This window comes from Melopsittacus undulatus, chromosome 13, assembly GCF_012275295.1.
Source record: "Melopsittacus undulatus isolate bMelUnd1 chromosome 13, bMelUnd1.mat.Z, whole genome shotgun sequence".
In the NCBI taxonomy this organism is placed as follows: domain Eukaryota; kingdom Metazoa; phylum Chordata; class Aves; order Psittaciformes; family Psittaculidae; genus Melopsittacus; species Melopsittacus undulatus.
Window position 1 is genome coordinate 7,259,545 of NC_047539.1, and position 105,990 is coordinate 7,365,534.

At 43.2% G+C, this 105,990-nt stretch overlaps 4 protein-coding genes across 4 annotated transcripts; 3 read left to right on the top strand and 1 right to left on the bottom strand.

Annotated features, from left to right (window-relative positions):
- Positions 1-2,865: 2,865 nt before the first annotated feature.
- NF1 (neurofibromin 1) lies at positions 2,866-72,947 on the bottom strand. Its single transcript, XM_034069098.1, has 58 exons — positions 72,783-72,947; positions 65,763-65,906; positions 64,427-64,510; positions 61,995-62,185; positions 59,623-59,729; positions 59,293-59,360; positions 58,972-59,047; positions 58,313-58,470; positions 57,840-58,013; positions 57,541-57,663; positions 57,169-57,243; positions 55,923-56,054; positions 52,945-53,079; positions 52,267-52,380; positions 51,532-51,611; positions 50,120-50,243; positions 49,571-49,714; positions 48,903-49,149; positions 48,508-48,581; positions 48,310-48,393; positions 47,293-47,733; positions 46,716-46,855; positions 46,223-46,345; positions 45,734-45,817; positions 45,006-45,122; positions 44,268-44,449; positions 43,951-44,162; positions 43,175-43,336; positions 42,816-42,919; positions 41,845-41,980; positions 38,849-38,911; positions 36,779-36,937; positions 35,864-35,961; positions 35,589-35,735; positions 35,340-35,486; positions 35,113-35,223; positions 17,787-18,219; positions 17,230-17,570; positions 16,307-16,509; positions 15,377-15,570; positions 14,966-15,106; positions 14,461-14,740; positions 13,154-13,368; positions 12,891-12,952; positions 12,659-12,773; positions 11,734-11,835; positions 10,672-10,812; positions 10,217-10,343; positions 9,935-10,066; positions 9,389-9,524; positions 8,535-8,692; positions 7,516-7,638; positions 6,704-6,831; positions 5,946-6,046; positions 4,958-5,100; positions 4,503-4,549; positions 4,163-4,379; positions 2,866-3,812 (listed from the first exon to the last, which is right to left on the bottom strand). Exons 1-58 carry the CDS (start codon positions 72,840-72,842, stop codon positions 3,670-3,672), a joined length of 8,502 nt encoding a protein of 2,833 aa, XP_033924989.1. The 5' UTR covers positions 72,843-72,947; the 3' UTR covers positions 2,866-3,669.
- Positions 18,886-22,514, top strand: EVI2A (ecotropic viral integration site 2A). Its single transcript, XM_005154382.3, has 2 exons — positions 18,886-19,014; positions 21,086-22,514. The coding sequence occupies exon 2, from the start codon at positions 21,102-21,104 to the stop codon at positions 21,864-21,866; it is 765 nt and encodes a 254-aa protein (XP_005154439.2). The 5' UTR covers positions 18,886-19,014; positions 21,086-21,101; the 3' UTR covers positions 21,867-22,514.
- Positions 28,334-32,335, top strand: OMG (oligodendrocyte myelin glycoprotein). Its single transcript, XM_005154381.4, has 2 exons — positions 28,334-28,693; positions 29,433-32,335. The coding sequence occupies exon 2, from the start codon at positions 29,439-29,441 to the stop codon at positions 30,747-30,749; it is 1,311 nt and encodes a 436-aa protein (XP_005154438.2). The 5' UTR covers positions 28,334-28,693; positions 29,433-29,438; the 3' UTR covers positions 30,750-32,335.
- A 9,668-nt stretch (positions 72,948-82,615) lies between the features above and the next one.
- On the top strand, positions 82,616-90,493 carry WSB1 (WD repeat and SOCS box containing 1). The gene is made up of 9 exons (XM_031053767.2): positions 82,616-82,750; positions 83,261-83,429; positions 84,361-84,629; positions 85,408-85,539; positions 85,848-85,948; positions 88,112-88,284; positions 88,675-88,788; positions 89,392-89,499; positions 90,029-90,493. The coding sequence occupies exons 1-9, from the start codon at positions 82,711-82,713 to the stop codon at positions 90,186-90,188; spliced, it is 1,266 nt and encodes a 421-aa protein (XP_030909627.2). The 5' UTR covers positions 82,616-82,710; the 3' UTR covers positions 90,189-90,493.
- Positions 90,494-105,990: the final 15,497 nt, after the last annotated feature.

A 105,990-nucleotide genomic window follows, 5' to 3' on the forward strand; every position in this document is an offset into this window, starting at 1 on the left:
ATGTCCTCGCATGGGCCGCGTGTTAAACCCGGGTTTTCCTGAAGCTAAGTCTCATGTCCAAGTACACTGACTCCATGCTGCAGGAGCAGCCCATGCAGCAGTGACTGCCTGGAAGCCCACCAGCTGCCTGCAGGAGCCACTCGCAGGTCGCAACACTTGGATCTGTCTCCTGCTCGCTAGGTCAGATTCAAATCCTCACCAGCAACTAACTACCTGCTGATCACTACGAGCAGAGAGGAGTAATGGGCAAGGAGGGGATGGAAGCAGGCTGGACTGGGAACTGAGGGGTGCTCAACAGAACGAAACGGAGCAGGGTGGAGAAAAGCCAGGAAAAGAGAACAAATGAAGGAGGATGCGAGCAAGAAAACAAAAAGGCAAAATAAGAGCACTGGCTGTTACAGGGAGCAGGCCAAGTGACGCATGTGACAGTAAGGCACTGAACGACTAATTACTAATAGGAGTAAAGGCCATGGTCCCCTCCTTGATCTAAGCACAAGCTTCCCAACCACTGGTACTGGGAGATGAAGTCCCCGTGTATCAGAGTGCACGTGATCCCAAAATAAACCCTGGCCATCGGCTGTAACTACACCCACATTCAGCTCCTGTGACCCACGTATTTGACACCCCTGCTGTAAGAAAGTTCTGGTCCTCTCACTGAGCCATGCAGTGAAGACTTGAAATGACTCCCCCTCCTTCCAGGAAACAGGATAAATTCAGTTTTGTTGGCTTCCTTTATGAAGGTACCAGGCTTTTTTTCAGCAGGGACTGGGAGCCTGGAATAGTTCTCACAGGAAAGGTAACTGCAATCGCTGTCCATTTTGGTTTCACATTCTGTGTTTCAAACAATGCATTAATTTAGGGACTCTCTTAATAGAGGCAATGCAAAAATCTTGACAGAGGTGCTCTCGCATGCTCCCAGTCAAACAAAACCCCTTTGGTTGTTCCTCTGGAATTACTGTTCCTGTTTACAGAAAATCTGCTTCTATGGGAAAACTGAAAACTACTTTTTTCTACCAGCAAATTACAAGAGATTCTTTTTCCCTCCTACCTACAAACCTTAAGGCTCCTACAATTCATTGTCTTCAGCACAGCAGAAAGGGCTGGAATGAGCTCGACTCAGACTAACAAGCACTCACTGGCAGCGATGCTGAAGGTGGCTCTTTGACGTGTGACGTGTGAGATGAGAACAGCTTTTACATCAGTGATTCCCGGAGCTGTCTGTGCACAGCAGCTCCAGACACAGCCCCAGCCACTGCTCTACTCCTGCTCTCAGCTCTGGCCTCACAACCTCTTTCACAGTCCCATGGCAGCTCAGGAACCACATTCCTACCACCAGGAATAAAGAGGTTTGGTTGACTGCACGAGCCTGCACCTTTCCCAGCGCCTCTATTCCAAGACTGCTGATTCTAAGCTTTCCTCTTGTTTTGGCAAACTATTTGCATATGAAGTTTGTGTTCAGAGTTTTTCCAGGACTGTAAACAAATTAAAGAAATTAAATTGTTATGTTAGGAATCAATACAATAAAGGTATTTTTATTTACATACATGTTACATCGTTACGGTGTGGATACATGTGAACTATGTGCGATAGCGATAAAGTCTCAACACTTACTTGTACCATTCTCTAATAATTTAGCTGTGGAGTTTGATTTACTGAAAGCCACTAAGGAAATTGCACTGGAGGGTTTTACTGCAGCTTCTGGATATGCCTTTGTTTTCCTTTAAAGCCACTTGAAGACCTAACATAAACCAGGGCTCTGGCACTGGGGAGTCCAGCGAGCACCCAGCTGATGGATGGGCCCTTGGCCACGATTCCTGCTCATCCCAAGATCAGCACCCAGCACATTTGAGCACCCGCAGCACCCAGCGCTGCACCTGATACCTCACTGACATAGCAGCACGTTCACAGCCGTCCACCACAACACACGACTGAGTTGACAAGTGCTTCACAGCGACAGCAGCTTCAGTGCTGTGTCACCCCCGAGCACGAACCCTCATGAACTGAAAGCCCAGGGGCGTTCTGTGAGATGGGTTTGGCTGTAGATGCCTGGACAGACACCAGGAATTGCACTGCAGACATTCAGACGTAAACCTGCACTCCACACAGCATGAGCTGGCTTTAAATTCATGTACCTTAAGCAAACATTGCTGGTTTTACAGCGCTGCTCGGGCAGCATGGAAGCAGCTTTGCCAAACGCCATCTCCCAGAGCTCAAGGTTTAATTCCCCACACACCCCACGGGTTATTCTGCCAGGAATTCCTCAAAGGAAGGGCAAAACTAAAGTAGATGCTAAATGGAAGAAAGAAGCAGTAAGTTTTCAAGACTGCTACAATGACAGCATAATGGTCAGTTCTTGATAGTTTCTTTCCACTATACAACCTGTTTAGTGCAGTTCAAGTATAGCAATGTCCTGGGTTTAGCAGTAGCAGTCATTTTTCTCCTCCTTAGTAGCTGGTGCAGTGCTGTGGTTTTAACTTTCAGCCTGGACACAGTACTGATAACACCAATGTTTTTAGTTACTGCTCAGTAATGTTTAGTCTGACCAAGGACTTCGTGAGCCTCATGCTCTGACAGGGAGGAGGGGAAGCCGGGAGGAAGCAGAGACAGGACACCTGACCCAAAATAGCCGAAGAGGTATTCCAGACCACAGCACATCATGCCCAGGATAAAAACTGGGGGCAGTTACCCGGAAGGGCTAGATCACTGCTCGGTCAGGCTGGGTATTGATCGGCAGGTGGTGAGCAGTTGTATTCTCTTCCCTTGTTATTCCCTTATCGTTATTATTATTGGTGGGAGCAGTAGTGATCTGTGTTATACCTTAGTTACTGGACTGCTCTTATCTCCACCTGTGGGAGTTACATTCTTTCCATTCTCTTCCCCATCCCTCCAAGAGCAGGGGGGAGGAAGAGGAGGAGTGAGAGAGCGGCTGCGTGGTTCTGAGTTATGGCTGGGCTTAAACCACAACAAGCAAAAAACTCTGCTTTGGAAAAAAGCCAGTTTGTCCAGTCTGGTCCATACACAGTCCAAACATGTGCAGCTATGGGGTGGGGAATGGAAGAGACTCCTGTGGCCTCCTTCTCCTCTCGAATTTATTGCTGATTACCAGGGATTTAACCTAATCCACCACAACGGTTAAGCTCATTGCACTGCAGCTATCCTAAGTTTCTTTTAAAGTATGGTAAAAAAAAGTCCACAGCTAAAAATCTTACAGGTTTGAATTAAAACCAGGATTATAGGAACTTCCTCTGGCTCATAAAGCCACCACCTTGAAATGTGTGCAAACAGGGTTAAGGACGAACACGTCCCTCTAGAAGAGAGGCAACCAAGGCAGACAACAGAAGCAAGGTAGAACTGTCTACAGGCAATGGCTTTCGAGTTTGGACACGACACGGTTCTGCAGTGTTAAAGAACTCCACACCTCCCTTGGCTGCAAAGTCCATCAGGATCTACAGGAGCAGTTCTGAAACACTGACTAAAACCAGACACAGAAGGGAGGAAATGAAGGCATTAAAACTCAGGCAATGTCTCAGGAGTTGATCATCTGGCAACACGGCTGACAGGATGGGAACTGGAAAAGTTAAGTGCAGCATCACAACCGGTGAGGGCCCCTGCGAGGGCCCACGTGCGTCAGTCTCCAGACACAGAGTTAAGGGGGTCAGGGAGGAGCAATCACACGATCTTTTTGATGCTGTGCCGCTTGAAGCTGCCCGCGCTGCGCTGCTTCTGCACTTGGCTCGCGGAGCCATGGCGCATCCTCCCGCTGTTGGCGTGCCCGGCGGTGGGCGACAGCTCCACGTTCTCCTTGTCGATCCCTGCGGAAACACAAGGACTGGGGTTAACCTCACTGCATCCTGCAGCTCCAGAGGGGACCAACAGCCTGGACCAAGAGGGATGGCGCAGCCCGGATGCCACCAAATTCCGCCATGATGACACATGGAGGTTCATTCTAAGCAGGGTATTGGCTTATGTGTAACAACTTGGAAGACAACTTTTGGGCTGGATAAATCCAACATCTGAAATATCAGTGTAATTAATAGCTGAGTGAACAGTTTAGTATCCATTTGACCCAAGAAGACAAAGAGTTTTGATGCATAAACCCCTCCAAAGAAACAACAAAGCTACAAAAGCAGTGAATTCAAGATGGACCGGAACAGCCACTGACCTGGGGAGTGCTGGGACGTTGCAAGAGAGGTCATGGAATTGGAAAGGTTGAGGTTAGCAGTAATGCTCAGCTGGCTCTGCACTGCAGGGGGATATGGAGAGGTGGGCGTCAGGAGAGATTCTTCACTGGTTTCCTCATCGATTCCAGGCAAGTATGTGTCAATCAAGGCATCAAGAAACTTCACTATGAGCTCAGCGTAGTCTGGGATTTGTGTTTGCTGTGCATGGTGGGGGAAGAACAAAGAGATTGATTCTTTTCTCTAGAAATTCTATGATCTTCATCTGTCCCGGAGCACCATTGTGCTCTATACAGACACTTGCAGGGAATGTACTGCTCTTACCTTAGAGAAGGGGCCAGCAAACCTCCACAACCCATTAAATCCAAAACCTACAACAACAAATCCAGTGTTACCACAAACACACAGCTCTCAACTGACCAAAAACAACGAGAAATGGAACTTCCCAGCCTTACAGGGTTAAACTTAAACTCATCATTTACCCCCAGTCCCGGTCTGTATTCCTTCAAATTGCTTAGCAGACACAATATTGAGTTTCAGCTTCTTTTGACACACACAGCTGGTGTAGGACTTTGAATTTTAGTGCACAATAGCAGGGAGCAGTTTTAATATTCATGGCAGCAGGGTTTGTAATATGCAAACTCTTCTGTTTACAAGAATATGACATTGGCAAGATGCCACACAAGAGCGTTCTATTTAGGGCTGCAGTTCCACACCACTGTCAGTAGTAAATCTAACTTCAAATATGGCTGCTTTTGTAAAGAAGGAAAGGTATTTACTCTGTAGGTAAGAAGTCTGGTATTGAGGCGGCGACTCTTCATGGTAGACAACGCTCTGAACGATCCCATGGATTGGATTCAGCAAGTTTGGATCCTGGCACAGCGATAGGAGGGTATTGATCTTGGAATCCAGTAAATTGTGCCTGAAGAAAACGAGAAGCAGTTTATTTTTTGTGCATTAAACACAAAGCAGCCGCAGTTCCCAAATGACTTCAGAAAACAGCAGCTAAGGTGGGATTGTCAAAACCTCAATGACTTCAGAAATACAACGCAATTCCTACTCATGTTCAGTGTAACGCTTCCAAAGGGTTGCACTCAGTGTGCCCCATTGAAGCATTTACCTCACACTTTACATTGCAAAGAGCTTCATTATTTTCAAACAACAAACAAGTCACTGGATTTGGGAACGTTTCAGAGCTGCAGTTTCAAAGCAGCTTTTTCACCCTGTGGCAGTTTTCCCTCACTGGGCTTTGTTAATACAAATGCCACTTACTTATAACTGTGGTTTCAATAACTCACACAACTTGTATGTGCTTTGCCCATTTATAAAGCCAGAAAATAGCAGCATGATTTTTACATCATGCTCAGGTCAGCTTTAAAAGTCTGCTCCTCTGAAGACCCAATGGTTGGGTTTCTCTTACATAGACTGACTCCAGCAAATACTACTTTTAACAGGTATCTGAAGAAATACCACAGTGTCCGAACCTGTGCTTTGAATCAGTTGTGACTGGCACATGGAATGCTAAGTACAAAACCTGAGTGTGGTTGGGGTGAAGGAGCAGCAGCAGCAGTACCTGAGGAGGCCTGGTCCAGGAAGAACATTGGATCAGTTTAACACAGGGGAAAAGGATGATTCTCAGATTGCTATGGACAATTGCCCCAGCAAGCCATGGACAGATGAGTCCCTCATACAAGCTTGTCCTGGTGCAGACCTTTTAAAGGAAGGGTCAAGTCGAGAGTCCCCATGAACAGAGTGCTGGATACTTACACAACAGGAAAGACCTTTGGGAAGACAACGCTGGCTTCTGCTAAATACTCGTACAGAATCCGCTGGTCAAACTCATCAGTAGTGTACTTCACTAATGTTGCCTGTTACATGGAAAAGGATTAAATGAGCACACTTGGAATCTGAGCAGTTATACACAGGCTTTGTTGCTGTAGTTTAAGGTTTGAAGATTTCTGAATAGCAGAAAGCAGCGTTACAACAGATTCATTTGTGTCCTCTCTGGACATGGAACTGAGTCATTTTGTGTGTATGTAGGAAATAAAACCAGTTGGTAATGGCTTCTCTTTTGATAAATATTTAGTCAGCTAGTTGGATTTTGTCAAAAGCAGGCAACTGAATCTTTCTGAATTACCTCAGGAGTCCAGCTGTAGAAAGCACCATCATACCGTACCTCTATTAATAGTTAATCATTGAAAAACTGAATTATGCTGGGATTCCAACAGCTTGCACTTCTCGACTTTAGAAGTATAATGTATTACTATCATTTTATCATAGAAAATTAGTCTGTGATAATAATCTGCCAGGAAAAAAGGGACAATTGTTGGACAAGTTCTACAAGACAAGATGGAATAATGAAAATTGAGCACATTTCTAACAGTGATTCCTAGAAAGCTGGATCAAAAGAATCGACTTGCACATCACAGGGATGCTGATCCATGTGAAGCTGGAAACACTGCAAGGAGCACACATAATGTAACAGTCTCAGAAAATAACAGGGAACAGACAGAAAGAAACCTTACAAGAACCGTAAGGAGCAGCGCTTGTATTTTGGGGTCAGTCAGGACTTCTTCATCGAGCAGGACATTTGACTCGGACACAGAAACCTTCCGGAGATGCGGGTGCTGCTGTGGTGATATTCTCTGGGTTTCTGCCAGATAAAAAAGAGCAACTCATCCAAAGCAAAAGCAACCCCAACCAAAACAGAACTGGCTCTTGCACAATGAACTCAGTCATATGCAAACTTTGAGGTCACCAGCATTCGTAAGGTAGGAAAGCAACAGCTACGCTGGAATGCTGGCAGCACTGGACCGTTCCATGGGATGTGTTATCAAATGGTCAACAATAACCCCAATTTCCTCATCAGTGAAATACAGGCCCAGGGGTGGCAAGTCCCACGTTCCGGCTCTGGCAGCAGACTGCCATCAGACACGAGAGCAGAACCCTGGTCTTGCATTGCAATTGGGGGTGGGGGCACAGGAAGCAGATGTGGGAGACGATGAAGAGAGGCATTCGAGGCATTAGGTCACGTTCCATCTCCTGCAGGAATTTGCAGCTCGGGTTTGTTAGCTCAGGAAAAGCCAGATTTGGTTTATTTCAGTCCACTCCTGTATGTACAGCTTTACAGCTGCAAACGGAGCAACTCTAATTCAAACCTCAGTTGCTAGTGATAGCAAGACTTGGCTCTCCAGAAGCCACTGCTGAGACAGATATTTCTCCCTTACCTTGTAGTGTCCTAGGCAAATAAACACTGAATTTAGAAAGAATTCTTTGTATGTGCATACAAAGCATTTATGATTAGTATTATTCTGAAAATGTTAGTCCTGTTTCTCACCCATTTCATAATCATTTTCGGCTACTCTCCTCATTTTGGGAGGCGTTGTGATTCCAGATTCCATGTCTTGCCTTTTAGGAGCCTTTGTGTCCGATATCAAATGGTCAAAACTTTTCCTTGTACCTAAAAACAATTTATCAGGCAATTAAAAACATTAAACCTAGATCCATATTCTAACTTTTCCTGATTTTCTGGCCACGCTACTCTCCTATCTACAACGCATTGACAGGAATCTGGGGACGTTTTCACCATTTTCAGGGATGGTAAAGAAAATACGATCACACCATGCCGCTCTCCATCACAGGTTCCAAAATGCTTCACAGTATGTATGAGGGAAGCATGCAGTTTACTCAGAGATGTATGCTGGGGCATGCTATGGTTTCCTGGTCACCACATCACATCCAATAAACATGCCAAAATGTGACTACTGAAAAGGAAGCAGTAACAGGATCATAATGGAATAACTCTCCTCTTCTTCCATGTGCACCACGGAATGTAAAGGGTACCCACAAGTTACACCAAGCAACTCATCTTGTTTCTCTGACACTGAGGCTTTGCTTGTACACAGGATGCACTGAGAAGCCATGAATAAAAACCAGATTGCTTACAAAACATCTAAAATGTTTTGGGACCCTCTCTTCTAGCACAAGACAGAGAACTCAACACAGCAGCTAAGCTACAGTATTCGGCTTCTTGGTTTTGGTGAAAGAGGGCTGGTGGCAGAACACTGGCACTGTGAATCTTTAGTGTTTGGAGTATCTCTTTTTCTTCCTTTTTGCCCTTTTTTCCTCCACATATTTTGAGTGTCACTTTTGCTTCCCCCCTTTGTGATCAAAAGAACTGAGTTAGTCCTCTTTAACTGTACAGTGCTCTGTAATCATACTTTGTAGGAACTGCATTCATTCCTCTGTATAGGGAATAAGCATTCAAAGTCAGAACAAATACAAGTATAATGTCTCGCCAGTAACACTCCCTGGGGTACTCTGCAGACAAAGGAGTGAATTAGTTATGTGAATAACCTAGAAGCTTTTTAGTGTTCGCTTGTGACGGCTGCCCCATATCCAAACTCATGGACTTTCGTGTTCGAGGGCTTATCTGTCCCACTGTCGGGTAACTGGCAGCCAGGTGTCTGTCTGACCCCTTTGGTGATGACCAGGGTTGGTTTTCCTTTAGTGTCCTGAAAGTGCAGAGAAATTCAATTAAGAAAATCTTTTAAACTGTGCATATTTAGGCATAAACTGTTCAAACAGCCAAACTATCCTGTATTAAACCCATCTTTCTTAACAGGTTAATCTCCCCAAAACACATACAAAGAAATAGTAACTACTTTGCTTGCAAAACTGACTAGTGAAGGCTAACAACCTGATATGGATGCAATGCTGAAGAGATAAACAATAAAGCTATGAAAAGAACACAAGCAAATCAGCCTACAAGGCAAGACAAAACTGGATGCTGAGAAGAGAGACACTGAGTAAAGTGCTCCCCACTGAGAGAAACTGGCTCTCCCATCGCTTTGAGGTGTGTTTCTCAGCTTATATATGTGCTGCATATAGACAGGCTCTCAGGTGTTCAGATTTTCCAGTGACAAAGCTAAAGTGACTACTTATAGAAGGACAAACAAAACTTTCTTCTAAAATATAAATGAGATGAAATTAGGTCTTGTAGAAAGATGTTAGCAAAGAGTTTAACAACCTCCAAAGCAGGTAAGCTCTGCAATACCTTTACAGACCTCAGAATTAAATCCATAGGAATTTTGATACCCAAATTTCCCTGTGACTGAGTTGTTAATAGAACACACGTTACATTTGGGTAATTTATTAAAGGAAACAGACATTGAAATGTGTGTGAAATATCTAAAAGTTAGACAACCAACCTATAGCTAGTGTCACTGTGATGGATAGGGTAGGTATCCATGGGAACATTCTCCATTGAAACGTCTGTCAACAAGAGAGACTTCCTGTGCTTTAGGCTGCAGCGACTTCGAACTTCCTCAGACACTGTCAGCAAAGCTAAAAAGCCAAAGAAAGCCAATGTAAGTTTTGCACAGAGGCAAAACCCTAGCCCTAACCCATCCAGTCACAATTACAGCACTTAAACACTTGCCCTCCATGGTCACAGTGTTTCTAGATCACTAGGAACACTGTAAGGCACACACTGCAGTGCTTAAACCCAAAAACCTTCAGCCTCCCTGAAGCATTCCCATTGCTGCACAGCAGCTCTTCTGTGGATGAAGCCTTCAGCTCCCCAAACACTGTCTCTGATGCACCCCAGCCTAGCCCAGCCCCTTGTCCACCCCCAGTTACAAGCATCCTTCACGTTGGTACAATTTTATCAACCTAAACCCGTAAGAATTCCCACAAGAATCCGTTCACTTCCAGTCAGCACAAACTGAGAACAACGTTGGATTGTCTGGTTTTACCTGCCAGGTAAGCCACGCTCTGGGTGTTCACCTCAAACTTGTCACAGTTCCTGTGCTTGTTAACCAGAGCTAGTAGTGTGTGTAAAATCCTCACAGTTCTTGCTACAGTGGTAGGAGAAGGGTGCCTGTACCCTAAGAAATGGGGTTAAAAACCAAATACTCTATTTAATGTTCAGTGCATATTTACGAAGCATTAGTATGTTCATTAGCATGTTCTCAAGGCACTTCACATGAAGGGTAAGGAAGCACAACTCTACCAGAAGATGCAAGATGTGTTCTTACCCTTCAGGAGGTGTCCCACTAGTGCAAAGTTGAAGTTGGAGTTGAAATTCAGCCCAACAAAATGGTCCATCTGCTTGCAGTGCCACTCGAGGGGTCTCCTGATCTCCATGAACACCTCTTCCGGGCTCTGACCAGGAAAACGAAAACCCAAGGGCTGCTCATGATAGCTCAAGGTGTTCTTTTTACAGCTGACAGAGTAATTTTAAGAGCTTACACTGAAACACCAACCACACCTTTGAACGCAACACATCCGTACGTTCCTGTTCCAGTTCAGAACACAGTTACATACATCTCAGTTTTGGTTTACCCAAGTGAAACAATTCCTAATGCAAATTGCAGTTTCAGTTGCTTACCCAGTGTCCAGGAGGACAAGGGCTGTGGGTTTTTCCTCTATTAACAGATGTAACTGCCCATACAAGCCCAGTGTCAGTCAGAGCTGGTTGCTAACAGCTCACCTTGTCGTTGAATACTCGAAGGCTGTCCAGGGTGTGCAGATTCTGCTCGAGTAGGGCTGTACCTGCTGAGTACAGGTTTACTTCATCCAGCTGCAGCACTGCCATGGCTACCCAGAAGAGGGCCTTGTGCATCGGCGAGTCCTGCAGGGAAAAGAGAAAGCCACGATTTTCAAGTCAGTTCCTGTAAATGAAAGACAAATGGGACTGGCACACAGGTTTGTACATCACTGCGACTCTTCCTGTAGCCAGTCCTGTCCTCAACCACATCCACTCCAACACACAGATGTTTATATGAACCTGTCATCTTCATGCACTTAACAGGTGAATAGTAGAAAGTGAACTAATTTCAAGCCTTTTATTTTGCCCTAAGCCATTCCTTCCCTCTTGTACTCCTTCCCTTGCTCACAACACGTCAGACACACCATGCCTCACACCACACTGAACACAAACCTGTTCTCAGACTGAAAGCACGTGCTGAAAATGGATTGCAACCCTGCACACAAAACTGGCCAGGCAATTTCTGCTCCAGATCAAAAAAGCACACAGGAGGAATACAGACCTTGGGGTCTCAGGCAGCAGATTTGTCTAGCAACAAGGTTTATGTACTAATAGTAGGTGCCTGAGGCTCTTCCTTACTGGAATACCTACTGGAATGCTGCTCATATCATGAACTTGAAAGCACCATACAACAGATGGCCAAGTTAGTGGCAAATCAGAACAGACTGACATTTACTGCAGGCCATGCCCTGACAGGCCTGTACTGGCAAACACTGAGAGCCAAGGCTGAGAACCTTCAGACAGCCACTGGCAGCCTGTGCTCCATCAGTGCTGGGGCTGATGGAGCAGAACAGCTCAGGCTGAGGTGTTTTTAAAGCCGTCGCACAGGTCCCACGTGGAAACATCTGACACTGCCCATCTGTAGCACTTGGGCATGAGTCATAGCAGTGAAGTGTGAACTTCAGAGGCTCCAACATTCACTCATTTTGTTAAGGTTATACCCATAATTGTATTTTTCATTTACAAACTATGTTCTTTGCTAACTCTAAAATCACAGGTTTTTACCTTGTTAAGAAGAGGCTGAAGCTTGGTGAGGGCTATAACTGTAGCTTCTATCAGAACTTGGCTATTGTAATTATCAGGCCCTTTTAAACAGCTCTCGAGTCCCTTTGTGTAGAGGGAAAAGAAAAAAGTAATTAAAATAAAACCCTAATTAGATTCTGCTTTGTAAAAAGAGGATTAAAGCTCTAAATAATTGTTACTCTCAATGAGCTTACGAAGCTTGAGCTCATTTCAAACCAACTCTCAAGAACTTTTCCAAATGGAGATTTACACAGAAGTGATGCAAGCACTGCTGAAAGCAACTGCATGGTGTGTGTTTAAAAAGTAAGGGTGCAAGGATTATGGAGCCTCTCTTCTACAGTTCAGGTGCTGCTCAAATTGAGAGTTTTATGGACATAAACTTCAACAGATGCTTAAAGGAAACACATTTAGCACAGGGTGTCCGTGCTACGGAATGCAGCCTTCTCCAGGGAACACGGAGCACCAGCACCAAGTGAGGCAGTCTGCTCAAAGTTTTCTTAAGTGACTGTCCTGCTCTTTACTGCATTTATTTATAACACATTAGGTTATTAACTGCCTATAAAAACAAGGAAGTTGTGAATCATGTGCATGCAGCCAAATGCCTTAACGGAACATTCCTCATTTATTTAAATACCAATTTCTCCATCCATCTCATCATCTCAAATCATGAACTCAAAACTGACAGCCACTGTTACTTTAGGAGCCACAGCAGTGACAAACCTTACTGCCACCAAATTGATGTCAAATAAAAAGCTTGGTCTACATGAAGTGCATTTCCAATCAGTTCCATAAAACAACAGGCTTGGAAAAATATATTTATCCTCAAATTATACTGAGTTCTGTACTTGATGGGAAGATAAAGCTAAAAATAGCTAAAATTTAGGAAAACAGACACAGACCCACATACCTTGCTAAGAATTCGGATTATTTGCTTTATTTGTCCATGAGATACACGCTTACTTATGCAGCCAAAGACAACAAGTGCTCTTGGCTGCAGGGATGGGTTATACTGGAATGCAAACCTGTGAGGAAACAGAGCATTAATGGAGAGACAACAGCCAGGCTGCGTAAGGAGGAGCTGACAAGTTTAGGTGTGCACTCAGGCAGGCAGGGGTTACAGTCTTAGAGTTGTCACATACTTTTGAGCTAGTTCAGTCCACTGGTCCAGCCACTTGCATGTTGGAATATCCCTCATACATGCCTAAAAAGAATTATATTGTTTAAATAGGTATAACATTAAGTACTTTTAAAATTCAAACTGTGCAGTCAGAGCAGTTCTCACAAGTCAAGTACTTTAATATCCCTTAGCACATGCTGGGAAGAGCATCCCTACACCACTCGCCTGCAGAAAGCACAAGCAGTGCCACTGGCTCTCACGTGCTACTTGCTTTGATCCACGTACCTCCATGATCTCCAGCAATGCTTCAGTAACAGTTTCCAATGAGGTGAGGGCAAAAGTCTCCCTTTCATAGGAGCCAGGAGAGAAGGACCTGTCTCGGTAGCTGGAGCGGAATGCAATGACTGCAGCTGACTTCACTTTACTGATTCCAAACAGCAAATAGAACTTGGGCAGAGAGAACTCGGTCAAGCTCAGCCTTAAAACTTGCTTGGTCTCCTCTGAGGAAGGAATGTTTAATATTAGATTTAAAGCACTGAAATTCAACCCGTGTTTCAAACACTGCAGCTCACCCTCCCATGAACACCAAAGCAGATAATCATCCTATAGGTCACTCTGTATATTCCATCACTCTTTCTTTTGCTATTCCCCCCACAGTATCCCACAACCACCTTGGTCTGTTGCACAGACTGTTGAAGCCAACCACTGGGACAGTGTATTCTAAAAACAGGCTGAAAGAAGCTTCTTTAAAGATGTGGTTCTGTGAGACTTCTCAAGCTGATTCATAAAATGGGAACCTAGAGAGCTCCTGCTCTGAAATACCAACTGCGTTGCAAGTTCAAGCTGCAATCAAATGCTGCTTTTGGCTCTGGCACTGAAGAAGCCATTTAACTCAGAGGAAAATGACAGCCCTGCTCCCAGCACTGAGTATTTTTACAGTTCTGAACTTCCAGTTCATTTCAGTGCACTTCCAATTCATCCTCTGAACAGGAAGGGTTGCCCTTCTCTCTCTGCATTAAATCAGAGCTTTTCTTTTTATATACATACACATATGTGCATTCACACACTCACTGTCAATATATATAGCTATAAAATGAGCTTTCAGATCATAAAAAGATTACATAAACTTTGACCTTTTCCTCCCTGGTTTTACACTCTGTGGTAACAAGTGACAGCTACTTATCTGCTTACACCAATTATTATAGGACTGCTAAAAGAGCAGCATGCAAAATACCTGTCTTAACAGTATAGTTTCACAATTCCCTTATGTAATTGATATTTTTGTTACCACATTATGCAATCACTCAAAAGATGCACATCAGCCACTTTTAGCATAGACCTTATTTTCTCCTTTCTCTGCATCACAGGATCTTGCTGGTACTTTCTTTTTTTCTAAAGCCTGTTATACAAACAACTCACATCTGCACCTGCTCTAAACCAGACAGTTTTAACACCAAACTCGTTTGTTGTAGATCAAACCCTCAGCAAGCTGAACCACAACACAGGATTCTCAAACTCTCAGAACAGTGCAAAGACAACTCCAATATTTCTTAAACAAAGAAGAAGCAATCAGCTGAACAGGAAACCCTTACCACTGAAGTGAAGCTGGGAACAAGTGCAGAGAGAATGAATGATGTTGATGACGAGACCGTGAGTGGAAGCTCTGAGAGAAAGGGGACCAGTGGCCACCAACAAGGTGACCACGTGGAAGAGGTAGGGGAGATGTGCTGCCACATCCAGAGAATTGTTGAAGGAGAGCATCAGCATGTAGCGTGCTAGAATAGCGATGTCATCCCACATCAAGTGCTGCTCCAGAGTAGGAGTTGGAGACAGACAAGTCTTGTCGATGATTTTACACATCCTCCCAATCACCTGAAAACAAGGAACAGTTCTGCTTCACTTACAGGGAAAGCAAAGCTCAAATTTCAATAAACCCCATTACAACCTAATACTGGGATCATTCTATTGCTTGGAACCTGTTTTATTGTGTTCTTTGCGTTACTGCCTGTACTGAGTTATCAGAAAGCCTCTCTGTCACATTATTATAGAATATTAAGTTATTATATAAAAGAAAATCAAGGCAAAAGGGGAACTCACTTTGCTTGAAACCAGCTTTACATTTCCTGAAGCAAGTGCTACAGCCGTGTCTGCCATAACCTCAGCCTTTATGGAGCCTAAGCCCCCTGTGGCACTGGTCTTGATAAAGCTGTCCAGCACAACATCCAGGAGATCTGTTATCTGTTAGAAACAACAAATGCCTTTTGATCAGTCAGATTAATTTCCTTTTCCCACAGTAAACAGCCTGTTAAATCAGCAATCATTCCTTTTAAAGATGCATAACAACCATAGTGATTTGTTATCTTTCTGGAGAAAAGCCTACTATATTTTAGAGGTGTAAAGCTCTACCCATTTTTACTCCAGATCACAACGCTTCAGAACTGCAGAGAAACTATAATTCAGTTTGTATTACTTTTGTTTATAATGCAATAGATTATGCAGAAATTGTACCTGTCCAAGACTTCCCCATATCTTGGCTTGGATGGAAGGGTACATCTGCTTCTCATTTATTGTCATTGTTATGAGCTTATCAAGAATGGCCGTGACCCGCTGGCGCTTGGCATCATCGTTGTGTTTGCAGAACCGCACCAGGTTGGACAGCCAGGGAGTCATGTACTCCAGACAGAGGTGCTTCAGTTCAATACCTGCAGTAAAGCACAGAATCAACACTGCTCTCTATTTATAAGCAAACAATTATTGGTGAACCCTTTTCCTTTCAGTTTTATTGTCCAAAATAATCACTGTCAGAGCTGAGCAAATAACACTGGGCAAGCAGAGGAGCTTCAGAAAGAAACACACTCTGTTAACCACATCCAAGAAACACTGCTTGCAATCTGGCAAGGAGATGCTGACATTTAATATCTTACTAATAGACGTGACAAAGATGTGAACATTCAGGATTAGGCAGGAGTATTTAAGATAATCTCTTTTTAATCTTGTGAATGTATTCCAAACAGCTTCCACCAGTAAAGGCAGAGCTGTATTTTGCCATCCTTTTTTTTCCAGTAATAAGCAATTCAACAGAACCACATGTCCAACTGAGAGATACAGTCAACCTGAAGAGATTGATCTTGATAGGACTAAAGAGCCCTGTAACTCTTCAGTGTATATTCGGGAGTTCAAACCTTCACTATCATGGACCTCAAATTTTGATTCCCATTCTGCAATATTCTCTACTTCTGATGAATTAATAACAGCCTGACAGAGAGCTGGCCAAAGCACTCACTGTGCAGAACTATCAACAGTGATACAAAACTAAGAACCTGGACTGTGATCTCTCTGAAAGGACCTGAGCCTCCGAACGAAGGAGACGTGCAGAGGAACTGGTTTTCATGTTCACTTCGAAGTTGCAAAGCACAAAGGAATACTGGAGGTACTTACTAGACTTGCTGAATCCAGAAATGCACTCTTCCAGGAATTCTAAGGTGAGGTGGGGTTCGTTAGCTGCAAGAGTCTTACTAATAGATACAATAAATAGTGTGTTGTTGGCAGGAATACACAGTCCTGATGTTTCCAGTAACTGGCCCTCAATCTTTAAGTTAAAGGTACATGTTAAGGCACATAGAAGATTATAGGCAGCAGACCTGTAACAAAGCAAGCAACGTGACTTGTAAGAGCTTTCTTGGACATATATTAAAACATGCATTACACCAAGGCACCACAGTGATAATACTGACATTTGACAACTCACAGCAATACTGATATGCAAGAGATTACATTCAAATCCTGAACTTTTTTCCCTGCACTAGTTAAGACTCAGAGACAAAAACATTTGCCTTGAAGAGATGAAAGAAATGACTCCTCCACTTGCTTTAAACAATTCCTGATGAGGTTAAAGACTGTGCTTGAAGGAGCTGGCAGTGGAATTCTCAGAACAGCATTCAGCTCTCGGAAATTCTGTGTATTTCCATGTGCACCTGAGCTGCTGGGAGGAGAGAGACCACCATGGCCCGCAGGCAGAGGCAGTGCTTTGTGCCACCACTGAGAGCCTACTCTACAGCTGCAGCTCCCATGGTGTTAAACAAGTTCAACACCATGGAAATCAGATGTACCTAACAAACATATATTGGAAAGCAGAAGTATTTCTCCTTATAAAAAGAAATTCAGCTTCCTACACACCTCCAGTAACTGTGACAGTGCACGTGCCTTTCTTCCTCTATAGAAAACACATGCTGGCTTAAATTAAATGTACATTTTATGGAGCTGTGGTGAAAGAGAAATCATTCTGTTCAAGTCAGACTTGCTCACCCTGAGGAAAGCCTAGAAAGGATCCACACTTTGACGCTAATGTAAAAGGTCCGTACCTCAGGCTGGGGTCGGAGCTCCCCAGGTTGAGCAGTGCGATGTTCAGCAGTGTCCCAGGGACATCCTTGGGGCGAATTTTGGTGTGCTGGGGGATGGAATCTGGTTGTGAGAGCTCCCACCGCGTCCGTATGTGAATGATGGACCTGACAATGGCTTCGCACTCCTGATGCATGAAGGTGAGCGGTGTGCCCTGGTTGGCAATGGTCAATGTAAACTGGTTCTCATCCACGAGACATATTTCCTCGATCTCAGAGGCATAGTAGATGTCATTTAGAAACACTGTTTGTCCAAGGACTCTTGTTCGTTCTGCTGATGTCACCTGCACAGCGGTGGACCCAACCTTAGGAGAGAAAAGTGGTTCAGTACCTACTGTTACCAGTGCAGAGAGAAAAGTCTGACACCTCTGATGTTATAAACACACACTTTCTAAAGAGGCATACTAATAACTTGTGTTTTCTCCTCAAGACAGGAGAGGAGAATTAAGAGACAGTAAAATCCTATTCAAATCCTTATGAAAATGTATCAATCCACTAGGAACAGCATTCAAAGGACTTACTTTAATAGAGACTTTGGTGTCTTTGTGAGCCAGTTTGAGAGCATTGTGAAACACTTTCAAATCCTCCTCCAAAGCCAAGGTAGCTGCTGGGAGTTTCTGCTGGTCGTGTTCAATGTGCTCGGCCAGTTTCCCTGGAGAGTCTATGAAAATAAGCCTTTTGCTTCCTTTCAAACCTGTCAAGAGCCTTTCATGGTATTTGGTGTATTCTCTGACCCAAGAGTTACAGTTATAAATAAAAACTGCTGAGACATTTTCATAAGCAAAGCCTGGAAAAACTACAAACCATTTAGAAAGAAAGTCTGTTTTAAAGCGATTACTGGGGCCAGCGTGAGTGAGGTCCACCACAATCTCATATGGCTTTGCATAGTATGGCTTCAGAGTCAGCAGCACGTGGTAGATCAGCAGATCTCCGTTGATCTGACCAGTCTTGAATCTGTAAGAGAACAAGGCAGCCACGGTTGGGTTTGTGTGCCATGGCTCACGCTAACTCCAAGGTTAGTGCCCAGTATCATGAAGTTGACCTGGGACTTCACATAACGTAAAATATTAAGAACCTTTTTGTTCTCATGTAATGATTCTCTGAGTTTCAGGAGGCTGGACCCTGCATCAGCCAAAACCAAGTCTCCAGAGCCAACACATCAGACAAAAGTCTACCAGGGAGGATTAACTGAACATCAAACTCAACATCTCATGGACATACTTCAAATACCTGCCACTGTTTCAAGCTACATTAACTCCACTCCTTCAAGGCAAAGTGACTGTCTGCAGGAGGAGGTAATAAATACTGTCAGCACGGATGCAGTCCTCAGTGTGCTGGGACACTGCTCCTGGGAACACCTCAGGTAAACCACTGGGGCACAGGGTACCTGAACAGACATATTCCATGAAGGTAGAATGTTTCTCTGCCAAAGAGACTCTTCCCTCCCATGTTACTTCCTGTTGTTCCGAGAGCTAATCTGGGCAAGTTGGTGTTTTCCCCCCTCTACCGTGTCATGGCAGAGTTGTTACCAAAAGGAAGTGTGTCATCTCTGTGGTTTTAGCTCTCCACTTAAACCACGTATAATTTCAGTTACAGATTTGCTTAAAAAACACCAGCACTGTCTAAACTCACTCACTCTGTGTGAATGGGCGCTTGCATCCTAACAGCAAATGCACGCACATAGGAACTTCATTGTTGAAGGACTAAATACCTGAAACACCAATCTTCTTTTGACTACATCTTGGCAAGGTAAGTGCAGGTTCTCTTTCTCTCATTGTAAGTTCCCCTTAGAAGTTTCTAAGGTGTAGTAGAAAACTGCATGAAGAAGTATTTCTAAAGAAGTTCAGGTGACTCAGAAACACCCTGTACAAATATCCCCAAATGAATTCGGAGGCTGATGTAACTGTCTTTTTAGTACTGTTAAAGATTATTCACAATCAGACTCTGAGGAATGAACAGTGACAGTCGGTCCTTGGCCCTGTTGTTACTGCAGATTTCAGGGCGCTCTCACGGAAGACCCTGTCCATACCTAGGCACAAAGGGCTGAACTAAAAAGAAAAAGCAGCTCTTTAATGCAATTCTTTGCTCTCATGGTTGTAAGTGAAGCCTTTAACATCAGTTTATTTATTTGTAAGAAAAGCACATTTGGTCTGAACTTGACAATTAACACTGCACTTGTTGTACCCTCGAGGGAGTAGGCAGAAAGCTGCAGCTCCCAGGCAGTAACAGTCAAGTTGGAGTAGATCTGTACTGGCAAATGGAGCTCAGTTCTGCAGGTCATGCAGAAACTCTTGTGTGAAAAGTTGCTCTGTTCCTAAGAAAGTAAGACTTTGCTGGCTTTGTGTTCTTCCTTTCGAATTAACAGTACAAGGCACTGTTGAGGCAACCTTCACTATATAAAAATCCTACCTGAGCTGCAGTTGATTCTAGTTCAAACTTAGAAATAAGGATTCATCTCAGAATAAGTTTAATTGTATGTCACAGAAAAGCTGCAAAGTTATGTCTATGTTTTGCTGCTCCTTTGTTCCACAAGGAGAGGCACCCATCACTGTTCCCTGGCTCCTGGAGAACATCAGCAGGACAGGGGTTTGCAACATAAGCAAGTTCACCCTCTGATTTTGGGGAGTGAATGGGACGAGTTCTTTGGCACACATGGCAGCTTCTGACTACCATAAAAGTGAGCATTGTCTGGAATAGTTCTGAATGACCTCACCCCACAAACATATGTGTTACCTTGAAAGCAGTACCTCCAAAAGCAAATGCATTTATAAGAACAGCACTGTTCCTTTTGGTCATTCTCTGCATTGTTCATATTTGAACCAAACACAGTCTGTGACTTTCAAAGCAAATATTTTCTTCTGTTAATAGAGACAGGTGAAAGCCACTGGATGGGATAAGCCTTAAACTCTGACAGTGTCTCACACATGCAGACTGGATGAAGCAGCAGCAAAATGCTTCACTTCTTTGATTCGTCACTGTCATTTTGAGGTTATCAAACTCAGTATCAAAGTTGAGGTTATCAACTTAGTATCAGGCTGACCTGAAGATCATTTTCCTGCCCTCCAGACAAACTCAACCGGTACAGATTTGATCATTGCACAAATATGAGACAGAACATGCTACTGGTACTACCATGTGCATCATTCTCAGGCGTTTCACAGAAAATGTCACAATCTGCAGCATGTTTGTCAGAAAAAGGAGAAGTACATTTGTGATAAAATAGCCTTTTGTACAATAAAGCAGAAAAATGAGAGACCACAGATTTTCCCAGGTGTTTGTGAAATGCTCCTGACACCTGTGCTAAGAACAAAGAAAACAGTTACAGGAACTTTCAGACCGAGGTTTTTCACTTGACCATCTTTACATGCATGGCCACATTTCCCACATCCAGGCACATGCAGGCAGCAGCAGCCATCTGTAACCTGCACATGGGTTTCTCATTTGGCTGTGTAAAAGCAGAAGTGATGGACCTCAAGCTGTAGTATGGCCAGCTTTAAAGAGGAGGAACTACCAAAGAGGGGGAACTACAGAGTCTGCCTCTACATCATGGAGCAGGCAGTGGGGAACACTTCCCTTTGGCCTTTGGCCCATGTCCTTTTTCAATCTTCATATATTCCCTATAAACCTCAAACTGTCAGAAGCTTGAGACAACTGGTTCTTTCAGAGTACCAAGTACCTGCTCTCAACCCCCTGCATCCACTAAAAATGCAGTTGTTACATGTTTTTCTAATCTAAAAGGCTGCTGCCTGCTATTCCCTGAGGAGCCCAACTCCAACCTCTGAGAACCAGCCCTGGCTAAACATCACTTGTATTTTTGCAGGTGACTAAACAGGAAGATGACGACCAGGCGCAGCAAACCACACTCTGCCTTCCCTGTCCTGATAATCTTTGCTTTGTGTCTGCAAACAAGTGCAAACCACACCAATTATCCCAGGGTTATAAATGAAACCTGGAATCCTACCAGCCAAAATTTAAGTGGAAGCCAGAACATAACTGAAGCCAATACAGATTCTCCTCTGAGCATCAACTTCAGCAGCAAAACGACTACTTTGGAAATGCAGACAGGGACCCTGCAATCCTTATCCTTCACAATGGCTCAAAACCTTACATCCTCCCCTGCCAGCACTGCAGTGGCAACTTCTGACACTGTAGGACTCAGGAATTCCAGCAAACCCAAGAGTACAGGGACAAAAGAAACCTGTGAAGACAGCAAGTCTCTCATCATGATCTGCTTCATTGTAATAGCAGTGCTCGTGCTCATCTGCACCTTCTTATTCCTGTCCACAGTCGTGATAGCCAGCAAAATGTCTCATCTCAAGAAAGCTCAGCAGGGAAAACGCAGGCCCAGGAGCAACGGTAACATCCTGGCGACCAACAGCTTGTGGCCAATGGCTGCAGGGACGTGGCAGAGGATGAAGGAGACAACTGGAACTGACTTGATAATGCAGGACTTGATACCAGGGAGAGACACCACAATCCCAAGGGAAACCGAAGATGAAACTACCAAGAAACTCACTAAAGCAGCAGACAACAAGCAGGGAAGCAATGAGCCATCGAAGTCACACAAACCCATTTTAACCAATTATGTAGTTGAGATTTAATTCACACTCAAGGAAAAAAGCATAACTGCCTCTTGCCTTTTTTACATCATTAATATAAGGCAGAAACTTAACTTTAAAGTAACATGAATTTTAACACAAGAAAGCTGAATTCAGATCTTAGGGGTTTTCCTTCTACCACAGTGGGAATGCTGCAGCAACCTGTAGACCTAGAAGGGAATAAGACTGTGTTAAATACCCTTCTATAAACCAGAATCAAGACCGGCTTTACTCCTGTGACCAGAACTCACGGTGGTAGGAGCTGAAGGGGGTAAAACAAAAAAGGACAGATGCCTGCCCATTCTCAAAGGTCACTGGGAAAGAAAGGGAAGGTCTGTTAGTGTGATGAATGCAGCACACCATAAGGTGTGTGTGGTAAAACCAAGCTGCTTTTTTAAGAAAGCTGTAATTCAGTCACCACTGATGCAATGACTGCATCAGGAATTAGTCCCTCTCCAAATGCCCTTTCAGGTTTTTCCATCAAGAACTTCTGAAACCAGCTTAATTGCTTTCAAACCAGATTGAGACATGAATCATATTTATTGTGTTGAGTTTGTGTGTGAAGACAGGGCGTTTGTATTGTATGTTAGAATATGATAATGGTTTCAATTTGTTATCTGCAATAAACCAGCAATATCCATTTTTAAATAACTCACGTGATACTGTTTCTCTAAGTCAAAATATTCCAAATACACATCAGACAAAGCAGTTTGGAATATCATATTCCTCTACCACTTGCTGAAGGTCAGTAAAGGTCTCCCCTGCTGACTGGCTGTGGTGCGTCTTGCACCACAGACACACACTCCAGTCTGTCCCAATACAACCCATTACAACACGCCAAAAGTGTCTTCAAACCCACCACAACTTCTTGTTTCTTTATTCTCAGAGACTCCACTTCCCCATATCTGGAGGAGGGCTGAGTCTGCTCCCACTACAGCATAGCTCTGTTGATTTAAGGAAAGATGAGAAGCTTTTCAAAGGCTGCTTCTTGGGTCAAAGGCGATGTGTTGTACCTTGGTTACATGTGCTAACACCACATGATGCTGAAGCGCCAAGCATCCTGCGCGGCTGTACCAAACATCTTTGACATAAGAGGTGGTTGTATGATTCAGGACAAAACAGAGTCCACAGTTCCTGTTCCATGACATCACCCCTAAAAGTAGCTAAAAGGGCAAGTAAAAAGCAACAGAGAAGCCAAAGGACAGGGGATTATGGCAGTTTTCAACATGATGGGAAAGGCCAGGAAAAGAATGAGATCAAACTGTGACAGGTCAGTGATGACAACTAGTACTTAGAGGAGATGAACTGAGGAACATCTCACACTGGTGACAGAAACAAAGCTGAAGGGCAGTGCAGGGGATGCTGCATTGCAGTCACCTTCTCCTTCCCCAGAATGACCACAAGCACAGGGGGCAACAGCAGAGGCTGTCCATGTACTAAAAAAAGCATCTGAGATAGCAAATGTGAGAATCTAACTTGATGTAAAACTGCTGGCAGCCAGGCGGGTACGGAACCGAAAGGGAAGTCTGTAAGAGTGAGACACTGCATGCAGCAAGATGCTCGTAGGCAGCAGATTACAGGGATAAACCAGCAGTGTCAGGAAAAAAAAGCAGACAAAAAAAGCAAAAATCACAATGAGATCCATGGAAGGAAGGAAAAAGAGGAAGGAAAAAGAACCTTCAACAGGATGGGAGCTGTGGGAAAAGATCGGTGGAGACCGTGAGGGTTGACAAGAATGGAGATGAGATGAAGGAATCAGAAAGAAAGAAACTGAGTTAGTGTGAGCATGGGATCAGGATTTGCTGCAAGAGAGAGAGAAAAAGAGAACTGGTGCAGTCAAAAGAGTGGTACAACAGGAAAAGCAGGAGGAGATGGGAGAAGCTGCAGAAGGATCTGGCAGCAGTTACTTGGCACTGGCAGAAATACACTTGCAAAACGCCACGAGGATATATTAGATGTGGGTTTCTTTTTGCCAGGGAGCCTTTCCAGGCAAAAATGCTTCAGGAGACAAAAGGAAATCATTTGGGTCACACACAGAGGTATGGATGGACAAAGGCAGGCAGTGGGAAAGCAGCTGCTCTGTTAATGATGGCAGCAGGCTCCAGCACTGACCCACAGAACAATAACCTGGAGAGCAGGGGCAGGAGAGGGGAGAATCTGCAGTTATCTCCTTTCACTGCAACTGCACAAATGAAGACGTGCAAACAGCAGCCTGTGATCAGAGCTCGCCATGACTCACTGCAACCAGCCTGAGGTTGCTTCTCCACTAATAATCACAGCAGAACACCAAACCCAGCACCAAAATTAAATCAGTGAGATCCAGATTCATCCCAGATCTGCATAACTTTTGACTCACACAGCAATAACTGTAGCTGTTTTCAACAAAGGCAAATGAGTCTATGCGAGTCTGTACATAATGCATCCCAACCAAAGCCACAAACACGTAAATATTTGAGTTTGACAAAAACAACAGGGCTGAAAAGTTCACTGTAAAACATGTAAGCTCCGAGACCAGGCTCTTGGTACCTCTCCCACTCTTGGCACTTCCTGCAGCAAGCATTGCTGAACTTCCTCTTTAGCTGCAGAAACCTACAGAACATGAAACAAGTCATTTTAAGCTGCTCAATTTGCAGCACAGTCCGTGTTCCTCAGGCTTCCAACAGAAAAGTGAGCCCATGCCTGCTTGACACAAGATATACGGTGCAGGTAAGAATCAGCTTCAACAGGGAAAGGCTTAATATTTGTCTGGTTTGGTTTGAAACAGTCCTGGGCTGTCTATGTCTGACCACAGGGTGTGTTCAAAGCTCTTGTTCAGTGTCTGTCTTAAAGGTATTAGGGTTTGGGACAAACGTTGTTTGATGCTGTTACTATGAACTGTCATGAACTCCTATTATGTGACTTTATACTGAAAAGAGGGGAGCAGAATGAAAATGAAATGGAATCATTTTTACCTGTTCTAAACCTCCATGGGCTCAAGAAGCATTAACTCACTGCTCGTGTTTCCACTGTTCCAGCTGAAATTTCCCTTTGCTTATTTGTAAACCCACAAAGATTTATGCATAGTCATTTCTCAGAAACAGCTTCCCATGACTACCACTAGAGTAACTAATAAATGAGCTCAAACTGCATGGCAGTACCTTCACACAGAAACCCTCTATACAGTAACTGCATTTTATCATTGACACAAAGACATTGAGACACGCCAACAACCTCACACCAACACGATCTTTGTCGCTACAGAAAGTGCCCCACATGCAGGGATTTATTTATAAAATCAGTTTAACATAGAACATGATTCCATTTCAGCATTGCTATTTGGAAACTTGCAAAAACTATTATGCTGTACCCAAAACTGCTGAGGAGAGGCAAGAACAGGAAATAGAAGTTTAAGAGTATCGTGAAGAGCTTTTACTTAAGTTTTGGCTTATATCCATCACAAGAAGACAGCCTTTACTCCTGACAACCCTGTTTGTCAGTGCTGCTGCAAGTGTTCCAGGTCCATAATCATTGACATGATTGATAAATGTTAGTTTGAAACACTGGCTGGACTTCTCTGCTGATGCCTTTTCCCGATGAGGTGAATAGAGGTAACAGTAACCAAGGCATTCTCTTCAAAAAAAGCACTTAATTATAGTGATCAATAATGTTGAAAATCTGCTTATTTGTGAAGTCAGTGACAAACCTGCTGCTGATGCAAATGGAACATGGTGGCTGACAGTGTTTTCACCATGATAGTATTAACAGAAGATTGCCTGGTGTCAGTGACTTGTAACACACTGATGCAATTCTCATGTTAATGTTCTATTTCATCCCAGCTATAGGAGAGGACACAATCAAAGAGGCTGCAGGAGAACAGTCAGCAACCCCGTATTCCTGGTTCTCTTCTCTGGGGAAATCAGGAAACCCCATGAATACAAGAAATGCATCCCCCAGCATGGGGAGTCCAATGGAGGACAAAGCTCCTCTGTATCCATCACAAGCAACCACAGCCAGTTTCCCCAAGGCTGGAGGAGCCCTGGCTGGAGCACCGGGTGTTACACCACCAGCTCAGCTCCCCGGAGCCCCTGCAGAAGGCAGTGATGGAAGCTGGGTAGCAGCACTGATAATTGGCATCATTTTGCTTAGTATGATAATAGCTATTGTTATAATTCTCCTGTGGAAATGCCGCAGGAGGCCAGGTCTAGCTTATTCGCACTGGGCTGGCCGCTCTCCCTTTGCAGACGGAGACACACCAGAGGTCCCCATGGACTCTGACCAGGCCACCAAACGTTCCTCTGCTTTATTTATGTTGCCTTGGAAATTCAAACAAGACCCAAACCTACAGCAGGAGCTCACTGCCTCAGAGCAACCACCCGACTGCACTACCTGGAACGAGAACAGCCAACCGCCGCCACCGGCCGAGGACCACGCTGCAGCCAGTATTCCAGCTTCTGACACAGAGGCATCTCCAGCTCCCATCCCAGAAGCCACAGGCTGCGCAGGAGACTCCAGTCCTCACCCAGCACCTTCACAAGACTCCTCAGACCTGCCCCCTCCACCGGACTGGCTCACAGAACCATAAGCATCATAGATGAGATCCCAGCAAGTACTGGGAATTTCATGCAGAACTAGAGGAACCACTGTCCCCACCACCCGAGTTACTTATTCAAGAGATTCATAACCACTGCCCCAGCCGCAGCACCTCTTGCACAGTGCCCAAACTCATACTTCACGTTTGTCTTGGATGAGGTACTCTTCAACCAGCTGAAGAAAAGAGAAGTTGAGGCCAGCAGGAACAGGAGCCCCCAGCACAGGCATTTCCCCAGCGTTTCTTAACTTCAGCTTTCACAGAAGGCAACAACCTCCTCCTGCCTGAAACAAAGCATTTCAAAACACAGTATGGATTGTGCCCACTGCTTATCCGGAACCAGCAATTCCAGATGGTGGAGACCACAGACACAGAGCATGCACACCTCTGTGTGCCAGTACATACATGTATGCAACATACACGGACACGGAACCTTCAAGAAAGAGCACAGCTTTAGAGGTACCTGGGGCTTCTAAAAATGGTTTGTTCTACTGGGCTGTGTAAGTGAATGCAATGAATGCAAGTGAATTCTAATAAAGCTTTCTAATTCAAAGATGTTTTGGTCACATAAAGTACAACTGAGTGTTTGCTTAGACATAAAGCTTTGAATTCAAAACAAGCCTGTCCTACCAAGGCCCATTTTCCATGTGTGACTGGTAACGATGGCTTACAGCTATCATAAATAAACCCTCTGAACAGCTGTTCTTTGATAAAATCAATGAGATTTCCTTTAGATCAAATATTACCAATAAGCTTTTGGATGCACCATCAACAATCCCACCACACTATGGTTGGGTAAAGCAGAGAACAGTGCAAGAAAACAGTTAACACAGCAGTCACCAACATACTGAAATGGCTCCAACCACCTGAAGAACAAGCTCAAAAGGCTGCCCTATACCTCGATACTTCTGGTTTTTATGGGTAAAACAGAGATATTTTGCAGAACACTCAGTAAATGACTGGCAGAAATAGTTGTGTGTATTCACTAATTTCTTCCTCTGGAGCAGTGTTTTCAGAATGCACTCACTATTCCCAATAGAACTGTACAACTAATTTAGCGTTGTGTGGATGCCAGACTCCTTCTAACTCAAGGTGTTTAAGTGTTTGACATGCTCCTTCCTGGGCCCTGAGCTCATTGTCCCCTCTAAACTCATGGACTTTGGTACAGTGGCTTTCTGGTGGGAGGCAGGAGAGTGGTCTCAGAGGTAAATTCATTTCATTCCATATTTTGTTAACTAGTACTGAATGTTCTGGTTTATAGAAAGAAGCTGCTAGGTGCTGAGGGCAGCTTTCCATGCCAGCCCTGCACAGTGGCAAAGAGTCTATAGTTTTGACTTTGCCTGGGGAAGGAGCGTACTTGTGGATGTTGCACAGAGCACACGTTTGCACATATTATACCAGTAAGATTAAAATGTCTAAATTACTGCTGAATAAAGTAATCAGGTACACAAAGCAGTCCCAGGCTGCTGTGCATGCCATGGACATAGGATAAGGTTCTTCTTACCATTTATATAAGCTGTGTGATTGCATATACCTAAAGAACAGCATCCCAGTTACACAAGGATTTAAGGCTTGTTGCATTGTGTTAGAATTAGCAGCATTATAAACTGTACCCACACTTCCCATATTGTTTTGAGAGATTCAGATAACGAATTCCTCCAGGAATCTGTGCAACCCCACAGGCTGGGGTGTTCCCTACCTGAAAGAGCAGTGACAGGCTGAGCCGAGGAGCAGAACACAGAGTGGTTTAAAATTAGGGAAGGATATTCTGGCACAGCAGCATAAAAAAAGCTTCAGGCAGGAAGCCTAAATTAACAGTAACCCTTGTTACAGGAGGAGGGGTTAACGGAAGGGAAAGAAAGAGCACAACGTGACTTTTTAAATAGGAAGAGTTAAATGGAATCAGAGCTGGAGCTGAAGCAGCCGACAGGAACTGCACTCGGTGCTGTTTCTGCAGGGATCTCACATGTGCTATGAGGCATTATCACAGCGTAAAACACAGAGATGGAGAAGTTAACCAACTGGAATTATAAACCCCAACCGTGCTGCTGAACATGCTCCCTTTGCACTGAGGAGAGTCAGCGCCAGCGCTGCAGTCCCCGTGTCGAGCAGATCAGGTGGTTGCAGAGCCCGGCCAGCAGCAATACGATGCAGCTGAAGAGGCACAACCCAGGCAGCAACTGGAGCTACTCTCCAGAACAAGGCGACCTCTAAGCTCCCATCTTTCCCAGGAACGATGTGCTGATATTGCAGAAGGATCCCGGTAAGTTGGGGCTTTTTTTGTCTTTAATCACAAAAACCTGCTCCCGAACCAGAGATGGAATAAGAACGAAATTCTCAGTTGATGATAGATGCTTGCACCAGAAATTTGCTGCAGTGTCAGAGATTTCTTACTAACATTAATTCAGCTTCCAAACATGTGTTACCAGCTTTGAGAACGTCATTACCACCACAGTAAGGGAAAATAACAACCTGCATGTTAGCATTAGCACGGAATTGGGGTTTCAGACTGAATTCTGAACAATTTGAGATGTATTTTTAACCAATTCTACTTAAGCAAACAGGATGCATGTATGGGGGGGATGCTACATTACTGCAGAGATTTGTAAAGCAGATCCAGTTGACAGCCATTTTTTCATCCCGTATAAAAGAACACATTATTCCAAACATAATATAGGCTTGAAATCACTAAAAACAAGAAGCAGACATTGTATAACGTTTGGAAGAGACTTGCATTTTCGGAAGAAAGCCCTCATTTGAGCTTGAGGGGGAAAGGGAGATGAAAAAACAAGTCTCATTCTGCCAGACAACATGACAGTCTATGAAGGGATGCTTTGTAAAGTCTCTCTTGAACAATTCTAAAAGGACCATGCCACAAAGGGGTTTTTGATGTTTTTACTTCATTTCTCCTGCAAGTGGCCATTGCAGAGACAGCACTTAACCAGAAATAAAATATATCTACATGGATTTAAAGGGTGTCACTTTGGTATATTTATTTTCAGGCAACAATGGAATACCAGATACTGAATACATCTACCTGTCTGCTGGTCCTTCTGTTTTTCACACCCACTGTTTGGGGTATCTGTCCTTCTAACTGTACATGCTCAGGAAACGACAGGAATGTGGACTGTTCAGGCAGAAACTTAACTGTGCTGCCACAGGGACTTCAGGACAACATCACCTATTTAAATCTGTCCTTTAACCAGTTTGTAGATCTCGACCATCAGCTAACGAGATTCACCAATTTGAGGACCCTTGATATTTCAAATAATTGGCTCAAGAACGTTCCTGCTCACCTGCCCAAGTCTTTATGGGAATTATATGCCACAAACAACAACATTAAAGTTCTTCAGAAACTTGATACAGCTTACCAGTGGAATCTCAGAGTGCTCGATATTTCCAGGAATATGGTGGAGAGAGCTGTTCTGATCAACAACACCCTGAGCAGTCTCAAGTTTCTCAATCTCAGTAGCAACAAACTGTGGACAGTTCCAACCAATATGCCCTACAACATAGAGACCGTGGATCTATCCAACAACTTCTTGTCCCAGATACTTCCAGGAACACTGGTGAGACTACAGCACCTCACCAGCCTCTACCTGCACAACAACAAGTTCACGTACATTCCTGACAAAGCTTTTGACCAGCTCTTTCAGCTCCAAGTGGTAACACTTTATAACAACCCCTGGTCCTGCAGCGACAAACAAAACATCTCTTATTTGCTCAGATGGGTGCAGGGAACCACGGCCAGCGTGGTCGGGGCTCCCTGTGCCAATCACTCTGTGCTCTGGGTGGATGCCCCACCGACTTCAGCGGCTCCCAGAGGGACAGACTCCGGCTCCATGATCCAAGGGATGAAGGCAGCAGACAAAGCTGCCTCTCCAGTGGCAAGCCAGATGACAAAAATGCACAAACAGTTTAAAGCTGAGGAAGTCACCACCTTGGCGACTTCAAGCCCAACCGTAGTGTTCACAAGCACGGACCGACCACTGCTCCTCTACCCAGAAGACCTGACAACAAGGAAGGTCAGTTCTCAAGAAGCAGCAGCCACACACACCATCTACATCAGAGATTCAACTGATGAGAACTCCAGCCTGACGCCTCCCATAAGATCCTCCACCACTCCTCTGACTTTAAGCATCACCAGTGGAATGCCAACAAACTACTCCAAAATGCCTCAAAGCACAACTGCTACCTTAAGGAAGGAGGAAGCCACTACAAATGTTTTGAATACTCACGTGCCCTCCCAAGCAAGTACCTGTGAGATGTGTCTGCTCTGTGTCGTGATGCTTAGTGCAGTGGCAGTGTTTATTGACTAAGAGCCTGTATCTTGTCAGAATCACTGAGTTTGTTCCTGTGATACATAGCTGGAGTTCAGACTTCCAGTTGAAATGATGAATCAAAACACAAGAAATCCAAGGTTCTGACTCTGATCTAGAGAAAATAACAGTTCTTAATTGAAGAAGTGCACACTAATGTCTTGATACTAAGCTGCTACTTATTTTAATATGTCTTAATTGAGTGCAACTAACTCATGTTTGGTTTTAAAGATGTGCTTATTTTGTAATTACATTTTTCATTTTACTTGCACAGAATAAACCATCCGAATTTTCAGTTCTGATTTCATGTATGATTTTGTCATTACACAACTGGAAAAAAAAATAGAAGGCCTGTATCATATCTGCATTGTCTTGCTTGACTTGCCAGTGAGCAACTCCTGTAATATAGCAGCACAGATTCTCTGTAAGTTATGATGACATGCAAAAGGAAGGGAAAAAATAAAGGCACTAAACCTGCTGTTCCACTAACCAGAAGCTATTCCTGAGAAAACCTGCTAGCATGTGTATCTATGTTTGCTTCATATGTATTAGCATATTTTAACTGTGAAGAACAACAGTTCTGAATTTAGGAATTAAATATGACAATGCCATGATGTCTGCTAAGAGGGTGTAAACTGAGAGGCAACATGGTCTAACTAAGCATGGGAAAAGTGATATGGGCTGATACCTCTTTTTGCTCTGTCTTGACTTCGAGGCTGCAGGCAAGTTATTTCTCACTCTCCGTATTTAAAGAGAAAAGACAAAAGTAGAGGAAAACACAAGATGTTCAATGCCATGACACTCCAACAAGCAGGAGTTACCTACACAACTTAATGAACTGGAACTCCTGAAATTTATGCAAAGGTCTGAAACGTTAATGTATTATGCTTAGAAAAATATCACAAATCAAACTACTACTTTCTGATGGGTAAAATGAAATCTCAGCCAATTTCTAATACAAGTTATGGAACAAATCAATGAAGTGATTAGTTGTCACTGAAACAACCCTGGAATCTTTGAACAAGAACTGAACTCAGTCCATGGCCTTGAACATGCCAACCCCCTGCTTTCCAAGGGGGAGCATGAAAGCTATTCTCCCTGGCAGCTGCACCACCAGCGAGTAGAAATAGTTGCACGCATGGTCCTGTCCACTCTAGGAAAATAATATAACTTAGTGGCAAAGGTACCTGATATGCTACAGATGAAGTTTTGCAAACAGCATGAAATGAAAACTGAAGAACAAGTTCATTGAAAAAGTACTATCCACCTAAAATCACAGATCTTTATACAATGTTTTCCATTCATTTCAGGCCATTTAATTTCCAGTTATTGTAGCATGAAGGTGCTGCAAAACCCAGAAAACCTCACTACTGGCACTGGAGTCCTCTACCTTTCCTGCTGAATGTCAATGAGGGCTGTAGACCATTTACAACCACTGGTATCAGAGAAATCACAACTTTCCAATTGTGAACAGTATTTCTATAACCAGAAATGTGTTTTAATTTCTAACAGCAAATGTTACACAACGAATTTGTACAGTTATTTCATTGGCATTTCAGTAAAAATAAAGTTACGTTTGTATTGAACTGATTTTGTGACAGTGCTTCTTTCCAAACAAGTGTGGCACCATCCCTGAACAGGTACTGTTTTATTATACAAACCCATTTCAGGCAGACATTTGGCTCAATTTTAATTTCTTGTGGGGGGAAACTGTGGTTAAATCAAATCATATTATTTGGATACTGATGTATCACTAATATTGTTCAGTAGTAAGCTGATGAGTTCACAGTAATAGGTCTGCCCTTTGCCTTCCTGCCATCTAGAACTTGCAACCACTTAAGGCATGTCTCTATCCAGCAAAAAAGGCAGCTCTTTCTCCATCTCAGAAATGACTCTCAATGTTTCATAGAGCAGAAGACTTATAAAACTCCAAAAACCATTTCATATACATTTTAACTATGCAAGAACTAGTTATCTAAGTCAAAGTTTAGACAACACCACAAGCAGCTTGTGCATGATACCTTCAATGGCCAGCACAAGTGGCTACAAGCAGTGCAAGAGAGCTGCCTACTTGCACAAGTTCCACCTATTTTCCCTGGGATTGGGATTAAAAACCATCACTGCCTGCCATCCTCTTCGGACAACCTATTTGCCAAGTATTGACTGGCTACAAACAGCATCAACCTACTTACTGTGTTCAGAACTAGGTATTTCCTAGAATTATCCTACCCATATGGTTTCATCCCACACAGTTGGGAGCAGCTTCGCTTGCAAGGTAGGACAGACATCACAAAATGAGGTGCTGTGACTCAATTGCCTCGAGTTCAGGAAATTACATCAAATACTCCACGTGTCTTTGCTGAACAATGCAAGACAGGACGGCAAAGTCTACTGCATGCAAAAATCCTGCATGGAATCAGCTTTAGACACTCTATGAATGTTTCACCCATAATGAGATGATTTAGTGAACTCTATGAAAAAACACTGTTTTCCAGAAGGTGCTTGGGCCAAACCGAGTCCCCAAACTGGATGATTTCAAAGTCTTGAGCATGCTGCTCAAAGCCTGGAAGTGCAAATGGGGCTGTGGGGTTTCCCAAATACACAGGATTTCCACACACCCAGGACTGGGAAGCTAGGATACAAAACAGCCCGGATGGGTTTCAAAGCAAAATGGCATCCCAAGTCCCAGGGCCATGCCCTCTGCCCAAACCTTGCCTGGGGTCAGTACAAGCAGGAGGGCTCTTACTGAGACTATTTTCAACAAAGCAGACTGCAATTTGGGTTTCCTTGTATTTTTCTGGAATACAAATGAGGTGTTATCGGCACAGGGAGTGGGCCGGGAATCGTGGGAGTCGTGCACTTGTTGCTTGGCAACAATGCAGTCAAATTGAAATGAAACTGATGGACACAGATGTGAATCCGGTGCCACTGGGTTTTAAAGACACTGCTCAGTCACTCTGTGTTAAATACCAAACCATCTATTCCCAGTGACATTCCTTTTTCCAAAACCACCATTTAGCATTTCAGCACAACGTTCAAAACACCCAAAAAAGGTCTGGCACACGGTGCAACAGCAACACACTGCTTCTGAAAGGTTAAATTGCTGCGGTCTGAAGCAGTAACTCAGAGGTCTGTGTTCCTATTCATTAGCTGGGGATCAGCTTTAAAACCCAATGGCAGGACTTCAGGATCAATATTTATTGATCATTTTTTAACAGTGTAGAGATTAAAGCCAGAAGAACACTGGCTTCAGAAGCCAGGTTGTTGCCCAGGAAACAAAATGTGAAGAAAAAATGACAGAAGGAATTAAATTTCACAGCACAAGAAGGGTATAAACTGATCCAGAGAGATCAGCAAAATGACTCAACAATGTCCTAGCAACAAGATCTCAATCTACGCCCCCAAAAAACCCCACCAAGAAACCCCAGCCTGCTGCAAGCCCTCAAACATCCTGGCAGCTCTGATCCAAGCGGTCCTTCCACATTTCACACCTTTAAACACAATGTCAGGCTCAGAACCACAAGACAAACACCACAAATAGGCACCACTTGGCCACATCCATCTTAGTAGGAAGGATGACAAAGGACCAAAGATGAAGATGGAATAACTTATTTCAGGCAAGCCAGAAGATGAAATAGTTGCCTATCATTTTTTATGAGTGCTATTTCCCTGTGTGATCAGCTCCAGTAAACTGATAATTAAAAAGTACCTTGCAGTCCTTAGTATTTAATGTTCTCCTTTCCTAATTTTACACATATTGTCTCAACAGGCGGCTTCTCTTCTGGATGTGTTTCACAGCCAAATTTCAATGTACACCCCTAACACAACAACACTGTGATTATTGTAGTTGCACTCAGCAATTAGTGACATGATAAACAAGAGGCATCCTTCTTTATCATCTACACACTGGCTTTATTGGGGCCCATTAGTGGCTTGCCCAGACTTGGAAAGGTTTACTCTCAAACATCTGTGTACAAACAGTCACCCAGTGAGCTGGCACCTTTTTCCAAGGAATATCAAACACCCAAATCCCAATCAGCATTTCATGATGCTAATGGTCTTGTGCTATCTCAGATAAGGATGCAAACCAAAGAAGTTGAATTATCTGTAAGGGAAGGGCATGAAGATATCGTCCTTTTAACCTCATAGTTCTCATCATAAACAGCCCTTATGCATGATTATGAAAAGCAGATTCACCTGCACTTGATATTCGGCCAATGCAGAAATCATACTGTCACCAAAATGTGACAAATCATCTGTTTTCAGATTGTTTGTTACTAAGCCGAGGCCCCATTCTTACATACACTTGATGCTTTTGACTTTACACGCTTATTCCAGACAAGAAAGGTAGAAGATTGCTTACCGCCGAGCAATGTAGTAGAAGACAGGATTGCCAGCTTTCGATGTCCCAGCTTGGTAGAAAATATTTAATGTTTTCAGTGCTTTGAACTCCTCTTTTTCATGTACCTGATGCCTGAAAAGGAACACATTGACATCAGCTTCAACAACAGCCTTGTAAAAAATAACTATAAAAAAAGAAATCCCAAACCCTCTTTATTTGCAACTTTTAAGTCCACACAAACTCATTACCTCGTCATGAACTCTTCAAATTTGGAACTTGTGAGATTTAAACTGGACCAATGGGTGTCTGCCACAGGTTTGTGCTCAGGAGGACCCAGGTAGGCAAGAAGAGTGGCCATCTTGTCAAAAGGTCGTCTTCCAACAGCCTTGTGGTCCCTAGGAACAGCGCGTTACTTAAAAGTCCTTCTTTATTCATACACACACATCTACAGTTGCTTCCCATCAGCCGCTCCCTTTACCATGGGTATGAAGACTCACCTGTTGCTGGAAAGGTACTGGCCAATTTTCTCCTGGTTATTCCACAGCAGCCTGTGCAAAGCCAGTACGTTGCCATCGCTGATGAAAGACAGGCTGTGATTGACAGTGTCACTCGCTGGGCAATCAGATGCAATATCAAGGAAGAACCTAGAGTTCAAAACCAGTAATAACCATAAGCATGGCAAGGAAATCTGCCAACAGGAATCAATGTCAGTTAAAAGGCTGGAAGAACATTACACCCAACACTCTCTGTGCCAGTTCCCCCAAGGCCTTACCTTCGTGCTGCATCAAAATTGCTTTTTACAAAATCATTAAAAGGCCTCATATGTTCTTCTTTTGTAAACAGGACGTGGTTGGCAATGCTCTGAAGAATCTACATCATAAAAAGATGGTAAAGAGGTTGAATGTATTAACTGTTGTGGTAGTTAGTGTAACTTCACTGCCAGAAATACTCATTTTAACTTGCTGTGAAACCTCAGGACAAGAAAAGACCAATATGCCAAGAAACTTAAATATGTTCATCTGCAAGGTATTTTCTTTCACATACTTTTAAACACTATAAATCTATTTCCCTTGTTTATAAACCTTATTTGGGTTTAGATCAGGAAAATATATCACTTTTCAAACCCATTTACTATATGTTAACTATTTCTTCGGGAAATGGTGCCGACACATACAGGCAATGCCTATTTAAAGAAAACTGTAGCTTTGCAGCATTAAATGGGTGATATGCACAGAATTTGTACTCCATCATTCCACCTTTTAAAAAATTTTTACAGGAAACCCCACCAAACGAGATTAAAGATAGGAAAAATCACTTCCTTGGCACCAGTATGAACTTAACTGACAGCTGCCTGCTATTATTCTCACTGTGCTCCAAGTAACATTGGTTTCTGATCTGAAGCAAGGTGAGAAGCTCCAGTGAGGAGCAGAAGGCATTCTGTCACCTTACACAGCATTTTGGCAAAGCAGTTTTTTCCATACAGACTGCTCCCCATACTTACACTGCTGTGAGCTGCAATGTTAACATCATGACGTATAAACTCAATACGGACTCTGTGCTCTAAGTGAACTGGGTGGTTGCTACAAGCAACTACAAGTTTACCTACTTGCAGGTAGCCACAGTGGTCAAAGAGCACAACTTAACCAGGTAGAACAAAATGGCCAAACAAAACCATTCATTGATTCACCTTTGACATCAGTTTCAATCCCCTTTCAATTCTTGGTGGAGGCTTTTTATCTAAAATCCCTGCCTCGTAAGGGGAGACGATCGCAGGGTTGATGAACCGGAGGAACATGGCACTTCCGACGGCTCCGATGCTGTTCTGAGGGAACCGCTGACTAACCACCTATGAAGTGGAGAGTTACAAACAATATTGCTGCATTCAGGAAAAGGGAAAGCAAGCTGAGCAAAGCCTCGCGGCTAATCCAGCTTTTAGCACTCTTCCCACATGGACCAAGCTCAGTACATTTGTGCAGGGCTCTCCTGCCTTGACAGGTCTGGATCACAAGACAGCCAAATAGGGGCAACAGGGCACTAAATGGCTTTACTGCAGCTTTCACCCATCCTCCCTGCTAGGGTGAAACTGCTACAATAGCCACTGGACAAAGATAAGGTGTATTTCAGAGTTACAGACCCTTAATTCCAGCACCCTACCACAGTACCTGACAGTACAGCAGACAAACGCTGTATGCTCATACTTAGGCTGCACAGTCTTCCCATCAAATAGAGATGATTCTGTTTTACATTAGTGGCTCTTTTCTCTGTGTATTTATAATTTCAGCATTGCTGCAAGAGCCTCTCCAGCAGCCAGACCCATTGTAAAGCTTCAGGAGAATTTTAAATATCAGGGAAGGAGATCTGTGTAGAAATACTCTTCAGAACCATCACATCTCAACAGATTTGCCAAAGGAGGAAAGAGATTGAGCCAGAGCTGCATGGCCAGCGTTCTACTCTGTCAGCACTGTCCAACATCACCTAGTAGAAATTTGACAGAAGAACTACAGATTTAAAACATCATTCTTTGCTATCTAGGAAAAGAAAATAATCTGAAAATGTTGTAAGAAAAGAGAAATCTCCTTTATTTTTAGGATACCAACTATGTATTACTAAGAGGATGATCTATTCTAGATATCTTTCATTTGACTTTGGAAAGTTAAAGATAAGCTCCCTGATATTTTTAAATGTACTACATGTGGTTCCAGAAAGGCCCAACATTTATATGTGAATTTTCTTATGAGCAACAACAGTTAAGCAAAACAAGACAGATTCTACTTTTCACAGAATAAAATTAGCAAGCTTTGCAGTTTAGGTTATATTGTTTAAGACAAATAAAAACCAAACCCAATTTTACTGAAACACTTCAACATATAACTAGTGCAATCTCAAATCATGCTTCTTAAATCAGGTAAAGGCATTAGTATATAGACTATATAACAAGAATCACTTTGGTTCCATAGGAACTTCGTTCAGGTACCTTGTGTTGCAATTACTGATAATGTTCTCTTGTAAAATACTACTTTGCACACAGATTTTGCATTTAAACATGGTTATAATTCTGGTCAGTTACAGCAAAAAATAAGGGAGCATTTTAAAAAAGTCTGAATTTCCATTCTGCCTCTGTTTTACTCATACTTTTTATTTTCAGGTCACTGTCAATAGCTAAGTCTTATCTTTTAATGACACCGCTATCACTATCTATGTATCCAGTCTCTCTTGGCCAGCAAGGTGCTGATCCCAGGAAATCTGCTTTTCTCTGTAAATACATACAAGCGCTGAATTTTATTGCTCAGTCACAAGGCAAACAAAACGAAATGTATCAGAAACAAGTCATAAAAGGCTCTTTCCTTTTCAGTAATCCATATGCATTACTTGTTCTTCCCCAGGGAAGCAAGCTGCAGTCAAGTTATCTGCCAGAGTGTTAAAGCAGGCTCAGATTTTCCCCCAAACCAAAGAGAACATTTTTCTTCCGCATTTTTTGGTAATTTGAAGATGGTGGCAAGGGCAGAAGAACCAGAGTATTAAACACTAAGCAGTCATGTTAAAATGTCTCTTGTTTACTCAAATAGGCACACAGAGAATATTTTAAATATAACTTAATTCCAGTGTTAATTGAAATGAAAGCTATTTTGTGCCAGAATTAGTAGAATGATTTTACAGTGAGGTCAAATAGACTGAAGTGAAGATGTTCTGAACAAACAGCAAAAGGTTTCCGTTGTGCTTTGAAAGAAATGGCTAAGAAAAAGGTCTCCAAACTTACTGATTTTTTGTTTTCCTTTTTTTCTTTTACGGTAGCTTTATTCAGTAGAGAGTGGCAAGTTGCCTACAGAACAGAGATGAGCACAAACAAGTCACAGCACCAACTACATACAGCAACAAAAAACCAATGTTGACTTGTACATAAATTACACAGTAAAATGTAACAAACATAACCAACAGAAAATGAAATATATCAACTAAAGACTGATGATGGAGTTTTTATTCCACAGTTTTATTACATCTTATTTACAAAGCACTAAATACAAAACAAGCAAATGTTGCGTTTCAATCATTTCTACTATTTCTGGCTAGATTAAACGTCAAACCACATTAATGTGCTCATGATACACGATATTGGGCATTAAATGGTATATTCAGCTTTCAAATGTATTTCACCATCCCCAAATAGTGTTAATAGGAAAAATAGTAAAGCATTATACCTTTGAAATACATATTACTTTTAAAATAAATTTAGAGTTTTAAATCTTCCCAATGTTTCTCTGTGTGTCCTTCAATTTAGTGAGATCTGAATCGTCATGGTTATTACTACTTTGATAGCTAAACACTGCCACAAAACACTCTGTGGAAAAAGGAAGAAAAAAGCCAGCAGGGCTACATTAATTTATTATAGATTTCCAAATCAAGGTATCCGATTGTTTCATTGGTGCTTAGTTCTGCATTGCATCTAAATGTAAAGGAACCCACCAAGAAGCATCACATTCTCTCATTATTTCCCATCACGATTTGAGCAAAGCTACAGACCACCAGCCCTGGCCTCTGCTCCCCTGCACAGAGGTATGTTTTGGCCTTTGTGCCTGATCCCACATCCTCCCTAGCAGCTGTAACAGTGAATTAGCATCCCTAAGCAAGCAACACTTCTATCAACAGACAGCTAGCCATAGTGAGCAGTTTGAGAGCAATAGTTCAAATCACCTTTCGAATATCACATGGAATGGAACTGGAAGAGAATTCCTACAACTTTAGAATGTGACAGAGTAAAAAGAAAGGTGGGTTGGGAGTGTGAAAGCCAGCCAGGGCCAGCTCTGCTGCTAACCCAGCTACATTAAAGAGTTCCAATTTGTGCAGGACCTACTAATATTTAACCACTGGTGCCTCTGTCCAATTTCTGACTTTGTGCAAGCTCTACAGAGCTAGCTCTGAGCAGTCACATCCATTCTCTATCCACTGGCTACTGCCCTGGAAGCAAGTAGAATTTCCCTCTGTTAAGAAAAATCACATCTGTTTGTGGGGGTTTTATGAAGCATAAAGCACAAATCCTTTGAATGAGTTACTGGGATCAGGCTTGTTCATGACCACGTAACGCTCCTGTACATACGTTACCTGAGAATGAGCCAGGATACATCTGTCACAGTAACTGTTATATGATGTTCCCAGGTGAAAACAGGGCTCTGTTCTGGTAATGGAAACACCCAGTGTAGACCCAATATCCAACCAAATGAACCACTGCCATACTGTTACTACGCTGATTAAAATTAGCTACAAATCATTTACAAAACACACACATTTACTTTAATAATCCAAGTGTAAAAGACACTTCAAAATTCAGTCTCATTCAGACTTACACTATTGCTTGGGATGGAACACCTTCACCTTATAAAAATGAAGTCACCTTATTAAATTCACCTATTTGGTTCTTAAGATTAAAAATAGATTCATACTCACAAGAAGTAAGATTTCAATTGTACTTTCTTTCAGATAAAGCTCAGATTTGAGAGTACAGAGATAATTGCTACACTATTTGTATACAAATCTAGGTGTTACTAGAAACAGTAATATGTGTTGAAGCTGAGCATCAGTTAATACCACTTGTATATTTACCAGTAAACCATCTCTTTCAGGAACAAATTACCCTTGTTACCAATAAAAAGGAAAGCAAACAGCTTGATATGCTTCCATAGGACAACCCCTGGCCATGCCACTCGTGAGTACCTTTTAGGAATCCCATTTCATGTAGGAATTAAAAATGTTTTGCACAGAAAGAATTTATAGCAATGTACCCCTGAAGTGGAAATAAAGCTGATACATCCTAGCATATAAAAGCAATTCTAGGAAAAGACATAGGGATAACGTAGCATCAAGTAACAGAAGCAACAGCCAAGGTTGTGTGTGACATCTTCAGTAACAGCTCAAATACACTCCCAGCCAATGCCTGTGATACTGTGGCCATCTGAACTTGAAGGAAACCAACCTCACCCCTCATTTCCCAGTTTAAAACAAAAATAAATCCTAACAAACAAAAATCACCAAAAATCAACCTGAATCCAACCCCTATCAGGAAAAGAAACTGATGACACTAGAAGCCATGCAGACAACTTACACTGGGCACATCACTTACATGCCCAATTCATTCCAGCAGCTCATGATAACAAACCAAGATCCACAACAGTCACCACACACAGATCACTGTTTCTCACCTGGAAGGTCTGAGAATTACAGCAGTTGTATTTCTTAATACAGCTTCACTGTAAGAATACAACCAGACTGCCCTGGGTGGAATTTGTTATTGCTCACAATGAGTTCACACAGCTCTGATTATCTCTTTTCCTTGCTTCACCTCAGACCTGAGATACAGACTCCATGGCTGAAAGGCCAAAAGCAGCTCTTCAGACCACTTAACTGAGACCACAGCTCAAATACAATGCTATGAACAGCTCTCCTCTAAGACCCTCCAAAAGGGAGGCAGCAGCAGTATCCCCCCACTGGCATTTTTAGCAGCAGCTAAATCCATCAGAAACACACAAAGAGCAGACAGACCTGTAAGCGTTCTGGATTCAGCAACCTGCTCCTGAGCTGCTACACACAGCAACAGGAGCGAGACAGAGCAGAGTCCCTGTGTTTAGATCCCTGCTATTTAACAAACAACTGAAAATAGCCTTCAACAATGACACAATGGCCCCAGTACTGGCCCAAGCTCCAAACTGCTACAATGACAAGAGCAAAGCCCAGGGGTTGGGCAGGCACCCAGTGCCAGCATACCTGGTACAAACAATGGCACACGCTGCGGAGCTGCGGTGGGAACTCGGAGGAGGAGTTAATGATGGCATGGAAAAACTTTTCTGTCATTTGCAAGAGACTCCTCTGGTTCTCCTCAAGGCTCTCCGTGGGCTCCAGCCTGAAACAGACCCACACATGTATGGCCAGCAACCAAGCGAATGATATCAGCTGTACTTATGTTTGGTAGTAACTTATTTCCAGGGTAAACAGAAATCACACAAAAGTTTCCATCAGTATTTTAAACCACAAATTACAAACATAAGGTCATTTAAAACTCAGCAACAACCAGGCAGCTGTAAGTGGGATTCTCTCACACTGTTCCATATAAAGACATGCATAACAGAATCCCAACTGATAACTGCATTATCAGTTTGATGATGGTTTCTCTGAGAGGAACTCTTGAGGTAGACACAGGTATTTGAGTTAACTATTAATAGAAGACCTGGCTTTTGGGAAGCTACTTCAAAGACAAATACTTAGAAGTTTTTCTGAGTTAATTCACAGCAACAGAGCAGCAGCTGTTGAATGCCAGTCTTGAAGTGACAAAAGAGAAACTAAAGCAAAAACACGACACACAACATGCATTCATTCCATCTTGCTTCGTAATTAACTCAATGACTTAAAGCAGATGCTTTCTGGTACTGCAGGAAATCCCCATACTGGTGGCTTAGATAAAAGTACAAAGTAGCAAATAGAAGAGGCCCTGCAAGAGCTCTCTATCTTCCTTATTCTCTCAGGGTGTAGAGGACATGCAGCAAAACTCATCCTGCTTTGCTGGGCAGCTCTGGGTATAAGGATTGCAGATACAATTATGTGTCTGGTAAAGTGAGGAGTGGAAGAGTATAACAGTATGAGAAAAGTATCAGCAATGAGGAAAAAGGAATCCTCTTATATTTCCAATGCCTGGGAATCACGCTTACAAATACATCTGCTCCCCCCCTTGAATCTCAAACCTTGTTGGATCCACCTCAAAGCTAACATGCTGCCATTCAGAGGATGTGATCACAGTCCTTAATAAAGGCTCCAAAAGCTTCTGCAGATACGTAGCACCATACACCTGTGTAGAAAGAAAATCCGAATGGGTGCCAGGTTAACTTCACAATTCACAGGAACACAATTCTGTGTTAAAAGAGCCTGAAAACACTTGATTTGCTTTGGCACAAGCCAGTTTTCTGTTAAACTGGTGTTTCTATATCACAGTTTCCCTTCTGAAACAGATCAATTTATACAGCGGTAGTTTTGTATTTTTAGATTACTAAACTCTTCCTGTTACTGAGGTGATCTGTAGCAGGAGGAAGATTCGATAACTTACCTTAAAACAGAAAGTCATTATTTTACTGGCTAAGCTGTTTCCGCGGAAAAGTGTCTGCATGGAATCTGCTAGCTCAACTTCCTTTGAAAACATATTCCAGAGGAGCTGGTAGAGCAAGTGCCGGGAATCAAAGAGTGTGACCAGGACACGAGCTAGCTCATCCTTAAAAGAAGCAATGAGATGTTAATCTGACTAGCAGTGAGCCAGGCCAAGTACAAAACAGAGAACCAAGACAAAAACACTGAGCAGTCTGTATTAATGCATTACATTTGCTAGAGTCTTGCATACAAATATCAAACTAAGCACACACAATCTCTTTAAATCTCTCCTATGCTACTGCCTGTCTAAAAATCTGCCTCATGATATCCAGTCATGCAAATTCATAATGGTTTGCCCAGATAGAAAAGCAGTTATTCTGCTACATAACAAAGCCCAATTCATCTTGCTAAAACCTGGAGGAGCAAATACAGTTGTTTGTCTGCATTACAGCACATACTATCTGTAATAAATAACCAGCCCAAACAAATGAATTTATTACAATAACTGTGTATAAAATTATTCCTAGGCATTAACTAAGAGTTTACTATAAAATGCAGCTTATAAGCAAGACCTGACAATTAGATCCAGTACTCTTCTAAAGCAGGGCTATCTATAATGCATGGTAGATCTAATCTCTTCAGCAGACTGTTGTTACACCTTTAATATTTGCATTATTTTTTATTTCAAGACTTAATATGTTCAAAAATGTAGGAAATAAAATGTGTGAATCAACTTACCCACTGAGAACAAGGCACCACATTGGCTAAAGCCATAGCAATAGGAAGCTCCCCCTGATCACCCATCATTGTAACCAATTCCACCAATCTCTCAAACCGATCTGCTAGCACTGTTTCTGCTAAGGTATCAAATTCTGTTCCCTGCTGCAGAATTTTGGTGAGGACTTCCATAAACGTAGCTCTTGTTTGGAGGTCTTTATGATAGCCCAGGCCTGATCAAAAAAACCCAGAACTACTAAGGAAGATGTAAAAATAAATGAAATACCAATGTCTTTATTATGTATTCATTTATACACAGTGATCTCTAACTACTTTACCTATTGAGTGCATAAGACCACTGTCCACATTTGCATTGAGTAAGTTGGACATAGCAAGGACAGTGCAGTGCCGGAGCGAGGCCAGTCTGCGAGACATCCCACGTTTCCTGCCTCCTGTTTGTGTGCTTTCATCTTCAACTTCACTGCAGTCATTGAGAAGGTTCATGAACAGTGTGAAGTACCTAAAGATAAAAAGCTGGATAAGTAAAATAGATCCTGCAAAGGCACCTCTCTGAAATGATGTGCATTCGGGAGCAAACACACAACAAGACTCTCTCCCCAAAAATCTCCTAACTGCTCCAAGTAATCTTTCTTGTAGCAGAGTCCAAACTTTCAGATGTGAGGTATCCACCAGAAGGCACTGTCCTAACGTGTATGGAAGTGTTCTCAAACCAAGCAAGTGAACTCTACATTTGTGCCTCTACAAACAGATGTCTTGTAAGAGATGTTAAGTTTCATGATAAAAACCGAATACCAAAGCAGGCTAGTCCCTCCAGGAATTAGGCATACACCTGCATTAAGCAGGAACAAACCAAATTTTAGCATTATTTTCTAAATGAACTTGTTTGCATAAACCCAGAAGGCAAGGATTTATGAGATGGGACACATAAGAGAGAACTGCTGTTCAGATAATAAAATAATCTCTGCTATAAGAAAAACCATAGCATGCAGTAAGTGCCATACAGTGCAAGTACTTCACGTCATTGTACAGAAAAATAGCACAAAGCCACTATTTACTTAAGAAATAACTGAGATTTCGCTTCCATCAACTCAACCCCATCTCCTTCTTCAGGCTGTAGTGGAAGCCCAGCAAGGAGAGAGACCACTGCTTCCATGCTTGCTTGGTCCAAATCTCTGAGAAAGAGAATTACAAGAAGCTGTGAATCAGTTCAGCAGAATTAGTCTCTCCTCCCCCTTGATAATTTCCCCATCCAGTACCAAGTCTTTTTCCTTATATATCCAACTGCAGGTGAAAAGAATCATTAAGAGTAAAGTTATTCTCGTAAAGTTCTGTCCATCAGGAAAACAGCTATTACATTTTGTGGTACAGGTTCAAGCACCATATCTCTTAAGGACAACTGCAACCCAAATTTGCCACTGAAAAAAACCCCAGTTAAGTACAAATTCAACATTATTATGTTTGATGATTTTATTCAGAGTGCATCATATGAAGTTACAGCAAAATAAAGCATTCAGTCCTAATGCTAAATCACAAAGGATATTAAAAGGAATTAAATAAACTCAAAGGTTAAACAAACAAAACAGAACCATAAAAAACTTAGTTAAGACTAGTACTAAACATAATTCTGCTGATGCTCTCCAAAACTTATGTTTCTGGCTTTTTCTTTCCCTTACAATTACTACCACTTATGGCAGTTCACATGTGCCAGCTCTTCTGTGGATATGAAATGCCACCTGAAACACTGTTACAACGTTAGGAACAGTTTAAGTGTATTCTTTCTTACCTTGTCAAGCATTTCACATCCTCATCTGTTGCTTGATTAGATGTTCCCATAACCCAGTCTGTCAAATACTCGACCATTTTGTTCCTGTTACATACAGATACATTGCTTTAGATTTGGAGGAGGTTTGGTTTTGTTTTTAAATGGCCCTTTCCTCAAATACACTCACTATTGCTGGCATCATTCTTAATCATCACAAGTTCAGTATAAACTGAATGACCACACACTGAAGATGAACTGATTTTGTTATACCAAGTAATTCCCCAGTCTGCATCACACGCATTTTTACACGGGTTTAGTATCCCCACAATCAGAATAACATTTTAACCCAGCACCAGGCTCCAAATTATTCTGAAGCCAGAGACAGGGAAACCATCCCTACAGCAGGAATAGGTGAGAATGGTTTTAGTTTATTTTTTTAACCATATAACCAAACACAATTACACTTGTCTACATTACACTGTCCCAAAAGATGCATAATGCAATACCTACCTAAATTTCATTTCTTGGCAAAAGGAAAGGTCATCTCTCCTTTCCATCATTACTTCTACTAACTGACAGAGCTTAGTTTTGATTTGAATTGCATGCACCAGATTTCCAAGCACACGCACATACCTGGAGAAAAAAGAAAAGGCAAAAAGAGTAACAAAATATTTAATGCTATTTCACACTCCAAGGCTCACACTGCTGATAAATCTCTTCAGCTCCATGCTGGAACCTGCAACCTGGCTGACCTAGCAGATGTGCATAATGACCCACCAAGTGTTTGGGCTACCTTTATTTCCCCCCTCCCAGAAAACCAGGCCCTGTATCAACTGAAGACAAGCAACAAATTTAATCTGGCCAAAGAATTTTTCTGTTGGTGTATGACTGGGCAGAAATCCACCCTTCAGCTGGTTTTTAACCACTACCACCACTGTACAGAAAGGAAACCAGGAATGCTACAAGAATTACTTTGCACAGGAAAGTGGACAGGATTTCTTACCTAACCAGATTTAGCATCATTGTCTCAATACTAGCTTGTCCAAGGTGTTCAGAGCTCCCTTCTGTGTGATTGTCAAGCAAATTCTTCATTATAGCAATAGTCTGCTCTACAAACTGGGTGTTGGTCTCAGTTAACAAAACCTACAGAAAGAAAACACTGGTCTTAGTTCTTTACACACACAAAAAAAAACGTAAAATAAAGGGTATTAAACATACTGCAGCATTGCAAAAATCTCATGTACAAGCGTTTTCTAGTTACCACTTAGCCAAAAGAATTCCAGTGCATGTCAAGATTAAGTATGTCCATACTAGCAGCCATAATGACTCCAAGAACACTCTCACAGATTCTGTACTCAGAGCTCACTAAGAATTCAAGAATGCTTTCAATTACTCCATGTTAACCATAGCTTGGAATCACAAACACAATAATTATTAATGCACACTGCAAAATTCAATGCCAATGCTTGCAGGTCTTTTGTACAAAACACCAATAGGTTTCAGTGTCAATTCCTAAGTGAAAGACATGACTGATGCTTTTAATCAAGACACAAACAAGGAAGAATATATCAACACTTTACCTGTCCTTGAGAATCAAAAAACTTGCTGATGGTGTTCTTCAGTTTGTTAAACAGCATTGGATAAAGTGCTGGACTCAACTCCAAACCCACCAGATCTTTAATGTTAGTCCGTATCTGAAGCCCCACTTTCTCGTGGTTACAGACCATCAGAGTCAATAACCGATCAATGAACTTGCTGACAGGAGTCTCCGTGTTTCCCTCGGTGGACACCATGGATATCATGGAGCCCTTGCGCTCATTGACCGGGCCCATGGGTGGGCTGTAGGTGGCCAGCCCTGCATTGCTGCGGTGCTGCAGGCACACTCCTCCCAGGGCACATAAGAACCCTGTCATGTTGATCCATTCCTGAAGAGAGTCTGTGTCAGACAAGTCTATGGAGCCTCCCCCACTGACATGCGACATTCGTCTCTTCACAATTGTCTTATGAAGACTTTCAGTAACCTGAGAGGGAATGGCAGGAGATGAAACCTCTTCAATTAATCAAAACCAACGGAGAGAGATCAGAAGTTTGAAGCACTCTGTGACACATCCTGCATTTACAATTCCAGGCTTTCTGAAGATTCACATTTTACAGCCTACCCTAACAGCAGAACAGAGATCTACACAGAGGCTCTGCTTATAAACAAGATAACAAAGCAAGGCTGAAAGGGACTGAATGGGCTGCCTGGTCAATCCCCTGCTCTGCACCAGGATAAAGTGTGTTTAAATCATGATAGGCAGCAGCTTGTTTAAAACTCTCCAGTGAAAGGGATTTCACCATCTCTCTAGTAGTAGTCCAGAGCTGTCACTACTCAAATTTTTAAGCTCAGCCTCCACCTTCCCTTACAGCAATTCAAGTCAAATTACTTCTTTATAAGTACAGTCAATGACTGCTTACAACTATTTTTCTGGGATACTTTCATAAGTCTGCCTACAGAGCTCTTTTTCTAGATTAAAATCCAGTTCCTTAAAATAAGCAAGCTTAAAGAGTTACTGTGAATTTCTAAGGGTTGAAACTATGGAAAAGTTTATAGTCACCTGCCCATCTTCCATTTTGGTCTTTGGATAGTTAAGGATTAGTTTTGTAGCTTGTTCCCATTTTGCGTGTGTATCCTCCCAGGCCTAAAATAAGAGGAAGATTGTGTCAAGAGTTAACTTCAAGACCACTTGCAGCAACAGTATTTTCTGTTTTGAAGAAATATGCATGCAAAGACTATGTCAACTCAGACAGGTTACCTCTGTGTTGCCTGCAGTCGGATGCTCAATACGCCTCAGTAATGCCATCACTCTCTTCTGAAGAGCTGCTCTCCCTGCAAAGGGGCACAGAAAATTCAACCAAGATTTTTTAAAACCCACCCACATCAATCATGAGCTTTTTAGAAGTAATAAAAATTAAATTATTAACAGAGGAACATATCCCCTTAACATGTTCAGGAAAGGATTCTTCTTGTTACACTTTAAAATCAGTCACCCAAGTTCCCTACTCTTTGTAGCAACTCCAATGACTAAGATATTCCAATGAAAACAGGAACAGCAATCCAATCAACAATCTCAACCTATTTAAAGCTAAAACACAAACAACAGTCTCATTACACAGATACAAAGGTATTTCACTGGTCCAGGACTCTTACCTGTTGACATCATATTGCTAACAGATGCGAACTCCATGAAAGTATTGTAGTTTGGCAAAAAATTATGCACAGAGACTTCATCTACCCCACATCTGATATCAGCTTCCTCACAGAGGTGCCGGAAACAGGACATTGCAACGAGCACTGCCTCGATGTCCGGGCTCCACAAGAACATGTACAAGGCGACTTCCAATTTTGTTTGGGCTTGGCGACAGATGGGAGTTCCACTGCAGGCTGCTGTGCTTTCCTTGGGAAACAGAGAATTCAGGATTTGGTAATACTGCTTATGAATATGGCACCTTGATTAAAATCCAGCCTTATCCAAACTGTTCTTTAAAACTGCTTATATTCTAGCAGAAACAAGCAATCCTAAACAAGATCAAAGCTCTTACATGCTGCTGCACGAATAAAGTGGCTAAGAACTTGCTCCTTTCATAGGGATAACCATGTACTTTGGAAAATCTATTGGAAAAGATCACCTTAAAAAACAAAATCAATATTTTTGCTCATAAAAAGATGTGCTAGAACTAGCAGCAAAACTAGGCTTAAGAAGCTTATCTGTCAAAGGGTATACCTTATCAGATGCTGGATTCTGTGATCCTTTACAGTACTGCACACAGGTTTTCCTCCCCAAGTGTTAAAAAGAGTTATTATCATATCTCACTTACCATGGAAGAATTCCCTTTCCCTTTCCTGAGGGTAGCTCCTGGAGTACACCGTATCATCTCTTCATGGTCAAGAGAAATTTGACCAGTTCCACCTCCAGAGACATCGTAAAGGAAGAGGAAGTGGCAGGAACTCCTGTCTGACTGCTGTGAAGAGAGAGAAGAAAACAATAAATCAACATGGTTTTTGGATGGATTTCAGGAAGGAAGAGCTCTTCACCATTTACACAGTACTTCTCACGCTGGTGCTCTCAGGGACTTAAAAAGTTACCCACATTAATGTATCTTAGAATGATATTTCCCCCTAAGAACTTACCTGGAGGGTCGTCTTCAAAAAACATCACCTTGAGGTAAGCACAAAATGCCTTTGCCTCCTGAAAGCCCTACAGGCTTCTTGGGCTTACTCTACAGAATACATGCCAACATAATGATGATTTAGATGTAATTAAGTCTGAAGAAGCCAAGCTCAAGAGTATTGTACATTTTATTCTATACATTGTATCTGAGCAGAAAAGCAGGAACTGAGAGAGATAAATGTTACCATTTCCTTACTTTGTTTTTTAGAAGGAATTTGTTCCTACAGATGAGAATCTCTCGCAGCCATTTGAGGATTTCTGTACTGCTCAGCATCTGATGACTAGTTAGCTTCTTGCAGATATAAAAAAGCATTTGTGAACTGCAGCAAAATGAAATTCAACATTAGCTTTATAATCTAGCAACATTTGAAGATATTATTACATTTTACATAGAAATAGGCAATTAGCACAAATATCCTATACATATACTAGCATCATTTTTACAACGTATAATAGATAGAAGATAGGTGTGTAGTTTAAATGAGAAGCTCCCCTGTGACCCTTCCCACCACCCAGCTGCCTCTCCAGCTCCCTAGAGGAAGTTAAGCGATTTGGGTACTTGTTAGAAGTCTGGACTCCAGGGCTGCCGCTTCAGAATCATCCACTTATCCCCAGAACAGATATAGCACAGACAGTGGCAGTACAAGTTTACCTACACTGCTCTGACAACGTGTCTCAACTCTGTTCTGGAAGGAACACATCTAGGGATGTTCCTTCTTCATATCCATTCAGGCCTCACACTCTCTGTTAAAACTGCCAAAGGGTCCAAATTAGTGTCAATTTTAATGGGTGTTTCCCCCAGCCCGAGCAGCACAAACTCATTCCTGCTGCTAGGAATTAGTGTCAAGAGTTTCAGTTATTGCCCATCTACACAGGGCTCAGCCCCAAACCTATCCCGTAACAAGCCCCTTGAGCCACTCTCAGCAGTCATGCAGGCCCATTTGCTGATGCTGTAAGAGTTCCTCCTAGGCTGTTGCTCCCTTTCTTCTAACTCAAACATCAGTACCAACTAGATTAGATCACCAAATTACTCTTAATTATTCAGCTCATGCAATTCTTAGCATTCTGAGCTTACAGATTCCTAGTTTAGAACTTAAATTTCCGTTAATATTCCCCAAGAAATAACTGCAACAGCTGCTGTGAAGTTATAAAAAGTTCTTTAAATACAAAGGGAAGACAAATGGAAATCTTGGGTCAGGGGAAGCTACTACCTTCTTTAGGTGAGGGCTTCAGAGTCAATATCAGCAAATCCACACTTACAGAACCAGCATAAACTCACTCAGCGCCCCCAAGCATGAAACACAATTTAAACAAATAGCAAACACTTGAATGAGGGGTAAAAGTCTCTGCCTTTCCAAACTAATCATCATTTGGGCACCTTAACATCAAGCTGAAGGGTCATTCTGTAAACCAGGAGAATGTTTCCTCTTTCATTTCTGTTAAATTCATATAGCATAAGCAAGATACTTTTCCATGAATACATGTAGCAATTTTGACTGCAGATTCATGCTGATGTTGCAGAGCTTCCCCAAAACACTCACAGCTATTTCAAAAGAGAAGACAAATCAAACCAGCCATTCTCTAATTCACACAAGTTAACTTACATACCTGATTTCCCAGAATGTCTCTATAGGTGCATCAGGATTCCACAGGTCGATGCTGTCTAACTGGTGAAGAACCAGCAAGGCCTAAATTCAAAACAAAGTAGAGCTTCACTTAAAAGGTAGAAATTTACCTTAAAGAAACCTTTTAAAGAATCAAGACTGAACAGTACACTGAAATCAAATTGCATAATGGCAGGAACTTTTCCATCTCTAAGCTCCTGGAAATGCCTGTCAGGATGTTACTACCCAACATCAACACCCACAGAGACTTTCACACTGAAAAGGATTATTCTTATACAAGAAATATTCTTGAATTCTACCATTAAACTATCAAGAATATGTATTTCATACATAGATAGGTAATATTGACACTATTTGCGACAATTCTTGTTGAAGGAAGGTTAAACAAAAAAGCCTTAATTACTTACTAAAATTCAACTATTTATACAAAGCTTAATAGCATGTAGGTAAAAGTTAACCCTCTTTTCAGTCAACTTGTGAAAACCTAAAGCATGAAAGATGGCAGTGGAGCACAGACACTATAGTGCATTTTTTAGAACAGGAATCTGAAGACAGCAGAATAACTTAACTGGCACCTCCCGGAAGACTTTTAGTGCAGGAGGCATTTAGAAAAGTATCAATCGAGACCAAACTCCAAAACAGAGAACTTCAGAGCTTCTGCAAAAGCCTTGATCTGCCTGTGCACCCCTCACCTGCCACGGAGGACACACTCTCTTACCTCCATGGCTTCTTGTGCGATATCTGGCATGCTGGACTGCGGAACGAGTTGCACGAGGCCTGTAATTAGCTCGGCCGTGCTCCCCTGTGTCTCAGGCCCTTGCTTCCTTGGATTCTAACAGCAATGGGGAAAGAAAGTTTAAGCTGTAAAACTTATTAATGACCAACCATGTTACTTTGAATGTAAAATATTTTAGTGACCAACCACTACAGCAGCATTCCTGTGACTAACCAGGCGATTCCTGGATCTTTCAGTGACTATGTCAGTTTGAAGCTGTAATACCCTGTGTCAGGGTGTGCATTCACTTTGACACAACTGAAATATTTAAAAATTAAACAGTAAACAGACCTGAGAAAAATGGGAGATCTAAGACCACATCTGTCCTTCTACTCAGTGAATGATGACTTGTTTTCCCCAACCTCTATTTTAGCTTTCTTCTTCTATTCCTCTCTCATCCTGTTCCCCTCCAGAGTTACAGGGCTTTATGCTCCCTTTCCTTGTGCTGCAGCTCTTTACAGTTTCTTTTTACTTTTGCCTTTTTCCTTTCAAAGCAGCGTTAAAACCCGAAAAGAATTAATAGGAAAGCATCCTAAGTGCCAGGTTTGTGAGTTTTGTTTGCATTTATTCAGTAGCTTCAAAAGTAAATTTTCCTATGGATGAGTAGTACAATGTACTTACACACAGCAGCAGCTTTGGATCTGCATGGATCAGTTTTACCAAGGATAACAGCAAGAACTTGTAGCTCCTGGTTTCCAGATCAGTAGGTTTTTCTTTAAATTTAAGGCTTGTCATTTTCTCCTTAAATGTAAGACTCTGACAGGAGGAAAACCACAGTCACTGTCAGTAAGGCAGGCTACACAGCAGTTGTAATGAAACATCTTAGAAATGTGTTGCTTTTATAATCCATAATTCATTAAGAACTTTGAAAATATCTAAAACTCACTCCAGTATAGGCACACAGCTTTCTCCTTAAAAATCCCCTTTTACACCTGCATACTCCATCCCTTCAGTATCTTTACAGTTTCCTTCTGAATTGCTCTAGTGAGCTGCATGTGGGCATAAGAAAAGTTTATGCATATGACAAATTGTGGCCAAAGAAAAATGGATAAAAGGACCAAAAATATTTACAGGGATTTTCTTTGGTCTAAGAAAGAAATAAAAGTAAATATTTCCAAGTGAGTTTGAACACATGGGAGGGCAGGGAACTCTCTTCCAAAGGCAAAATATTGTCTTTATATCCTGTCATCATCAGTCTGGATTTTAGTATTTTCATCTCTGCGATCTCTGAAAAATGAAGCTTTTGGTCCTCACAAGGTAGGCAGTGCATTGCTTCAGTGAAATAAACCTAGCTCCATCTGAAAAAGCAGTGAACTACTTCTGGACAACTTCCTTCTCCTTTGTGAAATGAAGGACATTTGGACAGCCAAGGTATGCACTGAGATTTCACATTAGGTATTCTGGTTTGACTCCAAGATGAACCATATCATGTTCTACTATTGCTGTATGGTAAGCGATTGCTCTTCCTTCATCTCAACCTAAAATAACTTGGATACATGGTAAACTCTAAAACCCACTATATATGTATGTGTGCGTGTGTCTGTCCACATATACACACATATAAATACATACATTAAAAAGGTAAACTTGTGTTGAGTGATCCCCAGTATGTCCAATTCAAAAGAATTTCATCTCTTCAATTACTTTACAGAATTTGTATTTTCATTAATTTCAGTCTTATACCAGGAGGGATTAAGATTGTATTTTTGCTTATAGGTACCAAAACAGTTACAGGACAGTAACTTGGATAAATAAATCCATTAGATATTCACTACAGGACAAGATACAAGGCTTTTTAAACACTCGGCTTTTTTAACTATCCTGTATAGTTTATAGTTTGTGAAGCTTGAACAGTAACTGTTCTTTTATTTTCACTGAACTTTATAAATTTTGAGCAAAAAAACCCCACCCAAATTAGCTGGAAATAATCCTCACAGTGACTGAAGAGATATGACATTGTATAACCTCATTATGATAGAACTATTATGATAGTTACTGTGAAAATACACAGAAAACCTATCACACAAAAAGCATCCTGTCAAGAAACTGGTTCCACACACGCCAAGTTAACTAACTCTCTCCTAAAGTTTAGTGTGCTACAGTGAAGGGAGTTCTGAGAAGAGGCACATGGCAAAAGAAGCCAACTTGTTCTGTGAAGCAATTCATTTACTTCACACAATCCAAACTAAAGCCTATGCTAAACAAAGACAGGGACATGACTGCTCTCTGCAGGTACAGCAAGGGGGTAGACACCAGTTTGAAGCTAACAGGCAACACTGGAACAAGAACAACGGGGACAAGTTAGACATAAATAAGTTTAGGCTGGAAATTAGATATGGCTCTATCCACCAGAGCAGGGAGATTCTGGAAGAGCATCGTGATGGAAAAGGGGGCAGAAAGTAAAGACCAGAACCAAGTGAAGGCTGTTACTCCCAGGAAGGACCTCAGCTGGTTGTGCAAGGGATCACCCTGCAGTTGCGCCAGGGGCAGTGCTGGGATCTCCTCCCATCCTATGTTCTTGTGTAAACCATTCTACCTTCTGTCCCCAGATGAAGTGAGGTGACTGCAGTGGTAACTATGCACAGAAAAGTCAGAGCAAGGGAGGGCTTTTCTGCGGTAGTTACGATGGGTCATACTTACAGCAACAGAGGCCCACTGCCATGCAAAACAGTGACTGGTTGGCATCTGACCATGTGAGCGACAGCAGGCAATAAGAACGGAAAATAAGAAGCAGAAGACAAAGCACCACCAATCAATGTCCGAGTTGCCATTACAAAACCCCTGCTATTTTCTCAACAGATGAATACAGACATGTAAAAAGCAAGTTAAACATGTTGTAGCTTTCAACTAAAGGTATTTTTGATCATTTGCTTTCATTTGAGAAGCCCAATAGGAGTATTTTCATTTGTTACATTTTAGGCCTTTTAAAACAACCAAGTTCCCTTACCACATCCAAAGTCCTAAGTGGGAACTGCAGAAGAAAGGCCACGCAGCTGCATGTGAACTTACTAAAAAATTTGGATGAGCTACAAATTTGCATTTACCAAGGATTTTTTTCCAAGTCAAGCAAGAATATTGACTTTATTTCATAATGCCTGAAAAATCTTTCACTTTGATGCTGTCACCAAAACCAAACAGTCAATTTGCTCAACAGAAAGCAAGAGAAATGAAAGAGATACTCATGTCAAGTGTGGGAAAAGCATTGCAGTTTTCAGACATTATCTTCACATACAGAATGCTTTTGTTTTCAGATTAAACAAGAATGGACATATTACCTAGCTATTCACACAGCAAGAAAGCTTAAAATGAACCGTTAGCCACAGAGGACAGTTACAGAAGAAATACTTCTATGTTGCCCATTTAAAAGCAGCATGAAAACTGAGAAACATACATCACTAACTGACCAAAAACAGTTAGTCAATACATCAAGGCCTGCAAGGTTTACAGAGCATGTATGGCTCTCTGTTGCTTTTTGGATCGCAATGTTCTTCCCCCCCTCTAGTTTCCAGTCTAAAGTTAATGGATAAAAAAGCTGGAATGGGATGGAGACACAGGAAAACTGAGGGGCTGTGTTTGCAGAGCTCCTTTGGAAGCCTTACCGGAGTCATGCGAATGGCCGGGTGGGCCCCGCAGCCCTGGATCGCCTTGTGCAGGGTCTCGCTGAACATGCTGCGCAGCTCCATGGAGTGGCAGTACACAGCGTCGATCCGTGGCCACCAGTCCAGCGCCGACTGCAACCAGCACACAGCAGTGTTCAAACCAGCAATGCAGGACTTGGATTATCATTCATTTCAGACCTCTCGAGGTTACAAAAGCTGTGGTGTAACCAACCTTTGCACATGGAGTATTTTACACCGCATCACCCACACCTTAATCTTGTATTCTCATCATGAAACTTGCATGATTTATAATGTTACTGATTTAAACGTGTAACAGAAGGAAGACTTCCAACTTAGCTGCTCACTATGGTACTCTTTCTGAGCAAGCACAAACTCTGTACTCACAAAGGCAGGCAGCCATTAGGGATTTCAGGATACTCAATGCTCCTATGTAATACTTCAAAACAAACAATGTGCGCTCAATTCACTGTGATACACTGAACAAAATGGAAAATTGGTATCTGAAGTACCTGGTAATATTTGAAAAGCTGTATTGCACCACCACATCTACAGGAACATTTTCTCCCCCATTTGCTAAAGTGTCTAATACTGTTTCTTCTGAAGTATAGCTTTTTCATTATGTTGTTGGGATTAATGAAATAGAACATGTTTTGTAAGTGAAGTCAGGCTGGCTGCTCGACACTGACTATTTTCATACTGAACAGAATCAAAATAAAAGTGCTATTTTAGTGACTTGAAGCACAGTAACAAACTGAAGGTGAGCAACTGCATGAACTTTCAAACTGCTTTTGGTATTCAGCAGTTACTACAATTTTTATACGCTTTCAATTCATACTGGGTCAAATCCCTGGATGAAACCATGAGGGCACCTCTTCCCCCAGGTTCTCATGTCAATATGCTAGAAGTGGTGTAACTCTGCATGTCCTGAGAGTGTTTTCCATGCATCAATAAAGCATTACCTACTATAAAACCAGAAAACAAAGACCCATTTGTCATCCTACATTAGGGGGTATCAAAGCCTATCTGTGGTGAAATGTTACACTGGAACACAAGCTCTTAAACTGGGAACCCAACTGGTGGACAGTATGTCCTTCCTTACTAGCAACTCTTGCTGCATGGATTCTGGCTACAGAATTTGGTGTACTATTCAAACTGTATTGAATAAGCAGATGCTGATGTGAAGAGAAATTACAGATTGGGCTGATGAAATACTTTCAGAACTCACATTTGTGATGATTCGGTGGAGCGAATTTACCAGCACGTAATGAAATGTTGATGGGGAATTCTGTGCCAGGCAGATCTACAATAAAAACACATAAAAGCTACTTAGGAACTTCTTTGTCTTTGCCACCTTTCTTATCACACTGAACAACAGAGTGCAGCCTTTTTATCAAATTGACAAAACTGTCAAATCTAAACAAGAGAAAGGAAATCAGCTAAGGACAGAGATATAAAAATATGCAGGGATTTATTGCTAAGAGATATTTATACAGTTGAACTCATACATGAGCTTCCAGCTGCTCTTAGTGTATCTTTCATAACTGACAGGTCATCAACAGTATGTGGAGAATGACTTACCAGTAGGCAGCGTTCTCACCTTAAAGTGTTGGTTATTATGAGGGTTTATGCGGAAACAGGAAACCAAGCAGTCAATCATAAGGTCTACATCTGCATTTTGATTGCCTCTTGAAAAAGGTTTGCTTGGATTAAACAGCAAATTCTGCGTGTTCCAAAAAAATAGAAATGTATAAATCAGACACCAAGATTATCCATGTCTACTGTCAATACATTATCCACTTCCACCCACTATGGTATTCAATTAAGGAGAAATGTAAAGTATTACAGTATCTTAAAATTCAGATTTTTTCCTTGCAAATAGGAAACAGACAGTTTTACCTTAAGATCTACCACCATGGACTGCACTAGTAGGAAAATGACAGAATTATCTTCCCAGTTGATGTAGGTAGAAGCTTTACACAGTTTGACACAAGCAATTGCAGCACTTTCAGTCAGCTGTCTGCTCCCACCGTGGCCTGCAAGTGCCTTCCTGAGATTGTCCAGGAACAGTTTCTGCACAATTCAAACCAGGAATAGTTATAGCCAGAGCTCTGGTAATCTGTGGGCAGGGTTTTTAGATCCTTAAATATTAAAACCAAACAACACTGTTTGGAACACACTATCTGTATAAAGTATTGACAGTGACAGAACATATGTTAGGTGAGAACTTAAAAAGGGTGCATGAATTTACATATGGAATTGTAATGTGCTTTTTAGGCAATAAAGATAAAATACACCTGAACTACAGAACAAGCAAAACCAAGCATCTTCTAGAAATCAGAACTCAAATTCAGATACTTTTCTTCTCTTACCTTGTTCATTTTAGTTTCTTCCACCACGTCCTTTGCTATATCTTGGATTATCTCTGGACACAGGACCAGGAGAATGATTTGCAGTGGCCAAACTGCTGCTTTACGTTTTGTGCTTTCAGCAAAGCCATCCACTAAGTCAAACAACTTCTCTGCACAATCTGCAAAAAATATAAGCCCAAGTTCAATGCCAATTTTAATGATGAAAAGGTAAAGAATAGGTATAAAAGAGCAGAGGGACAGCTCCAGCTACATAAAAGTTCTGGTTTGTACATTACTGGCATGCTCGTGAGGGCAAAATGGTCTCAACACAGTTAAAGACATGGTTTCCCTGAATATATAAGTTTTCCTCTCTTTTTGCCTAGAGACAAATGCAGGGGATGGTCTCTAAAGTTTTTCATGTATCAAGATGAAAAAATATATTTTAAGAGTTTCCATGTTTTAGGTTTTATTTCTTTGGGCTGTGAACCACAAAATGAATCATTTTTTAATTAAAATGTGAGTCAGGAGAGACAAGAGATAATGATAAACCCCTGCCTGCCCTCGGAAGGGTTGACACAAATTTGGGGTTGTTCTTATCTGTAGGATACACAAGAAGCAGAGAGGGCCAAAAATGCAAGGGAATGTGTCTTTGGAACAGTATATCATTTGTTGTGCCTTACCAGCCATATCAGTCTGAGGTGTTTGATACAGCTTTGTGAATTCATCAGGATAGTTTTCTACCCAGTTCCAAAATGCCTGCAGATAATGAAAAACATCTTTACATTCCAGAGCTTACAAATATTTTCTCTGAATTATGTATTCAAATGAAGAGAGATTTTCTTCTTACTTCTAATCACTCAACATCTCTTGCAGAACATATATGCATCGAAGGGATGCATCAACTTACACTTCATCATAAATTACTGAATTGCAACTACTCCTTAATTAGAGCAAGTCTGCAAATAAGCAACAAAACAGAAGACAAACATTAAAATACTCACCTTTTCAAGACTGTTGATAACAGCCAATTGAGCTACTTTCTTAAGGGCTTTAAACTTGAATACTGTCTCTGTAAAGATAAAACATTTCTGCATTTAGAAAAGATACCTGGTTCTAAAAAGCAGCACAGATTATAAAAGACATCTGAAGTGCAAAGCAGTTTTCAAACCAATGTGCTTCTGTGACTTAAATATTCTAAAATATATTGGTAAATATGTGACTATTTGGAGTAAACCACAGCAATAAAAAGATACACTGATCAATAGCATTGTGTCAGCTCTAACTAGCCATATTCAGATAACAGTATTTCAAAACACAGGCTCAAATCCTACCTTGCAAGAGTCGCTTTAGTTTGGAACAATCCACACTGATGTACTGTAAAAGTTCAATATCATGAACATCAGCATTATCTTCTGAACAAACAGTCAGTTCCTGTAATCTAAAAATATGCAAAGTAAACTAACTTCTCAATGGGATTATGTCAGAGAGGTATGAACACATGCCTACGGTTGTACAGATTGGAACAGCAGGGGAGGGTTATCTGATCTCCTCAGATAAACTTTTCCAGGTTTAGAAATGTAAGATGGAGCTTGAATGATTAAGAGTTAACATATTATCTTGCTCCATCCTCATATTGAAAAATGGATCTAGAAATACCAGTGATGAGTCTTACAGGATACCAACACCATCTGGTGACAGTCTGTTTATGCCCAAGAGTTGCCTAAATCCTTCTGTTATCTACCATACTGTAGCAGTAATCTTGTCATCTTTCCAACTAAATATTAAATTTGTGGAATCATGACACCTTCAGACTACTGCTCCTTAACAGCAAGTCTTGCCCCAGGTCATTTCTCAAGGCTAAAGCAGTGACTGATGGTACTTAACATCAGTGAGCTACAACCACCCCTTGTAAGCTAAAGAAGGGCCACATTTTTTCTGGTCTGATCAAAGAGGACCAAGTTTAATCACACCAGTTTAAACACAACCGCATCTTTTCACGCTTTTACATCCGATAATTTACTAAACATCTCATCAGATACTAAGCCACTAATAACTAAATCATATGTTCTCACAAACTGAAGATTGCCATGTCTTGTTCCAAAGCTACAGATGTGTTTTAGACATGGAATGTGATTTCTAGTACTACACACAAAAGCAGTTCTTCATTTCTTCAACTTAACAGCCCTCGCTGGGAATGGGAAGGTCCCCAGTGCTGTGCTTTTCATGCCAAAAATCCCCCAGCTGCTGTACAAGGCCTAGAAATATGCCTAAACAGGAAGCACAGGTCAAAAGATCAGCAATGCTAACTGTCGGCAAGCTGACCCCTGTGGAGATCAGCAACAACTGGTCAAATATTTAACTGTTCATGTACAAGCCATCTGAAGTGAAAAACAGGTTAGGGGAAAAGCACTGTGTGCCAGCTCAGAGGGATGGCAGGAAGGGATTTGGAGCTTGAGAACTAAACCATGTTACAGACATGTGAATAAATATAGATCCATGGACCAGATTCAAAGACTGTCAAGACTTCAACTGAAAAATACTTCCTATAAAAGGAGCAAAAGAAATTGTTTCCATTTCCATAAGCAACAAAACATAATCAACCTATTGAGTAAAACCACATCCTCCATCCTAGCTGCCAAGTCCATGTTCTTGAAGCAGAAGTTATTATAGCTCTGCAAAAGCTTTAAAAATACTTAAAATTTAAAATTATTAAATAATTTTAGACTGATTTCTAAAATGCAAGTGTTTTCCAGCATGTGGGAAGGAACTGTTCTTCCATTAGAAGGAATATATAAATCTTTGTCTCGATTAAATTGGCACACTCATTGCTATGAGGTCCCATTGCTATGGGACCACATGAGGCTGCCCAAGCTCCACTCCTAGCAAAGCAAGGGTGATGTTAGCTGTGACAACATGTGCCTGGAGCTAAGCTGCCTCAAGCATCTTTCAAAAAACATCTAAGTATTTCAGTAATAAAAAGTTTAATGCACAACTCCAGTGGACTGGCAAATGCTGAAGCATCAGAAGGATGTGGAACAAGGCAAAGAATAGATGGAAACTTTGGGCCTGTCTCTCTTCTCACTTAGCAAAGACAGTTATTTTTACAGTCAATGTGCTGTGAAACTCAAGTCAGGCAGAAGACAAATGGGTCTTTTCCAACAACTAGCAAACTGCCCAGCTGTTTTGTCCCCTTCAGGCCTAAGACAGATTTGACATAAAAGCCTTCAGGCAGGAAAAATTCAGAAGGAAAACAGCCCTGAGGCTCCAACCGAGCTGCAGACAAGCTGAAATTGTGCATTCTAAATTCAAAGGCAAATGTATGCAATCCATCAGCATCAGCAGCCTTTGTTTTCCAAAACACCTTGCAAGAACTTACTCAACTGAGTTACCATTATTTTCAGCCTACAACAGCGTTTGATACATACTTATGAAAGCAAACTAAAAATGCAGTAAATGCAGCTCACAGGAACTCTGCTGGCAGTGACCTAGGATGGGTATCAAACAGGTTCATTTGGTAACCAGAAACTCAAGTGAAGTTTTGAGAGGTAGTTTCACTTAGGAACTAAGGAACCACCTTGTTAAATATCATTTAAACAGTTAACTTTTCTGAACTTAGGAAGACTACAACTCATGATGCATGTTCAACACTCCACTATGTAGCAGATCTTCTAACACACTATGTCAGCCTATTGAGAACACCTACCTGGTGGAAATGCGGCTGAACACAGCATTGAAGTTATTGCAGCTCAGAGAGAAAAGAACCCCGGAGGCCGAATTCCGCAGCTCAGCTGCGTGCTGGTTCCCTTCACGGTAGGTGTGGATGAAGTGGCAGATTTCTGGCAGCAACTGTTTCACCAGCATAGTCTCGTCTAGTCGCATGGTATCCTTTGGTTGCTAAAAATAAACATGCAGGATTGCATGAAATTCCGGTTTGGAGGCAAAAAAACATGGAGCATCTGCCACTGGTAAGTAGGCACAGGACCTGAATCTAAACTTCTAACTGCCTGAAGGCTACCCCTGGTCATAGTGTAAGTAGTCTGTACAAAACAGGCTTCTTTCCATTTGAACAGTAACTCCTGTCATTCAAATCATCTTACACTTCCAGCTAAGTCTCCAAAATGTATAGGACACTGAGTTAATCAATGTTATCAAAGACCAAGCAAAAGATCAAACTAGTTTTTGAAGCAAAGCATCTTTATACCTGTTGATCTGGGTAAAGTATTAGCAGTAGAGCATTAACTATGTTGGTTTGGAATGGAAGCTCAAAGAGCAAAGACCCACCCTTACCTCTCTTTTGGGTAGGATTTGAACCACTGTATTTTGACAGCAAGTATTTTATATTAAAAGAGTGAGCTGAAAAAGAGGTTCTCCCTTTCTCTTGCCTGGGATTGCTCTACACGAGTCAAAAATGGCTTAACTTTCCTGCAACAGAAACATCTCATTTTTGCCAGTTTGCACGGTATGAGACATAAGGAAACTATTTACAAAAGAATTCAAAGTGAAACTTTGCTCTACTAAAAGCAAGTTTTAACAGAGGGTCAGCATTAAAGCTTTCTAAAATTCCACCAATGAATTTACCATAGGGAATTGGGAAGTTTCAGAGACTCCCACTTAGTTGACCTGAGTCCTGTTGCCATGAGAACTTGATGAAACATTGAGCAAGAACAGGGAGCAAGAAATACGGCTGAAGATAGCGCAGAACACAACGCTCTTTGTATAGAACTTTGGCTCAAGTCTTATTAAACGTACACTGGCTCAACTTGCTCTCATTTAAATTGACAAAGCAAGGAGTATTCAGCGCAATTTTAGGCTGTTCAAACATCATCATCAGGAAAACCCCACTAACATTTCAAACAACATGCATGTAAGGAATAGTTTAAAAGAATTAACTTCTGAGGTTAAAACAGCTTTTCCAACTCTCTGCACCAAAGGCAAGAAATGCCAAGAAGCAGCATTTATCTCAGCTGTACAAGCTGAAAATTATTCTGGAGAAGGTATTTACCTGGCTCTTCTGTGATTTTAGAAGAATCCACAATTATTCAGCCTGTTTTAGTACTGTAATGCAAGATATGCTGCTTGACAAAGTTAACCATAGTGAGGTTGATACTTTATAAAGAACTTCAGAAACTGTTACAGGGAAAAAGCAAAGAGCTTAGCTGATTCCATGACATTCCTCCAGGAATACAGCTTTCAAAAAGGAGTTTCTTTCTTGCTAAAGGAATAAACCACTGCAAACTTTGCTCACTGTGAAGTTTGGCTTTGCAATTACACAGCTTTGCACAGTAAGTTGCAGAACCGTTTAGATCCCAAAGGTAATAGAAACTGCCTTGCAGCACAGCTCTGACTGGAAAGCTCAGGACTGGACTCCCAGTGGAAGTCTGGACATGGTGAACTAATGCAATCTAGGAAACACCTGCAAAAGTAATCTTTCGAACAGCGATAGCAAAGTCTCTGCTGTATACAGCAGCTCATGACAAATTACTTCAAAAAATGAAAGTTTTAAGAAATGTAAGGAAAAATCACCACTGTACGCAGAAAACAGATACTTCAATTATCTGCTACGTTAACATGATTTACTATCCCGTTACTTTTTCTGTTTAAATTGTTTAAAAGTGTTTAAGACAAAAATGTGTTGATGCATCTACTTAAAAAATAGCAAGCAGGACATGCCACAAGCATTCAAAGCTTTAAAAAACCTAGCGAAGCCTCACAGCCACATCTCATTCTTCATTTGGGCTGTGGCTTCCCTTCCTCCAGTTCACACGTCTCTGAGTATGGTTGTGTGCAATTCTTGTTAACACGCTATTAAAAGAGGAACGTTATTTGCAGCTCCACACATCAGCTGAGCAGTGGGACGGGGAAATTCAGAAGTTTATTTGAATCTTTTTAGCTGAAAAAAAAAATCACTGATTTTAGGCAGGAAAAAAGCACCCCTAAATCCTTCATTTCTCAGTTATATCAGGGGACTGCAGTTATAGGAAGGTTTAGAATTTTCTAAATGGCATTAATCCTACTTTGCTCTAAACAGAAGAGTTTTATCTTTAGCACCAGTAGTAACAGATACATAAGCATTTGACTTGTGTGCTCTATCTCATTTGATTCCAACTTAGCGGTGGCTTGTGCAAGCCTACTCACCCCTGCCAGACATTTTTCCAGTGTATCCAAGATAATCAGCTGAGATAGATACAAATTCTTTTCAGCAGTTTCTCCAAATATTCTCTAGAAGTAGAATGGATACAGATTCATCTGAGACACAGAAATTTGACTTGTAACGCATTAATGCAGCAAAGTGACACAGAAGTTATGGTTCCTTTACAGCTCTGGGTTTGAGCTTAGAAACAAAGCCAACGAAAATCAGATTAAAATAGGAATTAAAACATTACTGCTGAAGAAATACCTTTGGCCAGTCTGCAATGCCAAGTCTAACAAGGAACGGTTACCACAAAGCACGACTGGAGGTGCACTGCAGCCCCTTACCTCCATCAGGCCTGTAATGTACTCAGAAATGAAGGTTATACCTTTCCAGAACCTATTTTGGTATCAGTTACTGCTGACTCTTTCCCACTCACCTACTTCATTGCCAACATCTTAATAAAACTCATGTTACAGCAAATCCATACTGACAAGCTTATTAGAGTGTTGCAGAAGTTAGCACAGACCACAGGACCAAACACAGGAGAGGCTCCAAAGAGACCCCATGCTTCAGATGCAGGAGGAAGGCAGAGTGCCATTGGGTGTTGAAGCCAGCACCCAGTTTTACTGCCAACAGTAGCAACTAGTTCCAGCAATAGAAAGACAGCAAAATAAAGCAGAAAAAAAATCACCAAAAATAGGCCTACACATGGGACACGTGTAGAAGTCACCCAAAGGAAGCTGTATCTTAAATCACTGGAGAGGTTACCTCAACTTCAGCAGAGTGCAAACCCTCTGTGTGCTAAACTAAGACCATGCTGACAGTCTGCTGGTCTCTCTGGTTTCAGCTACAGAAATCCTTCCAAAATATTGCCAATTCGTACAGTAGCTCCATCCATCAAACACAAAAAATGTTAAGTCTTGCAACTCAGTGCAAAGCAAATGTTGACTTTTTTTATTGGAATTCTTAGCTAGGTCTTTCCTCTGAAAATCTATATATCACACACAGAAACTTGTTTTAACTGCATAGCTCTCATTTATCAATCGTCTTACACATCAACACAGTCCTTCGTGCCTATGGAGTTTATTTGACACAAATTCTCTCTCAAACTTTAAGCAGCCTAAAATCCCCATCAGCAGGACAATCGATTTTCAGACCTTATCAATCCTTTGCAGTGTTTTAGCACATCTCTATACAGCTGACACCCAGAAGAGCTTGCTGCAAACTCTCCCGCTAAAGCCACAAAACCCAGTACTGCTAGAGTATGGCCAGTTCTGTTACCTGCTTTGGAGATCCCACATGATCCCTAACCCAAAAATCCAAAATTAGAAAACTTACCATGTTATTAACATTTTTTAAGATATTGGTGAGACCACTGATGACCAGGGAAAACTTGTACTTGGAAATGTTTATGAGACATTCCTTGTTGTGCTCCGTACTGACTTTGGTGTGGGTATTTTGCTGGCCAGCCTTTATAGGAAGCTGCAAGAAGATAAAAGTATTGTCAGCTTTTCTGCACAGAAATCTACGTCTTTAAATATAGGTTAAAGATTCTGAATCACCTGAAAACCATTCTACAACTACAAACACGGTTATTTCATTTTCTCTACATTCAACTTCCTTTTACTTCTCTATAAAACAAAATACTGAAGTTCACCTATTCCTTTATCTGAATGGAAACTAACCCTCTCTTTTGTGATAAATTTTCCACAAACCAAATGTCAAAACCATCAAAAGGAGCAGAAAAACCTAAGATAGGAGTTGGAGAAGAAAAGTTTCTTTATTTCAACAACTGGCTGTTAAATACCAAAAATCTTCACAAGGTCGATAGCTGCAAGGAAAAAATCTGCCTCTTGAAACATGACAGGAGGCAAAGCCACAGCAGCTCACCCAGCAGGCAAGCTGGAAGGTGGGAACAGTGGCTCCACACGCGTTCTTCTCTCTCTCATAGGACAGAACCAACCAAGAGGTACAACTGAGTCCCCAAAGGAGCCACCACCACCAGCCTCTGCAGGACATGGGTTACTGGGGGTCCCACAAACACCCCCACCAGCCAGGCAACAAGGTGTCAGCCTCAAACATGCTTCAACCACCCAGGAGCCAAACCACAGCTTGTGAGCCCCCGCGCTGATGCATCCGTTCCCATTCAGATAAGGTTCAGAGTGACTGCACAACCCCGAGATGCTTCTCCTGCTGTGTGAACACTGGGCACTTTGTTTCATGCCATACCCAGACTCTACAAGGGTCACAAGCAAGTCACCTCCCAGGCTCACACTCACCTTCCCTGTGTGCTCCCCACCACCGACTCCTCATGAACGTGAAAATGTGAGGAATGGAGCTCCAGAAACTCTACTTTACTGGAACTACAAAGGAATCACTATCATCACCTCTTTTTATAATTCACATATGCCATTTGTATTTCAAAACACGACCTAGGAATTCACTCTCCATTGAAACTTGAATTGCTACTACATGTTTTGACCAATTTTAGCTAGAATTCTTGATAAATGTGGATTCTGCAAGACACCAACAGCTCGGTGTAAGCGTCACGATGTAATATTTTTGCATTTGAAAGGGTATCTTCAACAAAAACTTAAATACAGAGAGGTTAAAAGAAGGGTTCCAAGGAGCTACAATCAGCCTTAGAGCTGCAAAGTGCCTAAAGATCAACCTGCCAGGCTGGCTCTCTGCAGACTTGGTGAGAGGACTCCTCATTTCCACTCACTGTTGACTCACAAAGTGGCTGTGGGATCTCTGCAGCAAGTGCAGCATCAGGGGAGCACCCCTCTGCCTGCACAACCTCCTACAGCCACACAGTGTTCCATAGGACACCCCAGGTACCTTCCACTTCAGTTAGTGATTCTGTTGCTAGTGTTCAGGCTGCAATGAATGCTTTAAACCAGGGAGATGTGTCCCAACGTGCTCGCTGGAAACTGGAAAAAGCAGAACCAACAGCAGTTGTGACTCAAGCTTTGTTTTCATTGTTGGATGTTATTTTTACAAGACATTTTCGGAAGTCATTAGTGCAAGATAGATACATTTAATTAAAAGTTTCACCATTCCTAGTAATTTTATTTGAATTCTCAAGTCTCCGTGCTGACAACAGCAGAAAAGCTCAATAGCACTGAGTGATAAAACACTTCAGAAGTGCCTCTCAAAGAATCTGTGTCATAGATCTAGTCCTGCATGCTTCCATGCTATAGAAACATTGGATTGCACACTTCTGGAGCTTCCTGTCACAACAGCAAGGTCACTGAGGAGTAAAACTGCTTTTTATACTACCATTTAAAATAGGAAACTATATAAAAAGGAAATATTAGCACTGTTGGTTTGGGTTTTTTAGTTTCTCAGCTATTTCCTCTGCTCACTGGCATGCTGGAGCATTGTACATCCCCACATGGAATGCAGTGCCAGTGTTGAATGACCAAAACAAAACTATTTCACCTCTATATAAATATCCATAAATTTAAACATTACAAAAAAGGGAAAAAAAGTTGAAATTTTACTTTCATTGCCTTTGATTTTATTTTATAAAAGAGAAGGACCAACACAAATGGTTTCCTTAATAGCTTTTATTAGAATCAGAAACAGAAATTAAAGCAAAAAAATTAACTATAACTGAAGCTTTAAACTATGAACACATGGACCATTTTCAGCTCATCCCTGTTCAGCAAAGGGATGGTCCACTGTTTTAATTCAGCTCTTTCCACCCTTAAAATAGGAAGCAACAGCCAACAGCCTCGTAACCACACTGATGCACACACATGCTGCCATACAACTCTAATCCACTTTGTGTCTCACTGAGGTGTCAAACAAGCTCCAGAGCACAGGAACTGGTGTTCTGGACTACCGCTTGCCTTATATAATGCAGTGGACAGAGACAAAATAGGTAGATGAAATCTGGAATCTTTAGGATCAAGTAAAGAAGAATATTGCTGCAGAAGACAAGGAAAAGCCATTAAGGAGCCGAGCCTGCCAGTTGCAATAATACAGTACAAGATGCAGTGTACCCCGAATTCAGGACACAAGTCATCTTCTATATCAGGTATTGCTGAAACAACTAGAAAATCAAACTTACAAGATGAAGCACTGAAGCATCTACCAGCTTTCACCAGCCATGCAAGCTCCCTGGCTGTTAAAACACATCTGCTGACCACACAATTTAAGTCAAACCCTGTCTCTAGAAATGCATTTGACTTCCATGTACACAGCCCTGTTTACCTTCTATAGCTTCTCCAGATCTGCTGCTAATGCAGTACTGGAACTGGGCAAACGTACTGGTGAGAGCCAAAATATACACAGCAACACTCTTTCCTCAGCATCAGGACAGATGATGATCAGAACCAGATACAAATGTCATAAACCTTGTACAAAGGCATTATTTAGTAAAAAGAACCTCACAACTAAACCTTCAGAAGAACACAGAACTCTGAAAGTATCTTATATGTGTTGCCTAAAACCAATATGAGGTTAACTAGAAGCTGGCACTGTGAACAAACGTGTATTTACTGCTAACACAAACTGCTGTGCTACACACAGAAGGACCATCAAAACACCTTGATGCTTGTCAGCAGCTCATTACTGGACTCAGGTAACATCTGTTGCATGTGGGCCATTCCTTTATCTATCTGGCAGGACACCATCTGTGTGCAGTAAAGCACTTGGGTTTGAAATACATTACACACCCTGGTTTAGAAAAATAAGATCAAAGCTGCTCCAGGTTTATGTTAGAGACAGATGAAGTAGCACCCTGTGTGGTTAAGGGCAGTGCTATGATCTGGCTCTGTTCTTTGCTCCTGTGGAAATGTGTTTCAGACGGAGCAGTTGTGGAAAAGAGTTCCATATCTTGCACAGACCAGCCCTGCCTTACAGGACAAAGCACTGTAACTCAGTGAAACACTTCAAATACAACCTACTACTGGTGGTTTCTTAACAAACCAAGATGAACAACAGTAATGAAAACCCCAGAGCTGGTGCTTGCAGCCAGTGCTTTCTGAGGTCTCTGTACAGATTTCAGATGCTGCAGAGAGAATCAACAGGAAGATGGAATATTTGCTTTAATTTAATGCCTTTTAATGAAAGTAAGAGTGGAATGTTCCTACTGGCTTTCAGTTTATACAAAAGCTTTCTTAACTGAAAGCAATCAGATCTCATAAACTACAAATAGGAAGCCTAAACCATAATCCACATAATAAAGGGCTTTTTTTTCTTTAAAGCATATCATAATCACTTAAGTCACCACAAGTTTATACAGGATTAATACCTTTTATAGTATCTGACAGTTTAAATACAGTCTAGATTTAAATGGTTTAGGCAGTAAGGCTCCTCTGACTATGCTCTGAACTACTTCACCCCTGCATCAGCCTTCCTATGATTTCAGCCTGTAACACATTTAAAAATACTATAAAAATACAGCACATGAAATTCTAAGTGAACATTTCCATAGGGTAAAAAAAAAAAAAAGAAGAGATAATTTTCTTTTACAAAGACCTAATTGTGCCTGAAATCACAGAGAACTGCCCTTAAACACAGCCTGGCCCCTTAGTGCTATTGCAGCCTGATGCTGCCCTGGTCCCTGGGAAGTTTTAAACTCTAACTAGTACCACAAAGGAAATGAGCCAAGAGATCACACAGGTGTGACACGAGGAATGAGATGTGGCCTCACATGGACCAACAATGGGCTCCTTCTGCACCAGCTGAACCCTTCCCACAGCCTTCAAGAGTGGCTCATGGAAGCGGCCACTGTACCAGTTGTCATCTCCAGCATGGTATAACCGAGAAATCTCTTTAGGGAGCCAGTCACTGGTTAACTCATAGCGCTGCTCTTGCCAGTCATTTTGTCCTCACAAAAGCAGATTTGGGTTAAAGAAACGTTTCTAACAATAAACAAGAGCAGACAAGAGCAGGCTGGTTTGCACTGATTTTTCTTGTTTTCAATACAGATTAGCATTCTCTCAGTTTGTTGGTTCATCTGTCTTAAAATGAATTCAAGCCCTTCGCAAATGAATGGGAAGCCTGTCTACATCTATAAATTTTGGTGAAAGATGGTAACATTTCCCTCCTTTGTAAAGGAAGGAAGAAACCTTGAAAAGCTTGGTCTTCTCCCAAGCAGAAAGAAAAACCCAAACAAGACAAAATTAAACAACCCACAACAGAGAAGAGCTTCCCTTCCTCATTTTAACATACCTATGATACAATTAGTAGTGGCTCCCTCAGTGCTGAATCAAGAGGTCCTGCATTTAGAAAAGCAGACGTAGCGTGCAGACTCAAAACTGCATCATCACCACTAAAATAATGTGCATATATTCAATATATTTCATGGACTACGAACTTGATGCTCAACTGAGCAGCGTAAAATGTAACAAGTGCAAAACTTAATGACCACACAACTACCCAGTAAGGAGTTACAAGTGCATGTAAATATCACCAGTGGTTGGCAGCACATCCAGTAGTAGCAATGGTGTCACCACAACCTGGCATTTGGGTATTCAGCTAAGAGCAGTCACCTCTCCACCGTGATAATCACTGGCAGCCCAGGCACGGCAGAAGAAATGATGTATTAAAAGCAAACACACACAATTAAGGACCCCGAGTTGAAATTAATAAATGAGAGAAAACACCTCACAAGGATGTCGTGATTAGTGCCTCATCCTCAATTCACTGCTTGATGATCCAGTGTTCCCTTAAAAGTGCACTGGTTCCACAAAAATATGCAATAAACTGATCAAAACTGTGTAAATAGCCCCTACGACACCAGCTGTACTATGACTACCACAGTCAACACTATTTGGTGTGTATTATCCAGTATTCCAGCATCTCAAAACTCAGCCCAGCTTTCTCCCTACCAAGAGAGGATCACTTCCCATTCACCTATCTGCAATTATCCCATAAAACATATAGGGAAATAATTCTGTTTCAAAGCTGAAGTTCTTAACTCCTAACAGATGTCGGCAAGCCCAATTCCACCATATACATAACAAAGCAATCAGCAGAGCCTTGGGCCTTTTAACACCAGTACACAAAGAAACATTTACTTGTGTTACTGGTAGCATAATCAGGACCATGCTTTTTAGGCTTATGGAAAAAAAGTTCTATGACTCAAGATAAGGGAGGGAATAAGTTAATTATGCAAATACGCCTAAAATATATTGGGAAAGTGCATCATTTTAATGTCAAAAGACAAAGTTTGATGTTTTCCTTTACTAAATAAACTTGGTTTACAGCAGCTTTAATATAAATGCAAAGAGTAAGAGATTATTTTTATTCAACCAGGCCAGTCCTCTTGCGAGCTGTCAAGAGCCAAACATCACCAAGGGGGACACGAGGCTACAAGGCAGGTGAACAAAACTCAATTTATAAAGCCAGCTTAATGGTTCTGACAGACCTGACACGAGCTCACAGAGCTGTCCCTTGCGTGGCACAACGGCTGTATTCACAGTGCAGCAAAAGGAGACAAGCCAGAAGCTGATCATTCAGCCCAAACCAAGCTCACACCTCATGTCAGAAGAGCATCCTGGGAGCAGAAATGCAGAGCCCAAGCACTGAGCTTAGCCTCCTTGAGGAAGTCATGCCACCTAATCTCAGTAAGCAGTTTCTGCATGTGGATCAGAGAGACACAAAGTCTTAAGCCAACAAATCCCTCATCCTTCCATTCAGAAAATCCTTCTGCCAACTACAAGCACCGGCTGTTGTAAAGAGCAGCAAATGCCTGTCACTGTAACAGCACTGGTTAGAAAACACTCTTCACCCCACACGCCTGTGCTCCCGGTGATGTGGGTGAAATCGCACACCAACATCCACGGTTCCACTATAGGGAACCAGGTAGAATAGCCTGAGCAGCTCCACAGAGCCCTCCTTAAACTCGTTCTTGAGGCTTTACCACCTTTATAGGGAGAAAGATGGTATAAAGCAAGCAAGCAAATTTCCCAGGAACGTCTATGAAAAGCAAACACTTTTGGAAGCGCAGGGGAGCAGAGACGAAGAGGAGCCGGGCACCTCACCCCGGCACCGTCCCGCTGACACCCTGCACCGCGAGCAGGCTGGCGCAGGGGAGCCGCCGGCCGCCGAGCCCAGGGCCACTCCTGAAGGAGCGGGGAGAGCCCCGGGTGTGCTGGAAGGGATGGACCGACCGGCCCCACCCAGCCACCGGCCCCGCACAATGGGCGCAGAGGCGGGGGCGGCTCCCTGGGCCCCCCGGCTCGGCCCGGAGCCCTGCGGCGGGAGCTCGGCGGGAGGCAGCGCTCCCACCGCCGCCTGCGCCCCGGGCCGCGGGGCAGCCACCCCCGCTGCTCGCCCCATCCCCGCGCCTCCAGCCGCGGCCCTCCCGTTCTCTCTCCTCCTCACGGCCGCCCGCGCTACCTGCTCATCGAAGCGGTTCACCACGGCCTGCACCCACTCCACCGGCTTGTGGGCCGCCATGTCCCCCCGCCTGCCCGGCCGGGGAGGGGGGCGGATCCCCGCGGGGAGGGCGGCAGGAGAGGCGCCGGGCGGGTCTCCGTTACCCCTGGCGCGCTGCGGGGCCCTCAGCTCCCCTCAGCCATCAGCGCCCGGGGCCCGCCATGACACCACACCGGAAGCGGGAGCCCAAGGCCGCCCCCGCCCGCCCGAGCAGCAGCGCCGCTGCCGCCGCGCCAGGGGGAGCGCCGAGACCCAGCCGGCGGCGGGGAACCCACTGCGCCTGCGCGGCGGCGGGGCGGGGCCGAGCTGCGCCTGCGCGCCCCCGCCCCCGCGCAGGCCCGCCCCGCCTCGCGCCTGCGCGGCTGCGGTGTGGGCGGGGCTTGGGGAGGGAGGGGCCGAGGGCAGGAGGGGCGGAGCTGCGGCACGCACGGGTCTGGGTTACCGGTTCCATCCCTATAAACTGGTCTGTTTCAGCTCAGCACCTCCCGCCCCGCTGCAGTAACCACCAGCACGCAGCCGCCGCACACGAACCCTCCCCTGCCCCGGGACGTGGTTCCCAGCCGGTGTTCGCTCCCTGACTCAGAGAAGCCGGGTGTGTGGACACCAGGGCGCAGACACATCCGCTTGTGGGGTCCCTCTGGGTACACAAGGGATGTGGGAAAGCGCACAGCACAAGGTAACGTCCTTTAGTGCAGAGCGTCCTGACCGTGTCAACGAATATGTAACTTGAGGTAAAGCCTCACGAACGGTCAAACACACAGTGAAGAGCTGGAGAATAAAAGGGACTCACTCGCTGTAGCTCCAATTCAGTGGGGGCCTTGGCTCCGCTCAGAGACTTGCCACTGTCATAGTACATATGAATTATTACCAGCAACAGCAACACAAATCCTGGTTTTGATGAAACTTTCCCTGTAAACAACAATGGAATTCCTGTAATCCAGATTTACAGTATGAACCGTACCACTGCATTCTAGCAATAAACTCAGGAGTGTGGCTCATAGCAAGTATTTGAAGAGGCAGATGTCCTATAGAAAGATGAAAATCAAATGCAAATACTTTCTTTAAGAAAAAAACAACTGTTTGAAGAATAAATTGGAGTTTCTGTCTGTACTTGTGGTCCTGTCCTTCAGGAAATGCAGAGGGCATCCCGATTTATACAAATTGCAGAGACCAATACTGGGCTGTTAAGTGCCCTGGATTTTGCATGATCCATTTGCTGTAACTAGTTGTGGTGTGAAGGCCATTGATCCCTCTGCAGCAGAGTGCTCTATAATGGTCAGCATTAATACGTTTCATAAAGGATTTTAAAACAAATATTGTCTTATGGTCTAGAAAAGTCCTCTAATGTATTGGCTATGTATATTTATATCAGAGTCAAACCTACCAAATCTACATGATACATGTGCTTAATTACAGACATGTCCTCTGAGTCAGATTGTAAGTAAAGCTGCTCCCTGAGGCCTTTCCCAATCTTGTTTGTGTGAGCACAAGGAAAGGCTCCACCAAAAGCCAAGCAAACAGGCACATTGCATCCCCACACCATTCCATAACCATTTGTTATTCTCCCCTTGCAAAGGTAAATAGTTACTTGGACTCCAGAAAAGAGGATGAGGGTAGGGATCTGTTCTCCAGGACTTCCAGCCCTGCTGGTTGTGCTCCCCCAGGAGGTGTGCAAGCATCTGGGTATGAGGCTAGCTCCAAGTCCCCCTGGTTCACATCCAGAACCTGTTTGGGCTGACAGAAAAGGCTTTGTCACAAAGAGTGCAAGAGGGAATGAACACAGAACTGCTCCTCCATCAGCATGCTCAATCTCCTTTTTCAGCTCCTTAAGTATCCTTAAGTATCCCATAGCAATCCAGCAGGAATAATATCCGCTTAAGGCAATACAGCCACAATCTTCATGGGGATCTCTACGTTCTGCCAAAATCTAAACAATAATAATCCACGCAGGGGCAGGAAAGGGCTTCAGCTTACTGATAGGCTTCTGCAAACATGTCCTGAAACCAAGAAAGAAACCAGAGCTGGTCAGAGAGAAAAGCAACTGGGAACTCCTGACTTAGGTAGAAAAAGGCTATTTTTTCCCTTCAAAACCTACTAAACACAACAAACAGTGCTTCTTCCTGTTTCTCCTAGTGTTTTTCCCAAAGCAAATCTGTTCCCTAAAAGCAAACACAGCTTGCTGTAATATTCCCAAATTTTAGACAGTGGGAAACTTCAGAGGTTGAATGGTGATGTTGGAAATCCTCATAGTGTTTCCCCAAAACTCTCTGGAAAATTCCAGCCAGTATTTGGTCAAGACAATTCTTTCCCAAAGCTCTCTGCTTCCTTTTAATTGCTTCCTCTTCTCCCTAGGCTAGATATAAAGTGCCTGAGACCCTCTATCCCAGAAGGGATCTGCTGGCCTAGGCAAAAACAGTGTCTCTGTTAACTGCTGTGCTAGATCCCATCTGTTGGACACATGAACACACAAACGGTTCTGTCCCCAGCAGGCAGACACATACCAGTCTGTAACTGCTGGTTAGGTATTATCTAAAGGTAAATCACACCAAGTTCCACAGCTCCAGGTAATTCCTGAGTTTTGGAACCATTTATTTGGCAGCTCTTGACAATCTCGTGCCTCTTGGTTATGCTGGTGGATTATTTTAAGACAGTTTGGCAAGAGCTTCTTAATGCACTTCCTTAAGCTTATGTGCAAACCAAAATGAGAAATTACAGCCTAAGGCATCCACAGACTCTTGTCAGGCTTTGTGGGAATGCCAGTGGGTTTTCCTCACTAAAAATGTCCCACTGTGGCTGTCTAGAGTGGTACCTGTGGTAAGAGTCACATGTAAGAGGAAAGTCCCCGAGAATATGGATTTTTCCCCTCCCACATCTGTACCTTTTGCTTTTCTCTACCGTGTATTTTCAACTCAAATTATTTATTAGCCTTTTATTTATTAAATATTTATTATCTTTTTTCCCTCCTGCTCCCAGCAGTCTGTGTTTCATACTGCCATTTCTCCTCTTCATTCCTCCCATCCCATTTCTCATTCTCACCACATTTGTCAAACACTCCAGAAGTGGCTCAAATACACCAAGTGACACTGTTTGATTTCTATGTATCAGCTTTGCTCCAGAACCCCCCCACCATTTACTGAGGCGATTCCTGATGGACAGGGTTTCATCCTGGAGGGACTGTGCCAAATCTGGGATCAGGGACAAAAAACATTTTCCCACCTTTCTTAAGTGAAGCCAAACAAACAAACCCGGGCAGATGCGGAAGGAAGGGAGGGAGGCAGGGAAAGAGCTGCCAAGTTTTGGGTAAGAGGTGACTTAATATTTCTCAGCTCCAAACCCTTAAACACGGGTTTAATGTGGGAGCTGGCAGGCTCCCAGGGAAAGCGGGGCAGGCTCCTGGCAGCGCTAAGGATCCTGGATGGTTTCACTCCGAGAGGACCGTGCTCCAACAGATTTGTCCATTAGAGGGCATTAGAGGCCACACGAATCCCTGAATTCCGAACTAGCCAGAGGAAAGAGGCCCGTGTTCCTTTTTGTTTGACAAATGAGTGGTGGCTTTGTATTCTTCCCATGACATGTCTCTTATTGACTTACCTGACATGTGCGGGGTGGGTTTCAATATGTGAAGAAGCTTTCCCTTAAAATTAAGCCGTGGATTTTCCTTTGGATTCTGTCTGACTGCAATAGGACCTGTTAAATACAACTGATCTGAGGTTAACAGTAGTCACAGAATGATGGGTTATACTTCAGAGAAAGCAGAGATTCCACACACAGTATTCACACCGGAACCTTCATCCTGGAAAGTGTAATCAACCAAGGATGATGACAATTGTAGCACACTGTTTCACACAATCAGTTTCTAAATGCAAGTATTCCTATTCCAGCAGAAATCTCACCCAGATGCAAAACAGCAAGAGTTTAATCCCTGATACCTGATCTGAGGCCTTATAAAGATGTCACAAGAGCTCAGATACTCTAAAGGAACTTAATGGAACAGACTTGTGCCATGCACTGGAAATGGATAAAGATATAGTCAGTGTTTGCCGTTTGGCCTCAGAGGTGTAAACAAGCTCCTTGTTGAGTCCTGGTTGGAGTTTGTTTGCTCACAATCACTCCCACTCTCTGGGTTTATGGTCTAAAAATTGCAGAGGAATGAGATCATTTTGTGCATCCACTTTTTTCTTCCCCTTGCAAGCGGTGCCTTTCCCACAGCACCTCCAGAGTTTCTTCCTCATAATACTATAGAGCAGCATTTTAATTGTTCTGGATGACTAATCAGCTCAGCCTGGATTATCACACTGCCCCAAAAGATAATTCAAGGTTAACACTGCCTCTCCCTGCCAGTCTCTTTCCTTACTCATTTATTGTATAACAGGGGTCAAAAAGAGAAGAGGATTCATAGGAGAGGAAGACCAGAGAGACCTTGTGACTTCAGCACTGACTGGCACTTTCTGGCTTCTCTCCTGGGTGATCTCATAGAAAGGGCATGAGTCTGAGTCACAGGAAGAAAGCTGGAGGCCTGGACTGTCACTAGGATGAGACCAGGATTGTTGCCATGCCTATGGCTGTGCCCGACAAGCACCATCACTTGGCAATGCAGTGTTACTCCCTGCAGCAGCATTACACCTGCATCAGTCCCACCACACCAACCGCAGGACAAACCACCCATCCCGAGTCCTCTCCTCCCGCAGGGGCTGCCCTTCTGCACATGTGTGAGGGTGCTGGATGGGCTGCTTTTCTTTACCATTCCCACATGATATTTGCATTGGGAGAGGTAGGGCAGGCTCCAACAGTGTGCCCTAACACTGATTCTGGCCTGAAGTGAAGCACCAGCTCAGGAGAGCTGCTGAGAGTATCCAGAACCCACGAAACTCAGCACCCCTGTGAAGCTCCTGCCATCAGCCTCAGGAGGGATAACACGGTGGTCCCTAGGTTGAAATGCTGGCCTTTTGCTCTGGAGGAGTTTTAGCTGTTTAGGCTGTTCCATACAAACTGTGGTAAATCCTTAATCTTCAGTCTGAATTTGCATACCCATCTATAAAACAATGCTAATATTATCCAGCAGTCAAATACACCGTGAGCCTTAAACTGTTAATCCTCCATTTGCCTCAAACTCTTCTCTGTTGCCCTCTGCACACATTCCCTGTAGCAACAGACCTGGATATGAGCCACCCAAGTATTCCAAGCACAGTTCCACATCAGCTCCGGCCCATCTCTGATCTGTGAGCAAACACTCTTTATCTACAAGCAACCTGCTCTTTCCCAACCCCGCCGCAGCAGGAATGCAGCTCCTCTGTTTCCAGGCAGAAGCTGTCAGACCCAACCCTATAATTCCCCAACATGCCAGTTTTTTCTGCCCTGATGATTTTATTGATCTGCTTTACAGACTGCAGGTGGTCTGTGCCTTTCATTGTTCCTGTTAAACTCAACTTGCTCTTCTATAAATTGCACTTAGAGACACTGTATTGAAGTCTACACTGATGCCCTGCATGCAACTGATTTTCCCTCTGTGTAATCCTGCTCGCCCAGTGCCAAACACAGATTTCATGAAAAGCAAAACCTATTTTCCTACTGTAAATATGGTCAGCAGTTGATTGCTGACTACATCCTATTCCTCTGGACCCAGAGGAACATCAATCAACTCAGTAACATTTCACACTTTACAGTGGACAAGAGCATCATTCCAAACCCAGGGAACGTGCTTCTGCCCATCGGGCATTGTGCTCCTCTAGCAAGGAGCCTGAGCTCCAGACAGTGCAAGTGACTGGCAGCTGAGTAACCCAGGCCAAAGAGGAACAGACAGAACCGTATGGTTTGGAAAGGATTTTTCAGAGGAAAAGTGGAATAGCTGTGGTAGAGGTTGGTGATATCTGAGATTACACTGACATAAAGCAGACTGTGGGCATGGTGGCCTCGAGCAAGGCTGAGCACCCTTCCCTGCATCACAGGGACCCTCTTCTGTTATCCGCATCTAGGACAGTTCAAGTTCAAAACCCTCAACATGACGTTCAGCCATCAGAGATAACAGCTCCTGCAGCGTCAGTGGGTAAACTTAGCACAGATGTTCCTGGAAGCAGCTCCCTTGCAGGGCACCCTGGTGAGCTTACAAAGAGGGATGGTTTTGAACCTGAAAGGAATAACCCCCAGCCTCTGTCTCCCTTATTCCAGTGCAGCGACTCATCACAAAGGGCTGAATTCACCACACACAAAGCCATCTGCTCTGTTTATTATACCCAAAGATGTGGTCCAAGAATTATAAAATCCCAAAGAGACCAAAAGAATGCGAATGACTGCAGTCTATCTCTGCTATTCCATCTGTGCAACTGTTCCACAGCATACTCCTCTAGCAGACCTTTACAGATTAACCCCTCAGGTACCAGACATGCAGCAATTTATAGCCCCCTACAGAAAACTAATTTTAATTTCCACAATAAGGCACAGGGAGTAAAAGCCAAGGAACAATGGGGGAGAAGGGGGCAGAGAAGTGACAGTTTTCCAGTGTGCACTGCGGCAATAGCAGCAGCTAATCTGTCTGGGGATTCTGATGGTGCTTTCTCCTCTAACTTCTCACCATTCTCTTCACTGCAATCCCTTTTCCTCTTCAACTTTCTTTGCCTTTTCTTCCTTCCATTCTCTTTTTCCTTTCACCTTCACTTTTTCCTCCACAAACTCTTGTTGAACTTTCTCCATCCCAAGGAGGCTTCTCAAAACAAGCAGGAGCTTGTGAATTATTAACAGTGTAGACTATAAATAGTGTAATATTTAATGACAGCCAGACCACCAAGATGCATGCACTGGTGCACAGATCAGCCACCTTGGTCTTAGTGTGACTGGCCTTGTTTGCTCTCTCACCTCTCATTTGTCAGGAGTGCTTTATGGAATGAGAGCTGTGAGGAGGGGGAACATAACTCATGGCCTGCAAAAGCACCATGGGCTTGGTCCTTTGGATCTCACACTTGCTGTGCTGATCTCCTTCCAGAGCTCTGGCTCTGCAATCCAAACCCCACAGCTAACAGGAACTGATAGCCTCAGTGCATCCTGAGAAGAGTAACCTTGGTGGGGTGTCTGCTGCAAGCTGAGTGGGGAACAGCACAATGAGAACCTGGAGATCTGAGGGTCCACATGCTGGAACGAATGGCCTTTCAGTGGTGAAACCATTCCAGCAGGAAGCCACAGCAATGGAAATGGAGCACAGCAAACACACTGCTGAGTCTTGTGAGTAGCTGAAAGACAGGCAAACACCAGGGCTTATTTTACAAACCTCAGGTAATGTTACAAGGGGATACAAACAGAAAACAGCACCCAAACCAATTGCTGTAAAAGCAGCACAATCCCTTATCCGGGACATGCACTAATTCCAGATGCCTTTCCTAGTGCAGTCTAACAATTGAGTGAGTCAAAAAGACTTCAGCAAAGCTGATTAAGAAACACACAATCACAAATCAGTTAAAAAAAATCAAAGAAAAAAAATCTGAGATGAGTGTAACCAGATTCACCATAGGGGAATGTGAAAGAAGCAGATCCTGCTGCTTCAGCAGCCTGGAAAGAGCTCCATAACCTGGATCTCGGAGAGTATTTCCAAGGCAGGCAGACAACAAAAGTCCTTTCATTTGAGAAAGCTTCTTGCAGTGTGTAAAGTCTGAAAGCAGATGCACTGAGTGTATTAGCCTCCTCCCAGCTGAACAGCGCTGTGCAGGCTTGGCAACTGCATCTGAAAAGGAGGATCATGGAAAACACATAAATCATCCTGGAGTCATGGGGCAGCCTTGCAGGCCCCTGCAGCATGTGACCATGCGGGGTGTGCAGCTGATGCCACCCTTGATTCCACAGCTATGCCTCACCAGGGAGAGCAGGGAAACCATCCTGGCTCACTTACATGGCCAGGGTGCTGAGCAAGGGAAGTGTGGATTCTTTCTCTCCTCTTTGACTGAATCTTACCAACCAGAATGGTTGGGTTGGTGGCTTGCAGCAGATCCCAGCTTTCCACCTCTTCTCTATGCTTCAGGCACAAGAGCTCTTCCAGCCAGGCATGAATACAGAAGTGTCTCCAGCACAGCCTGTGGCACCAAACACCTTCTAATAAGCTTGCAAACACCTGGGAATTCACATATCACAATTGGTATCCATAACACACAAAACACGGGCTGGGAAGTTCAAGGAGTGGCATTAGGACTCCAGTGCTGTGAAGGCTGAACAGTGTAACTGCTGGAAACCCTCATTGTCTGAAGGTGTATTACATTAAGTTAAAATATACTCCTCTGTTACACAAGACCAAATTAAAGAGTGAATTGTCCCTTCTGGCCCTCAAATTGATTACGTTAATGAGCAGAAAGCACATGGAGGAGGAAGAAGCAGCTACTAGAACAGTACTTACAGAAACACGGAGACTGAAAGACATAATAAATTGCCAAATACATTGCTTAAAAACTAAACCAAACTAGCAAGAAGTGCTAACACTCCCCCAGAGCTGCGTAACCCAGCTGCTATCTCCCCCTGGCTACACCAGCCCCAAGGTAAGCAAACAGAATCCAGCCTCATCCTGGCCGTGTGTGAGGCTCAGACCCTCAGGAGGAATCTTACAACGTGACTCATCTCAGCTCTGGCCTCGCTCAAACATGCACAAGTTATGAGTAACTGCAGAGCAACATTTCACAATGTTCACTGGCCACAGATCTGCCTTGTTATAAGAAGCTGTTGAGGGATAAAGTGAAGATAGGGCTCTTCCATCTGCAGGCAGCAGCGGATTAATAGAGCAGGATCTCGCTGCTAAACAGCACTGTGTCAGATTAGTGCTGTAATGTGCTACCAGGTTTATACAAACCAGCATTAACCCATGCTGGTGTTTGGGCCACCAGAAGTATTCAAAACTTCTTCCTTCTCCTTTCTTTGACATAATCTCACTCCAGCATTGAAGTCTGCTTTGCTGGCCTTGCTTACATAAGGGTGACTTCTGGGTGTTGCTGCAGCTGAAGAGCCAACCCATGCAGCTATTCCAGTGCCTCTGCCAGCTTGGCCACCACTTTGGAATGAAATCACTGTTATTCTCCACAGTTAATTATCTGGCTCTGTGCTTTTCTGAAGTCCAGAAGAAGCAAGGAAGAGTTGCCTAGTCTAGAGGTGGGGAGGGCTTAGATATGCAGAAGGATGAAGAAAGAGGAAGGGGATGAGGGAATACACAGATGTTAATACAAAATCACACAGAGAAGGACATGGCCTTGGAGTTTCTCTCTCCAAGTTGCTACGGACAACTCCATTAAGTTAACAGTAAATCCAACGCTTTATCACAAACCAGACCTTGCTGGATTTAGACGCTGAATTACACACATCAAGGAACCAACACTGAAGAGCAGGAAACTCCCGAGGGTTTTCCAGCCCCTGCTTAGGGAGGATGCAATCAGGGGTGCACGTCACCATCCTACACACATTCTGCAGGGCGCCCATACAAGCTACGTGTTACCTTGTAGCCCCACGGTCAAACAGGCACCGCGGGTGCCACAGCCCGGCTCCAAAGGTAATGGAGACAACCTCTACCTAACCCGCTGCGGCAGGACTGTCACCTGCTGCTGGTGGGCACTTCAGCAGCACAAGACGTGCCTCATGCCCTCGGCGGCCCCGCACCCACCGCACCCCCCGGTACCGCTGCCCGAACGCAGCCAGAAACCCCCGATTTGGGTCAGTTTTGGCTCGGTCCCCGCGGGTCCGCCCCGCTCCGGGACCCCCCCTGCGGGCCGGGGCCGGTGGGAGGAGCCAGCGAGGGCGCTGCCGCCGCCCGCCCCGCCCCGCGCTTCACCCTGCGGCGCCGCCGCCATTTTGTGCCAGTGCCCGCGTCCCGGTGAGCGCGGTCCGTGTCGCTCCGTTGCCGGTGCCGAGGCGAGCGCAGGCGGCCCCGTAGATGGCCAGCTTTCCCCCGAGGGTTAACGAGAAGCTCATCGGTGAGGCGCGGATGGGGCGGGCGGGGATGGGGCGGGCTCAACGGCTCCGGTGCGCGCCCGGCCCTGCGGGGTGGCGGCGGTGCTGCCGCAGGAGGAGCGCCGGGAGGGGGGTACACAGCACCGGTAGCGAACCGCAGGCGTTACTGGGAGCTTCCTTCGGGCGAAGGAATGGGCAGAAGCGCGTTAAACGGCACTGAGGCGACATCGGGTCCTTCCCGAACGGAAGCGCAGGGCGGCGGCGGGGCCTCGGTGTGTTTGAGTTCTGCCTGTGATAGCGAGATGAGCCATTACTTGCGTGATGATCAGGACGTTTTAACGCTGAGCTGCTTCTCTGCAGTGACTCAGTCCCTTTGGCAGCTGAGCTTTCCATTGGCTATAAGTGAAACACCTTCCCAGTGACATGAAATTAACATGCAGTAAGAGTCATATACGTATCCCATTGCCAGGTCCCCTTATAACCTTGTGAGCTCTGCGGTCAGGTTTTAAAGCAGGAATCTTGTGTTCTTGCAGCACGATCACGCACCGTGGGAGAACTCCTGGCTCCAACTTCTCCCTTTGACAAGAAGTGTGGACGTGAAAACTGGACCGTGGCGTTTGCTCCGGATGGATCCTACTTTGCTTGGTCACAAGGGCACCGCGTGGTGAAGCTGGTCCCCTGGTCTCAGTGCCTTAGGAACTTGTAAGACAAAACTACCTGGCTTTTCATTCACTCGAGCAGCTTAACAGCTATCTCCTGTTGGGAAGTTCTTGACAGATTTAAACACATGTAGTGGCTCTTCAGGCTTGGGGAACGGAACAGCTTTTGTTTCGTCTCTTCCTCTGAGGCCAGCGAGAGAAACAACTGCACTGCAGCCTCCCAGAGGCTGTGCAGGAGGAATCTGGTGTTTGATTCAGACGCTCTTAAATAAGAGGAAGTTACAGTGAAAAGGGATGTAAAGACTCAGGAAGAGCTGGACTTTTAAATTTCCTGTCAGAAAGCTATTTAGTTTCTAGGAATTCACTTGAAGGCAAACCCCTTCCTCATCATTCTCATTGGAATGCAAGGAAGGTCCAAAAGACACATTGTATTTTCACTTATGGGTTGTGTTTTAATGAGGTCAGGAACCAGCACTTGCATTTTTTGTAGCTGGTTACATTCCCCTCACAGCAAATCCTACCTCCCCTTTCTTTCTTCTCTCCCTCTTCTGTTGAGGGGTTATTTAGTTTCCATGATCTGGTCACAGTATCCCTTATTGTGGAAGTGATTTGTGGGGAACTTCCCACTCATTTAGCCCAAAGTCTGGAATTTTTGTAACTATTGTTTCTGTAAATTCTCTAAAAATACTGTTTTCACAGTGGGTTAGTTCATGCATTGTTCCCTACAGAGATAAACAGGGGTAAAGAAGTATTAGTATTATATTATGCAAGAAAGCTTCCAGGCGCTAGTTATAAGACAGTTATAATAAAAAGCTGCTTTTATAATTTGACATTAAACCCACACCATTATAGAACTCCAAAATATACATTGCAGCAACTCCCAGATTTCAGCACATCCTAAAGACCTTTCTATTCTGTTTCTTCCTCAAGATACTTCATGCCATTGCTGTTTTTCATTTGTGCTTGCTCTGCAGCTTGGTGCACGGCACAAAGAATGCTGCCAACTCTCTCGGCACAAGACTTCCAAGGCAGAACAGTGACAGTGCTCAGAAAAACAAACCCTGTGAGCATATCATAGACTGTGGAGACATCGTGTGGAGTCTGGCTTTTGGCTCCTCGGTGCCGGAGAAGCAGAGCCGCTGCGTGAACATCGAATGGCACCGCTTCAAGTTCGGGCAGGACCAGCTCCTCCTGGCCACAGGCTTGAACAACGGGCGCATCAAGATATGGGATGTATACACAGGTAGAGTGGGAGAGAGGAACTGTTACTAGTGCACAAAGTGACAGTGAAGTGCCATCATTCACACATAGAATGAATTGGGAATTGAATCTTGAATACAGATTAATCTAAAAAAAAGCATGAACTCCTCCAACTAGAAATGTTCAAATACTGCCGGAGGAAGGAACAGATTCAGGTCATACTTCTAGATGGGAGGGACATAAGATGAAATTTCATTGCTGCAAAATGGTTATGTACACGATTGACTTTGTGTAATGGTAGTTTAAGCTAAAATCTTCCCTGGATTTTACTGGTAATATATTTTCAAACAAAAGAAACTTTCAGAAGCTGAAGTTGCTCTCTGTTCTTGAGTATGGGGAGGGATTATATTGATAACAACCTTTTAAAAGTATGTAACTGTTTAAATAAGAGACTGCATTTGAGATGAGGGAGTCACAAGTAGCTGGTGGCACAGCTGCTAGGCTGGGAGGGAACTCAGCTTTAAAGAAATGAAACTAAAGACTGTTGAGTAATTTATATTGTCTTGTAAATTTAAGCTGAGAACAGAAATGTATATCAAAAGACAAGACTTGCCTTATTTCTGAGGCATGTGGGCTTAGTGTAGAGATTTACTAGCTTTTGGTATCAAAAGGCAATTTCCTGAAGTCTGAAATTGCTACCTGCTGAGGCAGCATTTCTAAAAGACAACTGGCTTTACTTGCTGTAATTCTGTATCTATAAGGCATCAATCTGAATGAAAAAGCTGTCCTTCATTTGGAATTGTGGTGGTTTAATCTAACAGGAAAACTCCTCCTTAACTTGATGGACCATACAGAAGTTGTTCGAGATTTAACCTTTGCCCCAGACGGCAGCCTGATTTTAGTGTCTGCATCCAGAGACAAAACACTGCGAGTGTGGGACCTGAAAGATGATGGTAGGAATTCAGTTTATCTGCTGCAATATGTAGGAGAAATAGCCACATACTCTCCTCTTTTATTGCTATAAATGAAGTTAGGTAAAAAATCACTTCTCTTAAATCACCCTGTGTGTTCTGTTGAAATTCTTTGTGTGTCCCCTAAAGGTATAAACCGGTATCACACTAAGTTAAGAGTATGCCAAGTGACTTCTTTTAGCAGGGACATGGGATTTAAAGGCTGCATGACAGAATTTTTATCTCTGTAAAATGCCTCTGCAAGATGTGTGATATTTAACCAATTCTTACGGGAATACCTGTCTTTTTAGGAAACATGATGAAAGTGTTGAGAGGACATCAGAACTGGGTATACGGTTGTGCATTCTCTCCAGACTCCTCCATCCTCTGTTCAGTCGGAGCTAGTAAAGCAGTATGTGTCAGAGTTCCTTGTTCATTAAATATACTGAATTGAGTGCATAATCATTTTAAATCTAAGTAACATCAAGCTTGTGCTCGGTGTCATGAACTTCTAATGTTTTATGATGATGTAAAAGTGCATGAAATTAAACAAGCAAATGGTGCATTGAGACACTGATTTAAGAATTGAACTTGCACTGCTTTTAGTTGCAGAAACCGTAAAAGTTCTTTGAGAAATAGTTCTGCACATGTTCATAGTATAAAACCAAAGACTAAAGCTTCCAGTGTTAAAAGATGCGTAGATTAATGCATAGAACTATTTTGTTATTGATTTTATCCTTTCTATCTCCTACTCAATGAAAGGGGCTTTTCAAAGTCTGAGTCAGGCATTGTGTCTCCCATTGAACCAAAATGTTTCTACCTGTTTTCCAATACAAATGGTCCTTATGTCTAAAGAGTAGAATGAAGAGCAGCATACTGGTTTTGTTTTCACCCCTATTCTAATGCCCTGCTAGAGAACTGAAAGCAGTGCAGGTAAAGCATGTATGCCATAAGCTGCTTTTCTTGGCACTGAAGAATTAGGATAAAACAGAGGGTAATTCAGTCTAGTGGCAGGGGCACTGTAGGTAGTTTAATGAAGCCTAGTGATGCTGAATAAAAAGCACAATTTAATCCTTGGATACTGCTTTATATGGGTGACTGTTCAAATGCTTTTTATACTTTAAATTCAGTGCAGACTTGGTAGAGAATAGCTGAGGTCTGGGGTTTGGTTTTTCTTTAACTAGAGCAGATATGGATGTATACGTTGCTGTCTTTAGGCTGTGTGTTTTCCATAAGCTTCTTGCTTTCCCTGTCACAGGTGGTGGCAGCAATATTGGTGTGATTGAGGTTAAGCTGGCACCACTCACACAGGAGCACAGTGGTGTTAGCTGGGCAGAGAGTGGCATCTCTGGCTACCAGGCTGGGTGCGAACTTTACCGTAGGACGAAGTAACCTTGCCTTCGGCTGCAAGGTGTCCTGTACGTACGCAGGTGCTGGTTGATGTCCACCTTCTGCTTTCTTTCTTTCCTTTTTTTTTTTTTTGGTTTTTAATAATTTTCACAGCAGTGAAACCCCCTGACTCCTCAAACTTAGCTTCCACTTGTATGGAATGTTGGGATCTCCTTGGAGAAATTGGTCAACACGTTTATAACAGACCGTAAATGGGTCAGTTTGAGGAAGTACATGAGGCACTAAGGCTGTTTGCTTTGTTCAAACATATACATTTATCCAAGCTGTCAGTGTTTAATCTGTGCAGTAAAAGTCAATCAGGGACATCAAGGACCCTAATGAGCTGTTTAGGGACATAACATCTCACGCTAAAGTCTTAGTTTTCTATGAAATTATGCTGCAGTACATAGTTCATTCCTATTAAGTAATTCTGCACAGTGTTGATTATCCATATTATATCTAATGTATAAGTGCATGTAAAATCCCAGAATACTATCAGCTTTTATTGATTTTTATAATATAATGTGCAATTACCTGGATAAATTGTAATATTAATGTTGTAATTTACTGTTGACTTGATTTAAAATGCATAAATCCTTTCTAATAATGTGGTTAGACTTCCCTGTTGTTTTGCCAAAGACATGACTTTTGGCTGTGAAAATTCTTTTTGCTTGCAGTATCTGTTTCTCTTCCTAGGCTGACGTTGGTGATCCAAGCCAATTGTAAACAAGTGATCTTAAACTCAAAGGGATGCCACTGGAGTAACAATATGTTAACCTTACATTTTCTGTCTGTATATTTCTTACAATTTTGGTAGTTACAAAAAGAGGGGACTGTAGAGTTTAACCCTATTTATTTCTGCATATTTTAATAAAATAGTTTTGTAATACATGAATTTCAGTAAGCTACATGGTTAAATTGAGTTGCCTTTATCTTATATTTTGGCTTATTTTGTTAATAACATTTAACAAACCTGAGTTAGAACTTGCATGTCTGCTTTAATTATTTTTATAAAACCCTTGATTTTAATCTGAGTATGACACTGAGCATATTCCTTAATTGTAGTAATTCATAATGCCTGATTTTAATATAATCCTAAATAAGACTAGCAACTATACTTTAAAACAAAGTAAGTGCTTCCCTGCAGCTCTGAGCAGAGCTATAACATCAGCTTATTTAATTGCAGGTTTTTCTCTGGGATATGGATAAATACTCCATGATACGGAAACTTGAAGGACATCACAATGATGTTGTAGCTTGTGAGTTCTCTCCTGATGGAGCTTTACTGGCTACTGCATCTTATGATACCCGAGTCTATGTCTGGGATCCACATACTGGAGTTATTCTTATGGAATTTGGGTAAGTGAAGCAATCAAATCTGGGAACTTTCTTCTGGGGTGGAGATGACTCCTGAAAATTAATGGATTTATGTGTCTAATTGAAAATCAGACTTGGGAAAAATCTATTAGTGGCTGAGGGCAATCCTGAAATGTCAGAGCAGTGAAGATCATCTTTCTGTTTGAGAAGGAATGTAAAGCACTGATGTTTTAATGTGTGCTAATTTAAGCATCTTCAGCAAAGCTGATGTGTTTGGTACCACAAAACTATAGTAGTTCAGTCTCCACTGCTGATTCCATATAGGAGAAATCAGTCTGGTTTTTCTTCCTCAGCTTTGCTAGCCAGGGCTGAAGGAAACACTTCCTAGTCCTTAAGCATTTCACCACTAACTCAGTGTCTCTCTGTCTCCAGGCATCTGTTTCCTCCTCCTACTCCAATATTTGCTGGAGGTGCAAATGACCGGTGGGTCAGATCAGTATCTTTTAGTCACGATGGACTACACATTGCAAGTCTGGCTGATGATAAGTAAGTATGAGGAAAGGTTTTTACTCCTCTAATTATTCCCAGATGATATGGACTTTTAAATACTAAGTCAGCTTTTTGGGGTTTAAGGAAGAAATTACTTCTAATGGTCTTGCTAAAAGTAGCTGAGTAGTCTGGTGTATGTTAATGTTCATTCTGAATGTAGAAAGACATGTATAGAGTAGAGGACCTGAATAACTCAAGTGTGTAATAGCTTAAACCAGGAAGAGAGGGGTTGTAAGCAGCGAAAAAAGTAGACAGAGTTACTAGTGCGTATAAATCTTTTGTATAGCAGTAGATTCCAAGGTAAAAAGTATCATGATCGAACTTCCACTAACACTGCAAGTAGTATTGGAAGAACTGGATTTCAGCTTTAAGGGCAGTCTTATTCTAACTGGTGGAGTTGAAATGGTTGAAGAAACACAGATCGAGGTCTGTATCAGGAATGAAGTCATAGTTTTTCAGGCCAAATCTGAAACACCTGTGTGCATAGGAAAGTATTTATAAACATTCCCCGAGCTCTGCTGCAGACTTGTGTAGTATCAGAGGAAATATTGAATTAAGCATCTACTCTGATAACTCACTCCTTTGCTCTTCCCTTGTCAGAATGGTAAGATTCTGGAGAATTGATGAAGAATATCCTGTACAAGTTGCACCTCTGAACAATGGGCTCTGCTGTACTTTTTCTACTGATGGCAGTGTTCTAGCTGCAGGGTAAGCATATACTGGGGTTTTTCCTTCCTAAAATATTAGGGTAATACAGAGAGTTGGGAACATTGGTGCAGTGTTGTAAACATCTTCAGTTGTGACAACTGAAAACCAGGTCGGAAGCACCAGGTTGCATTTCTGGTACTATTTGTTTAAACATGCCTGAAATAGCAGTAAAATCAAGAAGCTGATAAACTCGTTTCTTATCTCTGAGAATAAATAAGAGGCAGACCCACAAACATGGATTGGCAAGAGACCAGTAGATAATCAAGGGCAGTTGCTCTGTTTCAGGTGATGCCCTCAGTAGCTGTTGGGGGATCTGTTCAGGCCTGTCACACAGTTAATCAGAAGTGGCTTACTGTGCTGCTGTAGCTTAAATGAAGAACTGGCATCTAGTATAACTGAGCTGGAACAGCCAGAACCAAACACAGAGAGCCCAGAGCACCTTCCCCCTAACTAGCAACATAGGAGAGCATTTGTACTAAGCTGAAATCCTGCAGGTGGGATAATCCTGGTGAGTTTTGTTCCTGTGCAGGACACAGGATGGCAGCGTGTATTTCTGGGCAACTCCAAGACAAGTTTCCAGTCTCCAGCATCTGTGTCGCATGGCAATTCGCAGAGTGATGCCCACCCCCCAGGTCAAGAACTTGCCCCTCCCATCCAAGGTGGTGGAGTTCCTTTGTTACCAGATCTGAATCATTAAAATCAAACGGGCGGGAGGCCTGGCTGCTGAAACTGGCTGAAGACATTGAAGAGGCCTCAGACTTTACAGCCTTCAAGCTTAAAACTCCACAGGTTTTCAAGAGCTATTTAAAGTGATACCTAAATCCTATTTTGTCAAAATGCCTGACAGGTAAATTTTTACTATTTATAGAAAACACAGTAGAAGTATTCCTGGTGTTCTCAATTTTCTAAACTGTAACTGTGAAAACATGTACATATATAGACATAAGCTGCTACATGTTAGCAATGTACCTTTAAAAATTGCTTTTGATTTTAATGTGTATCGTGTATATATTGCTTTGATAGAGCCATCAGTTGCATCTGTGCTGTAAAGTGGAGGGATAGTTATTTCCTGGGACACTGAGCTAGAGAAGTATTGACTTATAGGCAGAGAACAGTTAAGCTTCCATATGTACACTGGTTGAGGAAGCTGATTCAGATAGAATTCATGCTGGTTGATGTCATGAGGAGGTACAGCCTGGCTTTTAGTGCAATGTATGGTGAGGGGAAGTGGGTAAGAGAAGGGCTGAAGTACATCTAACGTAAACCCAGGAATGCTGGCTGTGTATCAGCTCAAGAAGGCCTTAAGTTCTATAGCAGCAAACCAGGTTAAATTCAGTATTGGGCAGTGTTAAAGCAATTTCCTTACATGTCTGAAAATCTAACTACTGTACCATTGCCTGATACTTGGTCTGTAATGAAAAGTTACAGACTGTTTATTATTCTTCAACCCTGTAATACCTCTTCAGGGTGATTATTGGTTAATGGCCAAAGATAAGCAAAATACTTGGTTTTGCCTTCTGTTATTTATCTGTACCTGCAGATACAAAGAATGTATGCATTGCAGAAAATGCCTCATTATATATTTTTTGTTGAATTTTTTTATTAAAAACTTGTATAAAAGTTTCCTGACATCGTGTCTGGTGACTGATGGATCAACGCTGCCCACCTGCAGCAGCTGTAGTGGGGATCTGCTGCTGCAGGATCCTCCAGAGCAGTCCTTTTCAGGACAGAGCACACCGATCGTGGTGAAACTCACTGTGAGTTACAGTGAGATCTCACAACCTGGTATGTGAGCAAAGGTTAAAAGCAGATGTGGTGCTCATGTTCCCCTGCTCTGTGGGAAATGGAGTTTGGACTGGTGGTCACTGGCTGTTCAGGGGCATACCCTGGCCATGGCTCTTCACTCCTTGCTCTCCCTGTGTGCTGCTTTGGTGAGCCCCAGCCTACTCTCCAGGAAGATTTCCCTGCACACTGTTTCCAAACACCATAAATCAACTTCCACTTTCCAAGGTACTCCAGAACAAAGCCAATGGACACAGCTTCCTCAGGAGTTAAAACCTGGCTTGCAAAGACACAGAAAGTGTACATGTGGCTACTCCATGACTCACTCCTTTGGCACAATCTTTTTTACCTAATTAAAGCAAGAATTTCCCTCTTTCTGTTTATTCTAAATATATATATATGATTAAGACAAGGCTTCTCGTACACTGCCCACGTAAAGGAAGAACTGTAAGTTCTGTCCCCTGGAACATCTCTCGACTTGAACATAGATATGAGTAAAGAATAGCAACCATGCAGAGTTTTCTGCAAGGGAGCTTCCATATCTAAACAGGCACTCAGATCCGCTCAAGCACTGCACGCACTGCTCTGTGCTCCCTGCTGGGAGGTTCATTTTCCTTGTCCCATCAGAGATCCCAAACCAAAAAGCACCTTTTCACCAGCAGCACTGTATCAGCAAAGATTAAATAGATGGGTGTAGACAGCTGTGATTTTAAAGTATGTACTTAGCTCTGTCCAAGTAAGGAAATAATTCTTCTACAATCTTAGAACACCACACAGGAACTGCCAGGGCCATTACCCTTGAGTGTAAAAGTAGGAGTGAAGGGAATAACCTGTACCTCAGAATGTTATTAAGATGGGTGGAAGTGTTTTGTGAACTGAAGTACACTTTGCTGCAACTAGTCTGGCCTCATTAAAAACAGTTCATAAAGAGAAACTGAAGCGAGCAAAGAAGCACCTTTGTGGTGTTGGTGGCTGTTAGCTGGGGCTGAGCAGAAGTGGGTTTAGATCCGGTCACAGCCATCTAGAAACATGCTCTGCGTGGCAAGTATTTCTGTGGTGAGTGTAATTAATGTCTACAAATCCTTTTGCAATCCTCTGCTGAGGCGTGCTCTGGGTATTAGAGCCAGCAAAATTGACAGGAACAGAGCAGAGGGAGCCAGAAGCTGCCCTGCAATACAGCACCACACTGGAACACAGCTCCCCAGGGCAGGCAGCAAAGGCAATTAACAGGAGAAGAATGATGCAAGAGCCTGCAGAATTTCCTGGCAGGAGCAGAAACATAATGCGAGGGAAGAGAGAAAGACACAAATAAATGGTTGAGACTCACTGGCCCAGAAGCTCTTTTAAAAGGAAAGGGTGTTGAGGATACAAGGGCAATAGAGGAAATCAAAATAGACAGGAGCAAAGTGGCAATTTGTAATTCAGTGAGGAGGATTCTGGCCATTTGCTCTGTGGCTGGGCACTGCTACTAGAAAGGCTGATGGGCTTTCATTTTTATTGTTACTGCTTATTAAATCCATGCAGCATTATAGAACAGATGTTTCTACTAGGGGCATGTTGTACTATGTGGAGTATTAACTAACCTGCTCTGTTCCTCTGCCTGAGCATAGTAAAGCCCCAGTATCACTGTGACACTTGACTCTGTGCTAGGACATCTATGTCTCAAGCCCTGGGTGACAGTCAGGTATCTTCAGGACATTAATCCTGGTTGAGAAGTGCCATGATAGATGAGTTACAAAGCTGCTGGTATCCCTTATAGCACTACCTTTGCTCATAGCACTTCCTGACAGACCTGGATGCCTGAGCAGCACAAACTTCAAGGACTGAAGCTAGTTATAACTTTGATAATAACATTTCAGGAAGCATAAAAAACCACAAATGACTTACACAGGAGCTGAAGCAGGCAGGTCTGGGGGATCACTGGGGACCAGCATACAGTCAGCAGAGAAGCATCTATGGAGAAGCAGCTCTCATGCAGAACACAACATGGAGCATTCCCCAGGCAAGCCCTTCCCTAATAAAGGCTGGGTGGGAGGAACTGAAGGATTACAGGTGTAGGGAAAGAGCTTCTTCAGAAGGATGCAATTTGGGCTTGAGTGCAATTAGGCCTGTTCCTGGCTGGTACCAATTTCCCCCCAGCTCTTCTTAAGTGGCAGCTGTCAAGGAGGATCAGGGAAAAGGGCAAAAGGGAAAAAAAAGGAAAGAAAAAGGCAATCTGAGCTAACACTAAAGCCTCTGTGCCATGATCCAGGAAGGGAGAAGCATGGAGTTAGGTGCTTTCTGTTTTGGTGTAAGCTCTGGCTCAGCCAGGCTGGGCAGATGGATGCTTTTACAGCCTAGTCCTTAGCAAGCAGCTGTGACTGGGAGTGACTATGGAGAGTCAGCAGGAAGGAGCATTTCAGACAACGTGCCCCTCTTGTTTCCAAAGGAAATCCCATATTCTGCTGCCCTAGAAAAGTCTGTGCTTTAACTGCCAAAGTCTCTTTCATGCAGGCACCAAAATTACTAGGTTGGATTCTCACACTGTAAATACTATGAGAATAAACAGATTTTCATCTGAAAATCCAGCTCCACGTAACTTCCTGCAAGCTCCATCCCCACAAAACATCCTTCTGGCCTTCAGACAAGGAGCAGGAGGGCCCAAAGGTGCAGGGACAGTTCACAATCTGTCCCAAGTCCCCACCTGCCTTGGGAGCCAGGGGACAGAGTGGCCTCTGCCTAAGGATCTGTCCTGCAGTACTGGGTGGAGCTGCAGGAGGGAGGAGCGAGGCCCAGGGAAAAGTGGAATTTCAGGCAGAAGCGTATGTTCATATACAGCATTTTAGTTGAACCACTTTGGGAGAGACTGAGAACACTGGAAAGTGTTTGTGTGAGTCATTTTTTTAAGGTTTTCCGTTGCAATAGGTTAGAAATGGGGGTCACGAATTCCATGATCTCTTTTCCTCACATATTGTAATATTCTCATAAAGGCCAGAGGTTCTGTAAGATCCCATGGGAAATCTGGTAAAGACATCAGGCAGAAACTTTATCCAAGTAATGATTTCAGATTAGAGGCACCTGAGCAAGGCAGATGAGGCTGATGTATCAGGCTGGCTCCTGCACAGGATGATTTTGTTTTACCAGCACCATGAACCCAGCACATATTCAGCTGCAATAAGCTGTTTCAGAACAGGTCTGATTCTTGATGTACTGGAACACAAAGGAGGCCAGTGTAAACTTCAGATAAGCAATCACTAGCTTTGTGTAAGTAATTATAACAGTATTGGATATCAGCAAGGTTATGTATAAGTAGCAGAATTCCAGACAGAAGTTCTGGATAGGCAGATATTACGGATTTCTAACGTGAGGTCAGAAGATGACCAAAAAGAGGTGCTTGTGCTGTAAATGCAGCTGTGGAACAGGTCTCACTTGTTAGGCTGAGGCACTGTTTCACACTGGATCCCTAAGGAGAGGAAAGGTGATCTGCTTCCTGGCTAACGGAGTAATGTTTCTATTGCCAGGAAGTTATGGAAACTGGACTCCTAAAAAAAACAAACCAGAAAAGACATGTTGCTATAACACATGAAGCAGGATCCTGTAAATGAATCCATTTTTGTGCACTACATACGATTTTAAACCTTCAGTAACTAATATTTCAAAGCTGAGGTGGCTTCAAAATCTAAGCTGAGCTGGGGAGGAGCAGCTCTGTTCACATCCAGTGCTGGGACAACTCAAAATGAGTCTTTTATGGCTTTTTGTTACTATTTCAATCATGTCAGGCCACAGAAATCCTGTTGTGCTACATACACATGGCAAACCAAAAAGCTCATCAGGTCAGAGACCCATGGAAACACCTTCCCTTTTCAGTTATACCATACAACTGAAGCACTAAGATTTTACTGATGCTACTTCCTTCTCTGTTACCTCCTGCTCCAAAAGACAAGCACCTATTTGGGAAGACTTTCTTAATTGCTTTCAAATGACATAATAGCCACTGCAGAAAAGCATCTTGTACCAAAACAAATTCCAGGACTGAAAATTTAAACTGAAATTATATGGAAACACGATATGGGTGTGTATTCTTAGCAGTGTAAATTCACACCTCCCTGTGCTCCTGCACAGCAGCCATCAGGCTGTGTTCTGGTGGAACTATTCGTTATTGACTGACTCCTTGTGGTCCCAGCAGAAGGACCATGTCCAGAGGAAAGGTTTAAGAGGTTGCTTCATCTTATTGCATCAGGGGAAAGGAAAAAAAATAAGGAAAAAAATCCAAGGTCCACTGTTGATAACAGGAGTGAGAAGACTTAGTTTGGGAAGAACTTTGCTCCTGATGTGGCATGTCACAAGACCGAGGTGTCTGTTTGCTGCTGTTCCAGTGCAGAGATCTGTTCTGGGTTTGGTCAGGCCATTGCCATTTCTAAACTAGGGATCCCACCAAGAACAGGGGCAGATGAAGAACTACTCCAGGCCTAGAGACCCCAGCAAGGCCCCTGCCAAACAGTTTGGCCTGCTGCCTAGAGAAGCCTCTCCTGACTACACTTCAACAGAACATCATGAATAAGCAGAGTACATCATGCCAGCAATATGATCAGTGAATGGCCAGGTCCTAATGAGTCACATTCACAGCAAAGAAAGACTTGCAATAAAGAAAGGGAAGACTGATGTATTGATTGTGCTGCACTATGGCTTCGCGTGGGATGAGTGCCTCCATCCACGTGTGTCTGTGTAACTCAAACATGCTGGTGCCAACTGACCACCAGGTTTGGTTCCTGAGGATGGGAAAAGCTCAGCACTTGTGCTCTGATTGGCAGGACGATGTTGTTTTGGGAGAGGTAGCAACTGTGTCCTAAGGGAAGCAGAGACACCGTCTGGCAATACAAGGTTTATTTACTGTGTCCACTAGCTCATGAGACAGGAGGGAAGCTGGCAGGAGACTGACCTGCCTATGGGCTTGTGTTTGGAGAAGAGCTGCCAGAAAGGCATTCAGCCAAGACAAGTGTTACATTTACTGATGTGACCCTCTTGAGATAAAGGCTTGAGCTGCCCCGTATCAGAAACGACCTGCTGTGGCCTAACACCCAGTGCTGCCATGGAACCCACGCTGCACAGCAGCCTGGGCCTGGCCAGGAAGGATCTCTTTGCAGCTAATCTGCACAATCAGACCGGAGGGTTTGATTTAAACAAAGCTGCTACTGTGTGCACAATGTCCACAGGCCAGATCAGGAGTTCTTTCGGCAACAGCCTCCAAAAGAAATGAATTCAAGATGTCCATTTGTGTGGATGCAGAACTTCTCACACTGCTCTTGCCCTATGGAGTTCTTTGCCCCAGAAATCAAAGCCAGCACCAGATCCCAGATTCCCCTCACCAGAGATCCTTAGGCATCAGCTGGGAGGATATTTTGTGCAATATGATGTGTAGAGAATGGTTTCCTCTTTTTAGTATCAGTTCTGTCTAGTAATTCATCAGAAAAATGGTGCTGAAGGTTTAGTCTATTTTTTTCTTAACTCTGTAACAGTTCTTGGCTTCACCAGCAGATGTTATTAACTGTGTATTTATTTAGTATTTTGAATAACCAATTATCTCAAACCATACTTTAATCATAATGTAAGTCAGCAGCATCTATTGAGAAATGTAAAGATAACAGCATTTAGCATGTTTATAGAAATCGGTAACTGTTTGAATTATCCCCATTAGTGCCATTCAGCAGCATCCAAGCCTTTAATAAACATGCCTCTCTGGTCCAAAGATCCCCAAGTTAAACAGGAAAGAGACAAAGCTGTGAACAGCAAACAAAATCCCTCACAGGTAAATAAATGAGGCACAGAAAGGGACTCCAAGGGAAAGCACAGTCAGACTTGGAATGTGACTTTCCTCCCTGCTGTGGGGAGATGGTCCCTGTGGCACATGGCTGTCTGGCACCTCAGAACACAGCAAATGTCAACACAGCTCTGCAGGGACAGCTCCACTCATCACAGATGTAGCTTTGCTGCTGCCTTGGTTTCCGCTGCTCTTTCAGCACACCAGTCTTGTGATTCCACACCAAGAATCAACTCCTGAAAGCTCAGTTTCCAGAGGAAAATTATTTGAGATGGATCTCATCTCAAAGCAGGAGGAGGAGAATTGTGTTATATTTCTGAATAAATGTTTGAGAACATGATCTCTATTTCTGTACCAAAGTCAACAGATATCAAAGTACCTGAATCAATGTTAAAGCCACCTTAAAGATAAGCTCAGCATTTTACACTGCCCCCCCCACACTTCAGAGGAGTGCGGCTACAGCCCTACACCCAGCCCTGACCCTGTGTGTATCCTGATGAGCTTTTACTTTCACATCTGACTCTGGCTGGGGTCTGTTCAACCTCTCCTCAAAAGCCGGGATTGGTTTCACTTGTTGCTGTATTCATCCGACGGGAAAAGCCAGGAGAATCCTCCTTCCCAGCGCCCTTGCTGGGTGTGCAGTGCTCTCTGCCGGTGGCACACGCTATTGCTCACCTGGTGGGAAGTGGAAATTGCTTCCGATGGAAACGGACTGAGCGGCTTCCTTCCGGACACGGCCCCTGGGTCACAGTTCGGAAAAAACCCGGTGAACTCCTTTGTCAAGCTTCAAGGTGCCACCTGCTTGTAACTGCAGAAATCGCTTGTGAACAAGAGAAACGTGTCCAAAACTACAGCATCCTGGGGGCAGCAAATCTCTGTTCTTCTGCATCTGATGTGCTTGGTGTCAGCTACCATGGGACCAGATCTGGGAGTGTATTCCTGACCTAACTTTTCAGTAGTTGCAATGGTAATAATACTGTCTTTCTTCCAAAGGTATCGTGAGGCTGCAGCTGTCAAAGTTCTCCTACAGACCAGCTGAAGGGGCAGAATTTCCATTCTGAGGGCATTTGGGAAAGGAGGCTGATGGAGAAGGCCATGTTTATGCAACAAGGCAGAGACTGAGGTCAGAGTGGAGAAAGTGGCTGTTTAGCAGGTCATAAACCCACAAGGGTGTGTTTGCAGAGGGATTTGCTTGGCCTGGGTTTGGAGGCAAAACTCCTGCAGTACCTCTACCCTGCACCATGACAGCAACCTGCTGCACTCAGCATGTGTCAGCTCTGCAGAGGGAACTGAGTGGGGTGGGATTTTCTGTCCCATTAGTGCCCTGGCTTCTTGTGAGTGGAGATCTGCTTGTATGCGCTGCCAGCAGCAGCAGTGAGTGTGAAAGAGCTCTGCCAAGGCTGGGAGACAAACCTCTCATATCTTTTGTTTCCCCACTTCCATGTGGAAAGAACCAACTCACGAAACACCAGCAGCCCCAGAAAAACAAATGTAAGACTTGAGTGCTTTCTTTCCCTGAGTACACACCTCTGTCAGCCTCTGTCTCTGATCCCTTCAGAGAGCAAAGGTCAGTTGGGCCACATGTGAACTGCTGCCCTGGGAGAGGAAGAGGAAGGAAATGACACATTATGAACAGCTTTCTAGGCCTGTCTTGATACACTTCTCTTGAAGCCTCAGAGCGTGATGGCAGCCAGATGGTGACTAGAGACTGGCATCTATCAGAACATGGTTCCCCCTTTTGAAGCTGCTCACTTGACATCTGCAGCAGGATTTGTATGGGCCTGTGAACAATGTGCTTTTGTTTGGTGGGGCTGTACTGGAAGAATCCTTTTGCTGGAAAGTGTCAGGAACGTTCCAGCTAACGCTGCTCATTTTCATCACTTCTGGGAAAGACCAGCCTGGCTCCTGGCCTAGGGAAGAGTGGAAACACTGCTCTTCCAGCAAGTATTGAGGAATTGCGTTCTGAAATTGCCCCGACACAATGAAGCCATCAGTCACCACTTCAGAGTCTTCCAGCTCTGTAATGACTTTGTTTCTCTGCCACACAGAGATGACATTTTGTTAAAGAATCGAGGTTTTGTTGCAATTTAACATCTCAATGTTCTGCTTTGCTCACCATGGCCAAGCGACTCTTGCAAATAACATCTTTCACTGCCATAAAGTAACATCTTTCACTGTCATAAAGTAACAGTTCCCTTTCCAGCAGGGCAGCTGTGGGAAAGCTGGATTTAAGACTCAAGGTAACTTGATTCCATTTCCATCTCTGCAATCATCTTCCAGTTTCATGCAGCCTTAACATCTTGGTGCCTCAGTTCCTAACCCATTACCTTATGTATGACCTGTTAAACACATGCATTCAAACACCTGCAAAGCAATAGGAAGCTGACTTTAAAAATCTTCCATAAAAATGTGTTCTTTGCCGCCTTCTCCTGGGACCCAGCACCAGACCTGCAAGCTTCCTTTTTTTCTGCAATCATGAAGAATTTGCTTATTTTTTTATTATTAAAGTGAAAGCTCAGGTTGACATGAAACCACACAACTCCTACATGAAAATGGGGCTTTTAAGTGAAAACACTGTAACACTAAGTGTAAGTAAGGGGACCAGGCAGAGAAGTATAAGGGGCTGAGTTATGTAGCTGACAGGCATGAAGCTACTATGTTATAGCTCTAGTAAGAAAGGAGTAATAGGAGCCACCATCAGTGTGAGGAGACACATTCAGAACAGGCGTGGTGGGAATGCTGGGTCTCTTGGAATACCTGTATCAAAACACTCCTTTCCTCAGTGGTTATCACAGCATAGGATGGGACAAAGAGACTCTTCCCTGTTGACAAAGCAACCTCAGGCTTGCAACATCACACCCATCATTTATCTTTTACAAGTCTCCTCAAGGAAGTGTGTTTAGGAGGGTTATAACAGGCGGTGCTCATGGTCAGGAAAATGCTCCAGGAATAGCAGGTATGAAATCATGTCTCCAGCCCACATGCAATCCAAGCACTATTTTTAGGAAAAAGCCTGAACCAAAAGTTTAGGAGTGAGTCTTTGAGGACTTGTTTCTGTTATAAAGATGAAGATAGCGAAGTGAGCACTGCCAGAGTTCACACAGTCACATGAAATACCTGAGGGTGCCAGAGAGCCTCTTCAGTGAAGTGTAGAGGCTAAAAATAGCAAGAGCATGGGAGAATACTTGGGAAAATGCATGAGTGGTATTTACAGAGGGAGGGGACCTGGGGTGATGTGCATGACACGCACTGCGAGTCAGGGCCAACTGACCACCTCTGTGCCTTGCTACCCTTACCTCTCACTTACTTTGCATAGACAATGGCTACTGTGATCTCGCTAACCAGGCATCTGAGCATCACCTACCTCAACATCGTTATTCCAGAGGCTGCAAGGGGGCTGCTCTTGATTTATGCACGTTTAAAGAAAGCAGGTCCTTTATCTGTCCTGCATGTGGCTCAGTTACAGCACAGAGGGGGCTCTCTAGGTTGTATGTTATAGAATTCCTGAATGGGGGCGGAGAAACACAGAATGGGGGGGGGGGGGGGAAGAAGTGCAGCCACCATCACCCTCCAGCCCCGTGCACACACACACGCACGGGCACTCTCTGTGGCTGCACTCTCCTTTCTCAGCCCCGGCACATCGGCGTGTTGAGTTCACTCCACGGTAAAAGCTGCGAGCCTGCACCGACCCCGTTTCTGCCTGCCCTGCGTTCGCCCTCGGAGCCCCCCGGCGTCCGGCCCGACTGCAGAGGGCACCAGAGCACCGGGGAGGACTCCAGCTGTAGCAGTGCAGGTGAGGGGGGCCCTGCTGCGACCGCCGCTCCTGCCCCGGCACCCCCGGCAGCAGCAGCACAAGGGAGGGGGGAGGGATTTAGAGCCTGAGGGACTCTGTTGTCCGGGTGGTGGCTGTAAGCCACAACCAGTAGCAATAAACACATTGGCTCAACCAGCTCGATTTCTTACTCAAGTGGTTTCCCGGACTGGGAGAAAAGGCAGGATTGTGCAATGCTGTGGGGTAGCTGTTTGCTCACTGTTGGTCACCTCAAGGCTCAGAGGATGGCACTAACAGCCCTGCATACTCCCCTGAGAGAGCCTCAGTGACTTCGGGAAAGCTCCACTGCTTTCCACTAAAGTTTTCCCAGCTCTGGGGAACAGAAGGGAGCTGTCCTGGCCATCCAGCACACATCTCCTGGACAACTCAGGTCAGAGCCTTCTCCTGCAATTCCCTGACTATGCTCCTGTTCTTTGCTATCATGATCCCAGGTAATAACCAGAAAGGAGTGCGCAGTCATGTGGGAATGAGCTAGTCCAGTCTATTTCCTGATGTTCAGGGTCAACAGTTTCTTCTAACATTTCACACTTGCAGAGCACTTCCCAGCCTACAGATGAAAGAGCTGCACCCACTGGCAGCTCTGCCAGTAACCCACAGCTGAAGGCAGACACCAGCTGTCCTTCTTTCCTTCCTGTCTATACTAGGTCCTGCAAGGCTTTGAGCAGCACTTGTCCCTAAAGGCAGTGCAGGGCCCAGCCTGGACCTCTCAAAGTTCCTTTAAATAGGAGACATCAGGAAAAATTACTGCTAATGAAATAATTAACCTTTCCAGAAACCTGGGGAAAGAGCCAGGCAGGTTTTATCAGCCCCAGCTTACAAGGAGATCACAAGATCACCTGTGATATACGCCCAAAGCTACAGATCTCGCACAACCAGAAGGGAAGCCAGGACTGCATTCCTCTCCCAGTGTCATGTCATGATCCCAAGGGAGTGCATTGCCTCCAGACCCAGCCTGCAGCAGCACCTCACTCTCTTGGCAGAGTTCTCTCGTTAAATCACTTTCTACAATACAGATTCTCTTTAAAACATGTCGGAAGCACTTGCTTTCTCCACATTGCTTCACCTCCTCCACACCTCCCATCAAGGAAACACTCCATATTTTTATATCTTTGATTGCCCGCACTATTTTCACTTAATTCACCAGGACATCTGTGTTTCTTGGGAAGAAAATGTCCCTTTCAGCAGGGTGGTGGTATAGGAGGTTGACATGAGACACTGCTCAGCAGTGTTCTCCCTAATTCACACAAGTTAAATAGCATTGCTCATCTGTCCAGGAAAAAAAGAGGCTGTTTTCACATGCTTACAACTGTCACTTTATCCTAGAAAATACTACTCTAGGGAAAACCCCACAGTAACTATTCTGCATCTCCTGGTATTTTTATCTCTTGCTGTTGTGGTATCTTTTTGATTTCTCTGCATATAATTGCCTCATATATGTATCTTTGAAGCACCTATTAAAAATAAAGGGTTAAATAACAATACTCTCTGTGCAGCAGATGCCCATTGGGATGACTTGGCTAAGTGTTCTGCCTCTCCATTATTCACCAGCTTCCACCAGCCTGCTCTCAGCAGGGATGCTGTATGTGGGATTAAAGGAAGCAAGGAAACAAGAACAGAAGTCAGGTTTCCCTGGCAGCGCAGTTTCTGTGCCTCTCTGTGTCTTGCTTTATGTGTCTCACAGAATAGCAATAGCCTCTGCAGAAGAGAAAAATAAATTATGCCTTAGTTAAGCCCTTTCTTTCTGCTTTTCTTGCATCCTCCACAAGGGAAGGCTTTGTCAAACTACCTGCATCCATTTAGCAAAAAAAACCCTTGTATATTTAGAGCTTGAGACCCTTGGCAATACTCTGTAAGATAGACAAGTCCCTACACACCTGATACATTGCAGTTCTCGTGGTTATTTTTCCCTTGCTCCAGGTGCAGACAAACCCTGTGTGCTTTTCTCAGCTCAGCTGCTAATGCGTAACTGCACTTTTAATACCTCTCTGTATTTCCTGAATGCTTCTCTGGGAGCAAAGCTTCTCTGCTTGGGGATGTCCTCTTGTGCTGACTGCAAGAGCCTGGATGACTGGATTTAAGGAACAAGCACAAGAAGGAACAGCCATTCAGTTCCACTGTATCTCCGAATGGCCATGCAGCCTAACACAATTGGCTGGGCTGCCTGTGGAACCTTTCAGATGTGTCAAGTAATTCTGTGAGCAAAGAGCAATTTGGATTTTGTGGTTAAATGTGTGCTCCAAACAAAGCCTTTCTCATGGGTGGGACATTGATGAGAACTTCTCTTTGGTGTCTGATCAGTACTGAGGTCATGCTATGACTTGACACTTTCATCATAAGGTTACCTTCCCCAGGCAAGTAGGGATTTAATTCTCTCTAATATCTTCTCCTTTCTACGAAATTTGCTTGAAAACAATTAACACTTTATCAGGAAGTCACACAAGCTGCCTTGATGTACCCAGGATTCTCACAAGGACAGGCAGGAGGCCACGTGGAACAGAGGTTTCTGCACCCTGCACTGTGTCCTCATGCACAATCCACCTCTTACCCATACGTCTCACGCCCTTAGACAGTGGTTTGGCCTGAGAAGTGCCTGTGTAATGACTGATGTCATCAGAAGCCAATCTGGATTAATGCCTCTACATATCACCCTATGAAAAAAAGTGCATCAAGTCTGGCCTGCTAAAAGCTTGGTTGAAATGCTCTGACCACATCACAGGAACAAAGATTAACAAGGCGAAACATCTCCCGCCATAGCCTATTCCCAGCCCTCCCTGTGCTGCTGTGCTAAGCAAAGCAGCCTGTTTGTTCTTCCAGCACAAGCTGACCTTCTGTGCAGTCAATATCTAAAACACATTGTCTGAGAAGAGGGGGTTCACAACATTGCATTATGCAATTCTATGAGTGCACACAGGCATGTGGCAATGCAAACTGCATCCACTCCTGCTGACTGCCTGTGATTTCACATATACTCGAACCAGCATATCTTGAACTGTGGATTCTTTGCAGATGGCTGTATCTGCTCAGCACAGAGCTGGAGACGAAACTGCACTGTGACACCCTGAACAGCTCCCCCATCATGTAGCTCTGGAGCATAGCAGAGTGGGAAGATGTGAGCAGAAACACATCTGCAGCTCCTGTGGTCCAGAGGGACCAGGGCTGATAAAGCAGAGCTGGGCAAATTTCTCTAACAACCTTTCTGACGTGAGACTTTCCCAGTTTGAAGGGTACAGAGGGCTCGGGATGTAGGGAAAGTACATGAAGCACTGGCTGGGCTATAATCCCAAGCTGCACAGCATAGGGAACAGCACATGCTATTCTGAAGGCATCTAGGACAGCCAACACTGCTGAAATTCGACAGACATCACTTTGTAACAGAAGTAAGAACTGCAAAGGACCATATGGGCCCTTTCATAGCTTGAACACCTACAAAATTATTAGCAAGTCCAACATCCTGATTATCCTCCATGGAAACACTTGAATGCTTGTAGTTCTGGTATTACAGAGTTCCTGGTTTAAATGTGAATAATTCTGGGTAAATTCTGGTGGTTATGGTTTGAGGGGAGCTTTCTTTATTTCATGTTTTGGTAAGATAGGCAATAGAACCAAGCAATGCTGCTGAATTTGGAGAAGTTTGCAAACCTCAGAGATGATGCAGAACTACAGTGTTATCAGGCTAAAACTGGAAAGAGGTTCACAGATGGATGGGAGCTGGAGACATTCTGTTTAATCAGCCATGACCACAAGCCCATGAAAGAAAAAAACAACATTAAGCACTTACAATACCTGATCTAAGCTCTGACTTCATTTAGCTCACTGAATATGTGGAGTAACTCCACTAAACCAACGGGATTATTTTTCATTCTGCTCATTGTAATGGGCAAAATCTGACCTTCTGTAAAGGATCCTGGGAAGCACAGATGTGGATCACCTCTACTCTTTTCATCCTTGTAATTTTAAATCCTAATTGTCATATATACAGTTTAAACAGATAGAGGAAACATGATCATCTCCACTTCAGGGAGGAGGCAGGCAGATTAGATGCTCTGCCTGCAGCTATGCTTTCTGAAAGAAGACAGGAACTGAAGCAGACTGGTCCAGTCTCAGTATCTCAACCACAGGCCCATCATTCCCTTCTGAAATCCTAATTATACTGACTGGAAGCTGAAGTAATGGAAAGAAATACTCCCGATAACCCCCAAGCTACAGTCACGGGCTTTCCTTTCACTGCCGAAATAAAGTTTTCCCTTAGTTCTTCACACATAAAAGCATATTCTGACACAAAGAGGAGACAGATTTACCAGGATGAATCTGTTGGTTTTGAAAGCCTTTCTCAATTTTTATTTAACAGGACTTTCCCATGGGAAAGAAACACAACACACTGCTTTGTGCCAACATCTCCTTTCCCTTTAACTGTGACTTTATTCATAGCGAAAAGCGGGATTAAATTGAGCAAAGAACAAACAGAAAACTACATCAAATGGTGGAAACATGAGCACCTGCAATGTGAGAGACACCACGCTAGTGCACTGACCCACAATGCTGCTCTATTTGATTCCTTGTCCACTGTCACCTTCCCCTCACAGCTTAGTGCTTATGCTTTGGGTTACTCCAGTGGTATTGATAAATTCGATAGGAGGAAGGCTGCTGCAAATATGTCACATTAGTGTAATGCAAGTGACCAGAAACCATGAGAGCTGGCAACTCAGAATCTCCTGTGTTGTGCTTGGAAATGTACTGGCTATAAAAAGAGTGGAGAATAAAAACAAGGAAGGAAGCAGGACAGGCATGCAGATGGCTGTTGTAGGACTGGTGTCACTCTACTTCAGCCAGAAACAAATTCCTCCCTGTGTTTTTAGATAGCTTTGCAAAGAGGATGTACTGGTATTACTTCCTGACACTGGGGGGTTGTTATCAGTGTGTGTGTCGAGAGACAACATTCCAGAGAGGCAGAGGTCTGTGTAAACTGGTTGTCATCCCCAAGCACAGACAGATCCAACTTTCCAACTGCCTCTTCGTGATATCAAGCTAAGACTAAAAATTCCCTCTCTCTTCCTCCAGATGTATGTCCAAGCTCCCACAG

Bases quoted from the DNA above. Each gene is read 5' to 3' on its own strand.
- NF1 (XM_034069098.1), bottom strand. From the start codon at position 72,842: ATGGCGGCCCACAAGCCGGTGGAGTGGGTGCAGGCCGTGGTGAACCGC. The intron at 51,612-52,266 runs GTAAGAGAGTGT...TTTTGAATTTAG, and splicing joins TCGCACAAGAAGCCATGGAG to GCCTTGCTGGTTCTTCACCA. The intron at 12,774-12,890 runs GTATGTGACAAC...GTTTCCTCACAG, and splicing joins TGGACTGAACTAGCTCAAAA to GTTTGCATTCCAGTATAACC.
- EVI2A (XM_005154382.3), top strand. From the start codon at position 21,102: ATGACGACCAGGCGCAGCAAACCACACTCTGCCTTCCCTGTCCTGATA.
- OMG (XM_005154381.4), top strand. From the start codon at position 29,439: ATGGAATACCAGATACTGAATACATCTACCTGTCTGCTGGTCCTTCTG.
- WSB1 (XM_031053767.2), top strand. From the start codon at position 82,711: ATGGCCAGCTTTCCCCCGAGGGTTAACGAGAAGCTCATCG. The intron at 82,751-83,260 runs GTGAGGCGCGGA...GTGTTCTTGCAG, and splicing joins GGTTAACGAGAAGCTCATCG to CACGATCACGCACCGTGGGA. The intron at 89,500-90,028 runs GTAAGCATATAC...GTTCCTGTGCAG, and splicing joins GGCAGTGTTCTAGCTGCAGG to GACACAGGATGGCAGCGTGT.